The 113143-nt window shown below is 41.5% G+C and overlaps 1 protein-coding gene across 1 annotated transcript; it reads left to right on the plus strand.

The window, feature by feature from the left end:
* The first annotated feature begins 7026 nt into the window (after positions 1 to 7026).
* Positions 7027 to 101844, plus strand: COLEC12 (collectin subfamily member 12). Its single transcript, XM_063167186.1, has 10 exons — positions 7027 to 7107; positions 18505 to 18555; positions 82647 to 82769; positions 88926 to 89024; positions 91499 to 92545; positions 93958 to 94446; positions 94557 to 94693; positions 95417 to 95526; positions 97221 to 97366; positions 98565 to 101844. Exons 1-10 carry the CDS (start codon positions 7101 to 7103, stop codon positions 98582 to 98584), a joined length of 2229 nt encoding a protein of 742 aa, XP_063023256.1. The 5' UTR covers positions 7027 to 7100; the 3' UTR covers positions 98585 to 101844.
* Positions 101845 to 113143: the final 11299 nt, after the last annotated feature.

Genomic DNA, 113143 nt, shown 5'->3' on the forward strand with positions numbered 1-113143 from the left:
GACTGCCAGGGCTGCTCTTTGCAGGTTTCACATGCATGGAAAGATGGGAGAGAAAGGTCAGAGGCAGCACTGTGTGTAGCTGAGCCTTGTGGGGCTGTCACTGGGTCTTTCAGCCAGGCTCGGAAAGTGGAAGGTGTCCTCAGGTGTATAGTGTAAACATCGACAACAACATTGGGTAGCTCAAGAAATCATTGCACTTATAGGGATTCACTTCTTAGGAGAGAATGGCTTTAATCTTACTGTGACTCAGTCCTATAAAACAGAGGTATTAATACTACTTATTGCTTGCAAAGTTGAATTAAGATTTGGGCAATGCTACCCTGATGACAGACAGAGGAAATCAATAATTTTATCTTCAGAGAGGAGCATGAACATTGCAGCGAATGGGACCTATAGGAACAATGAAGAAAAAATATTGAAGGGATGCTCCTTGAATGGGTTCAGTCCCTCCTCTGTACCAGATAAATGGAATTAGGAGAGAAGAAAATAACACACCATTATAAACTAGTATTCATATTGATACCTTTTGTCAGTAGGAATGTATGTCTTGCCAATAATTCCAAACAGAGACAAGTGAGCTGAAGTCCCATGGGAAATCTTTCTCCTGGCATTTCCTATTGTGAGCGCTCAATTTCACCACCTCAATAATGTTTTTTGACCACAACTATTTGTGCATGCCTTACAAAATGAAAAAGCCATGGTATCTCTTTATAGCCTTCATTAATATTTCCAGTGAGTATCTCATGCTCTGTAATCTACCTGAAAGAAGACAGAAGTAGAACACCAGTTCCACCAGAAGCAATTGTTGATAATATGGTCTCAGAAGCAATCACTTCCTATCTTTTGGTACATTTGTTACTTTTGAAGTCCATTTGCTGTAAAAAAAAAGATCTATGTAAACCTGGTAAATTCTACTAAAACTACTAATCAGAGTGGCCATCTTTTATTTTCAGTATGTTCCAAAAAGCAAAACTTCAAAGGTTCAACACTCTCCATAAATATTAATTTACATAATTTACAGATGTGTTCTACATAGTGTGCAAAATACTTTACAATTGCAGTCATGATGTTCCCTGATTTTCAAAGGGTTTTTTTCTCTTCTTTTTGGGCCAAAGTCAGAGCTGAAGAGTTGTAATTTAATATTCCCCTGGACCTACTTACACCCACTTGTTGAAGCGTCAGGGAGTCCTAATGGGTGGAACTCACAGGCTGAGGAGCCAAAATACATTGCAATAATGTTAACTTAATATAGGGAGGATTCACTGTATTTTTATTTGCTTTTTCTTGCTAGGATCCTCTCCTGTGACCAAGCAATATACAAGCCACATTCAGTCCCTGTTTGACTCTGAGATCTGCACTGCCAGGCAAGGGATCAGGAAGACATATGGTATTCCAGTACCTGAAGAGATCCTACTAGAAAGATGGAGAGGGACTTTTCACAGGAGCACACAGTGACAGGACAAGTAGGAAGGGGTTCAAACTGAAAGACAAAAGGTTTAGATTAGATAATAGGAAATAATTCCTTACTGTGAGGATGGTGAGGCACTGCAACAGATTTCCCAGAGAAGTTGTGGATGTCCCATCCCTGGAAGTGTTTAAGGCCATGTTGGTCAGAGCTCTGAGCAAGGTGGTCCAGTGGAAGATGTCCTGGTCCACAGGAGGGGGGTGGAACTAGATGATCTTGGAAGTTCCTTCCAACCCAGGCCATTCTATGATTGTATGATTGTATCATGCATTTGCACTTACCATGTGAGTCTCTATTGACATAACCAGCAAATCTGGGGAGTGGACAGAGCTGAACCATGCTGTGTTGGTGTCTGTAAGTAATTTACACCAGCTTCCACTCCCTCTAGTGCCAGGTGCCCTTACAGAGACAGCTCTGTGCACCACTTTGGGAGAAGTTGCACAGCCAGACTGGGGCATGCAGAACACACCCAGCTCAAGCCCAGATGTGTGGCATGTAATGACAGCACACTGATGCTTCTCTGGGCTGACACAGCCCAATTCTGGGTTCCTGCTGGCTTGCTCCCACTAAAGATAGCCATAAACTGAATGTCATTGGCATTTGGACAGTCTCAAAACATGGAGAGACCTTTGCTGCTTTCTTTCCACATAAATCAAACTCTGGCCAGTATCAATTTTATATACTCCAGCTGAAGAGACAGCTGACCTGGTTAGACCTCAGGCAATAACAATCTATTCCTCAGGCAATCAAAATTATTTTTCTGTGTGTTGAAAGAAACACATTCTATGAGCAAACAAAATGTCATAAGTAATGTATAAAAATCTGCTTCTGCAAGGATCCTAATAAAATTGGCACAAATTATTTGGTCTTGGTTTTAGTGTCTTCAGCATTTTAGCACTCTAGCAGTAATGGAATTACTTTTCATTATGGAAATTTTGGAGTGCAAATGTCAAATATTTCATTGGTTTGGATATTCAGCAGATACAACAGCTACAATTGTTTTAGACAACTTTGACAAAAAACTGTGCAAGGAAATTGGTCTGTAAATTGCCAGAATAAAATTTCACAAACTTTCTGAACTGCAAACAATCTCTCTTCATGCAAAATATGAAAAAACACCACAATTATGTGTTTTACCAAAGATCAAAAATATTAAACAGTGGTCCTTCAATCTCACCCGCACATTAGCGTAATAGCTGTACTTTTACTCGCATTTTGCTTTTATTTAAATTTAGTGCAATGTGACTGTCCAGCCTATTCTAGAGTTATCTTCCTTTTTTTCCCTTCCAAGATAAAAAGTTCACAGCAATTGAAAGACAAGAGAACTGGCACATGAGCCTTTGCAGGATCAACATCCAAACCATAGCTACAACAAGTCTGTATCTCTGAGTAATTCTGGCATACTGAAAAGACAACCAGGTGTTTTGCTGCTTTCAGAATCCCCCTCAGTCTCACAGTTAATCAAAAAATAGGAAAGGAAAAACAAAAATCAACCTCACTTGCCAGGGACAAGTCTAGATAACTAAATACTTTCAAATTATGATGCTAATTACCCAGATTAAGAAAAGGCTCATCTGTAGATTTAACAAAAAATTTTAGCAAATAGCTTCACCATTTGTTCAGGATCATTTACAAACTCATTACCCAGATCCAAGGATAATGTCTTCACTCTGGGCACAGCTCCAAAATGGTCATTAACAACAATATGAAATTGTTGCGCAGAAAAAGATTTATCATTAAAATATGTTATAATACTCAACTCTTACTTTTCAAATGAACATTTTGTATGGAACCCAAATGGTACTTACTTCAGACAAATGATCCTCCACATATGGTTCCCGTGTCACATGCAGTTCTCCTCAATGATGCATGCAATTATTTTTTGAGACATTTTTAAATTCAATTGCTGCTCTTTGTATTGTATGTGAGTGAGGGCTATGAGAAAGCTGCTGATCAAAAGAGAATGCCACACATGCCTCCATGTGCAAGGACCAAGGCTTCCAGGGTCTCCAAGATTTGCCAAAGAGCACAAATTTTGTAGGTTAGGCTCTGGGAATGAGCCAGGTGAGGGTAATGGTCCGTTATGAAGTGGAATCAAAGTGAACAAGAACTGAGCCCATTACCTTGGCTCAATCACTTTAGCACAGCCTGCACAATTTATTCTAAAGTGCACACGGGGAAATTAAACACTGACATCTTTCTCTTTTGGATTACTGCTGAATTTCAACATATTTTGCTAAGCAAAAGTGAGTGAGACCCATTATAAACAAACTTCCTTTATATTCAAGAGGAGACTGTAGCAAGAAAAAAAAAATAAACAATGCACATGTGGTTGGTAAGTGCTTAAAGTCACACCGTGCCACAGCATCTGCAAAGCACTCACTTGGGTACCTTATTTCAGCATTTGATGAATAAATTGTAATAGTTCCATATAAACAGGCCATATTAAGGCAATATGTAAACATTTCTGAAGAAGGATGATTTGTTTAGATCCTTTAGCCCTTCTCTGAGTCTGAATCTGGCTGCAACATGGCATGGCTTTGTGACAGGCAGCCCGTTGTGGCAGTAAGCTGCTGTTATATTGTTATTGTTGGATGAAAAAACAGACCTCATAATTTATGTCCTGAACTAGAGTAACAAAGAAGCCCCTAAAATGAAGCATTTCTGTGAAATTAGTTTCCCTAGAATGTGGTCTAAAGTTTCCTAAAAATAAAAGAATATGAAAATATACTTGAAACTTTTTCTGAGAAGATCCGTGGTTTTCTGCAGAAAAGCAAAGCAACTGTGTTTGGCAAATTTCACCATAGATTTAAATGAAACTTGAAAAATATGAAAGAGTGTATAAAAAGCTAAAGTTTGTGAAGGTCTGTGACTGAGCAACACAGTATTATGTTTCCTAGCATAATACAAACCTGTATTATGCAGTGTACTGCACCCTAAATATGAATGTATGCAGCTGAACATATACAATAATGAATATGCTCCATAATATCAATTATCCACTGATGTTTGTTAAGTGTGCTTGATCAATTACCCCATCTCCATGATCCATCAACACTCTGTCTTCCCCTCTGTTAGTCCCAGGATTGCTAAGGGCGGTGATAGTGTCTAACACCTACACCTCCTCTGGTGGACAGACATGGATTGGTGAGAAGGAGAGAAGAATGATCACTTTAGAAACTAAAACATAAAATACTTGGGTTTAAAGGAAAGATTTGACATGTAAAACAGTTCATGAGTTTCCCGCAATTCTTTACTAAAACTAGATTTTTATAGCAGTGTTAGCAGAAGCTCATCAGCCATTTAAATTAAGGTATTTTTACCTATACTTTCTCACACATTCCTAACATATGTATAGGAAATCCAGTATGGAATACAACTTACATGATTAAAAGCCCATATGGAAGCTTACTCCAGAAGTATGAAGTGTCCCACTGTGTTCACAAATTAATAAATATTTTCAAGTCACAAGAATGAAGGTAGACCCCAGGCCTACTAAATCAATCATAAGCTCTGTATGAATTCAAAATACTAATAATTTTTCTTTCAATTAATAAGGAACATATTTTCCTCAGATGCAGAAGTTAACTCATCAGGCTCTGCAGCTTTCGTTGCTACTTTTCAGTTCATTCAGGTTACTGTATAAAAAATTAGAAAAGCGTTATCTTTTACTGCTTTTGAGGAATTTTCTAAATTCCTGCACAGTCCTGCTCCTTGCACGTCACCTGATGACACAGGTTTAAGGTCATATTCTTCTTTCCCCATCTTTTTTTAAAGCACTCCTTCTGCACAGTGTTTTCAAACAGAGGTACCCTCTTATGGAGAAATGGGGCTTCATTCACTGCTTTCATACAGTCAATGAAAAGTGATGGAAAGGTTTCTTTTTGGAAACATACTCACGGGCTTTGGATCAGAGTTTTGATGGCTTTCAGTTTTGAAAACAGAATTTTATTGATTCTTTAAAATAAAAATTGTAAATTAACTTAGGAGCCTCACACCACCAAGTAAGCACAAGTGTGTCTCAAATACACTGCAGTCCTAAGCCAACACAGCACTACAGGGACCCTGTAATTACCTGATGATTGTATTCAGATTTAAGTGTTTTACTCCTGATATTCCAACTGCTAGAGTGTAAACTAAAAGCTGAGTCAAGTCTCTTTGATATCTGAGCCCTGCTTTAAAGCAGCAAATGGCTACTGCAGCTGGTATTCCAATATTTTCATCAGTCCCAAACTAAAGGTACTGCCTCCAAGTCAGTGAAACTTGCTCAAGCTGATGTCAACTCAAGTAATCAGACCAACTGAAGGAATTCAGATTTCTGAATATGTTCTTTCATTTTTCCTCTAGAATGACTACTTTTGGCGGATTTAATCCTCCAATCCTTGCTGATATGAGATCCTACTTGATAGGTTTCCAGTGCTTTTTGACCTGGTGTTAAATTAATGCAGTGACTCTGAGCCGTGACCTTTCTGGTACACTGTGGTCCTTAATGAAGCTATAGTCCCTCTGGAAAGACCATGTAGTATAATCATTTCTTTGGGAATCCCCACATCCCACAGGCTGTGGTACCTCTAACTGCAAAGGCAAAATCATGTGCATCTTCTCACTGCATCAGGAGTGACTCTGGTGCCTCCACTCCTCTCTGTCTCCACTACTTTGTTCATCCCCAGAACGAACTGGGACACATTGCACCTGCCCTGCCTCATCAGCACTGATGTTAACACCCAAAGCTGGATCATAAACATTTATCACCGTCTTCAATTGCCTAAAAACTGGTAGCTTTGCAGGAAAACAAACCATGCCTTTCATGAAAACAGGAGCCTGGAAACGATCCCTTATTCCTGGCAACATCCAGAACTAGAAAAATAAAAGAGGACTGGCCGGTATATCCCTAATCCCACAAATATTTACACACACTCTCCAGTGCCACTGAAGTGCACGCAGTAGCGCATGTATGCATTGTAGTGCACGCAGTCCCATTGAATCCAACAGGACTACTCGTGGCCCTTCATTCAGCACCAGGGTGAATTTGGCACATCCTGCAGCAGTCAGCTATGCACCCCCGCTCCCGGGTCCCTCCATCGGCGTGCCGCGAGCGAGGCACGCTGCTGCGGGGAGCCTGGAGGCATCACACTCGCGAGGAATCCCCGGGTGCCTGCAGGGCCGTGGGGAGCGCAGAGCCAGGGCCGTTCTCCTGCCGGGAGCATCACATCCCGCTTGAGCTCCCCGGTTCCTGACGGGTGCCCTGTACCTCCCGTCCGGGGCTGCTCCCCACGGGCATCCCGGGAGCCCCGCGGTCCCTTAGGACGCGGCGGGCGGGCTGTGACAGCCCCGGGGCGCGACACCCGCTGTCCCATCCTGCGGCGGGACCCCGAGCCCGCCCCCGCCGCCCGGCCCCGGCCGCGGCCCCTTCCCCGGGGCGGAGGGAGGGAGGCGGGGCCGGGCGGGCTCGGCGGGGCTGGCGGCGAGGGCTGGGTGCCGGCGGCGGCCGAGCAGCGAGGCGAGCGGCCGGGGCTGCGCACGGGGCCCGCGGCGGTCATGGCCCGGCAGTAGGCAGGGAGCGCCCCGCCGCCCGCCGCTCCGGCGGCAGCCCCGCCGCGCCCCGACCGTCCTATGCGAGCCGCCCGGCGCCAAGATGAAAGGTAGGCACGGAGCGGGGAGCCCGCACACGTGCACCGGGCACCGGGCAGCGCGGATGGACCGGCGGCGTGCGGGAACGCCGTGCGGGAATGCCGTGCGGGAATGCCGTGCGGGAATGCCGTGAGGGAATGCCGTGCGGGAATGCCGTGAGGGAATGCCGTGCGGGAATGCCGTGCGGGAACACCGTGCGGCAACGCCGTGCGGGACCGGGGCGGGAGCGCGGACAGTCTCAGCAAGGGGACGCTGCGGGCAGGGCGGTCTTGGGGACGGTGCCTGCGGGACACAGGTGGCGGGCAGGGCACGGGCGGCCGTGCCGGGAGAGGCAGAGCGGGGTCTGACCGCCACCCCGGGTGCGGGGTCTGCGCCGTGGGTCCGTCAGTCCCGCTCCGGGAGCGGGCTGTCCCTGCGAGTGTGGGAGTGAGTGTGTCCCGGCATGTGTGCTCTGCCCCCGGCACGGTCTCTCTCGGCACCCAACTTTTATCTTCTCCCTCGCCAGTACCCCGAGAAGAAGAGTTGTGTTTCTCCCTGGTTGATTTGTTTATTTTTTGCCAGCGTTTTGCGATGTTCTTGGTGTTGCTTCTAAACATCTGGCAGTGATTAGGTGCCAGTAGAAGCCTAACTGGCTTGTGAAATGTATTTGGCGTATTTCTTCTCTGCATCCACCGCCTGGAAAATTTTTGGTCTTTACTTTGCATCTGTTCAAACTAAAACTTTGTTTCCTTTCCTTTTTTTCTCTTTTCCTCCCTTCCTCCTCTGTTTTAAATGAGTGGAATGTCCCTGTCCTGCATAGCCGTGACAGAGAGGTATCACATATTTTAAATTGAAATAATGAAGCAGATTGCCAAATTGCTACTCTGCAACCTAGTAAAGATGTATGGGAGGTGCAAGAAAGCCTTCTGTTTATGAAAATTGATAGCCTTACAGCAAAAGGCAGAGGCTTTACACACTGGGGAATACTTACAATGAAAACATCAAAGGACATTATGGAAAGTTTAGGAGTTAGTTGGGACGTTGTGAGAGTTGAATTCAGTTTTTCTTCAGAAGCAAAAATAAGCTTAAGGAAAAGACATACATACGTGAAAATTGCTTTTGGGCACCACTGTGCCTGTTCTTGGAATGCAGAGTTTTATTCCAGATGCCAGGAGGCCAGCAAACATCATGATAGTTACACTGAGTTTCCAGAGTCTGGGACACCAAATGATGTGATTATTTATTCATTGCCAGAGTAGCTGCCTGAAGAGAGGAAAAACTTTTGGGGGGCATTTATTTTGCAAGCCCACACACACACTATTTAAGTTACTTCAGACACTGTGGCATGGTGCCTCTCCAGAGCCATGCAACATACGACAAATAATTTATTATTTGTATTATTAGTATTTACAATGTTCTTTATTTACAGGCTGATCATGCCAAAAATTTTGTCATCAGTTCGTCATTATCAGCATAAGTGTAAGGGCAGGAACAAACCAAAATAATGGGGATCTGACAGTAGATAGAACAAACCTGTTACCGCTGAAAGCCTTACACTCCATTCTTTGGGGTTTTGGGGAGAGGTGGGATGCAAAGGAACAAGGATGGGAATAACATATAATGCAATTTGTGTCTCCTTCCATTCTACTTACATCACTCTTTGCAAAGCAGAGCAGTGGTGTTCAAAGGGAGGATGTAATTCCTGCTCCTGGGAGCACTCCCTGCTGCCCCACACTCCATCAAGAGGGAGTGCTAGTCCTTACCATTTGGCTTCCCTAAGAGTGATCGCAGCCATCTTATTTCTTTCCCCCAGAGAGTTACAGAAATCAGTCATAAAACATGCAAAGAAGAACACTTGAAGGGCTGTGCTACTAGCAAAAGAAAAGAGTCAAACAAAACATCACATCAAGTGCTTCTGCCAGTGTTAGAGAAGTCAGAGAGTCAAATCAGATTTTGACTCAGTGATTTCCTTTTCTGGGTATGGACTTGGATTTTCATGTTTTCTCTTTAAACTTTGATGGTAGTGATAATTGTAGGACTGTAGTATAGTTTTTTATAGTTTTGTACTTGTTTTTGTTCTCAATAAAAACCAAAAGTTCTGTTGATTGCAGCTGTCTCTGTATCTAACCCCTCTAGAGAATGGAGGAATATCTAAATAATTACATCACTAAATATCTGTAAGGAATAAATTATATTTCCATTGCTGGTATTTGTAATGTGTTATGTTTTAAATCAGTAAAATAAATTGAAGTTTATGTTCAATATGCTGGCAGTTTTATTTCCAGCAAACAACACTGAGCTCACAAACTTTGTCATATTTTTTAGCAATAATTATGTGATTTATATAGGGATTTGTCTGCTTTAGGGTCAGATATATCTTTATCAAATGATACTTCTAAGTTGTAGTTATTTATTGGGGTATGAAGGAGCACTTGCTGCCTGGGAAACAAATGAAAACAACTTCCTCATAGTCAAACATCACCACATGGTCAAAAACATTGGCCCTAATTTAAGACAGGACAAACATTTTTAAAACTGAGAGCTTCTTCCCATATAGCTGCAATATATTTTGTAACTGCTACTTTAAACTCTACCTGTAATCACTATTGTCAATGGCAGTGCTGGTGATAAGTATTTCCCTCTGAAATATGGATACTGTTTGGATAACCACTCAATACTAATGCCCAAAATCAGGCAATGTGGTCATTTGGCTTCAAAGCCAAAGTGGTCATTTTGGGACTGTTGCTCCAGGATGACAGAGAAGCTCTTAATTAGAGATGCTTAAAGTAGCTTAGCTGCTTCTTTTCATTCCTTCTCCTCCTCCCTCTCTGCCACCACAAGTACCTTGCTGTGTACCACTTGTATAGCAATGCAGAAGGAGCGATGTACTTGTATAGCGCTGCTGGAGGACAAATCATCTGGGATCCTGTGGGCCAAATATTCTGTTTTGTGCTGTTTCTCTCATTCTATACAAGAGGAAGCATGGGGGAGAAGCAGGTGTGGCCTTGGTTGTGTTCCACTGGAGCAGTGAAGCCCTTGGTGCCTGGGGACCAGCCTGGCCTGAATTCCTGTCCTGCTTAGCCTTGAGTCCTTTGCCTCAGAGGCGCTCTGGGCGCTCCATGCTCAGGAGAGGAGAGCACACCCAGCTCCCTTGGGATGTGCCAGTTCAGCTGGCCACAAGTTTGCCTTACACAGTGAGCACTTTAGCAGACAATTAATTACCATACCAGCCTGTGTTGCTAAAATTGTCCCTTCTGTGGGACTTGGAGCCGGGATGTAATTGCAAATAATGCTTACAGTACCAAAAGCTGACTGTTTATGCAAGCTCACTTCTTTCTTGACTACCTTGAAAAATTTTTAAAAATTTATTTATATGATGGTTACCTTCTTGACAGGTTTTGTCTTCCTCTCAGTTTTGATGCCACTGCTAATTTTAAAGAATAAAGGAATAAAAGTTATAATTTTGTAACACTGCAGAAAAGACTCTCTCTCTCTCTCTCTTTTTTTTTTTTTGTGTGCACAAAATCAAATGAAGAGTCATCTGCAAATAGGTCTTTCCTGGATAGAAACTTCAAACCAAGAATTTTTTTTTAAAATCCAGTCCAGAGCATTTTGCAGAAGCCAGAAAGCATCTGAAAACCAAGGATTAGAAGTGGAGTGATCCAGTAACCTTTCCTTAGTCCATTTATAACAGAGCTTATATGAATATAGTGACATAAACATGAAACATATGCAGGAGGTCTGAGTGGTGTGTGTTGGACATGTCACAGGACCCTACAGCAGAAGTTCAAAGGCACAAGCAGTTATAATAAATGTGTGATAAAACACAGAACAAATCCTGAGCAATGCTACTATACAGTCAGTGTGTGTCCTGAATTGATTGGTAGCACAGAGGATTTTAAACATATGGATGAGAAAGATGCAAGTGTGTGTCAAAGCATGGTCTTACTAATACAGAGGACAACAGAGCTATGAAATTATAAGAGAAATCTGTTCTTGCACAGATAGAAATATTACTATACAACTGCAAAGGATATTGAGAAGAATTAGCATATAACCGATTTTTGACAGGAGCATTTTCAGGAAGAACTTGTAATTGTTTCATATTGCTTCAATTCTACTTTTCCCAGCCACACAGGACTAAGACTAGCAACTAAGAATAGCGCAGACAAACCTCCCTATGAAGAAGGGAGTTGTATAAAGTATCCTTTTTCTTTTACTTTGGATAATGTAGATTCATTTTAGATTGATTTTGCTACAGCTGAGGGCTGAACAGAGCCCTTTTTTTGTCACAACCACTAAACAGTTTACTTAGATCCACACTGAAAGACTGTTGTGCCCAGAGGTTCGGACACTTCTGACTGCTAGGATAAGGAGGGAAAGGTAATCTTGCAGAGAGATAGAGCTGATCAGGCCTTGCAGAGATAAAACAGAGTCAAATAAAGAGAGCTGGGACAAATGTCAAGGATGAAAGCAGCTCAGTACTGCAAAAGATGCATACCCAGTTATCTTCAGCTTCACAAAACCTTCCTTATCCTGAGGTTCTGTATGTCAGAACAGAGAATCTCTCCTTCCAGCCCTCCCCCTTGGAAAGCAAAATAAAGACACTTTTTACAAGGCATGGAAAGTGAACCTGATCCTCCTCATAATGTGAGTGTGGTCTGTGAGAGCGAGGGAGCAACCTAAGATGAATTGTCTTTGGAGTTTGACCGCTTCCACCTAAAACTGCAATCCCTTTTGGTGCATAAATTTGAGGTGCAGACTGGGACATCACTGGGGAACAAAGTGAATGAGTTATGGGAGGTAATAGAGACATGTGTTGTTAGGAATGTGTATGCCATTTTAATACCGCTGTTAATTGCCTCCTCTGACATACAGACAGGGAGGCATGATTTTTCAGTGCACTAATGAGAACATATCTGTTTGCCCTTAAATCGTTATTCTGAAATATGATATGATTTAAACTTTTAACTTCTAAGGTTGATCCTCCACACCATGCAGCTGCTCCTGACCCCAGTACGGTAATGTGGCACTTATGTGCGAACAAGTTTTGTTCAAAACTCCCTATTTACTGTCTTCCTCTTGTGCCTAAAAAGCAAAACTAGAGTGATTGTTCTTATACCTCTAAATTTCACAATCTTCTGTCATTTTGTGTGTGTTCCTAATGTAAGTGCTCACATTTTTTGGGCACAGCAGTAGGGGAACAGATGAAGACCAAGACATTAAAGTGCACCCATTTGTCACGATTACTGGCTTTGTTTGTTTTATGCATGTGTTAAGTGATGGTAGACACTAACAGAGTCACAGGATAGTACCAAGGGAGGATCTCTGATCTAGGACATTGCCTTGTTCAGTCACTGAGATAAGCAGAAAAATTCCCAGATCAGCAGTCTCGGTTGGACAGAGCTGAGGAAAAGCCTCAGTTTTGCTGCCAGAATCCAAGCTCAAACAACATCCCAAAGGATGCTTTGCAATGCAGGGAGGTGGTCCCTCTTCCAGGACAGCCTCAGCTGAACTTCAGCCATGGCTGCCCTAAAGACCAGGTACTCTGCAAGTGCAAAATCCGTGTCATCCCTGTCCAAAGTGACTGTTAGTGTGACATGTCAGCTCGGGATCCTCTCAGTCAGGAAGTGCTTCAAGTGGGGGGTAGGATTTTGTGAGGGAGGGCTTATCAAAATAGAGGCTGAGAGAGAGACTTGACTATGAAAAGGACCTATAAAGAAAAAGTAGTGGAGAAAGGCAGAACAAGAGGACAAGTGAAATAAAGCATCTGTGAAGAGAACTGGGAATGAGCAGCCCATTAGCACAAGCAGGAGACTGTCCAGAATAAAAGCTATGAAAACCAGTGGAAACCAATTAGACTGATGAAGTCATCAACATCTGAAGGCCACAGCTGCTTGCTGTGCTTCTGCTGGCTCCATTTCACCTCTAGGTCAGCAGTTTGAATGTAGACCCAGTTAATAGTGAGCAGAAATGCATATAAATCTGGTGGCAGCTCAAAAAGCTTTTGAAATGTGATATGAAAAAGATATTGGTGTCGCTGTTCTTGTCTGCCTGAACAGTTGTTAATATTACAGAAACCTCACAAGTGGATGGGTTTTGCCTTTCAGTGAAAGTGCTGAGAGGGAGAGAGCAGGCAGAAGCAGCTTTTTGACACTGCAGGCAGTCTCTCATGAAGGAGAGGCACTTGTTCCACAGTTCTGAGTAGAGTTCTTCATCCATGCTGATGGGTTAAAGAGTGGAATACTGTGATTTTCAGCTAATAGGCACACCTTCTTTCCAAAATGTACAAGTAAAAATCTCTCCCTGATAATATTAGAATGAGCTTTACTGAGTTGCACTGAGATATAGCTCTATAGTTCCCATTAAGTCAGCAGGAAAGGCAGGGCTCTAACCATTAAAGCCCTTTGAAAGAGAGATTTATTTTAGAGGAAACTCTTACACTGGATGTCATTTTTACTATAAATTAATCTTACAGTCTGAGTTCCCAGCCTGGTACTTCTAATGTACTGTAATTTGAGTTTTCAGGGGATTTTAAAGGAACTTCCAAAATCTGAGGTGAAACTTGGCATGACCATTTTCAGCCCAGATGCCTCATTCTCTCCTGGAATAGATTTTCCCAGATTTTGAAATGCAATGTAGAATATTGGTTTGTTTTCTTTATTTAAGACTTCAGACGAGGTCCTTAAACAAGGACTTTGTATCCATGTTTGCAGCACACAAGTGCTCTGGAAATTATTGGATACCACGTGTCTGCAGCCACCAAATGACCCAGCATCTCTAATGGTTCTGAGGTCTTGTTTGCCTCGTTAGTTAATTAGGTTTAAATGGCTGAGCAAGGTGTACTGTTAAAAGGAGACAGCTGGACACGTACATTAGCAGCTTTCTTTAACACCTTCCATACGCCAACAATGACACCCATGAAAGGAAGGGGCTAAAATGGAAACAACTTCCCTAAAATCACCTTGCACCAAAGGCTCCTCAGATCTGGTGCTGTGCTTTTATGCCCTGTATTGTCTCAGGGGCAGATTTAGCATCCATTTTGGCTGCAGGCCCGCTCTTTCTTTCTTGACCTCAGAGTGACTCATAAGTGATCCATGATTAATTTATTTAAGGTTTAAGAACAAGAAATTAAACAGTTCTACTCCACAGATTTGCTTTGCCACTGGCAAATTAATCAAATGAGAGTCTAATTTGTTTTAGATTAAATGAATTCCCTCTGTTCGCTGTGCTAATCCCCAGCTGAACTGCCTTTTCATAATTCCCACTCCCTTGAAGCATTGTACTGTAACTTATTTAACTCTACAACTGTATTTACTAGAGGTGTTGCAGTAATAGCTTATAACTGGAGGGCAAGTGGAATTTGGCATTGCTACTCAATTGGGCATGGATATTGCCAAAATATCTCAGAGGGTTTTTTTTTTTACTTTTTTGGACCAGAATTCTTACTTTGCACTGACTCCGTAGAATATTTGATGTATTGCTGTTCAGCCTCAGTGAGACAGTGATTTGTAGCAGTTTGCTGTAATCTCCCCATGACAATCTGTTCTAGCATCCAAGGAGTCTCTTGTAAACCCAATAAAACAGGAGATCTCTGGTGGCCCTTCCCTTACATGGTTAAATACAATTGGTTGCTCACATATGTTTCTGTTCTGCCCAAAGTTCACCTTTTTTATGGACCTTCCTGCTGCCAGAGTTCTGTACAAGTCAGGGAAATAGGAGACCAGCTTTTCATGTTTCTTCATCTTTCTTATTCTGGATTTTTGGTTCACAGCTGAGAGCTCAGTTAAGTGTCTTATAACTGAGTTAGGGCTGGTCTTCCCCCTACTAAAGAGTTAATTCTTGTGACCAGGACATAACAACAAATTCTACTTGATTGTCTGCTTCAAGGAGGAGTCTGCCCTTGATATTTTTCACCTATGAAAATAAGCCTTGCCTGCATATTAATGCATGTGTATGTAACAGAAACACTGTGTTCATTCCAGTCCTCTTTGTAACTGAGGACTGAATTTAAACTAAAGTAAACTATTTCTAACTTAAGGCTTTCACAATGTCCAGCAAACCCCTCCTGCACCAGTTGCAGCCTCACTCAAGTGTGGGCGCCGCTGATGTGAAAATGCAGAATTTCCATTTCTAAGATCAGTCACTGGTGCTCAAAGCTCATGAATTTCTGCCACAACAATTTCTGATACTGCCTTTAAAACCACAAGTCATTAAAACATACTAGAGGTGTTCCTAGTATTTGACTTCTTACTTGGTGTATATTTTCTTAACCTCTGTAAGGGGTTCACATTTTCATAGTTTTCACTAGAAAACCTGTTACCTTTTAAATGAAAACTTAGGTTCTCCTGTATTTTGCTGATTTGAAGATATCAGGAAGCTTTGAGATTTTTGTAGAACTTGTGACAAAATTTTAATATTTCCAGCACTGTAACAGGGAGCTGAGGATCGTTTCTGCTGCCTCCAGTGAGGACAATACTGCCCAACAGACATGGGAGGAACAGGCTGGGTGCAGGGCTTTGCCTTGGGACTTAAATTTATAGGCTTGTTTGTCAACTTCATTTTTACTATTTCAAGCATAGACTTCTTCTGAGGTAGGACTTTCAACCCATCTTAGTCTCTTTTTCCAAAGTGCTGTAATTTCTGAATGTTTAGTCCAAGCTTGCTTTATTAATTTCCTCCATCTTTTTTTCTTCCTTAAACTTGTTACATTACAGTTAATATTTTAAAGTACTGTATTTGCACATGATTTCAGCAAAGTTGCAGTTGTGACTGAAAGAACATTGAGCTTTGTCTGTTAAATAATTTTTAAAGATTTCCCCTAAAATTACATTGACTGCCCCTTGCAGGATCAACTCACAGAGATGATGTTTGAGATTTTACTGATCAGGGAGATGAGTCACCATTTGACATAACCATCCTTGCTCATCTCCACATCTTTGTTTCAAATATCACAAGTGCTCTTCAAAATTAGGAGGTGAATAAATAATTATAATGTATCCAAAGCTCAAGGAAAAAGCCCATCCCCAGAAAGAATAACACGCAGCATTGCAAATACTGAAAACCATATATATATATATATATGTATATAATATATATTTTTTTAAAGTATATGTGTGTATAGAAATGTATAATATGTACATATATAAACATGTTGCATATACTGAAATGCCCAAAGAAACAAAAATGTAATTAAAGTTGTAAAAGGCAATGCTGTTGGTCTAAGCACGAAAAACAAGAAAACTAGGGAAGGGGCTGTCAGCCTGGGAGGAAGGATGTGGAGATGTGGTGTGGGATGAAGCTGCAGGATTTAAAGGTGGCCTGGCTGTATAGATCAGCTGTGGATCAGATAAGCCAGGTTACACTCTTGAGAAACAAAGGAGGCAATTGTGTTGCAGCCTGATAGCAGGAGAGGGCAGGAAGCTAAGGTCTCTGGAGCTGTAATCTTATTTTGAGCAGCATTTTATCTTTCGTGCAAGAGGGGAAGATCTTTCCTGAGTAGCTCACTGCTGGGATGAGAAGTTGGTTGCTGACTGTTTACGGTTTATTAGTATTTGTCATGTTTAGCTGGGGGGCCTTGTCTTCAGATAACATTTGGGACAATTGTGAGGGTTTGTTTGGCTTGGTCTTTTAAAGGTTTCTTTCTGTCTTCAAAACCAGGATGTGTTTGTTTTGCCTAAGGAGCATCCACTGGCTCTTCCACTTCTTAAATGCACATCTGAATTGGGGGTCTAGTTAAACATATGGACAGGAGCACTGCTGGCAGTAAGCAAAATGTCTTACCTGGTGAAGAATATGTTTTTAGCTGTTTAATCAATCGTTCTGTCTGAGTAAAGGGTGATGTTCTGCAAAATGATGCATTTCATGGACCCTGCTGCTGCTTCAGGCAAAGTGTCCTTCAGAGACTTCCGTGTGTGGCACCTCACAGGTCAGAAGGAAGAACAAGTCGGATTTCCTGCTGGAGACATGCACACAAATAGTTTAGGCTTTGTTGAAGCTGGATGCAGACTGTATCTTTGCCTTTGAATTCATCCCCCCAAGGCTGTGTGCTGTCCCAAGGTATGTGTGGCACCAGTTAGCCCAATTTCATGATGCAGAGCAGCCCAATCATGTGCAGCAAGTCTGTGGGCAAAAAAGATCTAACTAAACACAGACTTCTCACACCATCACACGTGTTTATCTGCTTTGAGCTTGCTTTTCCTCCACCAGTCATTAAATGTTCCCTCTGGGAAATACAGAGGTGGGAGAAGAACAGCCTGGGCTGGGGCTGGTGACAAGGCAGAGCTTTTGCCTTTCCTGGCTCAGCAGGAAATTGGACTAACAAGGGGTTGTCTTGGTGGAAGGAGGCTGAACACATGAACACAAACATATTCTTTTTTTAATAAAGAGTCATGAGTGTATTTCTTTTTTGCTGATGCCAGCCTTTTCCTTTGCTGACGGAAGGAAATGGAGAGAAATTCAGCTTCCGACAAAATAACCTTGTGATTATTAGCATATTACTGCTTGCTTACTGTAAAGATGAGAACAAAGGGCATGATGGAATGATAGAATATCCTGAGTTGGAAGGGACCCTCAAGGATCATCAAATCCAACTCCTGTCCCTGCACAGGCCAGCCCCAAGAATCACACTCTGTGTGTGAACGCATTGTCCTAACACTTCCAGAAGTCAGGCAGAAGGGTGCCGTGACCCCTTCCCTGTGGAACCTCCCTACAACTTCCCTTCCCTCAGGTCCCATCATCAGGGTTTGCCCCTCCACTTCCCCTCATGAGGAAGTTGTAGACTGTCGTGAAGTGTCCCTGCAGTGTCCTCTTCTCCAGGCTGAACAAACCAAGTGATCTCAGCCATTCCCCTCTAGACCTTTCACAATCTTCACCATCTCAGTTTTTATTTTTCTCACCTGAGTTTCCCAGTTCTGTTTCCCATGTTTTAGGGGATCTGACATTTTCAGGCCAAGCTAGTGTGCATGGGAGGGGATGGATGGATGGATGGATGGATGGATGGATGGATGGATGGATGGATGGATGGATGGATGGATGGATGGATGGATGGACAACCATCCCCTCAGACTCCTGTGGCAAGCTTGATCAAGTGGCACACTGGTGACTTGTGGCTGTCATTGTGATGAGGGACATTTCTGCTCTAGTCTGCTCTTAGGTGGCCAAGCAGGCCTCAGGATGGCTGCCAGGTGATAAATCTGCACAGTTTGTAATCCAGAGTTCTGCTGGGGATTCTCATTGGAGAAAAGGCTCTGAACTGCCTTCTGCACTTGGAGACAGAGGTGGGATAGGAGTAGCAGAGAGGAAGAGCAGTAGCATGCCTAACAAACCAAGTAAACTTATATTATTTGAACATGCACCTGTAAAACCTTTTTCTCATCTTTTTCTAGTGGTAGTAGTAATAATCTGCTGCTGTGTCTTTCTTTCTCCAGACGACTTTGCAGAGGAGGAGGAGGTGCAGTCCTTCGGCTACAAGAGGTTTGGTAAGTGACCTGACCAAAAGCAGCCTTTCAGCTTGCTTAGGGTAAATCAAACACTTGCTATGAAAAACTTTCCTGTTGGCAGCATTGAAACATACAGGTACAGTCCCATTATCCACATCCAATGTCCTCCCAGAGGAAGGTGTGATGTTTAGACTTGGTTTATTTTCTTGGCCAGCATAAGGCTTCCGAAACAGTTCTTTCATTCGGGAATTGAAGCCCACACCTGAAGAGAAATGAATGTGCTGGCTGTGAAAAGGGGCCATGCCTCTTACATGTTCTCTGCCCAGCTGGGCATTGCTTCAGCCCCCAGACTGATGTGCAGCAGAGTTTGTAGGTTTGTTGGTGTTCCCCAGAGTGGTTTCATGGCATCTCCTGTAGACATGGCTCAGTTGTACTGATACCTGAGCCACGACACAGGCTGTGCACTCCTCTCAAAGGAAAGGTATATGGTATGAATGCATTCCGATGTCAGAAATTATTAAAATGAGGTCGCTCACTTTCTTTCCTTTTTCCACTTTCCTCTTTTTTTCTATGTTTGTTCACCCAAAATGGCCTTCTCCTGTGAGGAGGGTAGTACCATGCATCTGTGCACAGGGGTGAGCAGCCTTCAGGGCCCCTGTTTTCAAGGCTCTTGTGATCTCTTTCTGTTGGGAAAACAGTCTCTGCAGTCAACAGTTTCACCCAGGGCAGGAGAATGCCTGTCCCTGTGGCAAGGGGAAGGTGACATGGTGGCCTCTGAGCTCCCACAGTGCCAGCTCTGTCTTGGCACAGCCAAAGGGGCTCATCATCAAAGCTGCTGGTGCCTTTTCACCTATAAGCCATCAGAAAAGTTCACCTCATTTTTTTCTGTCCTGGGAAAGTAGCTGCAGCAAGAGTCACTTTCAGTGACCCCAGTTGGCAAATGGATAAAAAAGGCAGGCTGAAAATAAAAATGAAAAGTAAGTAAAAAATTCCTTCCATCCCAAAAGGAGCAGGGGGAGGCAGCATAGGGAGATGTGGAGTTTGGGAGGTGGGGATCACATTCGCATGACCTTTTCTACCCCCTGAACCACTCCATTGCTCCCTGCTGCTGAGCTTTATTTTGGATAGACCAGCCAACCACAGAGCCAGCATCTGTGGCTTGGAAAGTCCTCCATAAGGCTGAACATAGGGTTTTTTCCTTTCTTGTTTGTTGTTTTCCTTTTGGTTTTTTCCATTTGTTGTTGTTGTTGTTCTGCATTAAGCCCTGGAATAGCAAAAAAGCAAAACAAATCTTGAGAAATAGGAAGAAATTCTAACTGTTCATTTCTGTCACCTCCAAATGAGTAAAAAATATTGCTATTCATTAACAGCTATAAATATAGGTTCCTTTGGTGTTATCCTCTACCTGGCTACCCCTGATCAGCACTTTTGCAGTGAACAAGATTTTAGGGAGGAGTGGGCACTTAATTATCCTTACCGTCCCAACAATAAGTGCACTGTTGTGACGGGATGGGATTTTTGCCTACTAACTTGCTGACATTTCTTTCTTTCTCCTGGGTATTGTGATGCTACCAAGGTGAGTCATTTCTCCCCTTAGAAATACAGACCATTTCCAGAAATGCTTGTGCTGTTGTGCTTGGTGGGGCAGCATGGAGGGAGGAGAGGACTTACAGCCTGGAAGTGGTAGGAGGAGATTTCACCACAAGAGGAGGAGTCAGGGTAGTTCCACCCTTAGGGACCAACCCTAAGTGCCTTATGCCTCGGGAAAACGACCTTGGTGTGGTCAGGAAGGTATCCCAAATATCGACAGTATGGAAGAGCTTTGACTAAAGGGGAGATGGGATCATAAAGCCATAGCATTGACACTGGTGAGAGCTGTGTAATTCAGTAGGGTCCCAACCCAAGGAGCTGCCTTTGTCCATACTATTTTGGAGCCCAGACTTCCTCCTATACCCTCCTGATCTTTCCCAGCATCAGGAGACAGCTCAGGGAGGAGCTAGGCTGGCCTGGTTTCCACATGCCCCTGAACCAGCATCCATGCTGTTTGAATATAGGTGCTCATGCTTTTGTGTGCCTTAAAGGGTTTATTTCCCCTTCTTCAGAAAACCTGACTCAGTGAGTTCCCACCTCTACAGTCTCTGCTGCGTTTCCAGGCAGCCTCTGAGCAGCCTCTGGAGAGAGTGGGAGCCTCATACCTTCAGCAGTGCTGGATGCTTCCTCTCCTGGCACTGGGCTCCTCCAGACAGAAATGGGACCTGCACGACTTTTAAAGACTCCAGACTCAGTGGACAGCTGGGTCAGCATTTCAAGTGAAGCACCAGAGGTTGCTCTTGGGGCCAAAATGCAGCTGAGCTCCTGCCTGACCAGTAGGAAATGTTACTCCTGCTGTCTTGGTGTTCCCTCTTGGCCCTGTGTCCTTTCTGGTAAAAGAAGGCAATAAGGGGGAATCTCAAGGCAAGAACCGAGTTTTATTACACAAACCTTGATAAAAGGTAATTTTGAAAGAAGTGCTGTCTGTCTGCTGGCTGGCACTGTAGAAATGCCAGCCCTGTTGCTGTTACAGCCTGTTGGTGTGGGCAGGGATAAAAACAGCAGTGGGGTTTTTGTTTCAGGAGTCATAGTGCAAGAGCAGTTGTGTTAATATATTATGATTGGAGAACTCCCTGTATGCTCCATGGACATGAGGCATGGTAGGTGGACCATGAGTCAAGTACCTTTGACTCCATCATTTGGAATTGGGAGGTCTTGTTTGGAGCAAAATGTGCTCTGAGGGGCAGAAGGCTAAAGTATAACTGTTTTAAAAAAACGTGGCTAGCAGTCAGTCACTGCTGGCAGCTGGGAACATGTGTTGGTCAGCATTTGGCAGGCAAAGCCTTGACCAAGCTCCTTTCCTAGAGTTCAGCTGAGGAGTTTATTATTAGCTGCCTTGTTCCCAGAGCCTGTAGTTTGGTTCAAGGAAGGAAGAGATCAGCAGAAGGAGGGAAGGAGGGAGGCATTCTCCAGAAATTCTCATTTTGGGGAAGAGGTTTTTGAAAAGAGGATGGAATACGCACTGTCTTGCACCACTTCCCCTTTTTCTGAATCATTCTGTCCTTCCTTCTCAAATAAGTTAATTTGTGAGAATTTGTCAAGCTACTGTATTTTTAGTCAATAGAACATTAGCTGGTCATAGTAAGCCAAACATACTAAGCATAACACACTAACATATTAAAGAGTAATGAATACAGATGCAGACAACTCCTAGGAAAATACACATCAGATTTTTTTCTCCTTTGAGGTTGGGATAGATTTGCTGCAGGGGGTCAGTAAGAAAAACAGTCTTTCCAGCTCACTGATGCTGTTTACTTCTTTTCAATGAATGCTACAGATGTGCAGGGATGCTGCCAGAAGTCGCTCAGCTGCAATGCCTCCAGATTGCTGCACTGAAAAAGGGAGGAAGTGTGTTTCTTATTCCAGTTACTTCATCTTCAATCCCATTTCTCAGGCTGTCTTAAAGTTATCTGCTCCAGATGGAAGCTAAGCCTCTCCACTGGCTTTCCTCTACCAGATTGCCACCAATATTAACTGGTCAATCAGTGTCACTGGTTTGTGCCACCTCATGCAACTCACTTTGGGAAACAATGAATAAGGAAAGGGCAAAACTTCCTTTCCAAAATGATACACTTTGGGGATGCTAAATCTCAAGCATGAGAGCTAAGACTAGTTTTGAAATGTAGACAGAAGGATGAGACCTCTTTCTGGCAGGGTTTGACTCTTTCCTCTGAGATTTGGGCTCTGGGCATCTCCCTAGGCAAGGGAATTGAAGGGATCAAATGGACTCCAAGGTAGAAGATCTGATCTTCCTAACTCATGGCATTCTGAGGTAATAGATGTAGAATGTAGAATTCGTTGTGCTTTTTTTTTTTTTTTTCCTTTATGGTAATGTTTAAGAACTTAATATCTCTGCTTTAATAAATAGAATATTTGAAGTAGAAATTTCCTGTCAAATTACTGATTGCATAATACGAAGCTACGGTACAATATGGGATTGCTGGAAGCAGAGAAGATGGTCTTTGACCTGTTGCAAAGCACACTGTAGTATTTTAGAAAACAGGCTTCAAATAAATGAGCTGAAAGCCCTGCTGATGAAGAGAAGCTTCCCATGGAATCAGAAGATAGGACCAGTACACTATAGATAAGTGGAAGACGAAATAGCTTGTGCAAGATAATTACTCTTTGCCCTTGACAAACACAGCCAGAATTACAGACTGTGAGCCTGTTCTCCACAGAAACACCCATCTTGGCCACCTCCATGCTCTAGATGGTGAGTCAGGGTACTCCTCACCATCCCCTCTCCTCTTCCCTGCTGAGCTGTCAGGAGGGGACAGGCTCTCATGTCCCCAGGGAGGTCCAGTGCACACCAAGGCACTGATCCTCCAACCTTCCCCACACCCCCTAGGTCAAGAGCTGCCAGGGAAGGAGGGATAAAAATTACCATGGGGCTCTCTCAAGGAAGGCAGGTACTTCTTTAGAGCATATAAGATATGACTGGGTTACAATACCTCTTCCATGCAGTTACAACCATCTAGCTCCTAAGCATGATTCCAGGTGTAAGAATAAAGTCTAGGAATTTGTGGACCAGGAGTGGATGAATCATCCTGCCATGCAGTAATGAAATCTGCCATACTAAAAAAAAAGGTGAGGGGGGAAATATGTTTAAAAACATATTTGTAAAATAGGGTTTTTTTTCCCCTTGATGAGTGGCCTGGAAACAGCTGAACAAGATCCATTTAACTGTTTTCTTGCCGTGCACTTTTTATAGAATTTTGTATGGTAAGAAGTTATATATTCTTTCTTCACCTTTGATAACATATAACTATGGAGTTTTAGGAGTGTACAACTGACAAAAGCATTGCGAATGGGTTACAGCAAAACTGAAAACTTTGAGATACAAAGCTTTTTCTGAAAAGGATTTTAAAACATACAGAGGAATTTGTGCCTATAAATAACTGCTCAAACATGATCAAAATTCATGGCTCAGAATTTTGTGATAGTTCAAGAACAGCATTTATTCATTAACGCTGCACAGATGGAATAATTTTAGTCCTTGTCTCTGAATAAATCCAGGCCATTGTTCATATCTCTAATAACAAGCACCAAAACAATGTCTGGCATCAGCCTGGTGGTTTGCTATATGCACACAAACCTTAAGCCCCTATGAAAAAAAAAAGTAAATTCTAAGCTTTAGGAATTTGTCGACTTTTCTTTATGGTTTGTAAACGACCAGTGAGGGATTTCAGGTGCCACAACCACATACCTCCCTGGGCATTCTTTCACTTGTGTGCCTGCAGTGTGTAATCATATGGCTTAATAAAAAGTCACAGGGTCACTCACACTCACAAAGGCAGAGGAAAGTCAGGCACTGTTGCTTCCAGTTCACTGATCTGGCCATATTTGACAGATGAGGATTTTGCCTGCGTGTGTCCTGGGGTATGAAATCCCCACTGAATGGCGGTGCCCGTGTGGCTGTTCATTTCAGGCCAAGAAATTTCATTTGAAATGACCCTTTTAATTGCCATGGCCAGTAAGGTGGAAGGGGGTCAAGCCTGCCCTCTCCTAGGGTGAGCCCTGAGCAGATGAGAGAATCCAGCACCCTCAGGGGTCCTGGTTTGTGCTGGAGCTTCAATCCCAGCATCAGGGGCTGCATGGAGAGGGACCACCTATATACAGTTTCTTTGTCTTTCTTTTCTTTTCCAGTAGATACTCCCAGTTCTGCTCCCTGGAGCAGTTGTCAGGGAATTGAAGTCTCAATAAATAAATAAAGAATGCTGACATGTATTTCCACTGCAGAGGAATGTGCTCAGGAACTGTCAAGGTGCCCCTGTGCCACCAGTGTGTGTCCCTCCTCTGTCAGTACCTTCTGCCTTTTGCAGTGTCGTGGCACATGTGATGGATGGGATATCCAAACAACAAATCTGAAACCACCTGTCTTCATAAAGATAGAGAATAGTTGGTGGACCCTGAGAAATCCATCAGTGTCAGGCAGTAATAGCAAGATCCGAAAAGTTATCGGGTCTACGTGCCCTGTGCTAACTTAGTCAGGGGCTGAAAGAGCCGAGATGTTCAGGTCTGTGGGTTTGGGGCTGCCCCATCCAACCTGTCCTGCTGTGCCTAGCTAAAGGCACTTCTAATCCAAGCCCATAAAGAGGCCTCTTAGCAGTGCTGTGGGGACTAAAGTCATTCCAGCTGTGTGTTGTTATGTTGGCAATCTATTTTCTCTTAGTTACGGGTTTTTCCTATTTAGTACAATTAAAATTCTTGACATGCTTCTTCATATATTGCATTCACATGCTTGCAGCAATACCTATTTGATCAATCTCTGTCTTTTACAGGGGTAAATTGAAAGGCAGTGTGGTCACCATGATGTGTGAATTTTGCTCTGTCTTTTTCATTAGAGCTGTAAAATAGGTGTGTGGGCTGAACAGCACGTTGTATTTACGGGAGGAATGAAAAACATTGGCTACACTGTAAGCGACACCTGGGGATTTTGTTTTTATTTCCCTGTAAACTAGCTGGACAAATAATGATGTTTGGTAACATCAGCTTGCTGCCAGAACACCTAGGCTGCATTTTGGGCTGTTCAACTTTGTAGCAAAATTACCTGTGAAATTACTGTCTTGGAAGGAAACTCTGCACTGTGTTTTCAGTGTTGGTACCATTATGTTTCCATGCAGAGGAGTATCACAGGAAAACTGGCAGAAATGAAAACTTCAGATATGAAGCCATCACGAGATGGAAGGAGACAATAATGGAAAATACACATTAGTGGACCCTCCCAGTACTGCCGTGGGATTGTAGAATGCACCAGCATTACTCTTGAGCTCCTCTTAAGCTTTATTCCAAATACAAATCTGTATTTGTAGCCAGCTGCTACTACAGCCAGCTGAACTTTAGCTTTCAAGTGCTCACATGTCTGCAGTTGATCTTTGGCTTCTGTGTACCTTCTTCATAATGATTATATCTGAAAGTGACACAGGGACACTGGGCTTTCCATGAGAAAGGGAGTGCTGTATTCCCTTGAGGCTATTTTTTTGGGGGAACCTAACAACACACACAAATTAATCACATACCTGTCATGTGCTGCTTACTTTGATATCCTGGATTCTTTTTATTTCTTAGGAATTTCTTCAACTTGTACTGTAGCTCTGTGCGTGGTTGGTGCTGGGTTTTCCATGCTCCTGTGGGAGCCACAGCAGGGAAGGTGTGAAAATTAAACAGCTTCACCCAGACCTGAATGTGGGACCTGGACCTAGACCTAAATATCTCTGCTGTCCTCTACCATCACACTCAGCATCCCCAAGCCTGGCCAGTGTCCTGGCAAGGTAACACTGAATGCAGCTATGTGACATTGCTGCACTTGACAAATTTCTTGATAATTTTCAGAGAGAAAATTTTCTGCCTGAAGATTGACTTCCATATAAAATCTGAATATAGGATTTAGGGTAGGAGTTATGTCATCTACTTTTAGGGATCTGTGGCAACTACCTCTTTGAAGATACCTGTCCTTAAACTAGCAATAGCAAGGAGAGGCCAATGATGCATGAAGGATTTCCATGCTGAGCAAGAGCATCACCATCCTGATAATTTTGAGTTACGACACAGATAATATTGTCAACTCCATACCTCTGTAATATGTCTTATATAAAGGCTGGGAAAAGCCTAAAGAAGCCTGTGAGAGAGAACAATATAAGGGATAGCACAAATGAAGAACAGGGTAAGTGTTGAAGGATGATTTTTCCTGTTGCAGACACTAACAAGGAAACAGTATGCTGCTTTGCTAAGTCAAAACCAATCCAAATTCCACAGTTCTGCACTACAGAATATTAGCCAAAATAAAGCTTGGATTAAAATTTTACCCAGTCTCAATTAGCCTTCTATGGGTAAATCTTAGGTGAAGCAGCCAAGAGCCAAAAAAATTTCCATTTCTCCTGTTGCAGCCTGGGTTAAGTGAGTGGGCTGAGACTCTGGAAAGCGGAGAGAGGTTGGGAGAGAGGCGTGAGTGGGAAGGAGTCTTGCTCGGTGCCCGGACAGGAGTTGTGCAGTGGGGGTGTGGAGAGGTTTGTGTCCTGCAGACACTCCAGCTCAGTCAGGAATGCATCTGGAAAATCCACCCACTCAGCCAGAGAGAGAGATTGATGCCTTAAATAAATAAGATGTGAATGTGTTTTTGTGATTCAGCTTGTGACTCTTGATAGAAGCAGCTGAACTCTCTGTAATACGTGGAGTGTGAGACTCAGGGATCCACTTTGCTTCAGCCCAGCTGAGGCTTGTAAGGAGATTTTGTATTTGAAGTTGTGTGCAGACATTCACACCTAGCATAGCAGGACTTTATGTTTTCTCTGGCAGCTGTTTCATAATGCCACAAAGAGGCAGAGCAGAATTGTTTTCCCTTAAGGATATCTGAGCATGAGGGTCTGCTTAACAGGGCTTCACTGCATATTTTTCAAAGCCTGAAATTTTAAATATTTAGAATATGCTTATTGATTTGCATTACATAGCATATATCTGTGAGCTTGTTTTTCAAGGTCTTGGTCAGGGAAGATGGAGAATTCCACCAAATTTTGTATTTTTAATTAGTCCAGGAATGGACCTGGAAGATTTTACTTACGAGGCTTGTTATGATCAATATACCCTACATTTGGTCATGTTCAGTGGCAGAAAAAACCTTCCCTTTTGTGTTTTGTTAGTGGGTGAAGTTATGATTTCAAACCATCTGTGTATGTAGTGACAACCATTGCCTGAAAGATTCCTTACATATATTTCTACTTTGTCATATGATAGGGGACAGTCTGGTTACAAGAAATAATAATACATAGAGCCAAAATATATTTTTCTTCCTTCTTCATTTGTTTCTAGAAGTTATTTGCTTCAGGTGGAAATCTGATGTATAATTCCCCACAAAACTGGTGATTTAATTTTAAATCTAACCTGTGAGTCTTGAGTTGGGAGTGGGAGAGATCTTGTCTTTAATTAAGACTGCACAGTCTGAAGCCAATTAATCCAGACACACACTGTCCAGGTTTCAGCACAGCAGCTGTGCGCAGCTAAACTCATTTGTCCCCAGAAGTTACCACCTGTCCCTTCTTGCATGCGCAGATGTTTATATTTAAACCTGTGTGCTTTGTGTGAATACATCCAAGCTGGATTTGGCTCAGGCTTGTGTAGGGCTACCTAACAGCACAACTTCAGACACAGACCTGTAGGACTAGATTGCATGTAGGTTCCATGTGAAATTTGTGCTCCAAACATTGTTTCCTGGGTCTGGAAAGCCAAAAATCTGAGAGGTGACTCTTGTGCTCACTGTATTCCAAGGCTCCGTTCATGAGTATTCTGGCTGCCTCAAACAAAGTAACTTGTCTCCTTAAGAAAACAGGCTTCTTCTTGTTTAATGATACTACATGTTAACCTCTTTAGCAAATTTATAAAAATAACCATGTGCAGATTTCCGATTTTTATAATATTTCTTTACTAAGGTGCCTTGCAGAAAGCAGCAGCATAGCTGGGTTTTAAGGGAAGGCAAATAAACCAACATTGTGTTCTTCTGCTCATTACACAGGAGCCGAAAAAGCTTTCCATAATATTGACAGTTTTAATACTAATGTGGGTTTAAATAGTTAATCAAGGGTAGCTAAAATTAGGAGAAAACTTGGGGGACTCAAAGTAATGAGTTTGGTATGTGTGAGGGTCTGAATCAGCTGAAATACTGCAGGAGGAGGAAGAAGACTAAACATGTCTTCATTGTCTTTCTCTTGCCTCATCAAAGAGATCTAAAGTAAAGGTCATTTTTCAGAGACCTGTCATTCAACCCTTGGAGACCATCTCTGCTGGTCTCAGATCAGAGCCATTCTTTCTGCAAAGGTCCAAAGCAGCACGAGAAGCCACATCTGTGAAAGATCTCTGTGCTTTGTGTGGTGTTCATCGCTCAAGTTCATCATGCTTCAGAAAACTGCAGGCTCTGTGAAGATGCTGGTTTGTGGTGCCGTGGTCTGCTTTGGCTTTTTAAGAGGTGATAGGAGCAAGGCATATGTGGCTCCTGCCCTTTCCATGTTTAGCTGAAACTCTGTCCATTATTCCCCCTGCCCATATCAGTTAGGTCTGGAGCGGTCCACCAGAAGGTAGAAAGCTCATTTCAGTACTGAGCCCATGGAGAGGATGCAGGAGGGAAGTTTGGTAGCTGCAGGAAATGCCTGCCCTTGTCAGAGGGTGATTGGCACTCCATAAACCCCATAAACTTCACAGCTGCCTCTTGCTCCAGCAGGCCTTGACTCTGGGCCAGGAGCAGATGAGGCTCAGCATGACTTTGAGCCCCTTTGCCCCTTTGTGACCACCGTGCGTGCTGACCCACAGGACAGGAGGGTGCTGGCAGGGGCCCACCTCTGCAGCAATAGCCACATCTGCTCCTCTGCTGCAGCTCTGACTCCTGAGAAACTCGTGCTCTTGGCAAGCTGCTGTGTGAAATACAACGTGGTGAAGCTGTTTTTATTCTCAGTTGTCTTGCAAAAGGTTACTGTGAGTAGTTCTGTGCTTTAATAAAAAGAAATAGAGCTGTGTTCTTCACAACAAGCCCTTTTTATTACAGCTGGTTTGAATAGCAATTGGCCTCTAATCATGTCTCAAATGGAAAGAAGACCCCTTATGAAAGCCTTTCATTTACTACAAAGAATGAACTTTCCCATGCATGAAACCAGATTACCAAAACAAACCCACCAAATAAGTGAAAGAGCTACCAAGAATTTGTATATGTGGGTATTCAAGGTGACTTAGAAGACATTAAGTGGAAGTGTCTTTGTAAAAGGAAGCAGAATAGCTGACTGTGAAATTAAAAAGCGTTTTACGTCAAAAGGATACTTAGATCACTGTAGCCTTCTTCATTTTGAGCTTGGCAATTGTGCTGATGTGGCACTAAAATAATTTACTTTATTTTTCTCCCTTCTGGGAGGTTTCTAAAACAATATTTTTAAAAGAAAAATAAATAATGTCTAATGTCTTTTCAGTTGTTCTTCTGGGAAGTCTTGTGGTGAGTTAAAAGAAAATACTTGGTGAAGCTGTGAATGGGAGACATTTCCAGGGTGGGAGTGTTTTGAGGTTTGTTTGGGTTTTTGTATTACACTACCCCTATGTGGTTAATTTTTTAATAGTTTTCATAAGCTTTTAATACAGGGGAAACTAAATTGAGAAACTCTTCCTTATTCCACCAGTTTTGGGAGCTTTGCAGGACGATGTGTTATGGGACTATTACCCTCTTTGAAGTCCTGATGGAGAGAAGCCATGATACCACCCTAGTCCTGCAACCTTCTCTCAGGCAAATTCCCAGCAAGGAATTTTTTGGTGGTCACTTATCTCTCCTTTTGCTATCAGATCTGTATATGAAAAGGTTTCATAGCCTCCAGGTGGCCATGTTTCACCTTTCAAAATTGCTGTTTCTAGAACATCAGAGTTCCAAGAGGGAACCGAAGGTAGTGCTGTGGTCATAATGATCTCATGAGAAATTTCTTCTTTTCCCCCAAACACCTTCAGTTTGGAGATTGCAAAGCTTGATTTCCTGTTCCTCTGCTCTGAGCAACACTTCCCCACTTCACATTCACAGGTAGGACTTGTTCTTAAGCATCCTGCCTCAAAGTGAAAAAAACACCACCTGAAATCAGATCAGTACTTGAGAGAATCAGCAATGTGTTTGTATAATTTCCTTTGAGCTTCTTAAAACAAAATACAATCCTGCATAGTTGACTGGTTTTATGAAAGACATCCCCTTTCCAATGGACACATTACATCAACTCAGCCACCAAAACTATGCAGTTGTTGGCACAGCTATTTTGGTACTGGAATTACTAAAGCTGCATGAAGTCAGATGGGGTTTTCCTCCTGTCCTGTGCTGGAAGTGCTCTCTGAGAACAAGAGCAGGAGAGCCAGGCTCAAGATGACAAAGATGCTCTGTGGCTGTGGGGAGGCAAAGCCACACAGAGCTGGCAGGGCTCAGCAGGGAGGGGGTCATCCCAAAACTCTGCCAAGGGACTCTGTTGCTGCAGTCTGGTTACTCTGATATGACCACTGCTCAGCAGGGTTCATATTTCTGTGCCATTCACCAGAGCAGAGATGCCACACAGGCAGGTTTCAGGACAGGGTTAAAACAATCTGCAGTCTGGAAATCAGCAGGGTCCCCAGAGAGGGAGTTAAACCCAGGGAGTCCTGATCTGTTTCCTGCCTTTGTTATGATTTCTGCCATGTAACCCAATCTCACCCACCAAGCAGCCTGAGTGAGCCCGGCCAGCTGAGTCAGCAGGGCATGGGCTGCTGCTGCTCCCCTCACGTCAGCACAGCCAGCCTCCAAAATCCCTGGCAGGTTTTCAGGTTAATCCTGCCCCAAAATCAATGGGTGCTCACCACCTTCACCCCCAAGCATCAAACAGACCACAGAGGAGGCAGGCAGGGTGTAGCCAGTGGTCCCCAGTCAGCTGCCATTGTGTGCCTGTCCAGAAGGGATATCCAGGGCTATGAACCCAACCCACTGCTCTTATATGGGTCCCAACACAGCCCTTTAGGAAAATCCCACAGAAAATGGGTATGGCATTTAAGACTCTTGGGTGGGCACTCTTCTTTGATGTCGACCTCCAAAATGTTTAAAAGACTTTATGTTCTTAAAGAAAATAGAGCATTATCTGCACATTTTTAGCCCAGCACAGTGTGTGTAATCTTGCAAATGCAAACAGGTGAAATGGGATGTAGTGTAGCGAGGGCAGGGAAGGAGATGGTGCCATGACCTGGCACTGCTCACAAATCCAGGGAGTTTCACCTCCCACTCCCAGAGAGAGCCAGGCCCTGCGTGGGCAACACTGCCTGCCTGTGAGCAGGGCTGCCCTCACCCTGAACCCTTTCACTGTTTGCTGTCAAGTCAAACCAGCACCCAGGACTCCTTGCCTTCTCCAGGACTGCCAGCCCAGTGAGGAGGAGCACTGGGAGGAAAGTGCTGGTGCTGCCAGGATAAAGGCTGATCAATTCTTTGGGGACAGGGGTGGGGCAGTGCTGGACAGCACGATCCCAGTCATGCTGTGGGTCCAGGTCTCCTGGCAGAAATGCTGTGTTGTGCCCAGGAGCCCTTGTGTGCAGATGAGGAACATAGAGTGATGCATGGCAAGAAAAAATCTTCTCACTTTGTTTTTTCCTCTTTCTTGCACGACTGGCATGAGCTGGAGCTGACATCTGATCTGCTTTTGATCTTTTTCTAGCACGGGCTGTATGTTTTTCAAAGCATTTCACTGCCAGAGCTGACCACTACTGAGAGAGAGAAAAGGCAATCAGCAAACATCCCCATTTAAAACTGTGCTGGTTTTAAAGATTTGCAGATTACTTTGCTTGCTTTTCAGCCAACTCATAAGATGTTGCCAGCAGATTTCCAGTAAATTAGACATTTAAGTCAAAGTGGCTTATTAGAAATATTTGAACAGTGGCATGGGGAAAGCTTAGGTTAAAGACAGAGCTGGGAGGAGGATGATCTGTAATTTGTCTGCAGCGTTACCTGGTGCAGATGAGATACTCACAGCAGACCGTCATTCTCATCAGATTATGGTTTGTTACAAGTATTTGGGATTATCTCTGCTGATTTCCCAGGCCTTAAAATTCTTATTATTCATTTTGTAGTACAGTAAGCAAAACATTGTGCATTTTTTCTGGGATTTCTTGCTTCAGGCTCTTTTTGAAATTCATGGAAGCTATCTGTAACATAATTTTCTCCTAATAATTTTATATGTCTTTTAGAAATCTGAGGAGAGTGGAGAATTTTGTGACTATCTCTCAGGAGTTACATTCTTAGGTCACAGACAATTCTGTTGCAAATAAGTACAGTTCCACTGATTAAAGCAGTGTTGTCCCTGAGAGTGTTGAAGTGTGAAATTATTTGGGTAGATTTGTGTCATCCCACTGTTAAAAGACAGAGAGTTAAACAATACTTGTGCAGGCAGCTGAAAGGCCTAAATAAGTATATTGCTTTAAATCACAATGAAATCCATAATTTATTTTCATTGTATTTAGTGAATTAGAGCCAGGATCTCAGTGAGCAAGTCTAGTTTCCTCTGTAGTTGCTTGCACCATGCAGTTCCTTAACACTTGTCAGAGGAGCATAAGGAAGTTTGTTAACATCAAAGAATTATTGCATCTCACTGTGAAGTTTTTAAAGTTTTGCAGTAGTAAAGTTAGTCCTGCCATGAAGTTTTGCATCAGGTTGGTATGGGATTTATAAAAAAACCATTTTGTTCAGTACTGGGTCTCCTCACTGACTGACAGTATTAAAAGACTCTTAGTTTCCTTCTACCAAACTTGTAAGTTGGTCTTTACTACAGGTTGATTAGAGATGGACATTCTAACATTCTCATTGCTGTATTCTTAATTTTTTAGTGAACCACAGAGATGTTGAATGGGGTCCTAGATGACTGGGTGATAAAACAGCTAACAGTTAAATTGATTTTATCATAATTTATGTTCTGAAGCCATATCCACCTCCTCCATATATATAATATATATTATCCCAGTATCTACGTTTCTGGTATTTTCTTATCTTTTAAGGGGGAAAACCTTGTCAGAAGCAGACTGAAAACTCAGAGTCGTGCCCCAACTGTCCTGCAGATTCATGCCAAAGGAGAAATACCAAGGACCAGGAATAAGCAATATCTTACTTCCTCTGTTTTGTTCAAAAAAGCTTCAATGTTCCTTCAGCTCCCTTGAGGCAGTCCTCTGTCCTCATCTTGATTCTGGAAAAGTGTTTCTTGCTGGTTTTATGTATCTGGCCCACTGGGCCATACACATGTCCCTGCTCTGTAGATCAGCTGCCTGCCACATCCATGTCCTTCACCCTCCCATCCAAGCAGAAGCAGCCTTCTTGCTCTGAGAGGTGGGGTTTCATTCAGGAGATTACTTGGAACAATGCCTAAAACACAGAGACCAAAAAAAAAAAAAAAAGACAGTTGAGCAAAAGAGGAAGGCCAAGCGTTCCTTTTATCACGAAATTCAGTCATGGGTATCACCAGCCTCTGTGGAGGGTGAGCTCATACTCATTCTCTCAATGGCATTTCCACTCCAGGCAGAGGGAGCGACCAGGAGGAGACAGAGCACCTGCTTTGTATCCTGTGCTGGCTGCTGCAGCATCACTGTGGCCTGAACTAATCATTATGGACAGCAATGAAGAGTAATTGAGGTAGTCTTTCTAGCCCAGTGCTTTCCCTGTAGCTTTTAATAAGGGGAAATTAGAAGGGGAAACAAATGCTGTTGTTCACTAAGCTCTCATGAGTGGTTTCTGATTGTCTCAGGATTCAACAACTCATTAGATGGAGAATTGGCAGTGCCTGGTTTGAGTAACACCAGTTTTCTGCATGTCTGTGTGATGACGTTGTTTACATTCTTGAAACATGTGGAATGTTAATTTTTCTGTTGGTTTCTTTCCTCTGGTATGGGGTTCTTGGGTTATTTTGATCCTGAGCTTGTTTTCCTCTATTATGTAAGAAGAATACAGGAAGTGTGATGTGCCTTCCTCCAGTGAAACTGCAATTAAAGAAACTATGAAGACAGGACTGGCCAAATAGAATCTTTGTCACAATAAATCACTGGGTTTAGAAAATATAATAATAATAATATTATTTTGTTAGGGGTTTTTTGGTAATATTTCCTGTGTTTGGTGAGACGAGGACAAGTACCAAATAAATTGCAAAAGAGCAGCATGTTTGTAGTGGCAACAGCCCTGGCTGAAACAGCTGCCTCACCTGCAGCCTCTGGGCTGGGCAGTCTTTGCTGGGATCATGTCTGACACACCAAACCTGTGAGCAGTGTCCAGTGCCTGCCAATGAAAAGAGAAAATGTCTAGGGAAATTTTATCTCCCTTATCCCCCATCCCAAAATGTGGATTGCTTTTTTTTCTTCACGTTTGTTTTGGTCCAAATTCACGACCCCAGAGCACAACCTGCAAATGGTTGGTGAGAATGGGGCAAAGAAGATTCGGTGTCAGCTGCTCATCCTGTTGCATACACAGCAGGATGCCCATTCATCCTCATGCCCACTGCTCTGTGGATGCCCTTGCCACACCATACTTGTGGGAAGACACCTCCATGTTCGTGCATGCCTACCAATTTGGGTCCTCAATAGCCTCTATTCATAGCATGCTACTGAAAGGGTGAATCCTCCACCAAGTTTTTCTTATAAACACCACACATTTTTTACAATCAGGCCATCCGAGCATAACTTGGGGTCAGCAAACTGTGGTAGAGAGTGCTGTAACAAATGGGAAAAGTGTGCTTGTAAATGCATAAGCTTTTCAGAGGCAACTGCTGGTAAATTCTTTCAGTTCACCACAGTTTCTCCAAGGAGATTTGCGTTTTTCACCTTCTTGTCATCAGGGCTTCACAAATGAAGGCATATAGGCTGATGTCTTCATCAGACACCCATCAGGCAACTCAGGTCTTGTTTTGGAGGGTCTCTATGCTCTCAGACTATCTGTAAACAAAATGCACATATTTATGACGTGTTCTAGAGAGAGCAGACAGAGTCAGACGTGGGTCTGTTCCTTAGTCTTTGTCAAGGTCCCCCTGGATGGCGTCCCTTCCCTATGATGAGGGACCACCAATGCAGGCATTCCATCATAGAATTCCACCAGATTATCAGGCATGATTTGCCCTTGGTGAAGGCATGCTGGTTGTCTCTAATCACCTCCCTCTCTTCCTTATATTTCAATGTAACTTCCAGGATGATCAGTTCTCACCAGGCATGGAGGGGAGGCTGACTGGTTGGTAATCACATCTAGCAGTGAATTAGGAGTTTATTGAAAGACTGGGCAGCAAATATATTTTTTCTGTCTGTTGTCACCATGATTCATGGCCCATCTATTTGTGATATGGAAGTTTCAAAACATGAAATGCTTCTTTCATTTAGATTTCACATGTGGGATTGCATACTGCAAATACAGCTGCATTGCATGAGGCTGAATTTGGTGTTAAATTCCAAGTATATAAGTTTGTTTTTATACGGAAATACCTCTGTTCAGAATTAGTGCAGTGCTGATGTATTGCTCTAATATTAGAGCTTGTCAAAAACTTTTGACTCTTTTGTCCCAGAAAAAAGTGCTGGCATTTCATTTTTTTGTTTTCTTGCTCTCAATAAAGGCACCATATGATTCCCGCCCACCTTCCCCCCCCAACAAGGGACAGTTGCAGAAAGGATCATCTTGGAAAAGCTTATACAGCTTTATTTTGAGGTCTTCAGCTGAAGAGCAGCTTCAGAATTCCTGAGCAACTGAGCTATTCTACTTTATTCTTGTGTGATTTTAAATTTTGTTCTTTTGTTTTATGGGAAAAATAGATCAGATAAATTAGTTTTCACTAGGAGGCTGGACTCCCAAGCCAGAAATGCATCAGGTATCACAGTGGTTTATTTAGGAATACTGTCCAGTGTTTCCTTTTTGCTGCCTCAAAATAAACACATTTCAATTGAGTAGTGCAATTTTTCACTTTTGCAGAATGTTTTGATGCTTGTTCATTATGCTTTATCCAGAATCTAAACACTACCCACAGTTTATTTTAGCTTTCATTAAAGAAAAATCTGAAAGTGTTTGTAAATATTAAATCTTTCAAATGGAACTGCCTTCTTCCAGAGACACATTAATCTAGTAAAAATTTCTGCTGTGTTTAATTTCCAAAAAAAAGTGTCAGATTCTTTACTGTGGTTTCTTCAGCAGTGCCCTGCTCAAAAATATATTGCAGACTACTCCTCCATTTATAGAAACTATGCATTTATTATCTGCAGAAAATCTGAGAAGATCTGACTAAAATCAGTGAACAACTGTTCCCTTTCCAGTGTCTAAATGATGGGCTGCTGCTGTTACTCATGGTGCTTATTTCATAGCATCTGAAACTCATCAACAAAAACATTCATAGTAAGAATCGTGCAAGATCTTGTGGTCTCAGCAGGTGAGATGAGCAAAGAGTGGGTAACAACCTGCAGGCCAAGGGAAGGATGTGACAGCAGGAATTCACACATCTGCTCTGTTCTAGACTTGAGATCCAAAGAGTAAAAATAATAGATAGCAGTAGCATTTTAGGAGCATCCGTGATTCCAGGAGAACCTTCCCCACTGGATGACTAAGTCCTCAAGTCTTTATGAGCAATAAATAAATTAGTTCATCTGTTAGCTGTCATGTAAAAGCATATTTTCATCTATATTGCCTTCCACAAAAATTATTGAGAACAGGCAAGGGTTTCTAGCCCTGTTTATAACCAGCTAGTAAACATGAGGCTGCACTCTTCTCCAATTCATAAATGCTGCTTTTTCCTTTTTTAAGTTATCTCATCTTAACATCTCTGGATCTTTTGGTACAGGGCAGGGAGAGTCTTTATATGTCAATCATCTTTATCTCATTTTAACTTCTTAATCTGGAACTACCACAGGAACATTTTACTAAGGGATTTCCAGTTGTTTGGGGTTTTTTTCACTTTGAGTATCAGAATGCAATGTGAGTTTAATGAACACAGTCTAAAAAATCACCAAGAGAATATGTAGCAGAGCTCAAATTACAATTTCTAGATGCATCCACATTATGCTTTAGAGAATAAAAACCTCTCTGAAACTTGCAGAATAGGGCACAGAGATGAAGGATGGGAGGGATGTAGCACTCCCATTCTTCTGCTCAGTTCAGCAGAGGTTTATCACCGAGTGATGTGTTGTGGCTATAAAACTGCTCAGTGTCCCACACAGATCAGGGCTGTATTTGCCTGGAGTGTTCTATGCTGAAAAAGGACTTGTTGGCAGACTCCTTGCTGCAGCAGCATCACGGAAGGTATTGCAGCTAATTCAACATGTCTCTGGCAGGAGTTGGGCAAGTTTGAGGCTTCTGTGGTACCACTGTGCTTCCACATCAGCATTTGTGAGAGTTAACTCAGTTCCTTATAAGCAAATATAAACAGACCAGTTCAGGTTGTACAAATTCCAGGGGTGGAACCAGTGCTCACAGCTGTGACAAAACAGGAGTGTCACGTGTCTGGAACACAGGGAGACTGTTTCTTCCTGAAACACTCTAAAGGCAAGGAAGATGGAATCTGCTGAAAACGTATTTTTGATGAAAAACAACCTTGAAGTTATAGTGTTTTCTGATATTTAACTTATTCTGTTTGTCATCTGAAATGATGGCACAGACCCTCTTTTATTACTGTAGTACATTTACCAAGTCTCATATAATTAGACTCTTTTCAGCAGAAATAAGCAAACTGAAGGAGCAAGAGATTTTTCCTGACAGAAATCCATGATAAGCAATTAAATCTTTGTCTTATCACTGTGGAGAAAGGCAGGCTGCCCACTCAGTCTGATGAAAGTTTTCCCTTGGATTATTCTGGCAACTGAATCCATCAGCTCTGCCTAGTTTGGGGTGTTTTTTGTCTGAGTTAGGTTGAATGTGATGTGGAGGGATATAAGACAGCCCACTGGAAAGATCATGCTCGTGTATGATGCAGAATTTTTCATACTGTTATTCAGAAGGGTTTTTGAGAATTGCAGCCCACCCTGCTGGGTGTTTCCAGATGGAAGCTGACTGTGTTCACTTTCTCTCAGCATGAGGGCTCCACATTAGAAAATGGTCCAGGGATTGGCTGCAAACTGTCCATGAGCTGCATTGTTCTGGCTGAGGTGGTGTGCACCCCAGCTCCCAAAACATGTGATGTAAACAGGATGAGTGTTTTGCTTTTTCTGGTCGAGTGTGGAAAGAGTCTGGCTGGCCTGTTGTGCTCCTCTCCAAAATATTTTGGATGACTTAGAGGAGCTAGAGAATCCCCAAGGATTCTCAAGGGGTTGAATCATAAGGAAGGATAGTGGAGTTTAGTGTGTGCTCACTGCTGAGCACTAATGAGGCAAAGCTGTCCTTGGCTGTGCATGCCGAGGGGTGACACTGAGTTATGTAGCCCATGGTCCAATTCTGTGTAAATTAAGCCCTTGTTGACACCTCATGGGTTTGGGTGGGTGGCACGCACCATTTCCTTTTCTATCCAGAGCGTTTTTGGGGTGGCCACAGCACTTCAGAGACTTACACCCAGTATACCTCAGGCATCCTGACTTATGGCCCACTGTCCTCTGCCCAGGACAGTGAGGTGACAGGGTGGGCAGCAGACTGCTGTCTGCCATGCCCGGGTTCAACAGCAGTGGCCTTGAAGCTGTGCTTTTGGGGCTGCCCCCACATTTGACCCCAGCTCTATCAAACTGGGGAATTTTCACTTGGTCCATCTCACCAATCTAAAAGGTATCACACTTTTTATGCCTATTGACAACTTCTGTCATGGCTAACCAAACTGTATAGGTGTTGATGGAAGAGAATTTGGTGTCCTGGATCTACCATCAACTATTACTTAAGAATAACAGTGAGCTGCAAACTTCATCCTGTCTTCCCCAGTTTTCATGAGGATAAATCCATGATGAGATTAAATCAGGATTAAATGGTGTAAAGGAAACAGTCTTTTGGAAAGAAGGATAGAGCAGCCTGGATGGGTATGTTAACCTGGGCACTGAGAGAAACTCTAGATTCTTGAAATTTTTTGCAGGGGCTATCCCAAAGTCCATGTAGCTTCAGTAATCCAGTGATCTGTTCCAGCTGTTATCATGAGCACCACAGCATAATAATCACCTCTGCGTGCATTACTCATTCTGCATTTTGTGGTATGTCTCAGTACTTATTGGATCATTGACAGGGGGAACAAGCCATCCATTGAAGGAGACCTGGATGTAATTAAGCATTGTTCAACTGAATCCTATTAGTGTTAAATAACAAAAGATGTTCCACATAATCTGAATTAGTAAGCTACATGGAGGAGTACAGCAGAGTCACGAAGGCAAGGACTGATGCTCAGCAGAGACTGCTGCTCTGGGAGATATAGCCTTGGTGACATATTAGCCACAATGCCTGTTAGCCATGTGTCATTAATTCTGGCTTAACATTCTCCAGATATGAGAGGGAAGTGCTGAGGCTATGCAGGCATTTACTAATGACAAATAAAACCTGGCCTGGCACGGAAGAACAGATTTTTGTAGTCTATAGTGAGCATGTGCCTAATATAAGAGAAGACAGAAAATATTTCAGGGTGGTGCTTCTGCTTTGTCACAGGAATGGATGTGAAGTCCTGGGGAATCTGCTGACCCTGTGTAACAAAACAACAGGAGCCAGACAGACCACTATTAGCAGACCCCAGCAGGATCTCCTTGGGCTACAGGTGGCTGATGCTGCGCTCACAAGTCTGCTTGTGTAACTGTGGTGCAGAGCAGATACACATGAGCACATGGTGAACAATACCATCAGCATCCAGGGGAGAGATGCTCGATTTCTGCAGCCTGAGTAATCCCTAACCCTACCAAGCAGCAAGCCTATGTTCTGACTGACTTGCATTCAGTGCATGGCTTGCACTCTGGCTCAGATTGCCAATAAATTCAGTCCACTGAGGTGCTCTAATAAGGGATCAGTTTTTAGGCTCTAGCTAGGTATGAGTCTTGCCAACGTAACCATGCTCAAGTACTTAATTTTAGACAGATTTCCTCTTAGCACCTGGAAACCTTTAAATGTGTAAGCTGAAATCCAGAGAGAGAAAATACCTCAGAAACTCAGCACTACATTTGGCACTTAATGTTCTTGATATCGGTGCAACACACTGGGTGAAATGTAGCAGTTTTATTCCACCATAATAATGATGAAAAGGATGCAGTTTTCAGGTTTCTTTCAGTCAATTGTGTGAGCTTTCCTTGTTGATATGGTTGTTAAAAGAAGCTTCCTGTTCTTTTTAGTAAGTGTCGTGGCTTAACCCAGGTGGCAGCTAAACCCCACACAGCCACTCATTCACTTCCCCACTAGCAGGACCAGGTAGAGAATCAGAAAAGTAAAAGTGTGGGCGGAGATAAAGACAGTTTAATAGGGAAAGGAGAAGCTGTGCACAAGCAAAGCAAAATGAGGAATTCATGCACCACCTGATACTAGCTCAGTAGGTTACAGCGTGGTGCTGATAACACCAGTGTTGCATGTTTGATCATTATCCAGGCCATTCCCTTGAGAATTGGACTCAATGATCCTTGCAAGTGCCTTCCAACTCAGAATATTCTGTGAAATATCTGGGAGATAATTTAATTCCCCTGGTCCCTGGTCAGGCAAGTGTTCAACCATCTCCAGAAAAGCTTAGCTCCATCACTTTTAACAGTGATGGGAAGACAAGCACCATCACTCTAAATGCCCCCATCTTCCCCAGCTCTGTATGCTGAGCATGATGCCATATGTTATGGAATATCCCAGTGATCAGTTGGGATCAGCTCTCCTGAGCTGTGTTCTCTCCCAGCTCCTTGTGCACCCCCAGCCTGCTCACTGGTGGGGGGATGTGAGGAGCAGAAAAGGCCTCGACTCTGCATAAGAGCTGTTCAGCAATAATGAAATGTCCCTGTGTTATCAGCACTGTCTCCAGCACAAATCCACAGCATAGCCCCATATCAGCTACTAGGAAGAAAATTAACTCTAGCCCATTGCAAACCAGCACAATAAGCAAGAAACAGCTGCGGACTTTAGTTTGTACCTCATGTGTTCCAACACAGCAAAATGTTGTAGGAATTAAGACCAACAGACACAAGTACTGAATGTGATGATGATGGAAATAATACTGGTAGAATTAGGGAAATACATGGATTATTATTAATTTTGTTATTACTGTTTCATCAGAGGCCATTATCCTACAACTTTTCTTTCAAAACTGGATTTCAAAACTGATTAAGAAATTTTCTTTATCCAACCGTATTTCAGAAAATTCTCACCAGAGGAAGATACTCATTTACATCTTGTACATCCATTTGATTTACTAAAGACATCTGAGGCCAAAGAAAAATTTTGCTAGTCACTTCTCTTTTTTATTAGAAAAAGAAAAATCACACTCTCTTCAGCACAATTATGTTGGTTTCTTGTTTATCATGTCATGGATAAGCTGCATACTCATCAATAAAGTGAGGAGAGGTGAAGAGTTTTAAAGAAAGTATTTTCCTTAACAACAGTAGGAATTCACTGGTCACTTCTCAGTCATCACTGATCTTTTCAACAAGGTAAAGATGTGTCATCATCCTTTTGGTACAGGAGGTGAGGCTGAAACCCAGGTAAGAAATTTGCTTGTGGTCATGCAGATCAGCATTTCTGAGGAACATGTAGAGAAATTAGCAATTAATTTGTGCTTTGATACAAGACAGGAGGAAAGTCCTAATGGTCTTCCAGCTCTAGTGCAAATGCCTGTGTTGTGCTGGAAAATTCACATGTTCTCCATTTGAAAAATGGAGATGGAGAAGGAGAAAACATGCTTCACAGATGGTGTGGTTCTTTGCCTCTGAGAAGAGCAGAGCACAGACATCAGGAGAAAGCGAGGGAGCTGGAGACAAAGCAGGGCTGGTGGGGGGCACCCAGGTAACTTTACCCAAATGCATTTCAGATCCATGATCCTAGCATGGAAATAAAATGCAAAATACATTGAACAAGTGATTTATAACCAAAGACGTAAGTGCCAAAAATTTTTTTGACACTTCTTAAAAGTTTAGTGTTACTGTGGGAGATTCTTAAATTGCACCAATGGTAGGAAGTGGCACTGTTAGGAAAATTTATAGACATTTCTAGAGCACCTAAAATTATTGGATAAAAAGTAGCAAGGCCATGCAAACTCAGTTGCAAGCACAAATTATCGGTCATATAAATTCTCTTTCCATGTGTAGATGTAAGGAATGAGAGAAGTAACTATGTTGCCAGGTTGTGGTAGGGCTAAGAAACTTGACTTAACTGAACGAATCATACAGCCTTTCCTGTAGAAGAATTCCACATTTAGAAAGAGCAGATGTTATTATCAGTGCCAGAGATGAGTTGCATCCAGCCAGAACCAGTAAGAATGCAAGCTCCAATATGTTTCAGGAAAGAAAGATGAGAATTCAATTTTAGGTCAAATTTGACTATGTGATCTTGGTTCTCAAGTGGTTTAATGTCTGGGAGAAATCTATAGTTTGTAAAAAGTTAACACCTTAAAATGGTAATTGTGGTCAGGAGGTTTCTTCCATTCAAAGCAAATGAGAATATTTTGGATCATGTAAATAAGAACCTAATTTATTTGTCACAATGTCAAGTTTTCCAATCTCCACTGGTAGCTCTGAAATGAAGGAAATTTTCTACTGGAGGAAGCAAATGTAGCTGACTCATCTTTTGCTTTTCTTTTTTTTTTTTTTTTAAGGAAACTGCAGAACAACTAAATACAAATGCTACACCAACTACAGAAGTCTGTAAAGAAATCACCGGAGGGGTGTTTGCTGTTGTTTTCACAAAATCTATAATGCTATTTTTAGATAAGAAGTTGAACTATAGGAAATAAACACAAACCTCCCAAGCCATGTATTTGAGAGATATCCAAATTGAAAGTCAGTCTGTTAGAAGGCAAATCTATGATGGAAACCCACAGATTTGTCCTGTATCTGTGTGGTACTTTACTTGGGGGTTGAGACAAGTAGTGGCTCACAAACAGCTCCTGTTTTGTTTCAAAGCCACATTGCGGTAGGCAAGTGTTTGTGCAAACTGAGTTAGGGGCAGCTTTCACCTGGTATGAGTACCTGCTGACAGGTAGAAAATTACATTTGCAAATGTTTTATCAACAATATTTTATGTAGAACCTTTTGTAATGAAAACAGTAATATGCTGTAATACTTGTTTACTGCAATGCTGAGTTTTTGATACATCACCCTCCCTCCTAACCATATCACGATTCATGGATTTGGAGAAGCTGAGTTCACATGGGTCAGGAAAGCTATTTTGAGCCATGCTCTTGGTGAGGCAGAAATAATGTCTGGTAACCCACCTCTCTCTCATTTTGCTAGTTTGTGCTGATCCCCAGTCCCTTCCCAGGACTGCTGAGACTGCCATATCCATAGGATGGGAGTAGTCTAACACACCAGATCAGGGAAACCACCCACCAAGAAGGTATATACACGATTGAAAAGCCATAGCTTCAGGCTTTTCAATCTGGCCCTGGTTGCTGAGAGAATATAGAGTAAAATCTGTCTTTAGACTGGCAAGGATGAGATCCAAGCTCCTTGGCTTCTCTTTAACAAGGGTACTCCCCCTATTGTTTGGTGTTCACAATTCTCCTTAGCCTTGGAGAAGTGAAGAGGACTTTGAATGAGTGTTCCATCTGACGAAATGCTTGCTCGCTGAGCTGGCTGAGCAATATTTCTTGCTTGTTAAGCTCAAGATACATCTTAGCACTTCATGAACTATTGAAAAAAAATCCCTTACTGATGCTCAGCCAAGGTGGCCATGGAAAAGCAGCATGGCTTGAAGGGCTGTCGTAATTCCTAAATTTGCTTTAAACACCCTGTGCTACTGTGGGAGAAGCAACTTTCGAAATAATGTGAGTCCCTCGTGGTCATGTTACCTAGGGAGCCTGTGCTGCAAAATGTTCAGGAGGCTGCATTTCTGCTGGGGAGGACCCTGGGGTCTGCCAAGGCTTGGCACTGCTGTTGGCTGAGCGGGAATGTCGCTGCCTGTGATGCCAACGCAGAGCCTGAGGGCTCGTTCTCCTCTTTGAACTCAGGACCCCGGAGCAGAGTTCCTTGGTTACACAATAAAATAATAAAAATGCTAGTTTAAAATTTGAATTAGTAAATAACTATTTTTGGCTTTCTCAGAGACAGCATCTGTAAATAATCAGGCAGAAGCCTTTCCATAAAACAACACAGAAAAACCTCAAAGAGCATTTAGATTCTGCAACATTTAAACAAGATTTTTAACTCATGGGGAAGCCAACATCAACACAATGCTTCCTGCACATAAAAGCATGGAATTTCTTAGCAGTGTGGGGGCAATAAATGACTATCACATTTCCCTCCTTCTAAAACCTAAATATTTTTCAGTGGAAATAGTAATATTGATGGAAAAAGAAAAGAGGACCTTGAGTTATGTAAGAATTTATTTAAGCTCTGAACCTCCATTCACTGCAGACTGGAGGCTAATTAAAGAAAACTTAAGCTGTTCAGTTTTGCTCTAATTGTCCTCCAAGCTCAGGAGATCAAATATGCTAGCTGAGATCCTTCTTCTAATCATTCACATTCGTGACCCAAGTTTTGAGTTCATTCCTGCTGCTCTCAGCCAGGTCCTTCCATAGTTCAAACAAAAGAGATGAATGATATACTCTTAATTTTGTCCTCTGCAGAGGCGGGAGGACGTGATGACAAACAGCTATACACATTTATGCTCCTAGCAACCTCTGACCACAGGGTTTGCCCACAGTGTTTGTTGAATCAGAAATTCATAGCCAAGTACGTATGCATGGGTTATTTGTGGGAAATGTGAACATTTACCAGTGTAAAAAAAATTAATACTTTATTCAAGATGCTGTTACCTTGATTTCTTAGCTCTTTTAGGAGTTTTGCTGTTATCTCAAGGGGCTGCCTAGTGAGGCTCTTGTGCTTTTCAGTGGGAAATTGTTTATGAATAACTGGCTAAATTTCTGGTCATTAGACCTGACTGAAACCTAGGGATCTCCAAGCTGTGGATGAATGAACCAGCACATAGCAAGTTTCTGGGAGGGATGACTATTGCAGGCAATCAAAACTGGGAAGTGTTACGAATTTAACATGGCTCCACAAGCAGGCTCTGTGGTTTCACAAACCACCCCTGGTTTGTGAACTGCTGCTAGAGAAGGGCTGAATTAAGCATTTATTTCATCTGTGTGAATCTCTGAGTAAAGAAGCAAAAAATCAGTCTTATGTTTCCTGTTTACCAGGCTGGTTAGCTTTTAGCTATAGTTTGTCAGTTGTCATTTAGATTGTCTAATTATCTAGCTTCCCACAAACAACAGATTTGTGACTTTTCCCAGATGAGGCACAGTTATGAAAAGTTATACAGTAGAGGAGTCAAGATAATGGTATGCAAAGTTGTGCCTAGGTTTGTTTTTCTCTGCTAAATGATTTACTCATTTTGATAGTCTGACAAACGCTGAAGCAATTTCCCAAAAAAGCTAATGTTTGCTTCATCAGCAGCTTTCAGAGAAAACAAAATGTTGTGATTTAGACATGGGGAATAAGAGATCAGAGAGTATCACAGAGATACTGAGCTTACCAAAGTGCACCCACTATGAGTTCTCAGAGCCCTCAGAAAGAGGTCACTCGGTGTTGGTGGCACCTGGCACTGTTGTAGCTCCTGGCTGAACCATCTCCTGGCCACCTCCTACTTTCTGCTGTGTGCTGGGCCACAGGCACATAGAGCAGTGCCCAGGCTGTGCGTGGTCTCTCTGCAGATCAACACTGACCTTTTCAAATGAGCAAAGGACAGTTAAGCTGGTTTGCAGCTTTGAAAATCCTGGTTGGGTCTAGCACCACATGAAAATGCTATGATGAAAATAAAACCTGAATAAAGGCAGGACTCCATCCTCTGGAAAGATTTTAAACTCTATCCCACCGTAAGACTTTCTTTGGGTTTTTTTGTTTGGTTTTTTTGGGGTTTTTTGTTTGTTTTGTTCTGCTTCGTTTTTTCACTGTTAAATTTGGGAACAGAGCAGAGATTGGCACTTCTATTATGGAACCATGAGAAAACCAAAGGTTTGTTCTGTAATTACTTTTTCAGTGTAGCTTTCTTTTCACAGAATTACAGGATGGGTAAGATTGGAGAGGACCACATCTGGTCCAACCTCCCTGCTCAAGCAGGGCCATGCTAGAGCACATGGCACAGGATTGCATCCATACAATTCTTGAATATATTCAGTTAGGGAGACTCCACAGCCTTTCAAGGCAATCTGTTCCAGTGCATGGTCACTCCAAAATCAATCTAAGCTGCTCTCAGGAGAACAAAAAGCTGGTGTGGAGTTTGTTACCAGCAGACTGGTAGACCTGCAGTGATGAAAGTGCATGCCAATCCTTAAGTGTTGTTTGTACATTAGTTTGGTTGCTTGTTAGCATGACCTGTGGCTTTTAACATTTTTCTTTGACTACAGCACTTACAGTTTAAGAAAGATACTCTGTGAGTTTCTCCTGAGAAAGATACCCTTAAGAAAAGTTCCCCTGCAAGCAGGAAGGATGCTGAGCAGAGGAACTCACGCAGGAGATAGCTGTCAAATGGCAATCCTGCAACTCTTCAAAGTAGAGCAAGAAAGTGTTACTCAGCTACCATGTGGTTGACAAAAGGATTTATTAACTTGGTTAACACATCTCTTCCATTTACCAATTTTTAGGTAGTGTAAACTGATGACAATAGATTTTTAGTACGTAAATTGAAGACATAAAAAGCAGGTGCATTTCCCCAGGTTACTTGACCTTACAAGTAGTGGCTTATGCTGCTGCATTTTCATACAGGTACTCCAATTTTTCACATTATATCTAGTATCCATACATTCTATCTAGTATCCATACCATGACTTCTCATGGTACTTTCCAGGTACAGAAAGTTAAGTCAGGAACTGGGTTGATGTAGTCTCACAGATCAAAAAAGCAATGGACAAGATTGTGCTGTTTAGGTATTGTGAAACATTTTATGTCATCCTAGCTCGCTAGTTAATGAATGCAGCATGATCAGCACCAACACAGAAGTAATAGTGTACAATATGTTTTTGAACTTTTTGTTCTTATCTTCCCCATTCACTCTTTTCATGCCATGTGGGTAGCTAACAGATGTGTTACATTATACTGCATTAAATCCTGTAGAGGCAATAGTCTTAAGTGCTGTGTCAAATATTTATAATGTGGAATTATTTTAGGATGGGAGCCAAGTGCAATATGGCATCCTTCATAGTGTCTCTCTTGTTTTTTTATGAAGTGGAAGCCCAGCTACTTACAATTACGATTTTACTTCTTTAGTCTTCAACTACCCTTTTCATTTGCCACCATCTGAATATGTCTTAATTATTACCATTCATTAGAGCCACTGTTGCTTTCTTCATTAGCTCTCTTATTTAAGCTGGGAAGGGCCAAGTTTTCAAGATTCCCGTTCTAGCCCTACTGCTCATGTGGCCGGGCAAGACCCATCTTCCTTGGGCCCCTGGGGCTCAGCACACGTGCAGGCCCTGACTGTATCGCCCAGCAAGCCCATGGCTACAGACAGCCACTGGGAAGGGCCAGCCTGGAAGTCATCAGTGCAGGGCTGGCTGTGAGGTGATGCCATCATGAGGGGCCCAGGATTTGGCTTATTGCTGCTTCTGGCCTGAGGGTGAGGGCATGGGGTGTGGAGCCCAGTGGGGCAAATAAACCTGGCACATCCTGCCAGCTGTTTTGTACCTTTTGCATTTTTGATTATTATATTCTCCTTGGTGTTCAAGACACTAATAGTTTTAACAGCAAGAGGAATTTTCACTCCTTAATCTGCTTTATTTGCAAAATGCCGTGTTTATGTTCAATATCTTGCTTTTTTTTAATACTTTACAAAAATGAAGACCCTAACCATAACAGCCTGTCCCAAAATCATCTAAAATACTTGCAGCTATCTTGTCTTTAGAAAACCAGCATGTTAAGGGAGTTTGTTGTTCATCTAAGGCCACATATCTTCCATTTATGAATCTGCTTAAATGTCAAACTTCTGTGTCCTTTTACTTCCTTTGATTTCCAAGCTTGGCCAAGTCACTTTTTTGATGGAATTAATTTACAGGTGAAGTTATTTATTAAAGATTCTCTACTCAGAAATATTGAAAATATTTTTACTCCTTATTCAGAAATATTTCTCTCTGAAGGCATTTGTTACTCAACATGTATGATTGACTCCATAATTGAATTGTTCAGTTCCTTTTGATTGTTTTAATAATTTACCTACACATGCAGGATCCCAGCTTCATAGTGTGATATTCAACAGGAAGAAACTTTTTTGTTGGTAGATGATTTTGTAAAGACTTCAAAATTATTTTGTCATTTAGATAGATTAGAAGCATCATTCTCACTTACTGTGATTCATAGGGTCTGAGTTTGGTTGAGGCCAGAGTCTGTTCCAGTGCCTCAGTTTGTTTGTCCATTAGCCTGTGGGCATGGCTAATGTAGCATGGAGAATGTCCAGATAGTTCCATGTCACTCTCACGTAGTGACACATAAATAGGACTGATTGCTATCACTCTATCACTTGAAGTGAGAATTTACAATGATCAGCATTGGTATGGCTGTAGCTGAAATACAAGCAAAGATGGATGAGATTAGATGATCAGATGAGAGGAGATGAAATGAGATGAAGAGAGCACAGCGCTGAGTGATGAAATATTTTGTACAACAAACGTGTGTCCTCTGACAGACATTTTCTGAGCGGTGCCAGTCCTTACCTCTGCACAAGTGGGATGCATTCATTTCAGTGCTATCACTCTTACTGGAAATTTTTCTCCACATTTAGGACTTTAGAGAATGTATTCAACTACATCTTCTTGGTATTTTGTTGATATTTGTTTGGTTTCCAAACTAAAACCAACAGCTTCTCTATTCTAATCATTATTGTATTACAAAGTGGGGCAGCTGTGAACAGTGTGTAGCAGGGAAAATGAGGGGAGGCCCCAAGTTTCTCTGTAAGGGCCTTCTTTTTATACTTTAAATCCCAAATCCTAGTGTAAAAGTAACATAATTTTTATCATAGTGTCTTGACAACTTTAATCTTCTCTGCTGGCACAGGCTGTAACTCACTCTTCAGACCCTTTCTCCTGTTTGCAAATGGCCTCGAGGAAAATGGAAACTATCTGCTGTTCCATTAAAAAAGCAATTGAAACAAACATAAAGATCTTGGCGCAGAAGCCCAAGTCAATCTTAGTTTCTCAGTTCAGTGCGGCATTTTCTCATTCCATAAGAAAGGAACGCCGTCTGAGGTTTTCAGCTACTCTGGGTGGGCTCACGAGCCAGCAAAATGAAGGGGTGGTTTCTACCAAACTTGGCTCGGGTCTTGTGTAGCAGCTCATAAACACCATGATTTGCATAACCTCTCCAGCATCTGCACGAAAACAACTGTCAGTCAACACTTCTGGCACGTCAGGGTCATTCTTAACACATTAGATGTGAAAGGGCACCCACAGGGTGAACTTAATATCCTTCCACTGATGTGACCCACATACCATCCAAGACAGGGAAGGATGTTTTCAATCAGGTCAAAATGAAGATGACTACAAGCTGGGACCATTCAGTCCCTGAGCTGTTTATCAATCAAATATATGATATTCTTTATATGGGATATTCTTGAAACTATCTAAATTTTCAGGTCTCATTGAGACATAAAATAGCCAGACTGTCAGTCTGGTTTTCATTTGTGCTCTTTCCAGCTTGGCTGTAATTGAGAGCAGCCTCATGCAGTTTATCTATAGCTTTCATATACTTTTAGGCCTGTGTGCTTCCTGCTTTCACACAGGATCCATTAGAATAGCAACAAGAGAGAAGTTTGGGGAAAAATAAAGAAAATGTGCAGAATACATTTTGCTTTGACAGACTATTTGACTAGAGGACTCTGAAGAAATTTTTCATTTTTAATTCATGCTTGCTTTCAGAGTCACAGGGTGATGGGGTTTGTTTGCCCTTTAGTCCCTCTTTGAGTTCAACAAGATTTAGTTGCTAAGGCCCTTTTTAAAGTCACAGGAGGTTTGCACCTGCATCTTTAGATGATATTGTGCCCTAAAGTAGCCTATGCCTGCATGACTTGCTCTGAGCCCCAGTAACAGCCAATGAAAGGACATTGTCCATTCCAGACCAAGATCCTGGCTCCTGGGCTCTTTTTCCTTGACTATGTCAAGGAAGATAGGTAGGGTACAGGAGGTCAATGGGACAACTTAAACTTTCTATGAAAAAAAATTAATGAGACAAATGAATTTATGAAAATTGTCACACCTGGGTCTCAATCTTTCCTTAAGCCACCCAACTTTTCTTAGGGCACTTAAAAGTCATGTCAGCCCCTGACTAACTGCAATTCCTGCTTTCATGCTGAGCATGTTCCTAAGTGCAATACCCTTCCTTCAGGAGGCTTGAAGGAGGGAATTCTTTCAGTGAGGCCTTCTGAGGGTTTACCCATTGACCTATGCAATGTCTGTTACGGCAAACAAATCAGCTTCATTCTTTACATATTTCCTCGTCATTGTTCATAAGGGGCTTTTTCTAGTTCAGTCAAGACATAACCAGTTGTTGGATGCTCTGGCATATCTTGTTATATATTATCCTTGAAATCCATTTATTGCCTAGTATTTGTTGAAGCATTTTTCTTTAAATCATTCAGAGTCTGTCTATGATTTTGATAGATTTCCCTCTTGCACATCCGCATGTGATGCCAAAAGTAATGTCTGAGTTGGAGATTTGTATTCTGGTCTTTTAGTAATAGATGTTTGCTGACCAAATATTATTTGAGATGGTAAATGTGGCTGTTGCCCTGTCAATTGATATCCTGTCAAAGAAGTTGGCATCATCTCCTTTTCTGCATCTCCAGGGGGATAATATGTTGTTTCCAAGGTATGGAAATTATTTAATATCTGGTATTCATGCTTATTTCCAAGCAGTATTGGCACTAAAATATCACTGAGGATAACTTTACTTTGTTGGGGTTTTTTCGTGACAGACTATTAGTACTTTGGTTTTGTGAAGCTGAATGCTTCACTTGCATACTGGCTGGGCTGTCACTTAAAAGAGAAAGACTATCAGCAAACTCAGCTTAACTGGTGATAAACTTTGTGGTAACTTTATGGTAGACCACCACATTTCTCTTTCCTCGAAACTGAGTACAAGTCAACAAATGGAGATGGATACAGGGATTTTGCTCTAGGAAGAGCCAAGGATCTGGGTTTTAGCAGGGCCGGGGAGTGCGTGCACTATCAGGGGAGTGCACCCTGCTTTGCACTTGGTCGTGGCTTTTTTGGGGAAACACTGTTGTCCCAAAATATTTAGTGTGATCTGTAATAAACATTGGAAAGGGTGTTAGAAGAGTGTGCTTGTAAAATTAAAGCCAGGTCCAGCTTTGAGTCACTCTATGATAATGCTTGCCTTTTTCAGGCTTGCTTGCATTAATCAGTTTCAAAAGAGGCTGAAGTGCCGTGATGATGAACATCACTTGGAGAGAAACAAATTAAAGTAGAAAGGAGTTCAAATGCACATCCTTCCTCTTCTTAATTTTAAAGAACTTCTTATGAATAAGTTCCAAATTACACAATCAATCAGATTTGTTTGCTGGTGCTCTTTGTCAATTGATTTTACTTCTTTTTGACAGCTGCATCCCTGTGCAAATGTAAAATCTGAGCTCCCCACTGAGCCCTGAGTTTGGAATAATTCAAACCTCATCTGAAACTCTTTATCCAAACTTCAGTACTGCCATTCTCTCTGTGTGTGTATACGTATATATATGAAGTTCAAGTCTTTTTCTTACATGAAAATGATTGAAAGAAATGCTTTTTTCACTGATGACTGGTTGAATAATGTTTAGTGTGTTTAATTCCAAACAATCTGTTCCATGTGTGATTATAAAATGCTTTTCTTTCCAAAATAATGTGGGCATCTCTTTATTACAGTTCTATAATGACAGTACGTGTTTCTTTCCTAAGTCTTGAAGACTATATGCAGCTAGTAAGAGCACTAAAAAAGGTCAATTTATAGAATATGTGTGTGTGTTTGTGTATACATACACTTAAAACATGCATGGCTGTTTCACATGCCTGTGTTAGGGAGTATCCTATGGAGTTCTAGGTACATAATTTACCACAAATGTATTGCTTAAGGTGATGGTAGGTTTTCAATCGTACTCCACTTTGTCACACTGAGAAGCAATGAGAGCTTTCCAAAATAGTTTACATGCCATATAATTATTTTAGCAGCTGTGGTTTCAGTTACCTTTAATTAGTTCCCCCTGCAGCTCTAAATAAAGAGAGGCTTCTGTTAAATGCAGTTATTTTCTTCTGCAGATGGCATGATGAAGTGTGGCTACTCATAAAAGGAGACTACCGAACACCACATGGCAAACTTGAGGATCTAAAGCAATGTGATTATAAGTTAAGGACCATGGATTTCTCCATGGATTATTTGCGATTTCCAGTCAATATGTTTTTATATCAGAATGTTCAGCCCTAAATTTTATGTCAGCTGGCATTGCTGAAAATTTTGGCTTAGATGCTTGAGAGCTGGTGAGATAACCCTCCACCATAATGAAATGGTGTTTTGACATTGTCCTGTATTTTCCCCATATCCCCACATTTACTTGGTTCAGTGGCCCTGACCCTCCTAGAAAGCATGGCTTGATCTCTATGAACATCTGTTAAACAGATGAAAAAGCCTCCTAAAAACAATTTCCTTCTCTTATGCATAGGAGAAATTTTCAGAACCCATTCAGGCCTATATGGTTTTAAACATTCCAGTTGGAAACTGTAGGATTGCATTCTGTTTCATAGGACTCAATGGTACGTGCCCTGCTGCCATCCATCCATAGCAGCAAGCAAACACACGGCTTCTCTCCAATTAGGATTTCATATAATAACTTCTTACAGAATTCTTCAGATATTTCAAGTTCATCGATTTTGTGACTCTTCAGCTGTATAAACAAAAGCCACATGAAGCAAAGTAAGAGTTCACAATGACACAACTTGACTTTTAAGTGGTAATTTTAGTGAATTTTTTTTAGAAGTAAAAACAAATATACATAAATAAAGATGTTTGACTTGTATTGCTGCTGACTGACAAGGAGGGATGTATCAGAGTCATGACTTCATTCCGTGAGAGTGAACTTCAGCATGGAAGGCAATCTAAGACATTGTGTAGCAGGGCCCAGCAGGCAGGAGAACCCTGCTGGCTTCCCTCTGCAACTGCTGGATTGTTAAATTGATTTAAAAAGTGTTTCTGTTGCAATCACAAATGTTCCAGTTTGCGCTGTTACCCAAGGTCAGAGCCCACCTGACCTCCCTGGCAGAGGAAGAGAAGGGTAAGGAAATCAGGAAAAAAGAGAGTAAGCAAATCACTCTAAGGAAGCCTTGTTTCTTTTACCCCAAACCCAGCAGAGCAAGAAAGGCTGAATTGAAAGGGAAAAGGGCTAAGACTGAGATTGATTAAGAGAGGTCCAACCCGAAGAAAAGGCAAAGAACAAAACAACTAAGACAGAGAAAAATAAACTACATTAAGATTGAGCTCAGATGAGGCAGTCGGCCGCTGGCCAGGAGGGAGCAGCTGTGGCAGGAAGGCCCGGGTCCCATTGAAACAGAAAAGGGGCCATCTTTCTGCTGGAATGAAAGGGAAACAGAAAAATAATTCACCTTTAAAGGCACAGAAATGGGATTCGAGGCCAGGGGAAGGGCAGAGAGGAATAAGAATTTGTGCGTTATTTTTTTCCTCAGAACAAGGCAATGGCTGTTCAGATGCTCCCAGAGAGCTGTGTGATGGTGCAGATTAATCAGACTGGCCAGAATGAGTAGGCCACTCCGAGCAGCTTCATATTGCATTCAGATTCCTCAATGAACGCTTGAAAATCAAGCAAATTTTCTTATTTTTACCAGGGGAGATGAGGCAGATGACATGCTATACTGATGACATCATGCCTCGCTCCAGATGTGAACAGAGAGGAAAGAAAGTATAAGATGGATATTTCCCCACAAGCCAGTGAAGTCCTCGATACTGAGGGGGAACATGAAGCTGCAAATCTCAGCACACTGAGGTTCCACAAAATAAAGGGCAAAAGGAAGGAAGGCAAAACCCTGTGCAATTCTGAGTTAAAATTCCAGGTTCAGGCAACAGAGAACAGATATCATAAATTAAATATTCATGCCTTGTAAAAAATACACCATGCACACTAAGTTAATGTCATCCATGTCACAGCAAAAAGTTGTCTGTGCTGTGTAAATATAAAATTTAGGCTGGATCAAAGAGTATGGAGAGAGCATATCACCTAAAAGAATTCACAAGGAGGTTATTTTGAAAGATCCTGAGGTTTGATATGTCTCAGAGCACTTATCTGCTGTTAAAAGAAACATGTCCCACTTAAAGAATTGTCCCAGTTTCATGCTACCAGAATTGTACCTTTAAGGCCCTGCATCAGAAGGGAAGGAAAATTTTCAAGTTTATGTACCTAGTGAGTGTAGAAGCAAAATACCCTCTTCAAATTCTGCTGGACTGGAGTTCCTGACTCTCATAGAGCTCTTCAAACTCCCTGTTCCTAAACTGTCCTACTGATTCTTGCTAAATTAGGTGCCAGACCCTTGCTTCTTCAAGTGAACAGGTCTAGCTCCAGCCAGACTATGAAAAGGTTGAGATTCTTTATCTTGATGTATCGGTAAGACTGACAAATCCTGGGAAAAGGAACACATTTGGAATATATGTACTAAAGCATGAGAAACACAACATATTTTCAGAAAGCCCATTTGTGTTGGGGAAAAAAAGAGAATGTAATGCTGCTGTAAGTCCTTTATATATGCAAATAAATATGTGGGGACATAACAGGAGGGTGGTGTCACATCTTTTTTTTTTTTATTTTCAGAATTGTTTTTATGGATTTTTGATAATGGTAGATATTAATTAATTGTGAACTCGTTTGAAACTCCTGGGAGTGTTTCCATCATCTTTGAGTGGGTGATTTATCTTGTGTGTCTGCAAAAACTTGCAGCTGTACCAGAAGTAGCTGTTTCTCAGCACTGCATAAATTGTCCCCAGATTTGTACTGACAAACTATGCAAAGACATGCTGGGGTTTTGCAATATTATAACGCATGTTGAAGTCCTCCTAGAAACTATAAACACTAGTTTAAAGAATGACTGCCATGTTTGCTATTTGAAACTTTTGCAACATTTTCCCAAACTTTGGAGTACTGCTGTAAATAAATAAACAAAGCCACAGGAATGACTACAATTAAGCAGTATAAACAGGCTGTGTCCTGATCAAAACAAGGGCTAGCTAAATTCAGTTATGGTTGCATTCTCATGCAAAAGAGGTTGGTTTGTAGTCTGAATGACCCTATCCCTGCATGGCTATGCCAGCCTTTCCATTATGGTGTTTACTGTTGGGAGCTGCAGTTAAGGTGACCTGGATGTTAGAGTGCAGTCCTGAGAAGCTGTGGCTCTGCTTTGGCTCTCTGGTTCTGGCACAGCACCTTACAGATAACCACATCCCACCTCTTGAGGTGGTAACTGAATACCTGAGGCTCTGCTTAGTCCAGTGCCTTCTCTGAGCTGTATCCTGGTTTCCCAAGGTGAGTAACATGCCCAGCCTGAGTTACAGGCTGCCAGCTCCTGCCCAGTCCAAGGAGACACAGCAGCAAGCAGAGCACTGCACAGATATCCAGCTCTGCAGGAGCATTGGCTTGTAGTTCCTCCTGGTGTGGCAGGGATACAGCAAGGCCCACAGGGGCAAGGCACAGGATCCCGGAGGAGATTGCTGATGAGGTGACACCAAGATGATCCTGGAGTAAAGAACCAGCAAAGGACTGGAAAAAAGCAGTGAGGTCCATCTTTAAAAGGCCTGGAAATATATTGGACCTAAAAGTGCCTAATCTTTGTGTGAGCCAAGCCCTTGGTTTCCCAGCCTCAGCAAGCTAGCACAGTGGTGGCAGCTTCCCCATGTCTCTGCTAATCCAGATGAATGCAACTTTGAACATGAGAAATGAAAATCTGTACAGTGTGTTGAAAGAGTTGTTGTGACATGTCGCCTGTGGTGAGCAATTCCTAGCAAGTGGGAAGCCACAGTGTGTGGCAGCTGTTGCCTCTGACTGATCTTCAAGGGTAGCTCCAAGCCTGAGAGCATTGCAGTAATTACATCTTGAAGAAAAATTAAATGGAAGTGGAAAGCATTGGCTAACTGTGCCAGGCCTGAACAAAAGGTTCTAAAGCCTTCAGTGAAGCAAGTGCTGTGTTGGGACCTATTCAGGAGATTAGTGTCACCTCAGAATCATGAGTTTTTGCATGAGAAGAGAATGGCAGTATTCAACAACAGCAAAAACACCCCCTTCCAGTGCATCACTGCCTTTCCCTCCTGAGTGTCAGTGATGTAGACATCTGGAGTTGAGTCCCAAGTCAAGCTACGCTTCAGCAAAAAGTGTCAGTCCAGTCCAAATGTGAGCCAGAAACTGGAGAAGCAGAGGAAACTGAGCTGCACTGCTTAAATGAAGGCAGAGTTGAAATACACATTTCACCTCTGAGTAATGTAGCAGGCTCTTTACACTTAGTGAACTGGACCTATGGCACTAGGATGTTCAAAATAAATGGCATACGTATTTTTCATTTCTGACTTGATTTCTTCAAAGATTCTGTCATACCACTGTGAAATGTTAATTAAGCTTTTAATATCTATTTAGAGGGCAGAACAGATGTTTTGTATACCCTTATAGCCTCTAGATTTTTTTTTCCAGGGTCACATTGCAGTGCATTTGAAGCCTTTTTTTTTTTTAACCCCAAGTTTCCATGGTTTTCTCAAGATAAAGCCAGAAATGTTAAGTCTAATCAAATTTTATGCTAGTTTGGTGACAGCAACACAAGGAATTGAGGCATAGTTAGGTTAGACATAGCTTTGGTTTGGACCTAGCTGTAGCCAAGTGCTTTCTCTTTGAATTTTCCCCATTCTGTATATTATGTTATTAAAGAGCATAAGGCATGTGAGTGGATATATAAACATCCCCCCAAGAGCGTGGAACAAGGCAGCCTGCAGAACGTGTGGTTGAAGTTGTCAGCTGCAGATACTTACCCACATGCAGGAATGGAAATACTGGTGACATTCAGCTGGTTTTGGTCTGCTGAGGTATTTTTGTTTGGGGTTGGGATATTTTATTATTGGTTTTGGGTTTAGTTTAATTAAGAAGATGACAGACACCGTACAACTTCTGCACAGAATTTATAATGGATGGCTCTGTCTGTACTTGGTACTTCACACAGATATGCCACAGCAAGTAGCTTCAGACAAGTTGTCACAAGTAGAACTTGGAGTTTGGCATTGTAGGTCACTTCTGTGTATGTCCCCTCACAGAAAGCAGCCAAAGCTGCAACATCCGTGTCTGATGTTGTTACCTTTCCAAAAGATTCTTTAGCAAGATGAGACCAGGACGCCATATTGGGATTCTTCTGTTTCTGAAGTGCTGTGAAGGCTTTAGAAAGAACTTTTTTAACTTGTTGAAACAGCTGTAGCCAAAAAAAAATTAAAATATGGCTCACTGCTGAAATTACTAAATGAAAAGCAAAAAACATAGGGCTCTGTTTTCATTCAAAATTGTGAAAAATGACATTTGGGGCTAGCACAGATTTTCAAGAGGGTTAAGAAGAATCGTATGAAGAGATTTCTGCTCTTTGCACAAGGAGGAACCACTATTCTTAGCCTTTTGTACCAGAGTGGCAAAGGTCTGGGTTTGATGTTGCAGATTTCCCCTATGGTGTTTTAAGGAGCACTTGCAAACTGGACACTGGCTGTAGGATCAGACCTTTAAATGGTTTTCTTGAATTTTGAAAATACTGAGCAAAACCGCTGACTCTCAACAGACAGGGGAAGTGCAGACTTGCATGAACCTTCATGTCCCACAAAAAAGTAGGCTTATTTTGAGTATCTTGTAGTGAAATAGTTTTATCCTTGTGCTAAGAAAAATGTAAGGTTTGTCTGGCCATCTAAGCAGAAAGGCTCTGGAGAGGTTTGCGTGCACAACATCTTGGAAGAAGCACATTTGGTCTCAGAAGGACATATCATCCTTCCACATTACTAAACAATCAGTGTTTGCATTTTCAGATTTAAATGCATTTGCCCAGACTGTTGGCATCTCTTCCTAGCCCCTCATTGCTTTTAACTACACTCCACAACTGTAAAATGGTGCAGCTTTGAAGTTGCCTGCACAGGAAAGTGAAAGCCTTTTTATTCTTCTGAATAAGAATAACCACATGAGGACTTAACGTGCTTTAAGTCACATGCAACGTGCTTCATATGTCTAATTGATTTATCTCAGCTTTCCCACATGTCCTCACACAGGCATGCCTCAATGCAGCTTGAAAGGAGGGAGTGCAGCCTCCTGGCTGAAAGCTGACGGTAAGTAATTAAACCTAGCAGCAGTGAGAACCCCTGAGACAAAATCTTTGGCAGTTTTCTACACCATGTAGTGAGCTTGGGTCACCAAGGGCCTGTAAATAGCATCATAATGACTGGTTCCTCAGCAGGGATAAACATGTGCTTTGAGTTTTCTAAATGATTCAGAGGCATGCTGTGAGATAACTACTGATAACAAGCAGATGTGAAGTTTGCTTTTCAAGACAGGGAGGCTGAGGGGGAAAGTCAAATAGATTTTAGCTTATGGACCTCAGAAAGCCTGATATTTGAACATCATTAAAGTCTTTTTGTTTTCTCAGAGGAGGAACTCAGTTGTATCTGATGAAGGTAATGCTGTTTTAAACCAGATCTTGTCAGGGCTAGTGGGATAGCTGTAGATGAAGCTTTCTCTGAATTTAAACCCAAAGACAAAAGTGGCGCCTCACCTTTCAGGATTAGGAATGTTGTATAATTTCAAAATCTATTTTACATTTTGCCAGTGCCTTTCTGAAAGCTTTTTCAAAACTTGCATATGGATAAGTCTTTTCTTTGGTTTGGTTTGGTTTTTATTTGAGGGTGCCCAAGTGTTGAAGGATGTATTTCATCATTCCAGGCAGGAGGACACAAAAGAAAGGTGCTGAGCTGATGTGGCTGTACTCAGTGGGCCAGGTGCAGTAATGCTGTGGTGCTGGGAGTGCAGGGAGAGGCTCAGTGCTAACCTGGGGCTCCCAGCCCTGTGTTTCACATCACCAGCAGTGGTACACAAGCACTAGAACAGCGCATTTGTGAGGCCTCAAAGGAAATCTGTCAGTGTCCCCAGTCAGGTTCTCCATTCTTTCTCAGGGAGGTTTGGAGTTTTGCTAATTCTGCACAAGTGGAGTAATATGAAGAAATTGCCTCTCTTGGCATTATTTAAAAAGCCAAAGACCATGTCAATATTCTTTCCTTAATTACAAGAGTTCACAGCAAACTGAAAGGTGAGATGAAAGCTGTTTCAGTGTTCAAGGAGAGAGTGAACTATTTAGTTAGAAAAGTGTTTGCAGACATCATTAATCCACAGTGACTTCTTTGAAACATGTTGGAATAGTTGTGGGGATGGATTTTTTTAAAAAACATTTTTTTCTGTATGTTTAGGAGTTTCCTTTTAAATGGCTCACAATTCTTTAAAACCCCTTGTTTTTTCCTGAAACAGCAGCAGAAGAGGAAAAGTTTGTTCCTACCCTTCTTGAGGGGCCAGAGAGGGAGAGAAATGGAAAGAGATCACCAAAGCCTACTGGGGCTCATCAGTTGCCATACATGTCTGGTGTCATGTTCAGTTTCTGCTGTGTCCCAGGTTTCCCAGCAGAAATGCACTTGTTCCTCCTGTGGTGTGAGCTCCCAAGCCAAAGGTGCTCCCTGGGGATGCACATGCCTGTGTGGGAGCTCAGGCCGTGTCTGAGCGTGGAAGGAGCCAGGTCTTGAGGCACTGTGGGGCACAGTTTGGACATGGCTGGCCTGACACCCCTCATTTCACAGGCACACGTCCCAGCTGAAGCACAGGTACTACAAGCAAGAGAGAGGTACCTGGGGTGACTTTCCTGGTGCAACAGGAAAACTGAATTCTGATAAACATCTCTTCAAATGCAGTAAGGGAACAAGCATGGCATATTATTACTGCTCTCCTCTCTGATCTTCTACACAGAGAAGATTCCAGCATGGGATCTTGGGCAGCCTCTGTGTACTCAGAAAGTTATCCATGGGGCATCTGTATGTTTGCTCTTTGCTGTTGAGTTGGTTTCCATAAGCACAAGCACAGTTACTGGCTGTTGTGAGCTACCCTCTTCAGCCTGTCCATCAAAACTCCTTTTTATGGTCATATAGTTTGGTGCAATTAATGGTTTTCAGGAGCATAGAAGGCTTTAAAAATGCATAGGCTCAGAACTTTACAATTAGAGGAGACCATCATGATAATGAAACCTGACCTTTTACAAAATACAAGACAGCAGAATTGCAGAACAATTCCCATCATTCTTTTTTCCTGTAGCTAAAGCATTTCTTAATAAAAGACATGAGACCTAATTTTAACATTTCATAAAATCCCTTTTATGTATTTTTCACTGTTTCCCATTGTTAATCATCATCTCTCACAAGAACTATCAGCTTGTGTCTACCTGGAATATGTTTAACTTCACTGTCCACCACATTGGCTTTTATCATGTTTTGTTTATTTGAAAGCCTTGTATTGTCAGAAAGGGTTTCATTTATGAACAAAACATGAATAAGTCATCTTAGTCTCATCTTTGCTAAACTCAGTAAAATTATGTTTTCTTTAACCCCTCATTTTAAGGAAACTTCTTATCATCCTTTCATCTGTACTGTCCAATTCTTTATTGCATCTCAGTTGCTCAATAAATGGATGCAGAAACAGCATAAACTATTCCAGTACCATCACCAGACACACCACACCTCTAATTTTGCTTACAGACTTAGGCATTGCATTTTCTCTCTCCTCATTTGCTCTCTCCTCAGTTACAGGGTTTCCTACTGTCAGGCTCTGGTGGTTACCCACGCTGCCTTCCCTGCTTGCTAAAACACAATCACCTATCCCTCCTACGGGGCTGGGCTCCTGCCTTTTATATTTAGCTTGCAATATTTTAAAAGAAGACAGTATTGCGTGAGCAAGTCCAATTGCCTCACAACTGCTTTGTAGTTCTGACCCCGCTGTGTTTTCCAAAGTTTGTGTCCTCTGGTGGGGCTTTCAGCCATGATCCACAGACTGGTGAATGCACTACAATTGCCAGACATTTTATGCTGTACACACATACTCTCCATATCCTCATGCATCTTTCTGGAGATTATATTGCCATTTGCAAGGATGTGGTGCTGAATAAGGGCATCATGTCAGGCTGTTTCTGGCTCGGCACCTCTTTGATGTGTCCTCATTCAATGGCCAGGTGGGCTTGCACTCTGCACAAAACTTCTGACAGCTGCAGCCCTCAGATAACAAGTGAATCAGCATGGTGGCAACCTCCTTCTGATATACAGTCAACATCTGTTTCTGTCAGAGCCTCCTTACAAGACATGGTGCTATATGGGGAAGGCAGATACTCCTCTCAACCTTTGTTGAAGTGGTATTGCCATGAAAATGGGTGGATTAACTGTATCTCCTGCTTTTTTGGGGAGATTGAGAGAGGAGGAAGTTTAGAGGGGTGGGTTTGTTGAAAACTTTGCTCTGTAATGTTTCAACAGCCCTCACTGGCAGACTCCAGGCAAAGTAGCTATAAATATTGGACTACCAAGTCATTTGTAATACATTTTAGGTCACAGCATTCAAACAGTAACATATTCAGTGCAGTCCCTGTCCAAAATCACTTCCAGGTTAAGGACAGGGCTGTAAGGACATAAGCTGACCCATCAGGCAACCAGGTGGCAGACTCATGTGCAGTGCAGCCACTGAATCCTGAGGCCACCAGGGATTTCTGCAGAGGAGTCAGAAGGAGAAGAATGTGATGGAGCAGGTCTGGGCTCTTTGCACAAGGACCAGGTGCTGCTTGGCTCTTGAGAAATGCAGAGATTCCCTTGTGCATAAGAAGTTTTACAAGTGAGAGGAGGGAAGGGAAGGCCAGGGTGTGAAAAGAGAGACATTAGGGGAGGATGACTCCCCAGGACATCTGGTGTTACTGACAGACCCATGTGTGTGCTGTGGCGTGGGGAAGTGGGACATAGAGGGATGCAGGAAATATGAAGGAGTCACGTGGGGGAAAGGGAGGTAGCAGCTGCTGTGGAGCTCTTCTGGAAGAGGTCAGAAAAAAAATGTAAGGAATCCAGGGGCAAAGGGATTTTAATCATTGAGTCTAGGGGTGGCCAACCTTGGGTTAGAAATTTCAGCAGTAAAAATGTGGAGAAAGCTAACTGTAGAAACTTCTAAAGAAAGAACCTGTGTGACTTAATGACAGCTTCAGCCTGAGTTACAAATCTGAGATGTATTTATAAACCAGCAAGGAATGAACTCTTGATATGCACCCTTTTGAAACAATGTGGGAAATTAAGACTTTGTTTAAGTGCCTATAGGAAGGCATTCTGGCAGTTTTAACCTCACATTCCATAAGTTTTCACAGGGACAGCTGGAGCTGCTGAGCAGGTGGGATACCAGCAAGAACTGGGTAATATCTAGCTGTGTATGTGTTCATCCAGGGGAGCTTTGGTGTGTGATAGGCACGGCAGGTAAAGTGAGGCCTGCAAATATCTCAGGGTGTTTGTGAGAGGGGAGATAGGGATGTGTGGAGAAGGCTGGAGATAACTGAATAGTGAGTTATTGCACAACACGAGTCGCGCGGTTTTACCTCGTCTGGCTAAAATTTAAATTGGTTTCAGAGGGCTGATTTATCCCAGCCTGGTTCCTAAGTGTCTGGTATCTACCAAGCTGACTAGCTGAATTAGAAGAGAGGCCTGGGACAGGAGAAGCAGGGAAGCTAAGTCAGGATGGAGGCATGTGAGCCAGAATCCCATTATTCTTAAACCTCATGGGGGTAAATGATGTGGTGTTAATTAGGAGATGTTCTGAATGCAGATCACATCCTAAACTGTTAAATGAGCTTTTAGATTTTCCTCATATACCACTTTCATAAAGCAGGAATTTTATGTACAGGAGATATTCCAGTTGTGTGTGTTGAATTTGCAAAAAGATGCCTTTTTCCTTTAGTTTCTCCTAATGATATTTTCCCCCACAGCCCAGGCTTTATATTGATGTTTTCAGAGTTTCTTAGGGTGTTCCTGGACACACTGCCTTGACAGGGAACAAGAAGGGCTACAGAAAGACTGGGTTCTGGGAAGATATAAGCTGATTTTTAACACAGTTCTTGTTCTGAATTGGTGAGCCCTTTTTTGAAGTCCTTTTGAATATTCCACGAAATATATTAAAGCAACAAAACCAGAAATTTTGGACATGGCTTCTACAGTCTATTTCAACAAGTAACATTTTAATTGCAGTATTATATTCTAGGGCTGTTCTGTTTTCACTTGTACTAATTTAGACCTAGAGTTACTACACTGAACTTATCCTGGATTTACACTGATGTAAGAGTTGAAATTTTGGTTAAGAAATAAAAAAAAAATTGCTCAGAAAGACAGCAAGTTCCATGAAAACCTGCAAACCTTTTTTCAGTGTATCTCGGCACTGGAGGGACCATGTATTTCAAACTAGTACCTGATGGGAGTAAAATTTTGGTTTCGTGCTATTTAAGATGGACAGCAGGACTGGCTGTCAGTATTTAAGGACAAACGTGTAAATACAAAATATTATCATCAAAATTTCACCACCAAGCTTAGAAGAATAGCCAATGTGGCATATTTTATGGCTGAAAATTGGATTATGCTAAAAATCTAAATCCGAGGAAAAAAGTTATTGTGAATAAAGAATTTTCAGTTGAGAAAAAAAATGTTATAATTATAGAAAAAATACTTCTGTTTTCTGTGCTTGCTGAATCACAGATTTTTTTATTTTTTATTTTTTCTTGTGAGTTCTGTTTTTGTCCCAGACATGTAGGGGACAAACTTCATTTTCTAGAGTTTTTGGTTTTTATTCTGTCTGGTCAGCCAAAATCAGGATCTCAGGCACTTTTTGATTAACAAAAAATAAGTAAGCAAGTGGGATTAGTCTAGAGTCTTCAAAACAGGGACCTTTGGCTTTATAGTAATAATAAACCAAATTTCAGAAGAGCTGAACCACCAGCAACTTCAGTTAACCTCCTACCCAGGTATTTAATTTTGAACTCTCTCTTTGATGAATGGTCCCAACTTCAGCAGGAGTTCCCAGGTAATTCTGAAATGTAAGCTGTTTATTTAGTAACTCCCCTGGACCTGGAAGTGCTTTGCATTCCTGTGGGGCAAAACCAACCCTTTTCCATGTTTGACATAGGGCTGGATGATGTGTCAATACTGAAGAAATGCTTGTCCTGCTGACCAGCACGTTGGAGGCAGAGGAACATATATTTGGAAAAACTGCAGTACAGACAGAACTGGGAAAACCCTTTAATCTCCAGTCTCCTCGTTTTTACCAGCAGTGGTGTTTTGGACTAGATATCCTGAAATTCTGTATTAGAAAACATCTTCCAATAGTCTGTTCACTTGAAAGTCAAAATATATTCATTTTGTCATCAAACAAGTGCAGATTTAGGGACAAATTCTGCTGCTTTCTGAGTGCCTGCAGCTGCAAGTTGAGTTGGCGCATCTGTGCTGCCATATGAATACCAGATTTGATTTATGAGGTGAATTTCCACTACAGAAAATTGTATCAATTTATGGTAATAGTCTTTTAGAGCTGAATTTCAGTCTGTAATAGCTGCTAAGCAAATTCAATCAGTTAAAATAAATGTACATTCACTAAAGAGTCTCCAGTCAAGCTAAATAAAAAATACAAATTTTGGAACTTGTGTCTTTGCTAGTTTTCACACACAGCTGAAGGATGAGCTGTTTTCCTTTGCTATAAAGGGTGGAAAACCAGGGAATGGACATCATTCAGCTCAGCAGATTTTGGGCTGAGTTTTATCTGTGTGATGACAGTAACTCTGAGGCTCCACCAGAGCAAGTACAAGGGTAATTTGGCCTCAGTGCTGTATGAAAGTAAAATAGATTAGTCTGCAACTTATCTTGAAGACGGGGTGAGTCAATGACAACTGGCACTGAATCCAAACACTGAGCCTTAATGAAAATTCAAGGCAATGGGTTTTTTTTTTCACTTTGTAAGATTGCCAGGTACTGTTCAGATGAATTAAGAAGACACAGGCCCTCATTCTTCCTTTTTGCAATACATTAAGCATCCTTGTTGAAGTTTAACAGTGCTCATTTAAGAAGCACCCTCAGTATTACAGTGGCATTTTCCCTGTTAATAAGTGCCAGACTGGACAATATAGGATATCTGGGGGCTCAGCCTTCCACAGTTTGCTGCCTGCTGGAAAAAGGTGCTAAAAAGCAAACACACCTCCAGGCTGCAGAGAAACCCAGCGTGAGTGTGAACATCCCTGAAGCAGTGCCCTGACACGAAGGTGGCCACACATTCCCTGCAATGGCTGTCCCCCTTCCGTGACAGAGTCACTGCGGTTCCCAAAAGCTTCCCAAGAGATTCCCTCACCCTTTCCCCAGTGCAGCAGCCGTGGCTGGAAGCAGAGCAAAGCCGCCCCCAGCTGTGACTTAGACAGGGGATGATTCAAGGCTCAGCACACAGGGAGGCAGTTTCAGTTTTCTTGGCTGTGAAAGGCTGATGTGTTGATTGCCTGTAATGCCATGAAAAGCTGACAAAAGTCCCCCGTTTCTGTCTCTGTTCTCCTGCAAGTTCCGGGAGCCTTCCCAGCACGTGTGGATTAAGGAAAGCTTGCAAGAAAACAAGTTTTAATGCTTAAGCTTTTGTGCACGGTTGTCCAGTACTTCTACAAATCTTCCAGGGTTTGATTTATTGTGTCATTCATCATCCTTTTTTGGTTGTAACTAAATTGTCCCAAAATGCAGCATTTAATTGCTTTCTTGAAGTAATGGGGCAAATACAACAGAAGGGATGCTCAGGATGGAGAGAGCAGGGACCAGCTGCATCTCAGAAGTTTTCTGTGAATGTCAAGTGAGTTTCATCTTATGTAGTACTTCAGCAAACAGCTTCTACAAGCCTGTCCAAGTTAGCCCTTTTCAGTTTTATAGATAATTGTTCTGTTTCATATCCTAGTCCTAAATCCTTACTTTCCATACTGTCTTTTTTTAGTAGTTACTAGCATTATCAGCAAATTTTCACTGGTTTAAATAGTAACTCATACTAAAAAGTAGTAAAAATTTAGTATAATTATGTTTTCCAAAGCTGTATTAATTGACTGAAATACATGTACTTTTCCATACTCACTTCTGTGCTCTTCAAGGAAAAAGTTGGACTTCAGCAAAAAGAGTTTTCCTCCAGAATTTGGCTGAGAGCTCTGAAGAAAGTCTGTCAGACTGGAAGAACCAGCTTTAAAGGAAAAAAAAAAGGTCAAGATGGGAAATGTGTCCTTTCACCCCTACATGAGAGACATATACTTGACTTGGTTGTTGCCTCCCAATGTGGATATCTGTGCCCTCTCTGGAGAAAAGCTACAACAGGGTAGTTTTGTCTAACAAACCAGGTCAAAGATAACTCACCAAAGCTTTTAGCATTTTCTGGCAGTATTAGAGGGCCATTATTCAACATAATGAACTATTCTGGAGCAGTTTCTCCCCCTCTATTAATACAAGTAGGCTTTTAATTAGCTTCCAGTCTTTATACCTTTGGATTAATTTTATTTTGTTTCTTGAACAGACTTATTGCCGGATTTGTAAGAAAAAAACTAAACCCCCTTGTGTTCCAGCATACACTAAACCTTATCACCTGCTGTCTCCATCCAGTGCCATAAAACATCTGGGAGGGTTATCTCTTTTAATTCTGAGCTCAGCTGGATCTGAAAGACACATCCCCCTTGGGGCAGTGAGGCATCTTGTCATCACCATGAACTTCCCCTAGAGACACGCATTTTCTGTGCAGCAGGCCAGAGCACAGCCACACGTGTTTCCATCTGTAGGGATTAGAGCCAAGGCACTTAACTACTCTGACCTCTTGTGTGCGATAAGCTGTGCACTTCTATCCAGTTACTCCTGTACAAAGTCCAATGACTTTGTTTTTGGCTGAAGCATATCTTTTAAATGAGGAGTCAAGCTTGATCTAAAGGCATTAAAGTACAGGGAATCCCTTGTGATGGTAATTTGTTCCAGTTGTAATCACCCCCACTGCTTCAATTTCTGCTTTTTTTTTCCAAGAAGAATCTCTACCTCCAGCTTGTAGCCAGGAACATATGTTACTCCTACCTCTACATCAGAGTGCCCTTTAGTGACAGTTCTCCATTAAAGTACCCAAGTTTGCAGCCAAGTCCTCTGGTTTTCTTTTAATTACTGTTTTCTTCCAAGTATGAAAAGCATCTGGCTCAATTTAAGGCTCTCACTGTAAACCCCAGACTCCTGGTAAGACTCATAGTGGTGGAAACACCTGGTGTGTCTTGCAGCCTCCCCACAAAGGGACACCAGGGTCATGAGCTCAGTGGCAGCTCCCTCCAGTGTGGGCTGCCTTGGAGCCAGTGGCTCTCTCCTGACCCCGTTAGAAGCTACCCTTGGCCACCAGCTCCAGGAGACCTTTTCTCTCAGCCTTTGAGTGACTGGTGTGGCCCTGGAGCTGTAGAGCTGGTCCAAGGTTGTCCAGCCTCCAAGTGCTGTCTCCAGCACGAGAACCTGGAAGCTGCAGCAGTGAGTTGGGCTTTCCCAGTCCCTGTGTTGAGCTGAGTTCTCATCAGTGCTGTGATGCCCAAGGCTGGTCCAGCTGCCAGCTCGCTGCAGCAAGCCAAGGAGCTGGCTCTGCCCTTTTGTCCTCAACATCACAGTGGCCTTCTTGTCATATCACTCGTTATCTTCTTTGGAGCCACTGCTCTCCACACACAGCACACAGGATTCGTGATTTTGTTTCCACCATTCTCCCAAATACCCTGATGTTCACTTTCCTGTATGTGGTCCCAGCTTATCCTGTGACTCATCTTGCTTGAATGGCTGCCCTGTACTCATCATTATGTTTTAGTTATGCACTAAGTTTTGTGCTCCCTTGGGAAACCTGTAAGTTTTGTGTCTGCAACTGAGAGTGGCCAAAGAAGGATTTCCTGCAAAGCTGTGTGCCATTTTCAGACAATCCAAAATATTACGGAGCAGCTAAGCAGTTTACTAACTAATGAAATAATGATTAAAAATTAAGTGCTCTTCTGTCCTCTGGCTTCTGTCCATGTACAGTAAAAATTTGACCTGAGTTTGCTCATGCACCTTGGCAGAACACTTAGAGGAAATTTCTGTGAGTTCATTTAAATTTCTTTAACAAAGCACTCAGTAAAACAAGGAGTGGAAGAGAGAAGCAGCTGCATAACAAATTGTACTACCCAATTTCTGCAGGAATGTAACACTTTTTGCTGGGCATATCCTCTCTCATCTTTTGGCACAAGAACTACCAGAACATTTATCAAGCAGTTTAATCTATTTTAACTGTGCAACACAGTTCATCTAAAAATTTACAGACGTTGATCTCACCAGTAAAAAATAGTATTCATATAGTAGGGTATGAAGAAACTGAATACATTAATTCTCCTTAAAAATATTTTTGGAGCTCTTAGTTTTAACAGCTTTGAGGTCTGTCTAAGCTATTTAAATAGAATGATGCATTGTTCAAATGAGATGGCAAACAAGATGCCATCTTTTCTTGTGGATCAGGAAAGAAGTGCAGAACAAGAGGAACATGAAAAGTAGTGAAAACTCTTAGTCTCTTAAGTGAAAAAGCTACAGCAAATATGTTCAAATAATTCTTCCTTTTGGAGACTGGAGTAAGATTCAAAGTATGAGGAGGTACGAAGTGTGCTTAACAAAGTCCGTGTTTCATTGAAAAATAAGGTTCTGCTCACACTGAGAACTCTGCTTTTTGTGATGTGTGCCTTTAGCTATAGTTTATGGTTTTCAACATTTCCGCCTCTGCTTTTCAGGAGGATATAGTTCAGCCATGGAAAAAATTTGTACTGGACTGAAACTTACTGTAGTAGGAACTAGCCAAGAAATAAATGTACCAAGTCAAATAAAACTGTGGAGAAACAGAATTTTTAGAAAATATTTTTACTCTTAATACGTGAAAATTATTCTTCAGCCTATTACATATAAACCTCAGAGCACTACTGGGACTTGGTGCCTGTGGATTCCAAAGACACAAGGAAGAGTTATTTTGTATTTTATCGGATTTTTCCTAAATAGGTTACAATACCGTGTGTTAATTTTTTTAATGCAGAGCTTCCACTGAGCTGCCAATTTGGCTGCTTCACCTGCTCTTCTGTTTTATGCTTTTAGCTTGTCATGGAACAAAAACCATCTTCCAGCTCCCTGGCTGAGTGATACACCTGCACTGGTGGAAATTGCATGTAAGTCTGTGGAAGCCAGAGAGGTTGCACTTGTGTAACTGGAGCTGTGATAAGGAACAAGAGTGTTTAGTGCAGTTTAGTGCTAAAAACATTTGACACTTGCTTTGAAGAAATAAATTACAGTGTCTCCACACTTAGTTGGGAAGGCTGTGGGTCAAGGGTGTGATGTATTTCTCTGCTGGAGTTCAAAAGAGCAGCTGCAGAGTATGGCATAAATAACAGCAGATATTGACCTCTTTGAGAGTGAAAAGGCAAGATATATTGACCCTGAAGTCAAATATTGACCCCAGATTTGTTTCAGTCTTTTTTTTTTCTCTTCAAGGACCAATAAATCTTGGTATTTGGCAAAAAAACCCAAGAATGGAAATGCAAATTCAGGTTGGACACAAATATGATCAATTCTATTAGCTTTCTAAGTTCTTGCCATCTTTTACAGAAAGTACAGAAAGGGACTATTTTCTTTGTATTTTTAGTGGTATATCATATCAGAACAAGGAAACTGATTATTACAGCCATTATTTGAGAACTTCAGCATTTCTCAGAGAGTTAAAAGTGTGGTAAAGTTACAAGTCTAGAGGAACATTGGATTTAAGCAGATATGTAGGTTTGCAGTCCAAAAGTCTTTGGCATTAACTTCAGGCAGAATAATTTTTCTAAATGAGCTTAGACATCTTGACTGAGTTCACTCAGCTTTCTTCTTCCCTCCCCCCTGAATAGCTGTCCTCCGAAGTTTTAGTTACCTTGGGATTGCTTTCACTGAAACACAAGCTAATATTTGGGTTGGGGGTTTTTTATTGCACGGGGTTGGACCTTTCACAAGAACTTTTAATAATATATTTATGTGTCAACTAGGGAAAAAAACCCCAAGGTCTCTTTTACAATTTTTTGTCTGAATTAAAATTTGCCAATTCCCACTTGTAACTATAGGTTTATATTATGCCTTCTGCCTCTTAATTAAAGTGCTCTGGGATTTTCTCTCCATTAAAGAACACATATTTTATAGTGAAAAGTTCTAAGTTTTTAATTTAGTCTTTTGGGTAAGAAAATTATTTTGTTCAATTTAAGCCTTTTACTGTCAGCCTAAATCCCCTGATAAAGCTTGTAGCAATGAGCCTGAAATGCGTGGTGAGATTTGAGTCTTACCAGACTGAAGACTAGCAAGTTGTACTTAAGCCTTGACTTAAGTCAGACTTTAAATCAAACTTAAAAGACTTGTAAGTCCTATGAGGCATGGCTGAGGGAGCTGGAGTTGTTTATCCTGGAGAAAAGGAGGCTCAGGGGTGACCTTATCGCTCTCTAAAACCACCTGAAAGTAGCTGGAGCCTGCTGGGGGTTGGCCTTTTCTGACTGGCAAGAAGTAACAGGAAAAGAAGACACAGCCTCAAGATATGTCCCCTGCCAAGGAAGGTTTAGGCTGGACATCAGGAGTAACTTCTACATGGAAAGGGTTGTCAAGTATTGGAATGAACAGCCAAGGGAGGTGGTGGAGTCACCATCCCTGGAGGTCCTCAAGAAACAACTGGATGTGGCACTCAGTGCCATGGTGTAGGTGACAAAGTGGAGATGGTCAAAGGCTGGACTTAATGAATTTGGAGGTTTTTTCCAACCAAAATGATTCTGTGATTCTGAGATTCTTAGTCTTCCATCTGCAGATGTGGAATCTCAGGAGAACCTGGCCTCATGGCAACAGCCTTCCCCTTGTACTGCTCTGAAGACAGGGATCTTAAAACTGCCAGGCTTTGTTAAAAAATATTTTGCAAAGACTTGGTTCTCCATGATTTCATAAGCTATCAGGGAAAGGATTATAGCAAGGAATGTATGTTTCAGGAAGATGATTACTTTTGCAAGTATTATTATTGTTGTTGCTGTTGAAAGTGTAGCAAATTTTTCATGTTTAATGGATTTGTCAGCTTCTGTATTTTCGTGATTGCAGTAGAGTTTTCACCTCCCTACCACAGTGATTGCATTCACAGCAGGGTGGGTGCTATGTAGGCAGGTAATATGCTTGTTGTCTAATTGTTGGCTAATTCGTTATCTTTCTGACTGCAGTGCTCTGGATGTCCTTCTGCAGGGCTTTTCCTCACTTGTAACAAGCGGATTTAATGCATCATTTCCCAGCATTTGTCAAGAAAGTGCAGATTTGCTTAGTGTTTTATTAGGAGGGAAAACACAAATTCTGTTCAACCACGCCCCCACCTCTGTACAGAAAATTTCTTGTAGTAGTTTACAGAATAAAAATTTCCTCTCTAGATAAGAGTGAATATTAACCAGGGAAAAATCCCAGAAATTGTGATGATATTAGGTGGAAAAAATCCATTTATCAGGGCTGTTTGTTCCTTTCATTGCACAGTCATTACACATTGGCACAGGCGTTTTAAAAAACTGTTCTGGTTGCCTGAGGAATTCATTCTAAGTCTGCTTTTTATCCAGGAAATTGGATGCTAGTGAGGTGTGAATGAACCAGGGTTAGGGAGACCTCAGAGGTCGGAGATGCTACAGGACACAAGGAGACAGGAGAGGGGGGAAAAGGGAAGAACAGAGAGAGAAAACTGAGAGATGGGAGCTGCATTGAGAAATAATCATTCCTTAACTTAGAGATCCAGCTTCACAGGGGAAAACTTCCACTTTGAAAATATAAGATTCTGGAAAAGGAGGCAGAGGGGGAGGTTGGTTATATTGGAAGGTGGAAACAAGATTTATTGTGTCTGCCATCAAGCCTGCAATATTTCTGTAGAAAAAGCCCTACCTTTAGAAAGTGGTTTTAGAAGGGCAGTGAGGTGGAAAATAAATCCAGGCCCTGACAGCTCCTCTCCTTTGGAGGTGATTTAATGCAGAGTCTCAATTCAGCTGAGGGGAGTAAGGCAGCACACTTCTAGAGGAACAGTGCTTATACCTCGACATAATTTCTCTCCTGTAGTTGAGCATGTAGCCTCAGGAGATTAGGAATGAATTTACAGCCAGTAGATTTGTGACCATGAGCTATGTTCAGTGCAGTGCCTATGGGGATCCTTTCTTCTCAATTCAGTATTGGTACTTCAGCCAAGGATTCTGGATATCACAGGGAAAAGGCTAATCAGAAGTGGCAATTTGCATAATTAAAAGAGTAGAGCAGGCTTCTTTATACCTACTGTTTTCTGAACTCACTTTTTTTTTTTTTTTTGGGTCCTACTGCATTCTTCCTTGTGGCCCTCTTCATTGGGGTCACCTTCCAAGTAACAGTTCTATGAAACTGCTAAGTACCCAGCATGGACAGAAAAACTTTTACCTCTTCTTTTTTCATGCACATGAATCTTATAAATTCCAAATAATGTTATCAGAGAAACTTTTCATTTGGAAAAGAGGTGATTTTCATATTATAATTTTTCTTAATGAAGGCAACAGGACCACTACCACTAAATCCAGAAAAGAGTGTATAAAGGTATATATATTAATTTGAGGCATCAAATCTTAGTTAATTTTTTTCAATCCTGTTAATGTCAGCATTTATTGCAACATTTCAGATGGAACACAACAAAACCTGTAGTTACAGATACATCTGCAGGTTAGATTTTCTGGGTATACTTGTTCAGTCTCAGGCAACAATTTTTTCCCCGCTGAAAACCTCATCAAAAGTATATCTGCATTTTTCCCTAACAGAAAAATGTAAATATGGGGTTTATGCTGTCAAATATGGTTGAAACTCTGTTTTGTTTAGTTCCACCAGGTAGTAGATGAGAGAAAAAATCCTGTTGAGGAGGGCATGCTGGTTGTTCTTCTGACTACTGAGTGAAAATTGGTTTAGATTCGTATGAGCTACAAGAATTTAAAACACACTTTGCTATAACACATGGTATTTTACAATGCTCTTAAATGAATGACCTGCCTCAGCCATGTCAGGGGTGCGTGTGTGCACAGAAACTTACATGGAACAGATGGCTGCCAAATACTTCCACTTAACTTGTGTAGGCGCATAAAAAATTTAATTTCTGTAGTTAAATGGAATAGCTTTTGTGGCAACATCAGTGGATACAGAAATGTTGCTTTGTTGTGCATGGGCTGGAGTTCCCATTGTTTCTTGTTCTTTATAACAGCGATCCAATGTTTTTAGCATTGCCCTTAAATTTAGAAGTTGCAGAACTGGTAAAAGAACAGGTGAAAGCTTTCTGTGAAGAGCATCATCTTTGCATCTGTGCCCTGGATGACTTCATCGTGTCCTTGGTGAGTGGCCCTGCAGCACAGGTGGCACTGCCGTGGTTTTGGTACCTACCACAGCCAGCCATGGAGGGGATCATGTTGCCCTCCTCAAGAAATGTATTAAAAGCCACAAAGCGTGGAATTAACCACTTTTCTGCCTACCATTTAGCACCATTACTAGGGTCACTAACACCTAAATACTGTGTTATAAAATTAGAGAATCTTAGGGAAAATACACACTTTGGGTGTATATTACATGTTACTTCTTTTCATCTTTCAGTTGAATGTAAATTGAATTAGGGTGGAAAATCAGTTACATTAGTCATCAAATTATATAATCTTAATTAGGATCTATATTTCATTAGGAAGCATATTTATTTCAGAATGGAAGGCTTGGACTTTGACAAAAATGGCATTACTGTGCCATCTGGCACAACTCTGAGGGAGGGATCCCGCCCTTGACTTTGCTAATGCTTTGTTACCTCTGGTTTTATTTAAATCATTGAATGGAATATCTTCAGGTTGTCTTAGGAAACTGCTTCACAAACAAAAAACCTGGCTTTGATCTCCTTATAGGTCTGGCTATGTTTCTTCTTGCCAGTCAGTCTACATTCTCCTGTATTGAGACAGAGTTTGAGAGAGGCTCTTTATTGTCATGTATCATGGCTGTCTTGCCTGTCATTGAACAGGTCTTTAATTCATACATAATTTTTATCTTCCTTTAACTGTTCTAGTTTTTCTCTCATCTTTTGAACAGCCTAATTAGATTTCTGGGTTTAGTTCCAGAGACATGCACTGAGTGATCCGTTACTTGATTTTCCGTAACTGAGGACAGACACATCTCTCTTATTCCAGACAGTTATTTAAAAGCACCAGCACTTTCTGAGGTTTGTTCTGGTTTGAGTTTGTCTTTAAATCTAATAGCCTGAGGGATGCTGGACCCTCTGCTGGTGTGATATTCTTACCACATTGTTATGGCTGGACCTTAAGCTATTGCAAATCCGTGATTTTTCATAAAATTTACCACACTGGTTCTTCAGCTCTGTTTGTAATATTTGCCTAACATACAGTTCGGATACGCAGCAGTCTTTGCTTACCCTGTGTTGTGGTTGGGCTTTTTATATCCTTTCAATTAAAATATTTAGTGTTTAATCACAGTAGGACATTGTTTGGTAATACTATATAATTAAATGGTGGTGGTTGTTGAAGTGTATAATTAGGATTTCTGACAATTCATTGTGATTCTCTGGACTGCTGCAAAGAAGAACAAAGCCAGAGAGAAAATGCTGCCTGGGTTATATAAATAAGTGAGAGATGATGGTCAGGCTGAAAATGAGGGTTCTCCCCTCCTTTAATGAAAGGGTTTGTGTACATTACATAGAATAAAGTATTTCTTAGGCTGAAAGCTTTCCAGAGATAATAGTGTTGGCCCTCTGAGACTCTTTGTTATGTCAGATGTGGGATTCTGATTTATGGGAAGTGGCCGCTGCCTCCAACAGGCTCAGTCTGCTGTGTGGAGGAGAATTTGCTTGATGGCCCCTTTGTGCAGAGCTTTGGGCTGCAGTGTGCTGATCATTAAGGGCTGGGTTTTCCCAAAGTGTCCCAGAGAAGGAAATCCCTCATGTTTACTGAAATACCCTGGGCTTTTGGGAAAAATGCACCCCTTCCACTTCAGGGGGTGCAGGGACAGGGTGAGCCCTGCCAGCCCCAGCCCCAGCATTGCCCCCTCAGTGTTGAGAGTTCCTCTGAAGAGGTGGAATTATGAAAGTCCTGGTGGAGTCTTTGATTCTCTTAAGCATTAATGAACAACTCCTCCCACTTCTATTTTTTAGGAGTCTGGGAATCTGTTCTCCTAGAATGCAAGCTGAAAGTCCCACATAATTACATAGCTACAAGAATCATAGAACAGTTTGGGTTGCAAGGGACCCTAAAAGTTAGTCATCTAGTCCAAATGCTCTGCTGTGATCAAGGACATGTTCATCAAGATCAGTTTGCTCAGAGCCCTGCTCACCCTGACCTTGAATGTTACCAGGGATAGAGTATCTATCACCTCTCTGAGCAACCTGTTCCTGTTTCACCACACTCATTGTAAAAATCTTCATTTTATTTAATCTGAATCTACCTTCTTTTGGTTTAAAGCCATTTCCTCTTGTTAGGACAAGAAGCCTGCTAAAAAGTTTGTCCTCATCTTTCTTAGCAGCCCCCTTTAAGTACTGAAAGGCCACAATAAAGTTCCTTTGAAGCCTTCTCTTCTCCAGGTTGAACAGTCCCAACTCAGTCATCCTGTCTTCATAGAAGAGATGCTCCAGCACTTCTGATTTTCATGTTCCTCCCCTGGACCCACCCCAGCAGGTCCATGTCTTTTCTGTGCTGGGGACCCCAGAACTGTACACAGGTGGGGTCTCACCAGAGCAGAATAGAGGGGCAGATTGCCTCCTTCCTCTGCTGGCCACACTGCTTTTGACACAGCCCAGGATGTGTTTGGCTTTCTGGACTGCAAGAGCACATTGCCAACCCATGTCCAGCTTTTGTACACCAGCATCCCCAAATCCTTCTTGGCAGTGCTGCTCTTGATCTGTTCATGCCCCAACCTATAGTGATACCAGGGACTGCCCCAACCTTGTACTTGGAAAGAAAGGGGCACCAGGTGAATAGGAAATCTCGAATGTGAAGTTCAGGATATAATCATAGGAACTGGTACCACTGTCTGTGGCAGGGGTTGTACAGCCTCACAGGGCACAAATTCTCAGACTGGGCTTTTGAGGTGTGCTTTCTTCTCTCCAGAGGTTATTGGCACAGCTGCCAGCTGTGTAGCAGGGCAATCAGATTATGCTGAATGCTGTAGAAACCTGTGGAGATGGAGTGGTTTGGGTTGGGTCCATTTATTTATTCATTTTGGAAGAAAGAAGCTCTGTGTCTTGCAGTGTTTACTTGGAATATAGAGTGGCTGTTCCAGCCTGTGTCTTGCTGCCATGCTTCATAATTTTCCAGCTGGCATAGGAAAACTGGCACGAGTTAGGTGGGTACATACCCACTGCTTGGATTTCAAGTTTAGCTGCTTTAATTGCTTCCTAATAAATAACCAGAAACTTTTTCAAAGCAAGCATGCTTGCATTTATCCCTATTTGATTATAAAACCAGAAGCAAAACTAGCAAATTCCGGAACAAATGACAGCATGTTTGGGCTAGATATTTTTTCCAATGGCATTGTAAAAATCTGATGATTAAGTTAAGCAGGCTGTTGCAATCCACCTGCCCACAAGCCAGTGCTGCACTATTTGGGTGAGCAGGACCACTGCCATTGTGGAGACAGGGCTTGCCAAAACTGTGGAACAGGAGGAGGTGTGGATCTTTACACATTAGCTAGGAAATATGTAGGGCATCTATTTACATGTAGCTCAAATTACAGCTTTTACAGTGTGAGAATAGACTCTAAACTGAAGAAATTAGTTTTATCTCAAAGCAATAATTTTAAAAGGCATGAAGCAGTTTCAATTTTTGCCATTATAAAGAACAATTGCTTTCTGAAGTAGGCCAGCATATGGAACTATCAAACCATCAGTTTTGTTCACTCCAACAAAACCATTCCTGAAGGATCACGGGAATTGTTTTTGTGAGGGGTATGTTAATAACCTGTGACACAGTACAAAAGAGAAGACAAAAATCTCACTGTGAATTTTGTGGCTGGCTGGATCCCGTAGTCTCAAACCTATACAAAGTTATTATTGTCAAAGATGCTGTTGCCTGTTTTTTCTTAGTGTGCTGATATAATATGCTGGGGTTTTATCATTACCAAAGCTTCTCTGTAAAAATAATACACTCACTTTTCCATATATTTGAACATAATTGTGTTTATGTGTATGTAAATATGAAAACACTTATATGCCTGAACTTAAAATCCTCTCTGTCCTGTGAGACAAACCTCCTTTCATAATTGCTAGTCATGCATATTAGTAAACACCTACCATTTTACACTTGGGTGCCTGAATTTAAGCACTTTAAACCAGGTTTTTCAAAACATTTAGGTATGTAAACCTAGAGATGGATTCCTCATGGGATCACCTACTTTTTGCTATGAGATAGACACCACTGGGAGCATGTTGAAACTCTGCAACGTTAATTACATCTCAGTATTTGACTCCTAGTTACACACTGAAGCACAGAATGGTTCATGCTGGAAGGTAACCCAAAATCATGTAGTTTCAGCCTCCCTGCCATGAGCAGTGCCACCTTCTAGGGCACGAGTCCTGAATTAGATGTATATAGTTTGCTCAGGTCCCTTTAAATATAGGTATTAGATCCACTGCTGTTTTCAAAACATTGACTTTGAGAAAACAATCATTTGAAGGCTGCAAAGTAGGCTTGCAGTCTTCCTTTTGTTATCTCTTTTCAGTGAATCACACTGGGGAAGCTCCCTCCAAACTAATGTATTTTCATTTCCTGCACTGCATTTCTTTATCTTATCATTATTATTCTCATTTCTTGTCGGGGTTATGAAGGAAACCTTGCATCTTTGTCAAAATTGATTTGCTAGCAGAAATATTATGAGGCCACCTATGATCCTGCAGCCAAAGCCAAGAAAAGAACAGAGAGGCAAATACTTGTAACAGAATTATTCAGAAAATTTTAAAAAAAGTTTGTGCATGTCTTATTCCAGTGTTCAAAGATGTGCTCCTGAAGTGTAATACAGTTGAGGAGTCAGGTGTTTTGTAAGGTGGTTACAAAGAGCAAAGCTATCTAGTGTCCCATTGAAACCATGGAACAAAACAGCAACAACAAGAACAACAACAACAAAAATCCCCCAAACAAATAAAACCCAAAAAACCCAGGTCCTCCTTCAGCAAAACCTCTTCTTGGAGCCCAAAAGGAATCTGCAGATGTATACCCCCTGTGTGAGAACAAAGTCTTCAGTCACTGGAATGCAATGCTATAAAAACAAATACTACAAAGCCTGGTAACAGGGGGATGTCTCACTTGCATATTTTTTTGTGAGCATTTTGGTTTGCAGAGAAGGGGGTCCCCAAAGCATGTGAGCCAGCAGGATCTCTTTGTACTAGGTTGCTGTCTGTTTGGCCAGATGTCTTCCCAACAGTGAGGCAGAAAAACCAGAGCTCTTATTAAAATAAGTCAGAGAAAGGAATGGAAAAAAGCATACGTCCAGTGAAACGAGGAACATTGTGTCTCATCTGATATTTATTAAACATTGATCAAATCAGCAGTGAGAAATGCACGTCATGCGGAAGTGACCCCAGCTCCCTGGGTTTGGAAGGCAGTGACAAATGTCTGGGAGCAGAGCAGCATTGAAAACACGTGTGCAGGACACAGAGAGGAGTGTGCTGCACTAGGAGCATCACTAACAGATGGAGAAGAGCTCACTTGAGCTGAGAATGCCCTTTTGCAGGTTTACATTTGTTCTGTCAATGGGATGTGTGTGTAGGGCCTTTCCCTTTCCATTTAGTCTGCAGCTTTCTAGATGGAATGTGATACGTCTCCTGGAAGAATTCTGCATTTTTATCTGTCAGTCATAACAGCAAGCAGTCTAGTGGATAAAACGGGAACTTCTGCCAAATAAAAGCCCAAGCATGGGATCCTTCAAGGCTCAATTCACAGCTTTTGTGGTAAACCTGCATGATGTTATGCCAGCCTGCTGGGTTTTGTGTAATCACAGTAAGCATTTTTAATTGACTCACATTTGTTGTTGCTTAATATTTTGGCTATTACATCTTTTGAGAACCACCTTTGAATAAAAATGTGTCTTCACAACATGAACTAAATGCATCTCCTATATCAAAACAATCTTATTTGGGCATGATTATTAAGTGAGGTAGTGGGGATAAATAACAGGGCAAGCTGAAGTCAGGGTGTGTGCTTGGGAATTTGGGGAGGTCTGATTATACTGGAGTTCATCCCTACACAGAGAGGGTTGCATTCATGGCTTTTGCATGTAGCCTGATGTATTTAATTGCTCAGAAAGACATCAGAATGAGTCTTCCAAATCTCTTCTTCAAGGGGTACCTATATCTGGTATTTTTGCGGTAGTTTTATATGTTTAGTAAACTAGCAGCAGAGTTAAGCACTACATGTTTGTAATAAAGAGCAAGTATAATTGCTCTGAAAGACTTTACTGTATCCCAGGTAAAAGAAAACAAAAGAGCCTGTTAGAGCTCCCTGGCTTTTCACTCCAGCCCTGGACCTGGGTCATGTTAGATGAGGGTAGCAGGGGTTCATTGGCAATCAGAAGTAGTTTTAGGCTGACAGGCAGAAAGCCCCAGTAAGGAATGCAGTGCAGAGTTCCAGGCCAGTTAGTTAATGGAATCACTCCAGCCTGTATGATTGTTTTAGTATGATGTGCCTGTGTTATTGATACCAACCGTGCTGGGCTGTAAAAGGATGGAGAGGTCTGGCTTTTGTTGTGGTGCTGTTCTGGTGTCAGTTTGAAACACACAGAAACAAAAAGTTCTGAAAAGCTGAAGTGCTGTTTTATTGAACCAGAGGTAGAGTGGGTTGAGACAAGTGAAACTGGATCCCTGTGAAGCACTGGAACATAGATGATGCTTGATGCTGAACTGCAATACACCCAGTGACATCGGTGAAGTTTCAGCTCATTACACTACCCAGGAAGCCGGAGTACAATGACAGAAAGCAGGTCATGTCATAAAATGAGTCATCTGACTATGAGACACTTATCAAGTGAAACTTTTCATTGGCAATTGCTGCCAAAGGCTTTGTTTTTACTTCTGCCTTTCTCTGTGTTTTGTACGTCTGCAGTCCATCATTTTTCCCAGATTAGGATCTAGGCCTGCTTCAATTAACATTAAAATAAGGAGGATCAAGCTTTCTGTTTGTCTGTGTATTTAGAAAGTGAATGCGATGTGAGTTTTGCCCCAAACTTGTTTTTGGATATGTGGACTCTTAAAGACAACTAGATTGGAATTTTAAATCCCTCCATGAGAAGGTGCCTTGCATTTAGGGCACAGCGGTTCAAGGAGCCCATTAGTACTGGCTAAGACCAGCAATATGGTGCTCCAGACACCACCAAGTTCCCACTGTGAGATCATTTCAGTCTCTAAATACCTATTGCAAACCTTTAGAAAACTGCACTTTCCCTTTCCTGCTTTTTCAGCAGTTAGAGCTTCCTCACCGGCAAACTCCTTGAGACCAAAGCAAGCAAGTCAGCCCATGCATCAGGATCCATAAGCAAACCTGACTACCGAAATATGGACCCTTCACCTTTTCTTTTGTGGTGCAGGAGTTACCCCCTTTCCAAATCCAAGTCACCAATAAGTGGGCTATGGAGCTGCCTGTCTCTATGCCAGCTCCCTCCCTTCTCACCCCACGCGCAGAAGAGAAGCCTTAACCCTCTGGAATTTCTGTTCTTGAGTTTATGCTTACAAGCCTTTGTCTCATTTTCCCATAATGTTCCTGAAAAAAGAACCAGATGTTCCCAGCTGGTCTTATGCCTAAACCACAAGGAGCCCAAATCATGGCATCACTTTCATCACATGGCAACAGAATGTGATGTCACACCTGAAAAGTTTAGAAAAAACATGTGATGATGTAATCTGGAAAAGACCTGAAAAAGATGCATTTCCACCTTAACCACAGTGAGTATATATGTGCAGAGAAGATTGAAGAAAATGCCTTGTCAAATAAATTTTGTAAATCCTCTTCCTCAGTTGCTCCAATATGGTAATCCTTCCTTCTTCAAGTACCTTAGCTTTAAAGGAAGCCATTGGAAAATGTCATTGGAGAGAGAAATGCAGTTGACTTAACTCATTACGTTGGTCACCCATCCTTCTTGAACCCAGTGCTTTTCTCTTAGAAAAAAAAAAAAGAAAAAGAAAAAGAAAAAAACCACTCTGTAGAAGGTTATGAGTTTGGAAAAGTAAAATCATCTGTGTGTTAGGCCTCGGGGGAAATATAAGTTATTCATAAAAAGCTGCAGAGCAAGTTTTGATTAGTTAAGTAATCTGGTACATAGAATTTATTAGAGCTTAAAGCTTTCCTGTGGGACTCCCCTAATAGTACACAAATAGAGTGAATATCAAAGAAATGCATTTTCTGACAGACACAGAACGTTAGGTTAATCCTGGCCTGCTTAGTGCACCTTGGAAAGATGGATAAATCCCGTCTGTTTCTTCCAGCACATCGCTCCAGTTTTCAGGTTTTTACACATTTGTGCTTCTGATTAATAACCCATGCTCCCAACACTCTTGAGCTATTCCCAAGGAGCACAAAAGAGGAAAATAGGAAAATTGCTTCCATAATAGACTCAAAGATACCAAGCTGTTCTGGAAAAAAGTTTAAATATAGACTAGTATAGCTCTGTTTTCTTTCATCAGTTTGAGGCCATTTTTCTTAACTTGTCCACAAAGAGAAATTCACCAGCACTTTTTCTGTGGATGAACAGATCGCTGTATCAGTAAAGCATCTCTTCTTTCTGTGGAAATAGTATTCTCCAAAACCCCCCAAAAATATGCAAGACTCATTGTGGAAAGAAAGTGTTTGCATGGTAACTGTCTGTGGTGATTGTCACAAAGCAGAACTACTCCTACCAGTCTTTCACAATGCTCTTTTTTTCCTGTGTTTTTTTTCTGCCAGAACATTTGTTGTGTCCTATTGCCCCCATAGGGATACCAAATGCTAAGAAAGAGCTGCTGCAGTGTGATGCCTGACAGAGGAGATGCTAATAAAGGTTTTATTTCCAAAACTCACCAGAATCTTGTTAGCACAATCAGAAAATAGCCACCTTCACAGGAAAGCGAGAGGTTGTCCAGTGAAGCAGAACCTACTTTTCTTACACATGCTAAAATCCCAAAGTGATTGTTTCACAGAGCAGATGTTCTAACCACTGTGATTTTTTATCCTGGCAGCACAGGCAAATAGGTACCCCATATGTAAACATCACCTGCTGAGATAAATAATTTGCTCTTTAGAAAACAGAGGAAAGGAGATGAGGAGACAAACCCAGCAATGTGTTCTTTGCCATTGTTTTAAATTTCTTTAAATTTTCTGTTGCAGGTATTCAGGAGGGGAGCCAATGTACCAAGTGTAAAAATAACTGGGCACTGAAGTTCTCCATCATCTTATTATACATTTTGTGTGCCCTGTTAACAATCACAGTAGCCATTCTGGGATACAAAGGTACGTATGCATTGAGACCAACATTTCACTTTCAGACAAGTGTCCAAACACGTTGTCACTTATTAGCTAGCCAGGCAATTTCTCACATTTTAGCCTAAATATCAGTACTTGGGCAGTGTTGGCTTTTTGTATGTACATAACAACAAACTGCAACATTAGAATTTGACTTTCAAATAACTATGAATTTTTGAAACCAGATTAGACATTTGAAAGGGAAGTTGAAACAAAATGATCATTCCTCCACCAAGAAGGAGTACTGGAAGACACAAAGCTGTGTAACATGTGCAACAGCCAGGAATATCTTACTAATATACTATTTATCACAGGAACAAAATGTAGTATCAATATTAATTTGAAATATCTAGAAGAAGAAAAATTAAACCAGGAGGTACCAGTGTATTGACTATTCACAATAATTGTGATGAACAAAGACAATTAGATGCTTTTAACAGTAATTTCAAAGATTCTGGTAGTTGAGCAAGCCAGTAATGGAGAGAATTTCATTTATGCAAGTCATTGGTTGGGCACACTGGGAAACATGGCTTAAAATTCCCATAAATCCTTATCACGAATTAACTGTAGCCACTTGGGCATTTATAAAAATGTTTTGATGTAAACACCTGCTTACTGTGCAGTTACATCTATAATAAGTTAAATAAATAAGATGTGAATTTCTGGCATGGAAAGGAAAGTGAACAACATAATTGTGAGCATTATAACAGGGCTTCACAGCTTGTTGCAGAGAAAACCAAGCTAGTTCTAAATTACCTGTCTGAGCATGGCTCTGAGAGTAGCTTCAAAACCCCTCCAAGGAGCTGAGTAAATGTTCATGTGATTAGCATGCAGTGTGTCCTGTGCTGCCAACAGCTGCACTCATAGCAGAGCTGACATCACCTCTGGTCCTTTGCCAGGGAAAGAAAAGGAAATTGTAGAAATAGAAAGGATAAATAATTATTTAAGAGGATTTGGCACAGTTTTGAGTGGGAGAAAATTAAAACTGTTTTGTTTAGATGGAAGATTTATCCAGGGAAAAGAGAGAATGTGAGGAACAGATAGAGAGACTTAGGTAATCTTGTTTCATGATAAACCAGACAAAAGGTGGCAAATTAACATCAAATGTAAAAAAAAAAAAAATGCAGTACATCTATGTGAATACGTCTCCTGAAGTAACTGGTCTCTGGAAGTCAGATTTTGAGGGACAAAAAGCCTTCCAGGATTCAAAAATTTATTATTGATCTAAGATGATTTGGTCAAATGGATTAGGGGAGGCCTTTTGCAGATATAAATCTGCAGAAATCTGCTTACATAAGATGAGAATGGGGTCTCTCCCAACTTAACCCAGCCACTAAACGACTGGAATTTAGCAGAATTTCCCTCAAGAGTTTTAGATAAAACTATCATTTCTGGGGCTTCTCAGAGCCCTCACTCAGCATCAGATGCAGTATATCAAGTTGGAGAGACTACTGTTCTTTATCTTGCTTTGGCAAATGATTTACATGTGTGGAGGAGGCAGAATCAATAAGGAAACTGTCCAGCAGACTTTGGGAGAAAGATTTTGTCTTCCTCATTTCAATCTAGTTTTCAAGCTTATTTATCTGTGGGGGCTGCTAGCACCATCTTTTCCCCAGGCTTTGCTCTTTACTTGAGGCCCAAACTTTGCTTCACTCATTTCTAAACTTCCTTCTTTGAATGAGCAGTCACTCATCAGGGATGAGTCTTTCTGCCACAGCAGTACCAAATCACAGCTATCCAGGACAAGGACAAAAGAATTCCCTCTTCAAAAAATAAATGGAAAAGGGATTGTAAGAGGGTGGATAATGCATATCTTGCTCACAGACCCTAAGACATTTTGGTGACCACTGCTCACCAGCTTGGTGATTGCAACATTTGAATGCCAAGGAAAAGAGAAAAAGAGACAAAAGTCTTGTTGAATCCAAGTATTCCTTCTGTAACACCATGCAGCAAATGGTCATATGTCAGACATTAATTCTGCCCTTTGTACCTGCAGTTTCAGAGCTTTTTCTTCAGTGTACCTACATGCTAATTTGCAGAAAACATAAGTTAGATAAACATAAGGTAGATAAAACCCCAGCTGAAAGTACACATTCAAATTAATTACTGCAACAGTTTTTATTGTTGAGAAGGGATTAGGCCTTAAAGGAAGAACAAAATTCAGAATAAAAGTATATTGTTCTTGAACTCTCCTCTCTGTATCAGAATTTGGCTTCTCTTTTTTACTGCAACATTACACTGGAAGAAGGAATTCTGCTGGCATCAGGGATTCTTTCAGTCTCTTAGCTAAGTTTCCATTAAATTTGCCTCCCACACTTATGTTTATAAAGCCCAAAACTACTTTTAAAACTTTCATTTCCTACATTGCATTTAAATATCCTTTGTGATTTAAAACGTTAAAACTACTAATCAGTGGATTAAATATGGCAAACAAAAAAATAACTCAATGGGAGGCAAAGTCAACACAGAACAAACCTCCAAACTAGTGGTAAAAATTATATAGTATGTTGGAGAACCCTGAAACCAAAACATGAATGAATAACAAGGAAACAAAACATGAAGGAATAACTAGTCAAGTTTAGTATTCTTCTGCTTTGAGAAGACAAATTGTTGTTTAAAACACTAATAAAGCAATCTGCAATTTTTGCGCATACTTTATTAAATTAAATTAAAAATACAAAGTTATAATTTTTCTGGCACCAGCTGGTGTCAGATTAGTCTATTGAAGATGAATGATCTTCCTGTGGCTCGTTCCGGTAAGGGAATGCTTGCAGGTTGAATTTCTCGTAGTTTTTATTCTCTAGTCAGTCCTTGTTTTTAAGTTTCTTGAGTAATGCCCACCATGATTTTCATCTGCTTCTTTTATCTGTCTCCCAGACATAGTTTGCCTGCCATTACCTGGGGCCAACACATCCTGGTGAAATGGCACATTTTGTCATGGTGGCTTAGATGCAGACACTCCTCACTGTTCTGGTCAGCAACTACTTGAAATTTTGGCTTCCTTTAGAGGATCTTTGCCACATTTTCCACTGTGATCTTGTCAGGAATTGAGATGACAATGCAGAGAAACCAAGCTGTGAATTAAGGTGAAGTTAACCAAAAGCAAGTTAAGACATACACAGCTTTGCCTTTTTAAGAGCGGGCAGATTGTTGGGAGCAGCAGAGTGGCCTTTTGTGCGGGATATTACAGCTGTTCTTCCTGTTTGCCTTTTTCTGGAGAAGGTGGAAAGTGGCTGTTCAAGTCTGGGACGCTCACTAGAGGCTGACTTCCACTTCTAAGAGTGTTCCACACACTCACATATCACTGAAGGCTCCATCCAGAGAGGATAGTGGGAGTTACTACCAGGGAAGGAAAGACATTCCCAGTAACAGGACCTTTAGTCCACATGACCTCTTTTGACACCAAGAACAAAAAAACACAACACTGGCCTCTCGCTACTCACTACTCTCCCAAATCCATCCTTTCCGCTTGCAGGGCAATAGCAAGAAAAGCAAATAAGCTACAACTTGCTTTGGGAAGGAGTTTGGGCAGGGGATCAAGTTCCCCAAACCCATGATTTATTTGACCATAAGATCCCACCCCAATATAAAGCAAATACATGCATTGGTTTATCTATGGGATGGCAGCTTAGCCCTTGAGCTAGCCCTGCAGTCAGATTTGCAGAGACCAGCAGGTTTGTTTCTGCTGTTGGAGTTCAGTGGCTTCGGGTTTTTTCACTTTGAACAATGAAAATAGCATATGCTGTTGTATAATTACTTTTGTTCAGTCTCATTTAGGTGCCAGACAACTACTTATTGATAGGATTACTACTGTTTTGTTTACATTTGCTTTGGACTCTTCAGGGTTAAATTTTAACTCAAGCTTCCAGTGTTAGATTTCATTCAGCCATGAAAACATACTTGTTATATGATAGTTTAGTTTTACAAACTTCAGATCTAGCATTCATTTGAACAGCAAAAGGAAGAAATTACATTTTTCTACATCAAAACTAGCATTCATTTGGACAGCAAAAGGAAGAAATTACATTTTTCTTTTAATTACTGATAATATATCTTCGTTTTCCAACTCCAAGTGTGTTGTATAACTGGGGAAACAGTTGAATATTACACTAAAACTGAATTAACAAGAACCATAGGCGATGTGACATTGCTAGTCAAGGCACAGGTTCAGCAGAAACACTTGAATTAGGCCTGCTTTTTAAATACAGATGATTTCATAAGGTCCCTCTAAGTGCCCAGAGTGAGCCATGCCCTGGCAGTGACTCTCTGTAGACAAAGGAGAACGCCACTGACTGAACAAGGAGCCAGAAGGAAAAGCCAAGTCCTCACTCCCTCTGTATGTGATGCATAGGCATATACATGCATCAGTGGAGTGTCAGAAGCTGAAGGACCTTTGTTGATCTGGGCTCCAGCCTGGAAGACAGCAGGGCAGGACAAACAGAGAATCAACTCTGGTTTCATTTAGGAAAAATGGCATATAGCATTTTGACAACTTTAATGGGCAGAAGAACCAGCGAAAAATTAGTGCTATAATGGGGAGAAAAATGCTTTCTAAAGCTGAAGATATTGAGCAACTGTCTCTCTGAAAAAGCAAAGCCTTTATTGTAGTCTGGGTCTGGTCTTTAGCAAGCAATCTGTCATCATCTCAAATACAGAAAGCCACACTGTGCACAAGCAGCAGAGTCTCTCTTTTACTGGCTTTTTAGCAGCCTAGAAAGGAGCAGGCAGGTAATTCACCAAAGGCTGTATGGTCTCTCTGAAGACCCTGAGACTTTTTCTGTTGTAACTCCTCAGTGATGTTCCATCAGATAGTCTTGGTCTGTTTTTCTTATGTTGGTTTTGGGGAAGCAGTAAAAGCCTCCAGTGTAACTGTGGTACCCAGAATCAGAAAAACAAATGTAAATGCTAATAAAGAAGGAGCATCTGACGGACTACACTTTAAAGGTCTGGGATTCGTGTGGTTGCTCATGAGCAGCAAAAGATTCCTAAATTTCACTTCTTGGGAAAACCCAAACCTTTACATAGCAACATTTTTATGAGACTCTTCCCTAGCTGCAGATCATTTCACAGATAGAAAGAGTTAGAGGTGCCTCTATCCCACAGGTTTACAGAACCTCAAAAAATGGGAAACACTTTATTTCTCCTGTTTGAAAAAAAGGAGCTGGCACAATAACTTGTGTAGCCTCTCCCAGGGTTATTACAGACCCATTCTGCTCCCAGTGTAGCAAAAGGACTAAATAATCTCATGATGAGAAGCAATTTCTACTCCTAGTTGTGGCTTGAATGCAAAAGGCTGTTAGACAAAGTCTACTGTGAAATCTGTTGGCTACCTCCAGCCTTGCAAGAATTTCACATTTTTGCCACTGGAAGCCACCCCGGGCTGTTTATTTGTTGCTCTGCTTTTTCCATTGCCAAATTAATTTCATCAAATAATTGAATATCTCAGTGACAATAAAAGTACTCTGGCATTACAAAATAAAGGGCACATCAGTCATAAATCTGCACTTCCTGAATGACCATCCTTTCAATCTTAATGAGGCAGAATCATTTCAAGACTGCTTTGAGTGATCTGTACCATTATCAATATGTTTAAACCCCCCAAAACATTTAGTAATTCCTATCTCAGTCCTAAGTTTACTATCAGGTGGTGCCTTTTACTGATGAAAAGGCAGAAGGAAAAAAAAGAATTCTTTTTAAGGAGAAATGGCTCGTAGCAAAATTAAAGGAAGTTTCATTCACACATCTGAGCCTTTAGCAATCAATTTTCCTTTGCTACACAGCACTGTGCTGGAAGCATGGAAATACTGTTAAAAGAAAATTACTTTGTTTGTGAGGAAAACCCGCAGAGAGGGATTTCCTCATTCAGGAGAGAGATTTCTCATGGGCAAAAAAAAATCATTAGGGACTGCTGGCAGACTGAAGAAGTAGAAAAATTCTGGGTCCACCAGCAAATAGGAGCTCATCCTTCCAAGATTTCACAGAGCAACAGCAGTGTGTAATGGCAAGCAAGGCAATTTTAAGATGTTTTCTTTTTTTACTGTTTGGTGATAATGGTATGGGGTTTTGTTTGCTTTATTGTTTACTAGTCTTTTTTCATAATTTGCCTTTTCTTCTTTTCATAACACACTGTTCTCTCTCCCCTAGTTGTAGAAAAAATGGACAATGTGACAGGTGGCCTGGAAACATCCCACAGAAGATACACAGAAAAGCTCACAGAAGTGGAGAGTGATCTGAAGAAATTAGGTAATCTACCCACAAGCAAAGCCCCTTTGTATTATGGACCTGGGGTGTTCTCCTGGCAGATTGAGACAGGAAATTTGTCTGAAAAATCTCTGCCTATGACAAGATACAGCACTTCCATTCCAGTTTCTCAAGTACTTGGGAAAGTACTTAGAGATAGTTCAGATCAGCTCTACTTAGAAAAGCATTTTAAGAATACTTCAAAATTTACAGTTCCCACTGAAGTCACTCTGAAAGCATTTATATTTAAATAAACAGACACTTAAATGTTGTCCTCAGGAGAGAATCTTCTCTGAGGTAGAGATCTAAAACATAACAGAAGTTGTTCTACAGCACAAAAGCTTCTACATAAAATGAGCACCTGTCACCCAGTCATCTTGAAGCTGCTTAGCAATTAAGATTCATTTTGCAAGGTACACAATAATCAGCTATTCAAAATTCTTATGTCTGAGGCAAGTGTATTACTTCCATAAATTATTTCTTGATCATCTCAGGGAATACAGGAGGTAAGATTGTTATGTGTTTGGGTATCCCAAGCACTATCAAAGTTCTCAATTTTCAGGAAGATGCAAAAAAAAATCATGGATAAAGATTCTACTCTCTAAGTGTACATTTTTACTTTTCTTCCTATACATACAGTTTTTATTGTAGAAGTATTAATATACATATACATGCATGTGATTCTTGAGATAAATTTGGTCTAGTTTTGTAAATCATATATTGAGACATGTATTTCTAGGAAAACTTCTTTGCTTGCAGCTTGATTGTAAATTTTTACGACTTTTTTCTCTCAAAAAGGAGCTGGCTTCTAAAGTATTTGTACACTACATTTAGTTCAAAAACATGGGGTAATTCAGTGAGATGTTCTTTTACTGACACATCTACAGAAGTAAATGTTACACTTCTGTAAATGTTGCTTGTGCAACCTTCTGGATTCTATTTGGGTTATTATATTATGCTGATTAAATTTTCATGACTTGGAGCACCTTTGCTTCTTTCATGGCCACATATTTTTGCACACTGCTGGATGGATGCTCAGTGAGATGCTCAGGATCATCCATTCCCATTTAGGTGGCCTTGCCATGGAGGAAGTTAGGAAAGTTCTGGAGCAGTTTGAGTAGGAGACATAAAAGTAAGAGAAGTGCTGTAGGGCCAGAAGGATAAAAGCGTGTGGTGAATGGAAGACAGGCCTTCAGGGATTAGCTGTATGAGGACCTGGCAGTTGTCAGAGCTGTGTGAGGAACACTGTATAATTTGAGCTACAGCCAAGAGGTAAACATGGAGTCAGAGCTGAGAAGATCTGGGAGTGAGAGAAATGGCAGGGAGAGGAACTGTGCTCAGGAAGATATCCATCCACAAAAGACTCCATAAACACTTCAGGCTGAAGTCTCACAAGCCATCCTTTGACATTTGCATCATGACTCGTTCAATCACACCAGACAAAAGCACCATACACAGCTGTATTCACTGCAATTTATGAAAACCATACTGCTTTCTCTTGGCATCATCTGAAATAATGGACTTGAGACTATCTAATTCATAAATATAGCTACACGTAGATGAGGACAAAAATATATGGACTGTGAGCAGGATAGTGAAGTGATTGAGGTCAAGCAAGGGAGTCTTCCCTGAGAGCAAGTGTTGACTGCTATATTTCCTTGGTTTCTATGTCCTGGATGATAGGCTGTGCAGTCTCAAATGCTTCATCATACTTGGACAAGCTTCCAGAAGTATTCCATAGGGCAATGTAAGCACAGGCAGAGATGTTCCTCAAAGATTAAAGGTTTTGCCTTCCTCAAACTCAGAACATGAGGCAACAATAATGGCAAAATAAATGTCATTAAAAGCAATAGTAATGTATTAGAGAGAAAACCAGAAATATATCTTATCCTGACATATCTGAAGTAGCCTGCTGGCAAAGTTTTGTCTCTAATCCAGATTGCTTTAAAATAAGTATGAGAACTTAGTGAAAACTAAACCCAAGATTTTAAAAATTAGAATTCTATGTACTAAATCACAATGAAGGTATTCCACTTGCAATGAAAAGAAAGAAGAAAACATGAACAGATAAAATAAACTTCTGGTCTTTCAGCAAAATCCAGTTGTAACTTCAAAATCTACACTTGCTGGTACCTGTTTAATGTTTTGAATTCTGTTTCCAATTCAGTTTTCATTCAGAACACTGCATATACTCATCAGTTTCTAACCATAGTTTTTTCCATTTGTGATGACAGAATCGCCATTTTGTTCTCCTCAGCAAGACACAAGGTCTCCATCAATTCCTCTTTGCTTGTTTTCTCTGTCTAGCGGCAGAACTTTGTTTAGTCGTTTCTCTTTTCTGGAAAAGATAGCATAAAAATCCTACTGAATAGTTTGACAACCTGACTGTTCTTAAAATACACTGTGTTGTTTCATACTGTGTTAAAAAAATCCTAAAGCCTTTCCTTTTTTTTTTTTTCTTTTTTCCTGTACAACAGATGATCAAGCTGGACAAAAAGCCTTGAATACTAACACTGAACTATCCAGCTTCAGATCTGACATTCTGGCTCTTCGTCAGCAACTTCATGACATTGCAGAGAAAACTAGCAGAAACAAAGACACACTGGAGAAGCTGCAAGAGTCTGGAAATGTATTAGATGATAGGCAGAACCAAATGAAAAGTGCCTTAGATAGTAACACTTTCACGATCATCAGTGTCAATAAGACACTTCAGGCATATACTGGCTATATCAACAATCTCCAACAAGACACAAGTAATATACAAGCAACCCTGCAAAGCCAAGAGCATTCTCACAGTGTGGTCATCATGAGCCTTAACAACTTAAACCTGACTCAAATACAGCAAAGAAATCTTATCAGTGTCTTACAGAAGTCAATGGAAGATACAAGCTCAGCTATTCTAAGAATCAAGAATGACTTTCAAAATCTGCAGCAGGTTGTCCTTCAGGCTCGGAAGGACACTGACTGGCTTAAGGAGAAAGTGCACAATTTACAGGCCTTGGCTGCCAACAACTCAGCAATGGCAAAAGCCAACAATGATACACTTGAAGACATGAACAGTCAGCTCAGCTCCTTCAGCGGGCAAATGGAGAACATCACCACAATTGCCCAAGCCAATGAACAAAGTCTAAAGGATCTCCAGGAACAGCATAAAGGAGATGAAAACAGAACTGCTGCCAAATTCACCAATCTAGAAGAAAGGTTCCAGGTCTTTGAGACTGATATAGTCAATATCATCAACAACATCAGCTACACTGCTCATCACCTACGGACACTGACGAGCAATCTCAATGAAGTCAGGACAACTTGTACGGACACCTTAAGTAAACACTCGGATGAGCTGATTTTTATGAACAGCACACTAGCCAATATTCGCATAGACTCTGCATCTCTCAAGGTGCAACAGGATTTGATGAGGTCAAGATTAGATGTTGAAGTCGCTAATTTGTCAGTAATCATGGAAGAAATGAAGCTGGTGGATTCCAGACATGGCCAGCTCATCAAGAACTTCACTATCCTACAAGGTATGCAGCTTCCCTAATGATGGTGTGTGTGCTGAATTCCTGCTTGCATTACTTCTTTAGTTCTGTGGAAGTTAGTGTGTGCTGGTACAGAGTCCTGAGGTTTTCCATTATCTAATCCTAAACTTTGGAAATGAACATGTAGCTTGAATTTTCCGTACTAATTTTTCTAGCTAAAATGGGGATGTTATGAAAGAAGGTTCTGACTTTGCAGAATTTTATTCTGTCTGACTGACTGACTGACTGGATCTGCTTTTGATTTAGTTTCTAAAATAAGTGTGTGAAGGTGTGGAACATCAAGAAACCAATCCTCAGTAAGGAGGAAATGGCTAAAAAAAAATATATGTTGGACTATTCCCAGAAAGGTCCACCCTTACTGAAAAACAAGTTACTATTTCACTTTAAGCCAGTTGTTAGTCTGCCAGAAAACATCCTACTTTGCTTAGTTTTTAATTCTGGGATACTTTATTTTCTCCAGAAATAAATAGCATCAGGTTTAAAAGGTTTCTCCCAGCCAAATATTATCCCAAATGAAAACAACACTCATATTTCCAATCAGATGTGAATCAGCCTAAACCTCTAATCACAAATACAAATCCATTGCTCCAAATAAACTAAGGCTGCATTAGAGCCAAAATTACATGTCAGTAACCTTAACCATTCTCATTTCAACCAGGCCTAAATGATTCCAGCTTGGTGATCTATCTCTGGAGGAGTTTGAATTATGTAGATTAGTGCCGGGGGTGGGAAGGTAGTGACAAGGGGTTTGCTCATCCATGAACAGAATCCCAAACTGTTTTGTTGTTTATTGCTGTCACAGTATTGCCATTTCCTGTTGTGAGTTATCGTCCCCTGTCTTGTTAGAGCTGGCCAATTTGCAACTTCCAGTCTTTCCCATAGTTGGCCTTTTGCTCACTATCCATCATTTTGTCTCTTTTTGACACCCTGTTATTGACAGACAAACAATGAGGATCAGGAGGAAGAGTCCTGGGACTAAGAGCAGAGTGATGAGACTAGAAGGAGAAGGGAGCATGGCAGAGTGAGGGAACAGGACCAACAACACACAGCACTAGTGCATAAACCAGTATAGACAAGTGCACAGAGTTTTGCAGAGACTGGCACCTTGCCTGGTCACCTGGGGCGCGGTGTCACTGTCCAGTTCACAAGGCTGGGTGTATCAGAGTATTTTCTGTATCTTGTATTTTGTGGAGGTCAAGGAAAGGACAACAGTATACAGGACCTGGAAAGCAGCTGCACTATTACAAGCACTGATGAAAGCAGCTGTTAGCCCAGTTTCTGTTTTTTTAAATATCCAGTGGCGCTGGTCTGAGATGTATTAAACAAGCCCACCCCACGTGGGCTTTTTGTTTTGTTTTCTGTGCATATCCCCACTTTGTACACTTGCATTGTTTCAGGCCCTCCTGGTCCAAGGGGACCTAAAGGTGACAGAGGCCCTCCTGGTCCTCTTGGCCCCGCTGGCCTAAAAGGACAAAAAGGAGAGAAAGGAGAGCCTGGACCACCAGGACCTGCAGGTGAGAAGGGCCCACCTGGGCCAGCCGGGCCACCAGGAGAAAAAGGAGGGAAAGGTTCAAGAGGATCGCCTGGCTCCAAAGGTCAGAGAGGTTCTCCTGGCAAGACCGGTCTGCCTGGACCAAATGGAGACCCAGGGCCACCAGGGCCACCAGGCAAGGATGGTCCACCGGGGCCCCAAGGCCCACCTGGATTTCAAGGCCTGCAAGGAACGGTGGGAAGCCCAGGGTTACCAGGACCACGAGGAATAACTGGGCTCCCTGGGGTCCCTGGGCTGCCTGGTCCGAAGGGCCCGCCTGGCCCACCGGGGCCGCCAGGCCCAGGGATGCCAATGGCGCTACAGAGCCAGCCTACGCCCGTGCCCGAGGCTAATGGTAAGCCATCACCACACTGCATGCTGTGCAGGGGCATGGGTTCCTCCATTTATCACTGCTCCCTTGAGTTGCCAATAACAGGCTTAACACAAAAAAAATTCACATCACAGGTTGTTCCCCCCGTTGGAAGAACTATACAGAAAAGTGCTACTACTTTTCAACTGAAAGAGAAATTTTTGAAGACGCAAAGTTATTCTGTGAAGAGAAAGCATCACGCTTGGTTATCATCAATGACAAAGAAGAGCAGGTAATTACCCTCTCTTGCAGGTTTTCAAGGAGGAAGTTTGAAGCTGTTTAACATGCAGAAACCACAAGATAGTGGGAAGCTGAGAGCACCATGAATTCATAGAGTAGAAATAAACACATTGACTCATTAAAATTTTAGTCCACCCTCTTGTGCCTGATCAGCAGCTTCTCCCTGTGCAGAAGGGTAGTGTGAGCAGAAGGTGGTGGGGACAGAGCAGTCAGAAAAGCTGCTGAGAACTGTAGGAGTTTTGAACCTTTAAAGATGGAATCCATTACGTCTTGTGTACTATCAAAGTATTTTTCATGGCAGTGAATATAATGTAATTTTAAATTATCTGATTTAATACATGCAGCCTAAGACTAGTATGACCCAAAAGTATCTTTAATCTAACTATATTTTAAATACTATTCAACATGGCAGTGGAGATGTCAAGATACAATTCCTTACTCTTAGGGTTTTTTTCAATTTGTGTCTGTAAGATATTAGCTGTGGCTTTATGTCAACCCAATTTTCATGCCTAGTTCTCTCTACCTCATTGCAAACAATGAAAGGGATTCTAATCTGGGCAAGGGGTCTCAAGGCCAACTCCTGACACATATCTTCAGCTAAGAAAAATTTCTCTGGCCCACTGTATTGTCATAACAAGAGGCTTATGAAACCAGTGTAGTTTATTGGTGCCAAAAACCATTGTCCTTGTTATGGACTAAGCTCTTTCTTTCACAGCAATGGATAAAAAGGCAGATTATTGGGAAAGGCAGCTTCTGGATTGGACTAACAGATACAGAGAAGGAAAATGAATGGAGATGGTTGGATGGATCTTTACCAGTTTACACGTACGTAAATAGAAAGCAATGCTGTCGCTCTTGCTGATACTTCTAAAAGCAGCATCTAGACATTATCTAATGAATCCAGATGGTTGTAGATTTAATAATTTAATAATTTCATTTGTTACTGACAATGCTGGGGTTTTTCTCTCTGCCTTTTCCACGCACAAGGATTCCTTTCCTTGCCAGAAAGAAAACTGAATGTTGAATGAAAGAATCACATAACTATGCAGCCCAGTGTTTCTTGCCAAAACTTTTGCTTCTGACTTTTATTACAAAGTTGAGATGGAAAGCACAGTTTTACTGTTTTGGTTTGAATTTTCCTTATTTGCATTACATGTGGCTATAAATAGAGTATTCATTCTAATAAAAAATGACCAGTCTTTAGATAAAGCCCAAATCCAAGTGGAAAGCATTCAGCATAAGGAAAATGCATGAAATGAGGGTGTCTATGCTTTGGCCAGCTGAGAACTGAATTGGCAGCTTTCCAGGAATCCTAGGGCTACACCTAATTTGTCCTAAATGGAACAGATTGCAACCACCCAAATTTTTAATACTGAGAAGTAGACTAAAGAGTTTATAGATGTTAACATGCTGTGCTTCAGAAAAACAGGCTACACAGTCAGTCAGATGTTACGAAATGATTAGCTATGATCTCATTGGTGTTCATTTAGATGAAAAACATGGAAAAAGTCACATTCATTTCAAATGAGCCGTAATATTTTCCCCTTTTTCTCCTTTCCCATTTTCATCTTTCTTCCTCTTCATGGCAGCACTGTGACTGATCCTACTTAAGGTGCTGCTTTTAGTAGATTTCCACTGCACCATGGTTTTAGGTGCTCTGTCATAACCTCAGAGCTGTTGGTTACAGGTTTTTGGAGTATTTCATTACTTCTGGAAAGCTGTGTGTCCTCCCAGGTGCCTGGTTGGACGCTCTATGTCAGGCAGGCATGTTTTTTAGCTGAGCATGGACTGTGTCAGCCAGCAATCACAAGCTCCCTTCAACAACCTGTTTCTGCAGGAAAACTGAGCTTTTAAATCCTGAGTTTGGAAGCATTTCTCACTTGTTAAACAAAAACAGGATGAGGAAACACTTGCTGCAAGATTTTTTACTTGCTACCTTCAATTTCACCATCAAAGCTAACAATCTCAAAAGATGTGTGTAAATATACTGTGTGTGGATTTCTTAAAACTCAATAGAATTCCCTTCCCATCTGAGCACGTGTCCCTAAAACACATGGATGGATCTTCGCTGTTCCTCCCAAGATGCCCACCTTTGGTGCAGTCAGAGAGCTTTGCAGTGAGTGAGGGCAGGCTGATGCCATCTTGGCATTACCTCTGAGCCTGTGGGCTCTTCTGAGCCCCATCTGCCAGCGGGAATGCGCTGTGCAGGTTTCACAGGCTTGGAGCAATGCACTTGGAGCACGGAGCACTCCCACTGTGTGTGCATGTACGCTCAGAAACTAAAATAAAGTTCATTGGTCTAAATTTAGGTCTCTGAGTTTTGGCAGCCTGAGGCCGAATAGATTCCCTTCTCTGTAATACATCTGTTTTCCATTTTCAGCAAGAGTCATGTATTGTTTGTTTCAATGTGTGTTTCCCATTCAGAACAGATCTCATGATGTTTTCGTTAATTTCTTGTGGTGAAAACCTGCCATGTGTGCTGTGTTGTGCAATCATATCTCTTGCTTTTTTGTGGAAAGAAACTGGAAACCTGGGCAGCCTGATAACTGGGATCACAATCACGGGCCAGGGGAAGATTGTGCTGGGTTGATCTATGCTGGGCTCTGGAATGACTTCCACTGTGAAGATGCTAACAATTTCATTTGTGAAAAAGACATGGACAAAGGTAAGCAAGGCCCTTGGTTTGATTATTCCATCTTGCCCGTAATAAATGTCCCGCAGCTAGAGGTGAGATCTTCGCTAAATGCTACAGCAGTGCCTTGTTGAGGAAGAGGGGGAATCACATGTGAGGCACTTCTACTCAGATCCAGATGCAAGTGCTGGATTTATTGCACTTGGAAAAAGCAGCCTCGAAGCTGGCTATAGCCATGGAATGCCCAGGATCTTGACCATTTCCTGTAGGCTTTACACATGCCTAAAATTTTGGGCATGATTTGGCACATGCTCCAGATCCTACCCATGCTGGAAGCTGCCTTTATAGGCTCAGTGGCCACACAACAGGGAAAGCTGGCCTTAGAGTGGCTCAGGAGTCAGTCTTCAAAAACCAGAAAATATTTCTTTTGAAAGTTTGTGCAATAGGAGGCACAAACTTGGTGACTGCTGAGGAGATCTTAAAATTCCCGTCACTGCCAGGAGATGTCCCATGGGACTGAGAAGCTGGGTCCATAGGCCATCAGCAGCTCATCCGTTGCAGCTGGAGTGAAGGGCTCATAAGCTGCTGGTGTGGCCAGCAGACAGCCAGGTGTTTGCCACAGGGCATCTCTCTCTGTTGACACAGGCATTTCTGCAGGAGCAGAGGGCAGGTGGTTCCCATGGCCGCTTAGAGCCCGGCCCCATCGCCACAGAATGTGGTCAAACGTGGCACAAAAGTGTTTGTGTTCATGCTGGGGCTCTGCCTGAAACATTATCTCCTCCATACAACCTGTTTAAACATTGCTCTGCCAAGGGTGCCTGGCTCCTCCAACTGGAAACGTGTTGGTTGGATTTCAGTGAAGGCAGACATAAATGTCAGCCAGAGCCAAAATTACATCCCATCCATGGTCCCCTAAGACACAACTAAGTGCTGAACAAGCTTTGTATGTATAATTCTGTTTAGATGTCCAGAGTGAAGGACCATGTGTAAGTAACAATAAGATTTACCCTGGTTTTCCTACATACATTTGTTATTTTAAGAAAACTTAAAGGTTTACAAATATTTATCCTCCAGGACTTTCAAGATCTGAGTATGAGTCCGCTCAAATTTTTTCCATTAATTTTTACCTTGATCTCTGTAAGTTTTCTCTTTTGAAATTTGTTTAATCTTCACAGGCTTTTTACAGCATTTCATTTTCTCTTTGTTTTTCTTGTTTTCTCTCATACTGTAGGGCAAATTCTTGGAGTGTAATAGGCTGTAACTTTACAGATACCTTCATATTAAGGAAATTTATGTAAAGAAGAAGAAAATCCTGGGAAAGAGCAACACTGACTTCCAAAATTAAAAAAAAAATGAAAACAGAAAAAAAGCAAGCACTGAAAACCGATTTAAAAGCATCAAGGAATGCAGCAATAACTCTTCTCCAGCATCCTGTAATTATTTAAGGCCTTTCGACCCTCAGCATCAGGAAATACTGTTGGAATAATTCTGTTTTAGATTTTCTTCTCAACCAGTAACCACATCCATAACCAGCTTGTGTCTTCTGAGAAAAGACATTCTATAAATCTGAGTAAGACTGTTGGTCACTCACATAGAAAAACATATAAAGCAACTGTGTAAACGGTTGCTTAATTTGCTAAAATCCCAAATGTAGGAAAATTATACAGATACACGAATATATAGATTTTATATAAATATATATATATAGTCCAACTCTTATCAGTAATATGGAATATACTTTTAAGAGCTTTTAAAACTTTGTATTTTTGTACAAAATATTTGCTTTTTACAGTTGTTCTCTTTTTTACTGACTTTTTTTACAAATATAGTGCACAGGGGCCAAAGAAAACAATAAAGGTACTAATAATTCATTAAGGTTTGCTATCAGGCCTAGCTCAGCTATAGAGAAATATTTTTCCAGCTAGAAATATTTTTACTTTCCCAGATGATTTGTTCTGGTTAAATAACTTTTAAAGCAGATTTTAGATAGTGTTTTCCTTACTGTAAGCAGTCTAGTCTGCATGTGTAACAATTAAGTTGACTAAGGACTAGATACTCATTATAGCTCTGATCACAGCCAGTGTTTCATTGGGGTACTATGGAAAGACCATTTTAATAAAAGCCTGCCCTTCCTTCCTTCCTTCCTTCCTTCCTTCCTTCCTTCCTTCCTTCCTTCCTTCCTTCCTTCCTTCCTTCCTTCCTTCCTTCCTTCCTTCCTTCCTTCCTTCCTCCCTTCCTCTTTCCCTCCCTCCCTCCCTCTTAGGAGAAAATTCCATGGAAGTAAATCTCCAATTTTTAATAATCATTTTGAAATGTTTTCATTCCTTCTCCCTTCTTGTAAGGAATTCTACCCCAGTAGTTGCCACACATACTGCAGGTCAAGCCCAGATGAGAGACTTTATGAAAAGAGAAACAAAGAAGCTGCACACACTGAAATATGTTTGTTTTTAAGACAGATTTCAAGATTTGGTGAGAAAAACATGCCATACTCAGAAAAATCTAATAAATTTGCACTTCTCCAAAGTGCTTTGTAAATCAATCTGTTTGTTTTCTTGGACTGGTACTTCTCTCCCAAACAAAACAGAAAATATGCTGCAAAGCAGAAAGAGATTATACCATTACCCAGCCAGTTTCTTCCACAGTCCCATGAGCCATTGTCTAGGCAGCTTATCAGGAATTTTAAAAATTAGCGGGTTAATTCATTAGCAGAAACCTTGGTATTGGTTTCCAATTTTTATACCCTTCTCATGGCCACATGCTCTACAATGAAGGAAGTTGTTTTGGCTTCTTGGGAAGGAGAGCTGTTTTTCCATTGCCTCCTGACCTGCCATTTACCTTGGCTGAATGCAGATATGTTTGTTGAAATACTCCAGCTCTGTTGGAAACAGAGACAAGATTCCGTACTTCAGATTTTCAAATACTGCTCCTAAGATCAATCAATTAAAGACTGCTGTTTCCCTACATCTCTCACTCCCTCAGGTGTTTTAAATTTCAATTATAATTTTTTTTCAAAATACACAAAATGATACATTTGGGAAACTGTCCTGTGACTACAAATTAGATATGAGACAGGAACAACACGAAAATTGGTATATGTATTACATAAAAAGGTTTATGTATTGCAGCTGCAGAAACCCTGTGTCACCATCGTGGAGGCAGGGCTTGTCTGGATTTTGTGACCCTTTTCTTTTTCACAAGGTTTTGAATACAACTTGATTCTGCTATGCACTGTCATGCTGTACCAAGGAGTTGTGTGTAGATACATGCTGCAGTGTTTACATATATATTTACACATTGTCTGTGGAGATAATGTTAAACTGCTATTTTTGGATAACGGGGTACAAAACTAGTATTTTGTGTGCCCAGAGAGCCTCACAAACCCTGGTGAATAGAGCCTTGAAGAGCCACACTGAAGTGGAAGGACGGCTACCTTTGTTTTGAATGTTGTCTTATTTGGGTGAAATAAGCCTGTTTTGAGCATCTACCACATTAAATTACATTCCTAGGGCTTTCTATCGATGTCACAGACTTCTGTCACCAAAAGAAGTGAATGAGAAATGTCTGTTTAAGCCCAAGCTGTATTTGTTCCTTGCCCAGATTTCATCCTTCTCTTCCTTCAGCAACAGCAGTGATGGTACATACACGAGATCAGATTATCCAAGAGTTATCTAGTGTTCCCCAGCCAGAGGAATGACAAGCTGAGGACACTGAGAAATGAGACGTGACTGGGCTCACACCCTCTGTTCACACACTTGAATCAAACACTGCAGCTGTTAGACAAAATTGGATGAAGAGGGATGCTGCAGTTGCGTGCCTGACGTGGCCAGTCATCCTTAAAACATGGCCTGAGCAGCCAGGCGTGCTGAAACAGACCATTCTTTTGACCTAGTATTCCTGCAGGAAGGAAAGAGAGGTGTCCAATGGCAGCAAGAACTGAAATCACTGAGAGGACCAAGAGTGTTAAGACATCTCAGGAACACGTCACAGAAAGGACAGATTGGCAGGAGCACAAGCAGGACACCAGAATGGGCCAAGAAATTGTCATGAAAGCCACTGCCACTCCTTAATGGGAAAACATCTTCATCAAATCTTTCTGTATGCTTTCAGTAATAATGCAGATTTTATAGAAATTTTTGAGTGATAGCAAATTATTATGCCCCAGCTTGAGTTTTGCTTTCCTTCTTATACATAAGTATTGCAACTTGTCATACTGAGCACACATTCCCATCATCCTTCTTGTTTTACATAAAAATTAAATACAAGTTCATATACCCTGGCAAGCACTGGACTGTTGGAAGAAAAAGACGGAAAGTCAGAGAAGGTACAAAGTCATTGTGATTTACATTAAGTTCTGGATTTCTTAATGTCATTTCTGACTTGTTTCATTAATTTATTTGGAAATGCCTTCAGCTGATTAGAGCTTATAAATCTCAAGTCTCATTTCCTTTGTTGTCTATAATTAATACTTGCAAATGTTCCAATAAAGGAATCACTAAGTGAAAACACAGAAATTAATGTTGTTAACTCTGTGCATGTGTGTGTTACCAAGAGGGATATGGAAATCAGAGGGATGTGGACCCAGAGCATTCACAGGTATTAAAAATCAAACTGATGAAGCTTTTTTCCATTAAAGCCTTCTTTTTCACTTACACCACCCTGGTTCTGAGCATGTCTGGGGCTATCTTACCCTGCAATTGCAGGTTTACTGCCTTGTTCTTGCAGCACATAGGGGATAGGAACATGGTTTGGAAGGTCTAATCTGAACAAGACCTTTAAGAAGGGCTGAAGCCCTTTGCTGCTTACTGTCCTAGCACACCAAACACCTCATATGAGCCTCCAGGTGAGGGATGTCCTGAACTAAGTCACATCAGCCCCCACATTAGCCATTATGATGGCTTAAATTATCTGTTTATAATGGCTGATCTGGTCTTGCTATTCCTCTCTCTCTCAGACAGCTGACCTCCTCTTTTAATTTTCTGTTCCTGGCAAGTAGCTACCCTGCTTTTAGCAAGTAGCAGGAACTGGTGTCTGGTCAGTGGCAAGGCAAGGAGCTGGTCAGAGGGCAGCCACTGGCTGTGGGAACAAACTGATCTGCAAGGAGCAGGGTGGCTGAGTCCATTCACATGTGAGAAAACAAAACCACTTTTCCCCAGTGCAGGCTCCTTGCCCAAGAGCACAGCAGCTCACACATCTGTAGCATCCAAAGGGAACACGCAGTCTCCAGCCTCGCTTTGCTTTTCCTCCCTCACTTCTGTGGGTGCCTGTATTCCCCAGAGCTCTTCCATGGCTCTTCCATGAGCGGTCCCCGGAGCAGGCTCTGCACTGCCCTGTGCAGGTGCTGGGGCTCACCCAGGTGAGAGGCCAGCACTGGGACAGCTGCCCATGCCTGGCACTGCCCCCAGCTGGGACACCATGGGCTCCCCAGGGCTTGGGCAGGAGCTGGAGGAGGAAGTTCCCAGTGCTTACCCACACTCAGAGATACCTTGGGCACCTATAAATGGGACAGTAAACTGCCTTACAGACAAAACCCTTGCTCGCCAGAAACCAGGCCTTCCTAAAACCAGAGCCTATTTGTTCATTCACCATCTCCACTGCATTTTTTCCATGTTGTTTACTGGAAAAAAATTCTAAAAAAACTTGGCTAAATTTTTTTTGAAAGTTCTCATCTGTTTTCTTTCATATGGTGGAATACGTTTGTTTTCTCTTCCCATCTGGCTCAGAGATGAAAAAACATTCTTTGATTTCTTTTTCAAAATAAACCCAGTGTAACACTATGAAGTTTGTGTGGAGATGTTTTGGGATTTTTTTAGACCAAAACAATAAAAGAAAATTACCAGGCAAATAATGCCCTTTTTGGAGAAGATCTTGCATGCCATGATGATTTTCTTACCCAGGGAACTTCCCAGAGGCATGTAAGTATTGCCAGCCCCATTTTGTGACTGGAAGAAAAAGGAGATTTTCAAGAATGTGATTCATTTTGAGGTCTCATTTTAGAGATTTTGGTTTTGTTTATCAGGTAGGTGGTTTTTAGAAGTGACTTTTTCCAGTGAAACCAACATTGACACACAGCAAATTATTTTTCATACACCTTAGTAAGGGGAGTGGGCTTTTCAATGCTAAATGAAACAGAGGGTTGTCATTCCCCCACCACCCTGCACACGGGAGGCAGCAATTTCTGGGGCTGTTTTGGAGAGCAGAGCTCAGTGTGATCACAGCAGAAGAATAGCAGCAGAGCAGAGCAATGTCCTGTGTGGGTAAGAGTTAATACCAGACACTAAATTACCAAGAGACCCCTTAGTCAGAAACAAGAAGGTTAAAGGACTGCTGAGACCTCTGACTCCTCTGCAACTTCAATAAATCTTCCCAAAATCATACCAACTTATATTTTAAAAATAATTATGGGTTGCTTTATCCCTTTAATAATTTTGGCTGCTCTCCAAAAACTTTATTAGGAATCTTCTTTTAATAACCAGTGTGAATGCAATTATGTCCAGTTTAGACACATTTGTTCTGGTTCCAGTGCTGTCCTTCAGCTTAAACAGCATCACTCCTGGGACTGTCAAGTAATTGTAGTGGTCAGTGTGGAGCCATTCATCTGGAGACACAGTAAGGGGTGGTTGGGAACAAACCCATCCCTCTGACCAGCTGGGGAGCCCTGATGACAGAGCCTGGCTCTGATCCCACCATCCAGCCCCACAAGGGATTATCTGAGGACACTCTGGGCATCTTGATGAATGGTGGAAGTTTCCATACTCATTTTTGTTAGTGTTGCAGGAGAGCAGAGAGAAACAACACGGGTATAAAGGGTGGTTTCCCACTGAATTAGAGCAGGTTATAAGTGCCTGGCTTTTTATAAAGCAGTAACACATTTTATAAGGCATTTGAAAGATCAGTCTGTGTATCTGAGCTTAAGCACACATATTCTGGGTTTACACCAGAGCAGAATCTAAGTTCAAGTGATACCTAGGTCCTTGTTCTTCAACAGATTAAAATCTCCAATTCAGAGATTAGCGTGTGACTTCTACTTTTTCTATCTGTCCTGCCAAGGCACAAATCCCCAGCTCAGGCATCAGTGTCAGGCTCAAAGGATTGCTTCCAAACTTCCCATGTTTGCAGTCATGCTCCTGTCAGCCCTGCCAGAGGTCCTGCTGATGGAAGCTACAATTCTGAAATGTGACTTTGGAAGGATTTTGTTTAGGAATCCTTCTCATTCAGAAGTCTGGGCATATTGCAAAGATGACATTTCTTTAATTCCATCTCTATTACCCACACTCATATAAAACAGATGATGAATCATTTTTCTGAATGGCAAAAATGTATTTTTATCCACTTTGGTTTATTATGCCAAAATAAAAGCCTGGAAATTAAAATCAGACAAAGCATCCTTGGCACTGCAGTATTCCACTGTAGCAGGCAAATAATGTTCCTGAATTATTGCCTGTGAGAAAAGCACAAACTGCTATCTGAACAACAGACAGCTTCATGCTATCTGCTGGCAGAAGCAAACTTACCTACAGGCACAGCCTTGTCACTGGTCCATCATCTGACAGACTGGGGCAACCCTGCTTTCCTGCTGTGCTTCAAAGAAACTGCAGGAGATAAGAAAGAGAAAAGGTCAAGTGAGAAGAGCTGATGACAGAAGGGGAACAGAGAAAAATAGAAAGGTACAGCTCAGGGAGTGGAAGAAAAAAAATACAGAGAATGATTGAGGAGCATAATGAGCCCTGATTGTGGTTTCTAGTAAGATCAGCCACAGAGGAGCTCTCTTCTCAGAAACAACATAACAGGGGCAGTGTCATGGTTCTCGTAATTCCCATTCTCAGCTGTGAAAAGAACACATCCCTGCCTTGCAAGAGAGGCATGTCATTCAGTTGGTGCCTGAAGTCATGTCATACTTTCCCAGCACAAACAAAAATTCCTGGTGGCTCCAGGTCTTCTGGGAGCTGGGTTGAGGCTTTTGTTTTGGTGGTTGGTTGGTTTTTCCTACGTGTCCTTTTCCTCCTACGCAAGTTTTGAAACACAGAATATTTTCTAGTTTTCCATCTGTATTAGAAGTACAAAACTCAACTTTGGAAGAAAGAACAAAAGCAAGAACCTACAGTAGGTCTCCAAGCAACAAAACACTGTCTGCAGTGGAAAATATGTCCACAGCAGTATTTGGACTTGCAGCTCCCATTTTTATACTAAATTCTCGTTGGTATCAACATTTGAACAGGTGCACTTTATGAAATCAAACATGGATCTTTAATAAGCAAGAGCTGCAGAAATGTACACATGCTGAAAAAGGGGATAAAAAGAGGAGGTACCTTCATTTTTAAAAACAGACAGTTGCTGAATTTGAACACCAGAGACACTTCAATTCTAAATACCCTTGAATTTGCTTTAATGGTAGCATTTTTAAATGACCAATCACTGACTTTCCCCAATTTTTAAATTTAAGATGCAAAAGTTGGGGACTCTCAGCAGTCACCGGCTGATGATTTAATGGAAAAAAACCCTAATTTCAAAGGCAGATTGGATCTCTGGATACCATTTTATCCAGATTAGCCATGTTAGGAGAGGGAAGGTGGTCAAAAGTCCAGGTCAGGACTCTCCACTAGGTGAATTAACTCTTTTTGTGGAGAAGGAGAGCACTTTATTTATTTCAGGTCTTAGGAGGTCTCCCAGTCTGTGTCCATTTTGTGGCATCTTACATATGAGGAAATTCTAAAAATAAAATAAGGCAAGGAAAACCACAGGCAGAACAGCTGTTGTTCTACCCAGACAAAGCTTTGAATTAAAGCCATTATGAAGGACCAGACTCTGCAATTGAAAAGCCATTTACATTTTCAAGTCTGATTCCAACTGCAAATCTTCAGTTATATATATGACAGATTAAAAGACTCTGGCCTCAATGCACTTCTCCCTGGCAAGAGAAAAACCATCTGTACAGCATAGTTTGTGGTTGCTTCAACTCTGTAGGTACAATTTTTTAAAGGACATGGTGATATATTTTTTCATTTCCCTTCCCTTTATTTTAGCATGCAGCAAAATCACGTGCATGGCATTTTTCCCAACCCTCTGGTAGTTGGGACTCTGGCTCAGGAGACTGATGTGTTTTGATTTGCTCTTTTCCCTTAATCTGAGAGGCTACTGCACTATTTCCTTTGTGATCATACCAGCCAGGGTAAAAACTTTGTATGAATATGCGGCTGTGAAAGCAGGAAAAAGAGCCAGGAATACTGCTCTCTTTCCAAGCACAGATAGACAGTGAAAATGAGTGTACACCATGTAATAGGCTGCACAAATCCATCTGGAACTGGCTCCCACAGCACTCTGGCCATGCTCTGGGCTACTCACGCCACGAGTATGGGAGGAGGAATGACAGTGCTTCCACATGGAGAGCGAGCTTCCTGGAGCCCAGGCAAGCCTTGTTTTGACACTTCAGTCACCATTTGAGAAGTACATGGCTCTTGTACCACAGTGGATGGAGGCAGCTCTCCCCCTTCACTGCTGATGCTGCAGCCAGAGGCGTTCCCATGCTCAAGGACCCCAGATAACACTGGGTCAGCTTCTTTCCAATGCACATACAGCATCTTGCAAGGTACAGCCCTAATTTTGAACATTTTGAAAAAGAAGTTGAAGAAATCAGGTGAAGAAGATGAAGTTCTGCTGGGAAAACAAAAACAAAAATAGAAACTACACCAAACCTAGAACAGGCAAATTGTTTTATCATTAGCTAAAATATGTGATAAGTAGAGATTAGAGAAAACAAAGTATTTGTTGCAATTTATTGTCAATGTGACCTGGGCTGTCAGGCACTGGGAGGGAGTGCACACCACATGCTTCTCCTTCACATGAGATGACACACCGGAGAAGACACCAAGTATAATACCTGTGGGAGGACAGAATCAGACCCATTGCTTCTGTTCAAAAGGCATTGCTGCCTGAGAATGAAAAACCAAGAGGAAGGGATTTATTCAGACATTTACTCCTTGGTGCTTTACTGCTCAGGGCTATCTTCTCCCACTGCCAAGGGCATGGTTGCCAGCTGTGTCAGATATGCCATCCTGTGTGAACATCTCAGCCACCCCACAGAACCTGTGGCACCATTAGGTGACAGCAGAGAGGGCTCACCAAACACATCCCTAATGCCATCCAGCACCACGTACAGCCTGGATGTCATTTGGTGTGGTTCATATAATAACAACTATATAATGGCACAAACATGAAATTCTAGAGCATGAAGTGTGTGCACTTGAAATTATATATTAATTGAAGCATCAGCTAAAGGATATTTTGAGTTGCCTTCTAATCCTGCTACTATATATAGCTGCATAGCAAATATATATATCAGAGCAAATTCTCATGTAAATTGTCATTTACACACCATCCAGAGAGAGAAGGAAAAATCTTGGAGAGCATTGTGGTGAGTATAACACTTAACTTCAGAATTTTAATTTAATGGAGCAGCAGTTTTTTCTAGTAGCGCTCATACCATGGTTGTGAAATTTAAAATAGACTGTCTCATGCCCCTATCTGAATGCCATTGTAGTTTAGGCAACAGAAATTAGAGGTATCTCAATGTTTTTCCAGGAAATCGGGTGGAATTTGCCCTGTGTTTTAAAAACTCTTATAGCCTGGCAACAGAGGATTTACCCAGCAGATGTCCATCCCTCTATTCCCAGATTCTCTGCAAACACACTCAGGCTATATAGTCCTTTCTCCAGGTGAGTCAATCAGATTAAATCCTGCCACTGTCACACAAGATTTCTATGTACAGCAGTCTGTCACAAAAACAGTTCATTTTTCTTTCTTGCTTATCAGATTTCTTTTTTACTAAATAAAACAGTAGTTTGCCGTAAAGTCTGAGGCTGGCAGAGTTGTAGGAGATATGAGTACTACCATCAGTTTTCTTGATGACATTTGGCAAAGATCTAAAGACCTGGTGTGGTAAATCGCTTAAATTTTTGCTTGGCTTTAAACAGATCATTGGTCCTATTCATCAATGTCTAAAAGACTCTTCACTCCAGTTTCCCTCACTATTCACTACAGATGCTGGTGAATTTTTTCAACCAAAGAACAGGTTTGTGAGTATTCCCACAGAAACACCTGCAAAATGTTTTAAGAAAGTTGGCTGAAAGATGAAGTAGAAATATAAACACACAGAAAAGGTGCACTAGTTCACAAGATATTTGTAACTGAGTAAGGAAAACAACCCTTTGCCTCATTTACAAAACAGACAGCAGCTGGCCAAAGCAATTACTGCTTCTCCTTACATGAAAGGCCTATACTGAGTAGGTAGACAGAATTTAGGGGGTAGATTTAAGAATAGGACTCTCTGAGGTCCACTCTATCCCTCCTTTTGTAAAAGCAGCAAAAATGTTGTGCTGTATCTGTAGAGAAAAATATGAGCTTGCATTGTTGCCATACATACTGCAAAACTGTGGTCTACCAGCCCCTACCTGTGAGAACAAGGGCACGGGTAGTGAGATATGGCAACACTGACTGGCTGCAAACAGCATCACCACTGCTCCAGGAAGATGGATCCCACCAGCAGCACCTCCCAATTGCCCCTTTGCCAAATGCCCCCAACTCAAAAAGCTGGGATAAGATTTGTGTGTACTGCTTGCTCTGCTTCAGATGGCTTTCTTGCAACATATCTTTCTCTGATTTACACTTTTCTCATGTGAAGAAGGCACAGAAGTTTTAAAACATTTTTTAGATCTACAGCTTCACCAAGAATATGGCCCTGCTGCCTGCTGTTGAAACAGAAATTAATCTTCCAGACATGGATTTTAAAGGAAGACTCCATGTGGTTATATTTAGTCTCTCTAGAGTCTAATAGATACCTGAATAATCCTAGGAACCTTCAGGTGAATACTTTGGAAAATTATTACTGTTCCCTTGGGTAACCCAGGGAAGTAATTTATATGTGAAACTTAAGTAGGTGAGTTATATATAACATGAAACAAAGTGATTGATAGAAAGCTGTAGTCAGGTGTTATATTTTGTCATTTGGGTATTTTATTTTCAGGTTAGAAACCACACTGTTACCTGAGCGTCCCTACTGCTGTGAAGTACAGGGGCACCTCAGATTACCAATCCTACCTAAAAATTCAGGGGGAAATATATTTTGTTTGGTGGACTGACTTTGTCTGTTAGGCAACTCTTTGCACATATTTCTCCATGCAATGAGTTCTCTTTTTTTTTTCTCCCACCTTCTCTTAAGGAGTGTAAAACAACATGAAAACAAGGAGAAAATGTACCACAATGTCACTTAAACTGGCACTTAGAGTCAAGGGAAAGTAAAGAAATTGAAACTAATTCCAGAGTCTCCTTCCCCTTCAACTTCTTCCCCAAGAGTCAGGGAAAATTCTGTGTGGTAGCGAATGCTCTCCTTCAGCTGTTTGCTCAGATCCCAAAGTTCAGGAAAGCACAGGAACTTGTCTAGGAATTTTTCTTAGGAGCTACCTCCATGCTTAAAGTATATGCTAGCAGACTGTATTATTAACAATGATCTAGTGAAATCTTGTTCCTGAATTGTTTTTACAAATCTGTTGCTGTCACACCTCTGAGCACAAGCTCCAACCACTGGTCTAAAATCCAAAACCATAGCTCAGGGGCTCAGTTTCTTACGCTGCCATACAAACATTCTTGTTTTAATCAAATAATTGTGAAATTCCTCAACAATAAAAAGGCCAGTGGCCAGTAACTATGCCAAACTATTAAAATAGTTAGAGAATTTAAGTCTCATTATGAAGAATTCAATACCAAATGTGGTGAAGAAACTGAAATTTTTAATATAATGATTGTGAATACACAAAGAATCCAGACTTGTGAGAGTCTGAGGAACCAGCTAACTAAGGAGAGGAATCACAGTGACATTGTAGGTACTACAGTGTTAGATGTATCACTTGATACATGCAGTTTGCAATCAGGTTTCATGGTTCTCTGTCTCAGGACCATAACCAAGTCCCAGAAAAAGCAAGAAGGTTGATCAAATTTTTCTTCAGTTTTGTAAGAAGCATCTAAGGTCAGCAGACATCTGGAAAAGCAACAGATCTGAGATTATCTTGAGCAATTCAATTTAGCATTACTCCTAGGCTGCAGCCTGCTGAAGGGTGGGTGTGTGCAAGCATCCTGCCAGTGTGCTGGTCTGCTCCACTTGCCAGAACACAGCACAAGTGAAGTAGAGGAGATCATTAAGTTATTTCTGTCATTGAGATCCATCCCATCTAATTTATGGTACTTAACTGAGTGCCTAAGAGATAAGCATACTTGTCCTAGGCCCCCTGTAAGGGCAACAGACCACCACAGTGTCACTTTCTTGCCTAAATCCTGAAGGATCCCTTTATTTTATCAGAAGATGAGTTTATGAAGGCTGGGATCCTCACTTAGTTCCACACATGATAGGGATCTGGCTTTGTTGAAGGAACAGAGACCTAAAAATTGAATACAAATGAATACTATTTATGAGACCTAAATTTGAATACAAATTAGTAGGTCTTCTACCCCTCACCTTTCATCTCAACGCATTGGAGTCTGCCATTCCTACATCTTTTGCAGGAGTGATGTTCCAGATCTTAGCTTCAAGGCTCTTCATCCAGGAGGGACCCAAGAAAAAAAGCAGCATTACCATTCTGCCCAGCAATGACTAGGGACATCTTTTGAGCAGTCTCAGAGCCTAAGAGGGCTCTGCTATCAACCAATATCATTTTGCCATCATGGGTATTAGCATTCCCTTTTTTTTGTTTGTTGTCACTTGGGTTGATTCTCCTCCTGGGAGACTAGAGAAGACTTTCCATGACAGAGTCACAGCAACCTGCTTGCCACACGTTATGGTCACACAGGATACAAGGAGCCCTTAGAAAGGAGTTTGGTTGCATCATCATAGTGGGTTGCACCATGGCAATAACACTTGATCTTCTGGACTTGCACTGTTTTCTTCCACCTAGAGAAACAGCTCACCTTGGCAAAGGTGTGGATGAATATGCATGTGAGAGTGAGGGTAAACAGCTTTAGGTTTTCTACAAATTTCAATGTTCAAGAACACTGGATCTCTCCATGAGCTTTCTCCAGTAATGAATGACAAGCAAGGCTGCCTGGAAAAAGACAGCTTCTAATAGCAGCAAGCACTTGGAGATAACTGACAAAAATGTAAACACTCCACTGATTCCAAGTCCGTTCAGATGTTTTGATTGAACAAGCTATACTTCCAAATGCCTTTCCATACTTCAGTAGGTGAACTGTGGTTTTGTAGTTAGATAGTTGCAGTAAGGGAATGTTCAAAACAGGAAAACCTCTGGGGCATTTATATCGTGGGGAGGCATATTGATATTGCAGGGATTTTGAAGTGACTGGTTTCTCTAAAGCAATAAGAGTGACTAATTTCACTTTCAATGAATCCACATATGCTCAGTTCTCAGGTTTTGAAAGGCAGCCAAAGCAACATTCTTTCAGGCTTTAAGTTGACATAAATAAAGTATAACAGAGAGCCCCAATAGCAAAGTTTATCAATGACACATGCCTTAGTTAGAATTTACACATGGACATGGCTGGATTTTTTCACTTTGTTTTCAGATGGCTCTTAAAGAATGTCATCAGTTGCCGCAGGCTGGCAGTTTCCAGCCACAATCCATCTGAGAGGGGGACACAAAACCCCCATGCATGGACAATCTAAAATGACATTTAGAGAGCAGGAGGCTGAGGTGAAACACAGGTCCCAAAGAGCAAGGTACTTTGCAAACTTCCATTTGGGTATGGAGAGCTTATGGGTTTTGCAGTGTTGAAAAAAACCAACCCAAAGCAAAACCCAAACACAGATTTACTAAAAAGGAACATATTCATAAAGTGAGCTGGGAGATGTAACGTGTGCAATTTGCTGCTGGTCCTCCCTATGCTTTTTGGGTTTTTTTCAAGTATCTTAATAAAATTGTTACCTGTTGACCTTACATATTTTAAGATACTATACTGAATTTCACTACATTTTTAAAACATTTTCCCGCTCTTTCTTTATTCTTTGTCAAGGAGATCCAACATATGAGAACAGCGCATAGTGATCATGCAGCAACTGCTCTAGAGGATCCCCTCTTGTAAATTATACCCTGCGCTGAACTACAGAAGAGATACAGCAGAGTGCAAAAACTTCTGATATAAAAACTTCACCCAGAAAGTTTTCCTCATCTGGGGAGATTTTTGGATGAATTCCTGCTATGCAACCTCAGCAGGGCTTTTCCTGATTGCACCTCTGTAGCTTGAAATACAAGAGCTGATTCCTTCTTTTCCTCTTGCCTATGCATGTCAGAGGTTATTTGGACTGGACTAAACACTGGTGGGGACCATTTCCTCATAAACCAAGCCCCACACAGAGAACTATTGGGCACCCAAATTAAAACGTTTGCAGCATGGTGGATTTCTTCCAAAGCAGGCTGAACATTCGAGTTAAGATGGGCTCTCCCTGCTTTAGCTTATTTCATTCCTCCAAGGGTTCCTTCTCTTCCTCTCCACTGAGACCAAGCTCACCCTCCAGCACTCATAACTCTGACCCCTTCTTACCCCTTACTCCCACTTCCTTCCCCTTAAGAGTGGGTCATCACACTCCCTCCATTCACCTATCTTTCCGGGATTCTCCCTCTCTTTTCTTCTTATTCTTACTTTCTTGACTTCCTCCTTATTACCCCAGTCCTGGATTGCTGGGTATCTTTGCTCTCTCTTGTCAAATTTATAGTCAAAGAAAAGCTTGTTTTCAAAAGTTTATGATCAGAATTAGTTGCCTACCTCTTCCACTGGCTTTTGTATGTTTTTTTATGTGTATGTTTGAACTAGAAG

Source organism: Melospiza melodia, chromosome 1, assembly GCF_035770615.1.
Source record: "Melospiza melodia melodia isolate bMelMel2 chromosome 1, bMelMel2.pri, whole genome shotgun sequence".
Lineage (NCBI taxonomy): Eukaryota > Metazoa > Chordata > Aves > Passeriformes > Passerellidae > Melospiza > Melospiza melodia.

Coding starts and splice junctions, on each gene's coding strand:
- COLEC12 (XM_063167186.1), top strand. Junction 18,556..82,646: donor CTTCGGCTACAAGAGGTTTG/GTAAGTGACCTG, acceptor TTTCTGTTGCAG/GTATTCAGGAGGGGAGCCAA. Junction 94,694..95,416: donor TCAATGACAAAGAAGAGCAG/GTAATTACCCTC, acceptor TTTCTTTCACAG/CAATGGATAAAAAGGCAGAT.